The sequence below is a fragment of the Rhynchophorus ferrugineus genome, unplaced genomic scaffold (assembly GCF_030347505.1).
Source record: "Rhynchophorus ferrugineus isolate W39M unplaced genomic scaffold, kcgeb_rfMv2 rfM8, whole genome shotgun sequence".
In the NCBI taxonomy this organism is placed as follows: domain Eukaryota; kingdom Metazoa; phylum Arthropoda; class Insecta; order Coleoptera; family Curculionidae; genus Rhynchophorus; species Rhynchophorus ferrugineus.
Genome location: NW_027472587.1, coordinates 8,293,806 through 8,437,984, shown reverse-complemented (window position 1 = coordinate 8,437,984; position 144,179 = coordinate 8,293,806). Strand labels below are relative to the sequence as shown.

Genomic DNA, 144,179 nt, shown 5'->3' with positions numbered 1-144,179 from the left:
AACTGGTATAAACGATACTTGGAAAGTAATTAATTTGCTACAATAAAATCAAACGTTCAAATCTACGAATATTTCAAATAATTGTAGGTAAACATCGGTAAACAATGAGTGGTGAATCATTGTAAAGAAAACTGCTGTGTAATTAAACCTTCAATACACCACCTTATTAATAGCTAATGACTATATAATATGAAAAGAGAGAGAACTACTAAAATAATTTTATTAAAAATATCTCAGTTAATGCTCATCTATCGTCGATATCTTTGATGTCGAACTTTTAAAGTATCTGATATCAGCATAATGTCAATTTTATGTTACCCTTTAATTTGGAATCAGTCCAAATGGTATGAAACACCGAGTAATGTTATTGATAATCTTATATTTAATGGTCACGTATTAAACAGCTTTTATTTGATCAATAAAACATATTTTTTTGCTTTCAAAAGCCAAAAATAAATTTTGAATATTTAATAACATAAAAATGTTAGTGATACTTTCAACTTATAAGAATATTAAGTATCAAAGTTCAAGTTTCAAGTTTGATCTGATAATTAACGGCATTCGAGGAACGACAACGACAAAATTATAAGTTTAGCTTTTTGTTGAAACAATTATGGTGAATGATGTCAACAGTATTATTCCAATATCAGTATTATTTTCAAAGAAACAATTTTCGATGTCGAAATTATAGTTGAAACAAAATCATCCTCAGTCTATAATTTGTTATGATCGAAAAATGTTTCACTACATTTGTTTCACAAATGGTGTACTAGAAAGGATTCAGTTCCACAACGTCTACCATCTAATTAATTATTGGCGACCTGGATGTTGAGGAATGTCTATGGAACATGCGGATTTTATTTTAATCGAAATATGAAATATGTTTACGTTTCGTCGGCGTGTGAATGTCTTTACGAGATTCCAGCACGAACAATGGTGATGGGACAGATTCTTAGTCCGTGTATACTTGGCAAAGGCTTTGCAGTTTAGTATGTAAGGTTATCAAAACTAGATTGTAGTAGCTTATTTGCTCAGCCGTAGACTGTTGGAATTTGGGGACATCAGAACCTTCCATACACCCATGGAAATTTGGATAAAAACAGCTTAATATAGAAGACCATCAAAAGATAACTTACTGGCGAAGTTGAAGGCGATCCTGAGAGATCATAAAATATATTTAAAGGATGTTAGTAATACTTCCAACTTGTAAGAATATTAAGTGACAAAGTTTAAGTTTCAAGTTTGCACTGATTTTGAACGACATTCGAGGAAATAACCAACGACAAAATTGTAAATTTAGCTTTTTGCTGAAACAATTATGACGAATGATGTCAACAGTACTGTTCCAATATCAATATTATTTTCAAAGAAACAATTTTCGATGTCGAAATTATAGTTGAAACAAAATCACCCTCAGTCTATAATTCGTTATGATCGAAAAATGTTTCACGACATTTTTTTCACAAAAGGTGTATTAGAAAGGATTCAGTTCCACAACGTCTACCATTTAATTAATTATTGGCGACCTGGATATTGAGGAATGTCTATGGAACTCAGCTGTGTGAAGCTATCAAAACAGGATTGCAGTAGCTTATTTGATGCCGAGCCCTCATGCAATATAAAAATAATAATATACTTATAGGTGTTGAACACAAAATTAAAAGGGGACAAAACAAATCTAATTTAATATAACTATTTGGGAACGATACCGACTTCAAACTGATTTTTATTTAGTTACAGCTATTATTACGAATATATTTCATTTTAAACATTTTTTTTTCTTCTGTTGAAAGTTTAAGTTTGATTTTTTTTTACTTTTTAGTGAGTTTCTTTTTTATTTTTTGAGGTGGGTTCAATTGTTTTTTATAAAAATATTTTACATCCATTTATCATTTCCATAATTTTTAAATGAATTTTAAAGGAATAATAATAGCGTTTTATGATTGATTGTGACCATTGATTGCATCTTTCCTTCGTACAGTGTATACAGATTATCCTAACATGTCCTCTTACTGCTATCAATTATCGCTATTGTCTATCATTTTTATTGTCTATTATGTTAAATTGTTTTATATTCTATACTTAAGTAACTCCCGAGTTTAATGTCGCCCTTGTTCATTTTTTTATAAGTGGCAATCAATGGGAAAGTATGAACATATAACACGCTGTTACTTTTTGGATGGTCTCTCAGTTGAACATGCATAATATCTATGTACGAGATTAAATCGAATTTATTCAAAAATAAATCATGTACTCGCTTTATAATTTAATTTCCTAATATTTATCACGTTTGAAAGCAATTAATAATTGTTGAATGTGATGAGTCCTTCATTCTAAATACTTACGATACATGGGTTTCGAGCATAGAAAATGCAGCAATTTTAATTAAATTTAATTAATGTTTGTCTCACTCAAGCCATTCCATCGGCAACATATAAAAATAAGATTTTCTTAAGAGTACAAGACACATTAGAAGCCAATTTAAAATATCTTTCGGCTTTCGTTGAAACTTTGATATAAAATGTAGGGAATACTCCTTCACTGTTAAAGTACAACACTGCACAATATCGACCAGCCTACGGATTTTGCAACAAACATACATTATAAAGATCGTGCATCACCGTTTTTACATGCACTTGAACCAATCTTCGAAACACTCTTACTACCTTTATTAAGGTACTTCTAAAACATCACTTTTAAATGCATCAATGGCTTCTTCACATGATACATTATTTAACAAAAACGTCCGGATATTGCGCATGCGCACTATCCTGCATAGAAAACCATATAAAAGAATAAATTGCATTATCTTCCTTTTCTAATGGTGATATATTCTTCTCGAGTCGATAGAGTCGATCAAGTAAAAACAACAAAAAAAAAAGTAGAATATTTAGATTTTGTTTTACATTAATAATTCTATAGTAATAATAATTAAATTGTTTTGCTAGTCTTAATGGCTTAAGATACATTGGCTTTAAAATATGGAAAAACAATGGTAACTGCAGAATGTAAAATAAGGTTAAATTTTCAATAGTTATAAAATCCAAACAACATCAATTTTATTTATAGTGGAAATGTTGGCTGCCAAATTTATAACACATCATTTTCAATGACATCGAATAGGTATCAACATATGCCAAAATTTAATGATAACAAGAACAGAGAAGAAAAGGATTCTTGTTACGTTGGAAGTAATCAATTCATTAATGGGGTTTCTCCAACAAGAATAGTAACAAAAATTGTAGTAACTGGTTGTGATTACTTAAGATCGAAGAATGTGAAATTTAGAGAATCAGAGAAGAATAAATTAAAATTATTAAATAATTAAATTTGCTAACAAAAGTAGACCTGTATCAAATAAACAAAATATAAAATTATCAACGACAGCCTAATGATCTGATGTCAAACAAGGAAAAGAAAACGCATTTTTATATAAGGGTATAGGTAAATACATAATTGATCATATTTAGAGACTTTTAGGACCATTTTACTGTTTTCATATATGGTGGTGGCTTTTTCGTTTGGTTTTAACTATATTGGCTGGATTTGATATAAACGATTTTGGTCCTGTTTATGTTTATATATATGGTTCTTAGAGTTCATGTTAATTCTTCAAATATGTAAATTAAATTAAATATGGTATATTCATCAAAATAGAAAGGCTGGACATATAGTAATTATATTTTTATTACTTCATTTTATTAAATAATTAATTCAATAAAATGTGTTATTTCAATTCTTGAATGTTTATTTCCGTCCTTATATATAGTTTTAACATTAAATGAAATATTTATAAAATGTGTTTATATATATATATATCTATAAAAAATAATGTATATATAAAAAAGGTGTAAGTGAATGAATCTGTATAGACGCACTTCTGGTAAACAAATGGTTGTGTATTATACAGAATTCGCCGTTCTATGATATTCTAATAGTACGATTGGCAAATGTCCAGTTATTCTGAAGAAACAGGCAATGATTTGGTTCACCTCAGAATATCCCTACAGTGAATATTTGTTTTGTTTTGAGTTCATACGCATAGATCCAATATTCGTAACTTTCTTTTTAAACGTACACAGGCTTTTTATGCACCGCGATTGCATTTCCCGGCCATTTCTTTACATAAATGTTTGAGCCTTTGTAAAATTATACGGGATCCAATAAACCTTTTTCACAGCTAAAGGTTCATGCAATATCTTATTGATACTCGATAATGAATGCTCAAGGATAAGGCAATTTCACTACATAATTTCGCGCATGGGATCAATATTTTCTGGTGCAATAACCTATTTTGGACGACTTTTACGATTTTCATCCCTGAGCGAATTCAAGCCACGTTATACCAACGTTTCATAGTAGCCAAGGATGGAGCTTCATTGCCAAAAATCGAAATAAGTATTCTACAATGACTTGGCCTCACCAAACATTAGATACCACACGACATTGTATATTGTCTCAAGTCATGGTTATTCTCCCATGTCATAAATATTACGGAAAACACTTAAATGGTCTAATAAATTAGACCCTTAAACTATACAAAACCAAGAAACATTATAATATTCCTAAACGTAAAATTATGGAATTTTTTTAAATATAGTCAAATGCAATTATGTCGCAACATTGTGTTTAAATGATACAACGTTCTGAAGAAAATTAGAGATAAATAGGTCAAGCTTCCAATTGGAAACGTCATATGGAATTTAAAAACACTGGGTATTGCCAATATATATGTATGAAAAATGGCTTTCGTACTCTTTCTGCATATATAATTTTTTTATTAATTACATCTTACATTAGATATGCTTAGTACAATCTTAATTTACAAATTAATTTATTGCTACTGTCCTGTTGTAGCTGTAACAGGTCAATTGAAAAGTCCCCGGCCTGACACATAAATGGCGATACTAGAATTAAATCCATAGGTTTTTTAGTTAGCCCTAAACCTCAAAACATGCGTGTATAAATTTGACGGCTGTCGGATCATTAGTTTGCGAATTATAGCATTTTTAATGAAGAAACTTTTGTTATTGTGAAAAAATAATTGATAAAAAGGAATTTCGCGTGTTGATAAATCATTGCTTTTTGAAGGGAAAATATACAGTCCAAGCAAACACTTGGCTTGATGCTGAGTTTCCGGACACTGCCCCAGAAAAATCAACCATCAAGTATTGGTATGCTAAGTTTAGACATGGCGAAATGAGCACCGAAGACGGTGAACGTAGTGGACGCCAATAGAGGTTGTTACCGACGAAAACATTAAAATATCCACAAAATGATTTTGAACGACCGTAAATTGAAATTGAATGAAATAGCAGACACTCTAAAGATATTAACTGAACGTGTACATCATATCATTCACGAATGTTTGGGTATGAGAAAGCTCTGTGCAAAGTGGGTGTCGCGCCAGCTCACTTTTGACCAAAAACAACGACGAGTTGATGATTCGGAGCAGTGTTCGAAGATGATCAAGCGTAATTAATCCGAGTTTTTGTATAGATATGTGACCATGGATGAAACATGGCTCCATCATTTCACTCCGAAGTCCAATCGGCAGTCATCCGAGTGGAATGCACACGATGAACCCGTTCCAAAGCGTGAGAAAATGTAATAGTCGGCTGGTAAGGTTATAATACAGATGCACTTTGGGATGCGCATGGAACAATTTTCATTGACTACCTTGAAAAAGGAAGGACCATGAACAGCGACTATTGCATAGCGTTATTGAACCGTTTGAAGGACGAAATCGCCAATGGCCGCATTTGAATAAAAAGAATGTGTTGCTTCACCAAGATAATGCACGGTGTCACAAGTCAGTAAAAACAATGACAAAAATACATGAATTGGGTTTCGAATTGCTTCCTCATCCACCGTATTCTCCAGATCTGGCTCCCCAACGACTAATTTCTGTTCTCAGATCTCAAAAAAATGCTCGCTGGGAAGAAATTTTCTTCAAATGAAGAGGTGATCGCCGAAACTGAGGCTTATTTTGAAGCAAAGGGCAAATCGTACTACAAAAATGGTGTCGAAAAGTTGGAGGGTCGCTATAATCACTGTATTACCCTTGAAGAGAATTATGTTGAGTAAAAATAAAATTTGCCAAGAAAATGTGTTTTACTATGGTAGGCTGGGGACTTTTCAATTCACCTGTTATCAATATGAAATATATTACTATGTTTTTTAATCAAATACATTGCCGGTACAACGTTAATTTCAGTATTTACATTACAAATCTACATTATGCAATCGACTAAATTGAATAATAATAAATCCAGTCTGTTCTCGCTTAAAAAAAATCTCGTAAATTAGATCAGATTGAATTAATATTCCAATTTTGTCGGTTTTTCTGTGCGAACAGTCGTGAACAAACATCGAACGCAAACCCGCTCGATATCTGTTTAATACATAGTCCAACCAGGACCGTTGGAATATTCTAATTAAACATGGAACTGATTTTAATGGGAAAAAGCGCTCCTAGTACGATGGAAATTGACATATTATTTTATTTTGGCCGCCATGCGGAAAAAAACACTGATTAATGGATAATTCGGATGAGATTGATTGGACCATTATAACGGAAAGCATATGTTGGAGCTCTGTAATTATTCCTTTATTGGGATTATCGACATATATAATTATTATTTCAGTTATTGTGTTCCATCATGTAAATACTTCATTACTTTACAATTTATAGAAGTTTAAACAAGGATTTCATTTATTATTCGGTATTAACTGGGTATAAGCACTATACCAAAAGAATTATGAGTAAGAGGTTAATTGAAAAGTCCCCGGCCTACCATAGTAAAACACATTTTTTTTTTGTAAAATTAGTTTTTTTATTCAACATAATTCCCTCCAAGGTTGATACACTGATTATAGCGACCCTCCAACTTTTCGATAACATTTTTATAGTACGATTTTAAACATGATATATTCTAGTAATGATTTAATTTTTATATTATAGGTGAGACGTAGCTAGAATTTGTCGAAAGTGAAGGTCGAAGAATGTGAAGTTTAGAGAGTCAGAGAAGAAGAAATTAAAATTAATTAAATTGCTCACAAAAGTAGACCTGAATCAAATAAACAAAATATAAAACTAGCAACCACAGCCTAATGATCTGATGACAAACAAGGAAAAGAAAACACACTCTTATATAAGAGTATAGGCAAATAAATTATTATTTGGTAAAAATAATGATGTATTGACTGAATATTTCTTTCAGTCTTATAATACGATTTGTCCTTTGATTCGATATCGGCCTCAGTTTCGGCGATCACCTCTAGATTCGACGAAAATTTCTTGCTAGTGGGCATTCTTCTGAGATCTGAGAACAGGAAATAGCCACTGGGGGCTTGATCTGGAGAGTACGATGGATGAGGAAGCAATTCGAAGCCCAGTTTATGGATTTTTGACACGGTGCATTCTCTTGGTGAAGCAGCACTTTCTTTTTCTTCAAATGCGGCCGTTTTCAGCGATTTCGTGCTTCAAACGGTCCAATAACGCTATGTAATTGTCGCTGTTGATGGTCCTTCCTTTTTCAAGGTAGTCAATGAATGCGCATCCCAAAATATAGACGCCATAAACATGCCCGCCGTCTGTTGCCGTTTCTCATGCTTTGGAGCGGGTTCATCGTGTACAGTCCACTCGGATGACTGACGGTTGGACTTCGGAGTGAAATGATGGAGCCATGTCTCATCCTTTGTCATATATTGACGCAAAAACCCGGGTTTATTACGCTTGACAATCTTCAAATACTGCTCCGAATCATCAACTCGTCGTTGTTTTGGTCAAAAGTGAGCTCGTGCGGCACCAATTTTGCACAGAACTTTCTCATACACAAATATTCGTAAATAATATGATGTACATGTTCAGTTGATATCTTTAGAGTGATTTATATTTCATTCAATTTCACTTTACGGTCATTCAAAATCATTTTGTGGATTTTTAAATTTTTTCGTCGGTAACAAACTCTTTAGGGCATCCAATGCGTTCATCGACTTCGGTGGTCGTTTCACCAAGTCTAAACCTAGCATTAAGACAAGTTTTTGCTTTAACGGTATTTTTTCCCTTCAAAAAGCAATATTTTATCAACTCGGGAATTTCCTTTTTATCCATTTTTTTCACAATAACAAAAGTTGCTTCACTCAAAATGATATAATTCACAAAATAATGATCTGACAGCTGTCAAATTTATACACACATCTTTTGATGGTTAGAACTAACCAAAAAAATATGGATTTAATTCTAGTAGCGCCATCTATGTGTCAGGCCGGGGACTTTTCAGTTGACCTGTTACATAATTTATAAAATTTGAATGGTTTCAAATTACAGAAATTATTAATTTACTTTGGAAGGAGATGAGGATTTGTTGAAAGGCGATACAAAAAGACTCTCTCTAACATAATCAGTTACAATACAGTCAAAACCCTTATCTGTACGACAATTTTTAGACATCTTGCACCACAGCAAATGAACTAGTTTCCTCAAATACGCATCAATTTTGTTATCTTAACACTATTGTTATTATAATCTTACCATGAGTGACCCAATGCCCCATTCTGAAACATCCATGTCTCATCTAAATACACAAATTGAAATAATAAGTCTTCCTTCATTTTATTATGTGCTTTAAAAATTGTATTCTTTTAAAGGCAATATTTAGAAGTTGCATTAGACCTCGTCATGGGTTCTCCATCCCTTAAAGTGCTGCATACCCTAAGGTATGTATGGGTATTTTCTAGATAGTGTTCTCTAAAATAATTGTAATAAATTATGTTAATATTGAAAAAACTATTCACTGTATGAGGCTTCGTATTCGTATGAGGACGGTTTTCTGTCTGATTGTGCCCATCTAATTTTCAGTGCAGCTGCAACGCACTACTACAAAAAGGTACTCAATAGTCAAATAAAATGAGAAGAAAAATATTGCCTGTTTCTAAAACGAATTTACAAATTGGCAAGGAATACATTAAACATCTTGATGACGTGAATTCACTATTATTTTGAACCATATGTATTCCTTAGACATAACGCATTCTGATTGCATCTTGTTAAAAAAATTATGCAATATGACTTGAATGGATGGTATACAGTTTCCAACTCCTGAAGAAGTGCGAAAATGAATCGATGATTGGTTCTCTGACAAACTAACATCATCTTGTCGGCATGGTATTGCCATGTTGCCAAAAAAATAGCAAGAAGTTGAATGAAATGATGAAAATAATTTGTGTATTATATATTGTTTCTATTCTTTTTAATAAATACACTGAACGTTCAATTAAACGGCCATGTCATTTTATTGTACATTCATATTTTCTGCCTTTAACCTGGATAACTGTCTTGACGAGAAAAATTTTACTTCAACCATTTTATTACTAAAATGAACACTTATTTTAGAGATCACAATTGTAATTTGAACTTAACGAATTAATAAAGGATACAACATTTAAATATAATATTTCACATAAAATTTCTTTGTTGTAAATAAAATCCTGATATTCCAGAACAGCAAATGATTATAAAAATATTCACGTTGCTTGTAAATGCGACTAGTAATGTAGTGTTACCAAGAAATGTTCAACATTCATCATATTCAGTTAACAGGAAAGGAAATACTTGAACTAGGAAGGATATTAAAAACGCATACTTTATTAGAATAATAATTACTCATTAATATTAAATAATAGATCATTAATTTATAAGTTATAAGCTTCTAGGATGAAGTAGTCTCGAATACCAGGGTTTCCAATAAGTTGGACGGAAACAAAAAACCAAATAATATTTTTTATATAAATATATCCACAACAATGAAGCAATGAAACCGCGATGTGGAAACGGTTCGAAATGGTACTTTGAGTAAATTCCTTTCGTAACCATTTGCTGTTGTAGTTTAAAGACAATTGATTTACGAATTGTTATGTTGTCTGAAGGCTTTTTGAGAGTATGAAGACTTACAATTCCTTATTTTCTAAGTTCTTGAGTCCTTGTGACTGCATTGGTCAATAACATCAAAATGGCCATCTTTAAAACGTTGAAACTCCTATAGACTATTGGTATATGATGGAGCAACATCACCATAAGTTTCTAAAAGTTTTTGATGGGCTTCGGTAGTAGATTCCTTCAAATAAAACACCAAATGTAATAAAAGTTGATAGGAATCGTGACATAATTGAAAAAGTGTACCTGAGAAATTAATTCTCAGTAACTAGGATAAGAGACACTTCAAATATCAGGTAATAATGAAACATATCGATTCTGACATTACTGGCGGTTAATAGTATGGGTGATTAATTATGGCAACGGATCTTAGTATTGATAAATAATAGTACCGATAAATAAATGTATCGCCAAGTAATAGTACTGATAATGTATAGAATTGAAACTATCCACAAGAGAAAATGACAATGGTAGTTAATAGCAATAACGGAATAACCGGGATGGTTAACGATAATCATAGTCCATTGTAGTCAATGCGATTGAGCGGCAGTTATAATAGACAGAAAATAACATACAACAAATAATAGCGATAACTGTTAGCAACGATAAACCATGCTAGGATGGAGTATGACATGTACACACGTTACGAAAAGAAGGTAACGCACGATGAACCAACTTGTACCCTAACACTAACAATAATGGACGTGCAACGAGATCAAAGGAAGAAGACGTGCGAGATATTGCCACTAGGTTTAGTAGGCCCTCGCTTGGGTAAAGCCAAAATCTCAAATAAATAAACAGATAAGCAATTGTTGCTATTGTTCCCTCTCTTTTCCAGCTCCAGCTATGATGAACGTGAAAGGCACACAAGAGAAAAGCCAAAGGCCACACGCTAGATACACTGCCACTGAAAATAATAACTGGATATTTCAAAGGTGATAACTGGAATACTCTGTGAAAAAGTCAACATTTAATGAAATTAGGGTTAGACAGCACAAAACACACTAAGATCAACATAATAAAAAGTAGTAACTTTTAACATCACCTCTTTACAAATGGACACTAATATGAAGTTCTAACATCTGTAACACATGCCAAGCCATTACATCTGGCCGAGGAAAAAAGACCAAACATGTTGCCATTTATGGCATTATTTCTCGATGCCTGCAAGGATGGTAGATCCCGCAAAAAGTGGAGGCGACAAGATCACATTTTAATTTCGCATAGTTATTTCAATATTCTCAGAATACATAAATGCTCCAAATAGAAAGCTGCATTAAAAAATATCAAATTACCCTTAGGACGTTTTCGATATTTCGCAGATATCATAAGCTTTCTAATAACCTATTTTGGAGGTTGCAAATTTCCTCGATCTACATGTGTTTTATGGTCCTCTTGTACAGAATACTTTTTAAAACAGTATCCTAAAATAAGTAACTTTTGCAGGATATATAAAATTAAATTTTGTTTATATTCTTATCAAAAATGATATATTAAAATGATATCACATTTTAAACAATCACAGTCGAATAATTCGTACTCCGTGAACTTATTGGACGTCCTGGTACACGGTTGTAGCGCCCGACCTAACAAGTCTTAAAATGACGAAAATTCTGATAATCCACTACGTAGTAGTTTCTTTTTCTTCCAGGCTTATCGCCCAGTTTAGAATATTTGCGACGTTGGCTGTGAGCCAAAAAACAATTGCGCACTAAACTAATTGTCCACGCATATGTCCTCAGGTTTTTTCCTTTTCTGTTTCTAAAAACATAAACAAAACGGGACAAAAGACCTGACAAGTTTCAACAAAGATAAGATACGCCGAGAAAAACCTTTCGATAATTCAACCACATTGTTATTTACGTATTAAATCCGTCTTTGTCAGGAGTAATAATTTTTGCGCATTAGCACAATTATTAACCAATAAAGTAATTACACACGCTGCGAACAAAGATATATTGTTAGTGGCGTTCGATGGAGTGGTGTAAGATGCTCATGTGAGTCACAAGCGTTTATTGCGTCTCACATTTATCCAAAATATTTTGATCGTGAAGGGCACGTTACTTTATTTTTGTTATGATAACAATCGGGGACGATCTACGACTCATTTTATTGGCTTCAAATGTGTCATACACATTATTAGTTAAAAATATATCATTATTTAAATTTACTAACCAATATTTATGGTTATTAAATTATTCAATATATAGTAGAATACCATGAGCAGTACATAGTAATTGTCAGTAAAGCTGAAAATTGCCTTTTAGTAGTTATTCTATATTAAAAAATATAATCAAACTTTTATGATTATATTAAATTTTAACTCAAATTAGTTATTGAACGAACAAAAGCAACTCATTCGGACTCTCGGACAGTTTGGGTGGTGGAAACGAACATTGGACAGTTGATTAGGTACGGCCTATTATAGATGTAATTGAGACAATTTTTGAAAGAAAGAGAATTTGTTCAACCATATGGACCTGGGCCAAGTCTTTGATAAAATATGACATCTAATATAGGTATAAGGGATTCTAATATAAGTTCGTAAACACCCACACATCTGCCTAGATAATAAGCAGATGGTCCAGATCCTCAAATCCTATATTTCCAATGGTACCTTAAAAAAGAGGGTATATAAGAAGATCTAAGGTCATTTAATTCCCTATTACTCCTCCTTTGGGTACCTCGTACTGAGAAAGTGGGCTGGCTTAACTTCCCAGTCTCAGCTTCTCGCCACCCGATTAGTAGATATTTATAGACAGAGAAATACTTATCCAATGATGATTTTTTCGTATCGATAAAAAATATACACCCAAAAATTCCCTGAGATTAATCTTTCTCAAGGGTTTCCGAGATCAATACGCTTCTCGAAGTGTATCGGTTTATTTACACCATTGGATATATTTCAAGAAAGTCAAATGTTAACGTATTCCGTCTGCCTCTTAACGATCTCAAATATGCCTGGTTTCACACATCATTTTTACGATGTTTGAATATGGATAACTTATTATTGCAATAATATCGCAATTATTATTGCAAATATATTACAATAATAAAAAAACTTGCCCAGGTTATTCAGTTGGCGATACATTTTACGGAGAAACATCACCAAGAAGAGTATCTGACTCAGAAAACGTTGTTCCTATTTAATAATACTAAATTATTTTTTGTTATTTAATTAATACATTGTTACTAGTCGTTTCCGTCTAACCTACAATTTGTCTTTATGTTAACTTAAATCTAGATATATAACTAGGAGGACCCATCGGCCCTAACTCAGTCTCTGGTGAAATAGTGTTTATACATGTCACTACTGAATTATAATAATACTAAATGAAAAGCTATTATTTGTTTACATTTATAATACATGGGCTGAAAAATTGCAAACCTCACACATAGATGAAGCTAGTTTTATTACATTCAATTCCTTTTTCAGTCAGTACTAACCTTCAAAAGAAAGCTGTTAAAATTTCATGATATTCTACCTATAAGTTTGTGAGTTATTGTGCTAACAGTGAATCAAAAACAGTTTCGTGTTTAAATGTTGCACTACTTCTTGATGGCAAAAAATACCGTTCAAGCGAAGCAATGACTTGAAAACTGTTACATGGACTAGATTTCATCAGAAACAAGAGTTAACAGGTGGTCATAGAGACACCAAATGACCAGAAACATCAGAAAACATACAAACAATCGTCAAAATCGTTTTGAATGATCGAAAAGTGTAGTTGCGTGAGTTAGCTAACATCGTAAAGATATCAAAAGAACGTGTTGGTGTTATATTGCATGAGCATTCAACTATGAGAAAGCTCTGTTCAAATTGGGTTCCGCGTTTGCCCACTATTGACCAAATACAACGACGTGTTAATGATTCTGACTAGTGTTTGGTCGTGTTTAAACATAACAAACCATGTGATAGTGGATGAAACATGGATCCATCATTTCACTCCGGAAACAAAATGATCGTCATCTGAGTGGACAGCAGCTGGTAACAGGCCTATTTTGAGCCAAAAAAGTAAATCGTTCTATAAAAATGGTATTGAAATGGTAGAGGTATTCACATTGATGAATAAAATCAATTTTGAATAAAAAAACCCAATTTTCTTTGTTACGTCAGGGACATTTCAACCTACGTGTTAGTTCATGATATCCCGATCAAAATACCTGCCGCCTATATGCAGAGTTTTTTTTATTGACCTAAAACTAGGCTGTGGGATGCATGACGCATACCTGGTCGTGGATACTTGCCTCTGGGCTTACCAATACACTAAACCGAAACCGCCTTACAGTTACCTCTGTGGATCGCTACTGCTACTGCATTAAATTTGGGGAAATGGCACCCGCTCATCGGGCAACTCGGCGGTATTGGGCACGAGGACCCGGCGATTCTATTGATTCGCGAACTTGAGTTAACACACGACGTGGATACTGTCATATGGGGGCAAAAGTTATGACTTCAGCGACAGATGAGATTGTTTCAGCCTGGAAAATGGGGGGAGGGGGCGCGGTGCTAAGCTCCCATCATGTCGACCAGCTCACGAACAAGCGCGTTTTCAGAAGAATTTGAGCTGAGTTGTTGTTTGTCGAATGATTGAAATGTGAAGTGCTTAATTTCTGGAGTGCCAGTTTCCTTATGAATTTGATTAGCTTATTTGAGGAGCTTATTTTGGAAAACTTGAAGCCGTTTCATCTGGTTGAGTGTAACAAACTTAACAAAGTAGATATTGGATCCGTAGAGGAGTACGGACCGAATTAACATCTTGTAAAATAAGCATTTGATGGAGATGGGAAGTCTACTAGAAGGGCAGATCAGAGAAGATAGCAGATTTGCTATCCCCTAACCTTTCTGGATTGTTTTCTGGATTTGGGAATGCCAACCGAATCATCGGTCAAAGTGGAGACCTAGGTACGTAACGTTATCCAGCCACGGAATTATTGCGGTGTCGATCTTAAATTGCGAGACGCGCAGTGCGTAACGGAAAATGATGGCCTGGGTTTTCAGGCGTTGATTTGCAACATTCAGAATTTGAACCACTTGACCGCATGATCGAGCTGCTTCTGCAAACGTTCATGAATTGTAACTTCGAACTTAGCGGCCGTGAAGAAAGCAGTGTCATCAGCGTAAAACGCGACGTTAATGTGACTGAAATACAGAGGTTAAATAAGGTTGGGGCCAGCGAAGAACTTTGAGGTACGCCAGCAACGATTTGTTTTCGAATGGAAAGTATTTTCCTGATCTTTACCTGGAAAGATCTGTCCGATAGATAAGATTTGATGAGAGCGATTAGGTATTCTGGAAAGCATACCCGCACGTCGTGCCAAATCTTGTCGAAGGCCAGAAGGACTGCTCTAAGCTTTTTTCGTTGGTCAAGGGCGTTATGGATGTGTGCGGCCAGACGGGTAGCCTGATGGACGGATGAGTGGTGGGCGCGAAATCCGAATTGTTCGGAATGATGTTGTTTTCCTTTGTGAAAGAATTGAGAGCGTAGAGTAATGCCCTCTCGGTAAGCTTTGAAATGACACTGAGACGGCTGATTGATGGGCCTGTAGTCAGATGGAGATGATTTTGCTCCTTTAATGGGAATAACCACTATATGTGTATGTTTCCAAGACGCCGGGAAATCTTGCGGCCTGGTGATGGAGTTAATGATGTTTGGCAGTTCGACGAGCTGCTTATGCGGGATAAACCTCTCAAAATTATTTCACGTTTTATAAAAATATATTCACTGCCCCGGACTAGCCAGTACTGGTCACCAAGTGACCCATAAATATGTCTTCGAATTCAATAAGCCTCCCGGCTCCTAAAAAACGACCAATTTACTTTTTTATTTTCCTATTACCTTAACTTATCCTTCAGGTTTACCGGGCCAAAAGAATGAACAGGACGAGGCGGATGGAGAACAGAATAAAAGCCGAACGAGAAAAGAAAAAGACCTAGCGACGAAGGGGCGACGGCGGAGGCGGGAGGGTTGGATCGGCGACCCCACGTCCTGCAAAAGGAATGGAAACGGATATTGCGTGGGATTTTTAAATCTAAGAAACCTCGGGAATTAAGTCCCCGCCGTATGGATAAAAATAATCGCTTTTATGGGCGAATAAATCTAGCAGGGCCTATTAGGGAGTCATGCAGATGCGCGACGATGCCGAACCTTATTTCTGGTGGCCGATAATTCTTTCATACGTTGCCTGTTCGAGGAATATCAATTGGAAGTTGCCTGTAAATTTGGAGAAATGGCGTTTAGAGCCGAAGGAAAAAAATACGGGACGGCCTGGGGTTGGCCAAGTTCGGAGAATTTAGGACGGCCTCGAATAATAAAACTTTCTCTTCGTATTTTCTTAACACCATACCTTTATATCGATATAGCGAGTTCCTTAAAACTAACCATCTAAAGATCTAAAATAAGAAATTTAATTAATGTGAGGACATTTTTTAAATATTCCTACGAAGAAAAGTTCAAATTTAGAAGAAAAGGTAGACTATTATCAGATATTATTATTAAGAAATCTGGTGCAAGTATAGGGAAAAGTTACACCCGTAAATTAAATGGAGACAATTATTTAAAAATGAATTGATTTTCACTTTTCTTTTTGGAATACTTTGGAGAGTATTGCGGTAAATTTCCTGAGGATAAACTGAGTTCCGTATGTTCCTTTTATCCCACACTTGATAAAGAACGATTAAGAACTGAACTGTCAGTTATTTAGTCAAAAAGTGATGACCTCTAATATTTTTAACAGCAAATAATCTTTGAGAGACTTTGAAGGAGACTAGACAATCATTAATCGTTGTAAGAACTCCCATGACAACATCAGAGGCCGGTGTTTCTCAATACTAATGTGCACCAAAACCTTTCTCAGAAAATCAATAGCCGAAGATCATTTAACAGCTCTTATTCATGTTATTTATTAAAAAACGCTTTATCTCCGAAACAGACAATGAGAAAGTGATTACCAAATTTGTGAATAGAAAGAAACGTAGAATAGACGAAGTTTTTTTGCGGGAATTGCAGAACAACTTAAAATTTTGTCGGAGCCGTCACTGTACCCGCGTTAATACGTCATTTCATTTCCTTTTATAATCTATATAGTTACAATATGTCATGTTCAAGAAACCAGTACCCGGTAAGAAGTACTTGTCAAGAACCAAAAACATTAAAAAATAATTTGTCGAAATTCACGGAAAATACTTCGCATTGGGGCATGAAATCTACGGAGGGGACGCCATGTTGGCCAGAAGGAGATTACCGCTTTAGAACTGACTAAAGGTAACTACTACGCATGATTAGTTCCTTAACAACAATGTGCATTAATCTACCGACCACCATTGAAGTGTACACCCCATTTTATTCCGATCGTGGCTTTATGGTCAATAAAAGGCCGGTTTCTAGTGTAATTGTTTTTTTTTCAGACTTTTTTCCTGATAAACAATAAAATATTCCTAATAACGTTTTTTAACATGCGTCCAGTATAGAGTCTAATATTTCTTGAAAAATATTTCTTAATCGTTTTTATTTTTTTTTGTATCACGCGCCAGTAGGTTATCGGCACTGAGATGAAATGTTGTTACCGATGGCCACAAAACGCGCGAGCGCGTGGCGGATGAAATGGACAGAATAGGAAATCATATACATTGATAAGAAGATATCATTTAAAATACCGTAACAAAATTATACATATAATGGGAATGAATCAACTAATAAAATGAGATAAAAAAATATTCAGCAGAAAAACGAGAAAAAAATAACTAAGTAAATGTTGCTACAAACAAACAAAACATCTATTCTGAGAAGACAATAGAAATAAATGAACGACGATAAGCTAATACAAATTTTCACCAAAACTTAAAACTCAAAATAAATAAAAACCCTATTCAGACAAATCATAAGACTAATTTTTTGCGCAATCTAAACAGTGACCAGGATATCCAGGACATGCACTGCAGACATAAATAGTGCCTTTCTCTCATTAACTTTCCCGCTCTCTTCTACTATCGTATTTTCAAAACATGTTCGCTGATAATCGCTCTGGAAGTAGGTTTGAATGGAGCCTTTAGTAACCGTTTTATAACCGACAAACGAAAGTCGTATATTTGAAAACGATTTGCCTGAATATTTATTGTAAATATTAGGGCACGTTTCATATGTATTTTTCCACTTTTAGGACGAGAGGGCCGTGATATTTCGATATTTTTTCCTGCCATATGCAATTTTGTAATACATATTTATCAAAAAGGAAAAATCGAAACCAAGCACTTAAATGACTCGCCAATTGTCTTCAGATAATGGCCATACAACTGTACAGGCACACTGCTAATGCCGCATTAAATATAAGACTTAGAAAGACCACCGCACATATCACGCACTGGACTATATTTGATAATGGCTAGTGAACCATGTAGGAATTGTGAAGCCAATAAAATCATTAACGTGTGATAAGACCGCTTGAGTCGACCAAATTACGACAGAAATAATCAAGACCAGAGGGAAAATGTTCTTTCAACAGCTTCAAGTGCTGCTCACAGATATTTGTTATTAATCACAGAAAAAAGGCAACAGTAAACAGTGTAACAACTATAAAGGTATAAGTCTCCTATTAATTATTGGGAAGGTCTTTAAAAAGATCATCTAAACCAGACTTCAAAGAGCACGCGCGGAGACAAGCCGAGAAGAATAGGCGGGATTTAGACCCAATCGAGGGTAAAGGGGCTTTCACTTTGGGCTGCTTTGGAAGCTGAATATGTTCCCCTATATGTGTAAAAATCAAACATTTTCAAGCATCTTACAATGGTTCTATTAACTGTATGCGAGGCTTCTATAGTAAATCTCAACGGTATCCAGTAATATCTTAATATCTGAAATAATAAGCCGAATTGACCAAGCTGCAGCAGCCTTTGATTCTCTAGGACGGTTGGAAGATGAATGAGATGTGGAAGAGAAGAAGTATTACAATCAAGATTAAAATCCAACTCTTTCTAACGTTTATTTTGCCAATTCTTCTGTATGGTTCCTACACATAAGATCCGTTATGCTTAAGACAAATTCTGCATGTTCCTCTCCGAGATTATACTAGATCTGATCGTTTAAATTGCGTCAATCAGAGTACAGTTGAGGAACAACTTCAGAAACGCAAATCACAATGGTTTGGATATGACTGTCAAATGAAGGGTGGACAAATCCCTCAAAGACTTCTGTGGCCCTTTGGGCGGAAGACATATTAAAAACGATCTGAAAATTATTAGACTGACATTACTCGAGGTTAGAACAGCTGCAACCGATAGCCAGCTCTGGCAGAATTAATGAAGAATATTGGAAGTCCCGCGGCACTAATAGCAGCGTATTGTTTGAGAACTAGACACTCTCCCCGAGCGCCCGCAATGAATTCAGGATGATGATGTTGTTGCGTCATGTTGTTAAACTGTACAAAATACCCAGAAATATAATCCCAGATATTGAACACAGGCGGGATGCCAGTAGCGCCAACTAGTGCATAATCACCAATATCTGGCACCCCCAAGAATCTCGGAGATTATTGAAGGGTACTTTCGATCATTGAGTCACTGACCATAATATAGTTGAGACGTGCCACCATCGACTGCCCAAGCCTCGTCTTCAGGTAATAAGAATATACCTGAAGGTATAAGAATAAATAACTGTTGCACCATTGTTTCATTTCGTTTTACCTGGATTCACCGAGCTATATACATTACTCAATAACAAATTTCATTAATAAAAACATAAAAGTACTGACGACAGAAGACCAGTAAAGATTTAGTTGGAGGCGTTATTGAACAAGTTAGATAAATTGACTACCATGAGACAAATTCTGATGAGATATGTTAAAACTGACCCATATTTCCTTAAATCCTCATTAAATAAAAGATAATAGCCAAGACATAATAATTATTTTAAGTAATCAGTAAGTAATTATGTACTATTGTCATAGATGATTAATGCAACACAGTGAGTAATGTTTCCACAAAGATTACCGAGAAAAATTGCGAACAGGATTACTGTAAACACGATAATCCTCTTGCTTATTAAAATTATTCGACAATGCACCAGGTGCTTTATGTTAATGTTCTTGGAAACACAAAAAATATTAGTGTTAGTTTCAACAAGGTTATCTAAATCGTTTTACAAGAACTGATAACTCTTTCTCAATATTGTAAACGTGGTCAAACACACATCGCGTCTAATTTGAAACAATTTTCTTAGAACATTATAACACCCGATATGCATTGCACACATTTTTTAATAATACATTGTTAATTGGATGGAGTTATTTATTTAAACGTAAAGAATCAAGGACATTTTATCGTTAATTAAAGCTTTTTTTATGTAATATAAACTTTTGAAGAAATTAAAGTAAATATCTTAGATAAACATGAATTTCTATAAATGTTGCATTACAATGATGCTGGCCATATTCAAAGATACTATATAAATAAATAATTAAATCATACTAAACAAAATTAATATGGGAATATATATACGTAAGTGTAGCGACCGCTACAACCCTTCAGACTATTACGTCTACATTATATTCAAAGGTTGGAAACGTTGATGGATTGGTACCATGTGGTTTCCGGCTATAAAAGACCACCACAACGACGCCTCTCTCTTTTTTTCTCTATTCCTTGTAACAGTACCACTTTCATAGCGCTTCCGTACTTCTTTAATCTAATCTGATATCCTGTTCATTGTCCACCACATATGCTTAACTCATGAAATAAACAAGTTTTTCTTCAGCCGGTGTTTTCTGTTCCCATGCGAATTCCTTCCACAAAAATAGTAGTGAGTGTTCCGATAAACGACCGCATCGACAGCTCCACATTCCGACCGACAGGCGGAAAATTCCTACAGAAGAATATCTGGCAAATCTAAATTAAATTTAAGACCACTTGACCTACTTGAAAATAAAAAGAAATTGCAGCTCCTTTATCTTCCTCCATTATCCTTTCCAAGTGCAGATCCTACAGAGCTACGCACTCATATCTTCTAAGGGGAGACTCCTCACAATGTCACCGACGGCACTCCATACACAATGTTATAGCGACCGCTGCAATACTTTAGGCTGCCACAAATTGATTGGCAACGTTAGAAGATTAGTGTTATGTGGTTCCGGGTATAAAATACCAGGACGGCGGCGTCTCTCTTTTGGCACATTGTGCGATCAGAGATGTAAGGGACAAGGTAAACGCCTGGAATGAGACGAAATGGGAATCATTTATTCAAAGTCTAGGCAATCGCACTGCCCCTTGAGAGCTCTGGTGCATTGCCGAAAGTATTATGGGGAAACTTTGAACCTTATAGTCCATCTAGAAGCCTAATATTCCACGGATCTCGCCTTAATCAATCCATAAAATGCCGAGCTCCTTGAGGAAATATTGAAAATCAAATTAAAAAATATTACTTCACTGGATCCTCCACGACAGATGGTAGACGTCATCACTGACACAATTGCTTCCTTAAAAAGGAGAATCTTCACGTCAGAACATCTCCTAAAGGGTCTAGTCTCGCCGAGAGGCCTGCAGCTTTTAATTAGACATCGTTCTTCGGAAAACGCCCCAGGCCCAGATGGTATTACAGCCTTCCGAGCTTGCAAATATCATAGATTCCATATTGAAGCTAAATAATTTCCTTAAAGATGGAAAACATGCGCACGTCGCAATTACGGCAAGGAAAATACCTATTCGAATCTATTTCCACTACCCTGCAGAAGAAGCAAACGGCCAATCCCACAGAAAGCAACGCTGTATAAAATTTTGGTTCGGTCAGTCCGCCTCCATGGAGCACAGGTGTGTTGCAAGTACGTCTACGAGAGATACCTTGCACTAATCTAAGTGTTCCAATCGAAAAAAATCCGCGCGTTACTCAATCTCCCATAGTTTATGAGGAATTGGGCACCCATCTCGAGTCAGGCATACCATTCGTGAAAACCTTCACGAATATGTTCAGTGTTAGTTTCTCCCTTATAACATGCAAATCCTTTGATTAACAACCTTCGCTCTCATCATTTGTCTCATCAAAACCCCAAATTCCCTAAACTCAAAGCAACATCAGCAAAAGACCATTTGATACTAGTTGGTCATTCTGGTTTACACAAAAAAACGTCTTTCATCTTTGCATAACCTTGACAGAATCTAATATTCCATCTACTCTCCCATCGACCATCGATATTTGACATGGATACAAACAAATTTAAATCAATCAATGTTTTCTGTTCCCGTGTAAATTCCTTCCACAAAATAGAAGTGAGTGTTCGAATAAACAAACAAAGCCAATATGCACAACAAACGAACATTTCTACACTGGAATGTTCTCACAAAATGTCAATTTTTGGCTACTTTGAGATCTGAACTCGATTTCTCTGGTGTTTACCCCATGAAACCTGTTCAATCTCTTTTTTTTCCTTGACATCCTTGAACTAAGAAACTCGATTTCTCTGGTGTTTGCCCCAAGAAACCTGTCCAATCTCTTTTTTTTTTCCTTGACATCCTTGAACCAAGAAACTCGATTTATCTAGTGTTTACCCCAAGAAACCTATCCAAGCTCTTTTATCTCTGGTGTTTACCCCAAGAAACCTGTCCAATCTCTTTTTTTTCCTTGACATCCTTGAACTAAGAAATAATATATGGCTCCAATAATTACATCACTTATGACTAGTTCCATTTATATTCATTCCACGTATCCAAGTCCAGTATCCAACTATTTTATCTATACATATTTAGGTTCTGTTTTATTAACTTTTTATTATATATAAATAATCTCTGTATATTAACATAGTATTGTACATTGTAAGTAATTAATTTATCTATACACATTTAGGTTCTGTTATATCCATTTTTTATTATATGTAAACGGTATGTCTGTATTTTAACATATTCTTGTAAACAGTATGTAATAGGTATTTTTTTCTTATCTGCATTGACATTACTTATTATTTTCACTTGATAAATCGGCTGGATAACTTAGATATTGTTATGCTCGATTTTGGCTTCAATATCCAAGCTCCTGTGTGCTGTGTCTGATCTGATCGGCAACCATATCCTGTTTTTATCATCATTAACAAACTATTTAGTGATAAAACGTTAATCGAAAGATATAACGTTTATAATATTTTAGAGAAAAACCACATATCTGTTCAACTGTATCTAAATATATTTCGAGATGGTCCCACTAGTTAACGATATGATATGTTAATCAGCTATAAGCTAATATAAATAAAGTGGTCAATTGATAAGCGTAACTAACTAAAAATTGTGGTTAGATTTTCGGTGAATATTAAATATATTGCTTATAATAGATCATTTATCTTATGGTGAACGTAACGTTAGAGAAGTATTTATATCACACTGGTCTTGCTTAAGTACTGATGTAGTTTTTTTATTATTTATTATTTTATTACTACTAGTCGTTGCTAAATAACTGAAAATGTGTCTCTACACGTACTTAAAATTTGGTACTTATCTATAATATTAATTAGGTCTTACTTAGTACACTTCAGTGTATTTAACATTTAGTGTACTTCAACCCAAAACACTGTCTTGCGGCACACTGAGTTTAATATTTCAACTTCTTACCACGGTCACATTTTATAGAGTTTATAAATGACTCCTTTATGCCAGGCTTTGTATAAGGCTTGCGCTACATCCAAGAATATATCTGTATTTTTTCTAAAATTGTTCGAGAATATTTGTGACTCTATGTATCTAGTCTTGATAGGTATTGATTGATTTTAACCTTTTTTTTAACAACAGTTTCTCAACTACTTTGTATATTATTGGTAGCAATGAAATTAGTTGATAAGATTTTACTTAATTTTCCGAAAGGGCAGTGTTCTTGGTTCACTGTTATATCTATTGCATACAACTGAACTACCGACCTCAATAAACACTACTGTTACAACATATGCTGACGATACAGTGATTTTATCATCACACAAGGATCCAATATCAGCCACAAGAAACGTCGAATTGTAGTTAAAAATGGGACAAAATCTACCCATATGATATTCACCCTTTGTACAGTCTTAAACTAAATCAAATGTATCGCCTGATAGGGCGTAAATCCAAATTATCACTAGATTACAAGGTTATGCTGTACAAGTCAATACTTAGGCCTATGGTCAGTACACTTAGTCAATACATTTGGACCTATTGTATTGAACTGTGGGTTACTACTAGCAAATCTAACACAGATATCCTCCAGAATAAAGTGTTGCGAGTCATTGTCCATGCCCCATATTACATCTCGAGCGAACTAATTCAGCACGATATCCCCTTATAACCCATAATGAGTGTTATTCGAAGTGTTAGTGCAAAGTATTCTAAAAGACTATTAGTGCATACCAATGCACTCGCCAAACAGTCAATTGTGCGCGATAACAGTGAAGTGTGTAGGCTTAAACGTAAACTACCCTACGAACTTATTAACAGAATGAGATATAATAATCTCTAGAATAAGTTTGAATAGTTTTTAGAATAAGTTTGTACAGCAGACGTCTTACTGAAACCATCTTATATATATCAGTAGAGTTATATTGTTTAACGGAAATCATATTATAATATTTATTGCCCACGGGCAGATTGTTCAAGTTTTAAGAGATTAATAATAAAAATTGCGAAAGCAACCGGGTCGTATCATGTTTTAATTGGAATTATTTTATAAATGCCCTTGTAAATAGATTTTCGGCACTTGTCCGGTTAATAAGTTATAGCCCGGGACTTTTATTCGCATATTTTTTTTATTAGTTACATCTTACATTCGACATGATTAGTACTATCTTAATTTACAATTAATTTATTACTACTGTTCTGTTGTACTTGCATTAATACATAAGCAAGGCGAGAACGGGATTAATACTTCAGTATGTATTTCCCAACGTAATCTACTAAAACTACATAAGCTAGCTTAGCTCCAATCTTCTAATTTCCTGCGTGTTGTCCAACAACTGTGTTGCTTCCACGATGCTATGATTTAGCAACCTCATTTCATAGTTTAAGGTGAAATCTTGGATTACTTCGTGGATCCATTTGATTTGGAGGTCACCGTGCAGTTCTTCGTTGGTTACGTTGCCAAAAGCGTTGGTAATTAATCCTAGAACTTTGTTTTGGATGCGCTGGATTACTAAGTGGTTTGATAACTTAGTGCAACCCCATATTTGCATCCCATAGGTCCAAATTGGCTTTATGATTGACAAATAAGCCAATCTCTTTGACTTTAGATCAAGTTGACGGTATCTTTCAAGTAACCAATACACTTTCTTGACTTTGAGTCTAATCTGTTGTACTCTTTATCTATCGTGATGTTCTTGGCTTAATGTCTGTTTATAAACTGTTTATAACTTCAGAGATTTCTTTTGGTGTAATAAATTCAATCGATAGATTTTAACGCTCAATGACCGAGAGATTATGTTCAGACTCAGTTATGGAAGAACTGAATATAAATTTTTGAAAAAAAACCTGGTTTACAGAAGAAAAAAAATCGTTTTACTTAAAGCATCCTTATATAAGGAATGGATTACCTAAATTATAAAATTAGTGGAATAAATGTATTGAAAATCAAAGCAATAATATTAATAGGTTTGTAATATAATTTAGGCTGTATTTCTAAACATGAAATTATAATATGCGTATCGAACAATTAAGTAGCAGACAAAATGGTGAATGCGAGGTTAATTAATTCTGGTTCCAGGCAGTACCGTAATGGAATTCGATTTGCTGTTGATTTTATTGTTAAATAAATATAGTGTATAGAAATAGGAAATAAGAAAAAACACATTTTTAAAACAAAGGGCATGTTTTTTATATTATGTTAAATTAGAAGCATTGTCTGTGCTTTAGGTATTATTTAATACATTTTTGTGAAATATTACTTTAATATGTAATTATGTTATTATAGTAATATATAAATAAAATTAATAATAAATAACAATTATTACTTTAGTTGTAGTTTGACACCTGTGTATTCTTTTTCAAGTTTGATCATCCATGTAATTTTTTGTTCATATTAAAGGTTACCAAAATAACAAAAATCAACGTTGAAATTCATATCCCTTTAAAAGCTAATCTTATACTGAGAAATAGTTATTTACATTTTTGATTGTATTTGTTGGGTTTATTTTATTAATTGTCATACTTTATAATAAATCTTTTATACAAATACTAGCACACAGTGGGTATTATAATTTTTATAAATTTAATTATTTGATTTGAATTGATTATACGCGTCAATGATTGCATACAAAACAAAAATATGTTAATTTATAATTGTTTCAATTTATTTGTTTGCTTTCTTGCTGACAGAATCTCTACTAGACCTATAGTAGAAATATATTTATCATGTGAATTGTATTAAAATGTAATAAATTCAAGGTACTCTCCTATAACCCTTGTAGCGAACTTGAGGCATGTCGAATTTTACATCGTGGAATAACGGTCTACAAAGTACCCAAAAATATAATCCCAGATGTTGAACACGGGTGGGGTGCCATCAGCGACAACTAGAACACGATAACGAATAGCTGGCAACCCCGAGATGTTTATCTGGGATGTTATTGAAGGGTATTTCGATTTTTCAGTAACCGACCATCGTACAGTTTAGACATGCCACCATCGACTCCCAAGCCTCGTCATCAGGTAACACCGCTCACATTCGTTTTATCTATTTTGTATTTTTCACATTTTTATATGACTTCAATAAATAACGGTCACATAATGTAAACACCACTGTTTCATTTCGTTTTATCTCCATTCATCTAATTTACCCTAAACCCTCATAGGATATAGACCTGCTTTCCTGTCATCTGCTGGCAAAAATTAGGTCAAAATTCAAATCACATGTTTATTTCCTCGCTCTATATCCCGTTTTGTTTAAACGCCTGATCAAAGTTTTGCAATAACCCCATGGTATTTTTCTCAATACAAGCTACAAATTTTACACAAGATGAATTTGCTCCATAAAATAAAAATTATCGAAAAAAGTAAATCGCGTGAACTCTCAATAGTGCCTGAAATATAACAAAAAGTATGGATTAATGGCGAACAATACCAAAGATTTCGGAGTGCAGAGGTACCTTTCAGAAAGCTCTGTTGTAAAAAAAACATCTGAGTTACTATTACTACTATTACTACTATTTACTACAGTATTCTTGGCCCATTATTATATCTTTTGTATACAGCTGACCTACCAGTCTCAACAAACACTACAGTGGCAACATATGCTGATGATACAGCGGTTTCATCATCACATGAGGATCCAATATCAGCCAGAAACAACCTCCAACGTCATCTTAACAAAGTGGAATTGCGGTTAAAAACGTGGCGTATCAAAGCAAATGAAACAAAATCTACCCATGTGACATTCACCCTCTGTAGAAGAATATGTCAGTCAGTTAAATTGAATAATCATGAACTTCCTCAAACAGAGAACGTTAAATATCTGCATTTTGATCGACATTTGACATGGAAAACACATATAGCGACAAAACGCAAACAGCTTGAGCTTAAACTAAACCAAATGTATTGGGTGATAGGGCGTAAATCTAAATTATTATTAGATAACAAGGTTTTTATTTATAAATCAATACTTAGGCGCATTTGGACCTATGGTATTGAACTGTGGGATATTATTAGCAAATCTAGTAATAAATATCGCCCAGATGTTCCAGAATAAAGTGTGGTGAGTCACCGTCGATGCCCAACAAGCTTATTCAGCGCAATATCCCCTTAGAACCCATAGCGAGTGTGATTCGAAGTGTTAGTGAGTAGTACTCTGAAAGACTATTTGTGCATCCCAATGCACTAGCCAAACAGTTAAATGTGTGCAAACTAAATACGAACTAATTAATATAAACAAAGTGATATTTAATAATCTCTAGAATAAGTTTAAAAAAGGTAAGATATACTTTAAAATATGTTAGAATAACATCTATAATAAGATTTAGATTATAAGTTGTACAGTAGATCACTTACTGAAGTGATCTTATATATGTCAGGATGGTTATATTATATAACGAAAATCATATAATAATACTTTTTGCCCACGGGCAAATTGTTGATATTCTAAAAGATTATTAAAAAAATACAATATAAACAAGTTCAAGTTGAACTAGAATACTAATTTAAATAATAAATTTCTTAACACACATTTTATGTTGCTTGGTTCAGAACATACCGAACCGTTTTCCGCAAGATAGCCGTGGAGATATCAAATGTGGGCAACCACCAATTATTCACAATTAAACATTATTTTATAATTTATGACTATGGCGCATAACAACACATTAACATTATGCAAATAGCCGTAATACTGCTGTGATTGATTTTTAATTGCCTGTTTATTATTTCGATATTATTTACGACCTGCTGACTTGTACTTCGCCGTTTTATCTCATCAAAAATGTAAATCGAAAATCGGCAAAGAGGTTGCCGACGATTTTATGGCTTTTCGGAGGGAAACGAGTGATGTTTGAGTTAATGAATTTTGATGTGTCGGCGCCATCATTTTACGGTTTGATTATTTGGGGCACCGACTTTGTTTTGCTGCTTTATTTTTTATTTTTTTTTCTTTTGTGGGAAACATCTACGTTATTATTACGGATCTATTAATTTGATCAATATCGTCAGGTTGATTTAAATATATTTATTTTTAATTTTTTATATGCATATTTTGAAGTCTCCTTTTACCAGGTATGGGTTTATCTGGACTGGACCTAAAGTTTAACGTGGGCGCCGAATCACGGTGCTCAATTAGGCCTACCAAATGGCCAGTGACCAACTTTAGAAATCATCCCAGAAGACATCCGGATCTTACCCAGTCTAGTGACTGTCGTGACTGGGATCATTTTCCTTGTCGGATTTTACACTCTTGCCTAGAACATTCTCAAATTTTAAACAATCACATGCATAAATTTACGACCATGCCCCGGCAGGATTCGAACCAGCGGCTATCGCAACAGGAGGACCGTCCCATCGCCTTTAGCACTGCGCCATCAAGCCGGCGATATATTTATTTGGCTTGGGTATACATTTTTGGCAAATGTAAGAAATACTTTTATTTCTTGATAGATAAAATACAAATGTTCAACAACACATTATATTGGTCACTACTTTGATAATATACAAGATATTACAAGGGTATTTATAATAACATTCGGCTATCAATTATGTCAATTACATACTCTTTGAGAGACTATTAGAAACTATATTAGTTTTATTGTTGGGAACTATCGACCGAAAACATTCAAAACAGTCGATAGTAGCAAAACAGCTGATAGACAAAAATTCTAAAGACTGAAAATAGTAATTACTACTAGAAGGTAAATGTGATTATACTACATGAAAAGATTTTGTATCCATTTAAAAAGTTGTTTGTAAAGTGCCAGCAATTAAAAACCTAATTATTTTGAAGGGGCCTATTTATTTGAAACAAATGTATATTGGTCAAGAAGACTTATAATTAATATGTTGGCTCAAGACTGCTTAACCGAGATACCTTTTCAACAAGGATGTTAATAAAATACATTTATACAAAATAATATAATACAATTTGAAGGCCAACAGAATGAGCCTGATGTTATAGACCAGTGATTATCATGCCTGTTTTATGATATTGTTAATAATAGATGCTTAAGCTGTCTTTTTAACTCCTCGATTTTACTGTAATAAGAGCCCAACAATAATTTGATATACATCATACATTTTAATTTTTTGTTACTAAGTATTACTTTCTGGTATATTTTCTTCATTCCGACGTATATCATACGATTGAACTGTTTTAATTATCCGTTTCATAAATTTCACAATAACATTGCAAAAATATAATTATTTTCTCAATACATTTTTGTGTTGAACAAGTAAGTAAAGCAATTTAAGTAAGCTGTGCTGCTCTGCTTTCAGTATGAGGGAACAAAAAGATAGAAGCTTATACATCTTATTCGAATTGATGGCGCTAAAGAAATATGAAAAAGGGAAAAGAGCTATAGACAATTTTGATTATATTTTCCACGAGTTATGCTATGTTTTCAATTAGATTGCAGCCAATTTTATATGCACATATAATTATTTTTTCATTGCATATTTATATTTCATTATTTTTATTTATATTCATTATATATTCATTATATACTTATATTTTAGCTTTTTGATATTGTATATTTGTATTTATTTAGAATTTTATATTAATAAATGGTTTTGAAAAATTACATTTTGGTTTTATTTGAAATTTAATTGGTCAGTAGGATGTGACGTCAGAGGTTGGTCACATGATGCGTATGAAATCGTCGACCAATGAACTGCTCTCTTAATAAAATATTTTCATTACAGGTGCCAGTAATAGTATTTTAAATTAACCAATGAAATTCAGCGAAATGACGTTCTCAGCGCCTTCCTGCTGAGACCACGCAAAAAATTATTTCAATTAAGTTAACACTCTAGATATTACTCTGTGAAAATCATATAGTTTCTTAAAGTCTTTTGAAGAGTAATTTGTTGATGTTGTTTGTAAACGAAAGTTATTGTAATCACCATTGTAGTACCTTGTATAATGTCAAGATATTGAGTACTATAATGTTTTGATGAATATTTGTATTTTATTTATCAAGAAATACAAGTATTTCTTACATATATGGTGTAAAAAGCTTTCAGCAAAATTAGTAAATTATAAATTATATAACATGATCTTTCAATTCTGGAAATGACAATTCAAAATCATTAATCAGTTCGACCCCTATCACCATTGTCGTTCGAACAAATAATCTTTACACAATATTTGTTTTATGCAATTTACGACCGCTTCAGAACGGCCTCACTTTCCGATATAATACAACTAATGGTTCTATTACGTGTATTTGGTCTGTCACAATCGCAACAGATTAAGTGTTTTAAGTGAAACGTGCTATATCGTAATGATTTTTATCTGAAAGCGAAAAAGTCGATAATAGGACAATGCTGCTTTGTCGGATGTTGTATGTATGTGCGCGAACTGTTCATATAGACCTCAATATAAATAGATAGATACGGCTATTAAAAATAATTATGTATGTAATACGAAACGTGATATTTATTTTATGATGGATGGATATGTTCAATGGCCATAATGAGATCATGTCTATTCTGAAACTATATTTGAACACAATATCAGTTTTTTTTGTATCTATTGATTGGTCGTGTTGTATTATATAGCATATTGCAAGAACCGTCGACTACTTCTGGGGCTTTTGTTAGATATGCATCGAAATGTTTCAATTGCTACTGCTGTATTAAATAAGTGTTAGCCATGTTATATATCTGACTGAGTATATTACGTAAAGGCAAAAAAAACTAAAAATTAAATCACTACCTTTATTAAGCAAACGATAATATTATGTTAGGTTGGTTACGCGTTCGAATGTTGGTAATATCGGCCCTATCTCAATCTCTGGCGAAATAATGTTTATACGTGTCACTGCTGCACTTTTTTATTAACTGCACCTCACTACACAATACTGCACAAGATGACACACATACATAATACTGCACAGATGGTTTGATTCTTTTAAGTCTGTGTCCTGCTCTGGTGGTATCCAAAAGGTGCAATACCTCAATATTCTCATGAGAATGGAGTATTTCCTCATGCCCCCTTGCAATTATCTTGATTTTTTGACTGACTGTGGGTATCTGAAAATCTCGATATAGGTAGTCCGTCCTGTAGCATTTGGGTGCGCCCGCAACAATTCTCAGGATTTTGTTCTGAAAAATGTGTATTTTGTTTATGTTACTCTTTGCAGAACATCCCCATAACTGAACTCCATATGTCTATACAGGTTAATTATGTTATTTGGTTTATTTAGGTTTATTATGTAACTGTGTAATAACTGTGATTTTCTTCCAATTAGCCAATACATTTTCCTATATTTCAATTCCAGTCCTTTCCATTTTTCTTTATATGTTCCTTCTAGCGAAGTTTTACATCAAGATTCATTCCGAGATATTTAGCGTTGTTGCTATAAGGAATGATAGTATTATTTAATGCTATTGGTGCTTGTACGGTACGATTGTAGGTGAACTGCACATGCACAGATTTACTTTCGTTAATTTTTATTTTCCAATGCAAGTGTGTCCAATTATTTATATTGTCACTTACCTGTTGTAATTTTCGTGTGGCTTCTTCAGTATTGTCTCAGACCGGTATAATCGCAGTATCATCAGCAAATGTAGCTATCGTAACATTCTCTATTTGTGGTATATCACAAGTGTAGAGTAGATAGAGCATTAGCCCCAGTACACTTCCCTGTGGTACAGCTGTTTTAGCTTCTTCTATTGTGGAGTAAGTTTCTTCTTGTTTAACTCTAAGCATTCTGGCAAGCATTCTCTAGTTCTCTAGTTTTGGTAACATTTTCAGTAGTTTATGAGCAAGACCTTCATGCAAAACCTTACAGAAGGCTTGTGCTGCATCTAAGAATATAGCTGAACATACTTTCGTAGGCCTTTTCGATAACATCTGCTATTCTATTGACCTGGTCAATTGTTGAATGCTTATTAATAGACCCAAACTGGAGAAAAGTTATTTTAAAAATATCTTGTGAAAATGGAGATTCCAGAAGATAATTTTCCTAACATTTTGTTTCTGAACTTCGGAAATAGGAAAAATCAATGGAAGCTCATCGAATATTGCGTGGCGTTTATGGCGATGAGTGCTTTAATGTATTCAAGTGTCAAAATTAATTTGCTAATATTAGTAGTGGCTATTTCTGGAGAATCCCAACAGTATTCGGTAAACTAAAAAATGGACCTACAATTGGATATACAATTGTTAATTAGGTGGATTAGGCCTCCAGTGCATACAACTACAAACGCGCCTAGAACTCTTAACTCGTAGGTGGTACGGAAAAGAGTTTAATGTAAATATAATCAAACACAACCCTAAGATACTATTATAAGTCTGTATTTAGTTGTAGTTTTAAGTCCTTCGTTAATATATGCGTTAGATTTAATATAATGTTAAAATTAATTATATTTGATTTAATAACAGTATTCTTGTTTAATTATTTTAATTATATTGGAATTTTGTTGTATCACAAAGCCAAACTAAACTACAAGTTTAATTGACTAACGTTTTGACGTTACAAATTTAGATGACCTATGTACAAAATAACTTAACTTAATTAACTAAGTAAGTAAATGTTTATTAGAAAATTCTAGCACTATTATTTTTATTTTCTGATTTTAGACGTCCATTTTGTTCTAATATAATTACTATATCATGCACAATAAGGTTATTACTCATTCTAATTTAAAAGTATAAACTATAAGGCTTATTTCACAAATAGGGTGATAGACTTAGAACCTCTTCTACTGTGTAAGTAGTGATACTATTATTTGAAAAAATATTTTTGCTGGGCAATTATATCTTCCAATGCCTTGTTCCAATGTCCAATGCCTTGCGTTGAATCTAACAATCTCTAAATATAACATCTGTCATACATTTAATATGATCCATAAATCAAATCATATCCCACGACAGTTTTCCGCCGTTCAGTTTTTTTCTCTAGAAAAAATACAATATTAAAAAAAATGTGAAAAAACAAAAATAATTTTATGTAATAGCCAAATTCCAGCATCATAAATGCGCGTAAGAAACCTGAACCAAAACAATATTTTATTACAGTTTATATGAACGTACTGACGCAATATCAGATCCCAACTAAATAGAAAATGTAACCGATAATAAATTAAATGAAATATAAATGTTGGTAGGACGCTGATATAATATACAAACGGAATTGCGACGAGTTACCGGTAACGTACCGACACTGAGCTCGATCAAAGTGTAGCCAAGCAGGCTGGGAAATGTTGGCAATCAGCTGTTATTGAATTCTCGCGAATTATATTCGCGGTAAACCTTGAAGGTTAAGTATAATCGGCGATATACGACAGATTACTAATCATTTCTGATCATAGGCGGCGGATTCTTTTACTGTGAGGATGATTTATGTACGTAGCGTGATGGATGACCTTACAGTTATATAGAAAGAAAACAAAAATGTTTCTGCAATTGGAGAGTACTACGACGGGCAGTTTTACCTACTGGAATACAAATTAATTCCACAATATTTTAAAATATGTCTCTGACTTTTATGAATACGTAGTGAATGTAATGGTTGGTACACACCTGGGTATTCTGAGCGAATTTATAGCAAGAATTGAAAGTACGCATGTGCAGAACTGAATTTGGCGAACATTCATGCTGAACAGGTTTCAAAATTGGCTCAAAGTCGTAGCGCGCATGCACATTGCTTAGTTCCAGACTTTCAGCGCTTGGCAACGAACAGAATATTGTAAGGGGAGGCGCGGATCGGGCCAACAAAATTGAGTGATTACAGTTATATGCTCGTTACATGTATATATTTTTTTACAGAAAGTCAACCTACTTCTTATTAAGACATAAGTGATAGTGGTTAAAATTTTAATTTGGATTGTCTACCGAGCTGTTCGAAAGATGCGATAGTTAATGTGTAAAAGGTAATAGTTAAGTAAAAGAGCACAAAACTGGCAGGATTATGAATGTTTTACCCGCATGTGTATTTCGATAACATATTTGGTTTTTTTTATTATTTGATAATTCTGTTGTAACTCTTTAACTTATTGTTATTTTGTTCTATATGATATGAAAATTTAATGAAATATACAAATAAATAATAACACAATGGTGTTGCTAATTAAAAAATGCAAATAAAATTAAATTATTAACTATTCTGGATATAGAATGACACAATATCAGTACTATACTAGGTTATTTTTTCTATCAAAAGTTATATAGAGACAGCAAATTTAAAAACAAAATGTAAATTATATACAAATCTAAATGTATCAAATGCATATCATATATAGTCTAATAGTATTTTGGAGTTAGAAAAGGGAGAGGGACGTAGTCGGTCTCATCGTTTTACTATGACTACATGATACCAATCCTTGCGCATTGTGGGAATGAAGTTGCTAATGAACTGTTGCGGCAAAGGTATCGCAGCTGAAGGGACCACAAAACGTAGACTGAAAATAATCAAAGACTATCAACCATAAGCTACTCCAATATTAAAATTTGAAAAAAACCCTAGACCTTAGATTCCCGACACAAGCGTCACACTTCAGAGAGTAAGGCTACAAAATACGGACTGAAGTTGCTGTGAACTAACATAGTCAACTAAAATTTGGATAAAAGCCTGTAGTTCGCCGTAAACGGTCACCAAAGGGAGATTGTAGTAGCTCAGTTTCTCATCCATAGACTATTGGAATTAGTTTTGGTTATCAAAACATAGGAAACCATTCCGTACAGAGTGCAAACATGCAGTATAACCATGCAAATTTGGGTAGAAATAGTGCTATTCACAAGATCCATAAAAGCAAACTGGCGGATAAGGTACAGGCGATACTCACAACTAATCAACAAGACGCATCTTCTTTCAATAATATAAATAGTATGTTAAAGCGAATTAAAAGTTTTATTGGTTCAAGCCCATACATACTTCATAACTTATATACTTTCAAATAATTGTTAAAATAGTTAAGTTTATCGTTTGATAGTCAAGTGGTTCCAAGGGTATATGTATTTATAATTGTCATCAAGATTATTTATCATCTGAGCTTTATATTAAAGGGTTATGGTTATCATCTGAAATATCATTATACCATTAACGCCTAGATGGCCCTAAAGCACCGTCAGCATCAGGAATTCCTAAGTTTTCTAGAATTTATGAGAAGCTAATGAAAATACAACATATAATTGTTTCAACAGAAAAAATACAGAACTTATTTACTCATAGTGCAGCTTCAACAGCTCATTTTATTCAACCCTTCACTGGATTCCTTCATGATCTATCATATGTAGTTGCAGTCGATTAACTCTTTCTCTAACATCCCTAACTCTAACATCATAACTCACTCTAACTTTCTGGGACTTGCTTCAATTGTTTGAGAAGTACCTGATGAATCCAAGTAATTTAACGGCAAATGTAAATGCAATTCTTTTACATAACATGGAATTATTAAAAAATTAGAAAAGCAAAAATCATAGGAAACTGAATTAACATATAAGTTATACGTGGATAGTAGCGTTGCAAAATGCACACGACAATAATCATTAGGGTTAGGCCACATTATGACCTGGTTGGGCATTAACAGTTGTTTTATTTAACCTTGAATAATGTCGAGACTTGAAATTAGTCATTAAATCTAATGTTTATGCGGTGATAGTATTGGATACGTTTAAATTATTATTATATACATTGTTTTTTACTTGTTTGTTAATTGGTAGCTGGCGATTTATTAGCAGGACGCTGTGTAGTAGTTCGGTTCTGCTTCGGCTAGAATTGGCTGTATTTTTGTTTCTGATTGTTAACATACTGATTCATGTTGTTTGCAAGAAAACGCACGTAATATTAACAATTCTATTCGCTTTCATTTAGGAACTACAAACCACAATCACGACTTTTTTATATCGTTTGTTGTTCGACTTGAATTCCATTAATAACTTCCGGAATTAAAGGTAGAATCTGTTGTGTTAGATATGCTATCGTTGTATATAAATAACGTAATGACTATATTATCATATATATCAATCAATATAAACCATTGCTCAATTTATTATCCGATTGAAACAGGCATCTATTTTAACAAAATCATCTAGTTTTAAAACCGTATATTATAAAGGTGTTGGTCATGGTTCCATAAGACAAATCAAGAAACATTAACTTTTCTAGCAATCGGCTTAATTTAACTGATATCTAATATAAAGCTTTCTAGTTTATTTTTAATTTGTAATCGAATTTTATTTTTTCCACCTAGACGAAACCCCTCCAAACTATATAACTCCAGAAATATATTTATGTTCAACGCACTATAGATATTTTGCGAAATCCTTATATCCTATGAGCATTAAAAAAATTAACTTAATATCGTTGTTTTAAAGAAGTTATTTTGAAGTAATTGTAGATGACTAAATATAATTTGATAATTTCATTTAAAAATTAAATCTCAGTTTTATATCCAATATCTCTGCAGCAGTACAGCAGTTGATCAATATTATATTGTGTGCAGACCTGTAAATCATGCATGAAGTCATCTACTTGTCCCAATTACTTTTATTTCATCTGTCATAATAGAGCTCCACCAGAACTAGAATACAAAACAACGAATGAAGAAGGATGGGGAAGAGATGACTATAAAATAAGGAATAACCAACTAAAGTAGGAATTAAGATTTCGATACCTTTGTTGTATATTAAGATAAATAAATCAAAATTTTTAGAGACAAAACTGTGACAAACTTTATCTGATTTTATTCTGATTACATACATATATATATATATATATATATATATATATATATATATATATATATATATATATATATATACCACACTAATTAATAATTTTACATCCAAATAATATATTCTATTTTAATTGGAGAACATATTTGTATATCTTTTTATGTTCAGTTCTTGTTTCCTTCGATACTGTGTTTTTTTTGTCAAATCATTCGATATCACTGTCAAGATATCATTGTATTTTTATCTTAGATTCTTCTCTTACTACCTGGGTACATTATTCTTGTACAGCCAAATGATCATGTATATTCTGCTCATGCATATCTATGTATATAAATAAAGTTATCATATATTAATTATATACTCACCTTTAGTTGTTTCCACTCTCATCATTCTGTCTGGTAAATTGTCAGAATTGAATCATAGTCACAGATCCTGAAAGTTTCATTAACACACTGTCTTTCTTGGCCTGCATATCTAGTGTAGTAATTCTTTGCCACATCACATAACAATTCGATTTTATGGACAGCGAGGAAGAAATTAAACTATGTGGCCATAGCTGCTTTCTATCTTTTTTTAAGCCTGTTTCTCAAAAAGTAAGTTACATAAAACACAATCAAGCATTTAATTTATGTTAACCAAGTGACAATTCGAAATAGTTCATTATTTTATAACATATGACATCTCTAAAAGTTAATTTATATTTGCGAGGCATTATTTTATTACAGTCTTTGCCAAACACTTGTTGGGATCTTTTTTTTCTATCATGAAGGACAATCTATCTGCAATACATTATTAACTTTTTCCTTGTCCATCAACTTTTGTTTTCTTTACATTCTTTTTATTAGCATCCAGCCAAGTGTGGCATGAAGTTCTAGCCAATGATAGAGACGAAGAAATTTACTGTCATTCAAAATTATTTTTGGGTTTTTAAATGTTTTCGTCGGTAACAACCTCCTTTCACCACGTCTAAATTTAGCATACCAATCCTTGGTTGTTGATTTCCCTGTGGCAGTGTCCGGAAACTCGGCATCAAGTCAAGTTTTTGCTTCAACTGTATTATTTCCCTTCAAAAAGCAACATTTTATCAACACGCGAAATTCCTTATTATAAATTTTTTTCGCAATAAAAAGTTGCTTCACTCAATATGCTATAATTAACAAACTAATGGTCAGAGCTGTCAAATGTATACCCACATTTGAGGGTTAGGGCTAACTAAAAAACGTATAGATGTAATTATAATAGTGCCATAATAATTCTGTGTGAGGCCGGGGACTTTTCAATTGACCCGTTATATTCTATTTTAAATCCATCAAACATAATTCATATTTCAAGTAACAAAACTCAAAATGAATCTAAAATCAAATTCCATAAAGGTAGTAAAAAAAGATTTGAATTTAGATAATCAAAAATTGATATATTAAAATTTAAATTTTAGTAATTGTTAATTAATTACGATACCAAAAATTATACGATTTCACCTTTATTGTATCCTGATATCTAAATATAAGGAATTATTGGAAATTGGATTACACTTTGTCGACAAATCAGATTCTGATCCATGCTTGAGCAGCATTATTCCTCTAACGAACTCCACGAACTTCCACGGGCATATATATATTTATCGTGCGTTTTTTTTCGCCATCATAATTATGATTAATGATAAAGACGCATTATCGCAAACAACAACAGCACCAACTGGGTAAAAAAAACGCCCGAATGTGTTTGGGGCGTTTAACAGGAAGCTAAATCTTTATTAGGTCACAACACGCGTGACAGCCTTGTTCTGTGTGTCAAATGTTTGGCAAATTACGTTTCAAACCACCCCCCCTTCCCTTCTGCGGGTTGGTAACCCGCCGATAGACGTCTACGTTTTTATATTAAGATTAAATACGAACTACAACTTAATGATGAAATTTTATTTAATATTGTTGCTGTCGGACACGTATTTTGATTAATTTCGTATTAGATTACCACCCGGTGTGCTTACAAATTCGAAGCGAGTAGTTTTTTACGAGGGTTAGTCCAATTCTAGTGATTGCTTATCAAGATAGGCGCGATTAACAGACCAATGCTGTGTTTTATGATTTTATTTGTGATTAAGAAGATTATAGAGCATTCCATTAATTTTATGAACAAATATAGGATACTAGAAATATGGACTGAAATACTTACAATGTTTTGGCGGAAATACCGCTATATAGCAACGGATACTTTTGTGACTATATTTATATCAATGCCCTATTATTATATTTTAGTTTATTATTATCCTTGATGTTGACGTATAAATATAAACAAAATATTTTTATTAGTCTGAAAAGTGTAAAATGAAAAATGTAAAAATGGATGGGCAAAATTATTATACCTGCCATAATAGCTTAAAAACGTTATGTAATAGTCGCTGTTGATGGTCCTTCCTTTTTCAAGGTAGTGAATCAAAATTATTCCATGAGCATCCCAAAATACAGACACCATAACCTTGCCAGCCGACTGTTGCGTTTTCCCACGATTTGGAGCGGGTTCATCATGTGCAGTCCACTCGGATGACTGTCGCTTGGACTTGAGAGTGAAATGATGGAGCCATGTTTCATCCATTATCACATATCGACGCAAAAACTCGGGTTTATTACGCTTGATCATCTTCAAACACTGCTGCGAATCATCAACTCGTCGTTGTTTTTAGTCAAAAGTGAGCTAGCGCGGCACCCACTTTGCACAGAGGTTTCTCATACCCAAATATTCGTGAATTATACGATGTACACGTTCAGTTGATATCTTTAGAGTGTCTGCTATTTCATTCAATTTCAATTTACGGTCATTCAAATTTATTTTGTTGATTTTTTTAATGTTTCCTTCGGTAACAAGCTCTTTTGGGTGTCCACTGTGTTCACCGACTTCGGTGCTGGTTTCAGCACGTCTAAACTTAGCATTCCTATCCTTGATAGTTGATTTTCCTGGGGCAGTGTCCGGAAACTCAGATTTAAGCGAAGTTTTTCCTTCAACTGTATTTTTTCCTTTCAAAAAGCAATATTTTATCAATACGCGAAATTCTTTTTTATTCGTTGTTTTCACAATAACAAAAGTTGCTTGATTCAAAATGCTATAATTCACAAACTGATGATCCGACATCTGTCAAATTTATACACGCATCTTTTGAGAGTTAGAGCTAAATAAAAAACATATGGATTTTATTCTAGTAGCGCCATTTATGTGTCAGGCTGGGGACTTTTCAATTGACCTGTTATATTCTATTTTAAATCCATCAAACATAATTCACATTAAAACTAATAAAACTCAAAGTAAACCTGAAATCAAATTCCATAAAGGTAATCAAAGAAGATTTAAATAATTTCTAAAAGCGCGAGAAACGATCTCGTTGCTGAAATGAACTTATGCGTTTTTATGTAAACTAGATATTAAAATAAAAAGGGCCATAGTAAACTCTTAACTTATGATATAAGAGGGCGAAATGTTTTTACACCTCTAAAAATTGCCGGTAAATATAAAAATTTCTCTGTACAAACTGCTTCTTGATATTACACCATGACATTCAAGGAAAACAAAAAAAAACATACGTTGGTATTCTCAGAACATATTCAGACATCGAATTTAACCCCCGACTGATTCGCAAGCAAATCAACCGACCACGACGGGCTGCCTGTCTTTTCGGAAAAGAGAAACGTAATAATAATATCAGAATTTTAATAATAAAGCTATGGAACGCCATGTACGAAATGTCCGGTGCGTCATCCCTAAAACTTATAATTGGAAGCCAAAATAAAATATTGACACAGAGGGCAATTATTTCTCCCTAAGTTATTTGCAGCCAGTTCCCATGACTTGAGAAATCGCACTGTTACAGACGAAATGTTAACAGGAACGTACTAAAACTTATTTAGGAAGTCTTTATCAAATCACTTTATTATTCTCTGTTAAAAAATTAAGACAGAAAACACTGTATAAACCGTGTTGATCGCGGAAATATTTGTGAATTATAAGATTAAGAACCATTAATTATTAATTTTTTATTATTATTGTCTTAGCAATCTACAATCGGCGCAACGGGTAATAAGTATTTGATGGGCCGGCTTGGTGGTGCAGTGGTAAAGGTGATGGGACAGTCCTCCTAACGTTGCGATAGCCGCGGGTTCGAATCCTGCTGGGGTAGTGTCGTAAATTTATGTTTGTGATTGTTTAAAATTTGTGAATGTTCTAGGCAAGAGTGTAAAATCCGACAAGGAAAATGATCCCAGTCACGCCAGTAACCAGGCTGGGTAAGACCGGATGTCTTTTGGGATGATTTCTAAAGTTGGTCACTCGTCAGTCGGTAGGCTTTAATGCTATGGACCGTGGTTCGGAACCCACGTTAAACTGTAGAGTTTTAACGTTAAACTGTCCAGTCCAGATAAACCCTCGTTGGTAAAATGAGAGCTTAAAATATAAAAAAATATATTTGATGGGATTTACGTTATATAATGACGTCAGAAGATAGAGCTTGGAGAGAACTTATAAAGTAGTATTATATTTAATTTAATTACTATTTCTATTTTTTTCTAAAAACTGTCTATTAATGAGTCTACTAATCAGGTCGGATGATAGTAAAGGTTTTATTCTACGCACTTCACTTACATTGCCCACATTTTTTTGCCAATGCATTCGGGTGCTCTGTGACTTTTTATACTTTGTACTGGCATTTCGGATTACACTCGCTATGCTTTCCAGGAGGATATTGCACTGAATTAGGCTTTCTTTTGGAATCTCTGAAGGACGACTAGGTTGAATTTGTTAGTAGTACCCCACAGTCCGATACCATACGTCCATATGAGCCTCCTATATGAGCCATACGTCCTAAGAATTCACTTATACAGTAATACCTTATTATCCAACGATTATTCTGATGTATGTCCTAAAAGTCAATACATCTGGTTCAGTTTAAGTCCAAGTTGTATACGGCTTATATGTTTCTTCCAATTTAAGCGTTGAACCAGATGCATTTTCAGATATTTAACATTATCTGCTTGCGGGAGTTTTTGATTATTAAGATATGCCGGAGGACTACGCAGGGTGAACGTCATGTGAGTAGATTTAGTTTCGTTAGCGCTAATACGCCATGTTTTCAACTACAAATGGATTTTTTGAGACGAAAGTTGGTGGTTCCTTGTAGCTGATATTGGATCTTCGTGAGACGATAAAATCGCTGTATTGTCAGCATATGTTTCCATAGTGGTGGTGCTTAAGGTAGGTACATCAGCTTTATATAGCACCTGCTCTGCAAAACACCTCAATATATCGGTGTAGTTCAGTATATTCGTTACCCCGTTTCACAATAAAATGTCCATCTGTGAAGTCTAGTGTGCCTTGCCTTATCAAAAGCTTGACGTATATCGAGGAATATAGTCGAGTAATTTTTTATCGTTTAAGTTTATAGTTATTTGATTGACCAATCTATGAAATTGATCTGTTGTTCCGTGTTTGTTACGGAAACCAAATTGATGCTTGGGAATAATATTTCTTTCTAACGGACTTACAAAATGATGAGTAAAGGTTTTCTGATTTTTTTCGTTGGTTAGAGAAACCTAATTATTTGGGTCACTTTCGAAGTATTAAGGAAATAGTTTAGACATAACATAGCACAATATATAAATGTTATTAGTATCGTTGGGAACTTTCAATTGAAATTGACTAACGACTGCTTAGTAATTAACTACTTTTTTCATCGACTGTTTCAGTGGCTATTTTCGGTTCGACTGATTTACTACTTTTTACTATGCCAAACTTAGCCTTATATAGATATGAAATACATATAGTTTTATGATTTTAAGGTAGTTTTCTTGTGAAAAATAATATATTGTATATTAATCTGGCAGCAATCTGGATCGCCATTTTTCACGATTGTTAATATAATACAGTAAAAAGATTACAATTGTAATTGATAAATATTAAAATACTTTTGAATGTTTCTATGGTGATAATAGGTAATATTTTTCATGACTGACTTTTTTGCTTCGATCTGACTTTCGATTTTTATTCAAGTCTTTTGATTGTTAAAACTTCTTTCCTAAAACGTTAAAAATAAAATTTACATTCGAAAGGTTCCAAAATTTTAATCGATTTGAAAATATTAGAAGTTTTTAGAGCAGCAGTTAAATTTCATAAAAAAAATATTAACCGTAAAGTGGTGATAAACTATATTTACAAAACACTGAAATGACTGAATGATTATATTTTGTAAATATATTCAATATATATAGGAAATATTCTCAGATAGAAAGATAGAAAAGCTGAACATGTATATTATATTTTTGAATAGTGATCTCACAATTTATACAGAGTTAATACAGGAAAGGATTCATACATCTTCGTCTGACATCACGAATGAAACAAAAACAGTCGAACCATGCATTTGACTGAAAATAGTGATCACTGTTTTCAGTCGCTAGTTTTTACTCGACTATCGCCTGTTTCGACTGTTTTCAGTCGATAGTCCCCAACGCTAGTTAATAATTTGAAGCACTTTTCTTAGAGTTCTTGTAAGATTCATATTAGATATTTTTTAGCATTAATTTCATCCGTTATTGTTCTGTTTACTTCCTTAACAGTTACTTTGTTTTTTCGTGTTTCAGATCCATTTGAAATGGACCGATAAGAGTGATAGTTAATTTTTTCTATTCGTCTACGGATATTTCGAATGGGATTGAATGAATTAGGTACGTCTTTTAGATGTTTAGAAAAAAATCCTGAGTTTATTTGTCATTTCTGTCCCAGGTATTATCACTGTGATTAATGGATGAATTATGTTGTTGATGCCTTTTAATTTTTTTTTCGTTATTTCCCAGAGAGAATATTCCGTTACATCAGTTGTCGTTAGGTATTCAAAATATTCTTGTATTCCTTCAATCCTTTCCGCAATTATTTTGTTATTATTACTTATTACTAGGTTTTTTGCACTTTGTTTTTTTCTGAGATTTTCTGCTTAATTATGAATGATATGAAGTTAACTTTTTGATATGTTCACTAGTAGGTGTTGTATACCATGCTGCATCGTATATGTCTTTTGTTATAGTTATTGCTGCTGTTTCTCTATCTATCTCAGTTTTGGGGGGGAGGGGGAATTTAGTGAAATTAAAATTATCTGTAAAGACTACTAGGGAATGATTAAATGATAAATAGAAGCATGATTCGGCTTTACATATTGTGAAATCACATAAATGAATTTAGTCATTGAATGCTACATTATTTAGTTTACTGCGCTTAGGAAAAACTTCCAGCATTCTCTCAGTGAAACTTTTTTTCAGAATATATAGTAATTAGGTAAAAGGTTCATTTAGGAATATACCCAATAAATGAATTAGCTTTGTTTCAGTGACTGTAAAACTTGTTTCACGGTCAACCCATATTATACTGAGTATAGAACTAACGTAAACATATTTCGTCGAAATTCTTGAATGGAAAGTCGTCCGTATACTCCAGACATTGGTCTTTACGTCTACTAGTCGATGACTTATTACTTAATCGAACAGTAATTCTCTTCTTGCGAGGAATTAAAAAGAGAAGATATTTTTTCAACACTGTATTAAATCCTTATGAAAGATGACAAAAAGTCGCAGCTAACAATAGATTATGTTTTGAGCCAATATCTCTGAATACAGCTTCAGGCAAGCCCTTAATATAATCTAAAGAAAGAAATCGATTGCGTGTTTATTGTGCATAGTGGAATTCGACTCTGTACTCGGCGTTTTCTTGAAACTACGTAAAATATTCCGACAAAAATCCCTAAATGGTATTTTGCCTTGTAAAAATCGCCGTAAGATCGCTACCTAACACTTTTTATCGCGCTAACCTTGTTTCTAAAATGCATTCGTATAAATTGGCCGGTTAGTTTGCATTTTTCCTCGATGTTGACTTTTCTAAGTCGTTGCTTTTTACAGAAGGGAGAAAAAATGCAGGGGAGCTATTTGAAAACGAAAACACAATGTTTTTATGGGTTATATATGTTATAGTGGGTCAGGGAATAAGGTAGTTTGGATTCTTTTTTATATTATTTTATTTTTTTTGAATGATCAATGATGGTCTTTCATGTTCAATTACAGCCGAAACAACGTTTTTTCCATTTGTCGTACAAAACCAATTTTTTAACTGTGTTTTAATAAATATATAATAAATAATTCAGAGAATCGAAGTGACCTAAAAAGTTTAAACGTTGGATGTGACGTTAACGTTTTGTAGTTGTGATTGGTGTCTGACTTAACATGGTGAATTCTAAAATTTTGTGTTTTTATTTTTGATAAAATCTTGATAATCCCACTTTTGATTTTAAAATTAATGTATTCTTAATAACTTCTCCATGGTATATGATTATTACTAAACAATATTTATGTAATCCTTTTTACTCTTATCTAGCTCAGGCTGGGGGCCGCGAGGATGCGCATGGGGTTCCGTCGTCTTATCTATGAACATTTAAATTAATAAAAAATGCCAGCTCTTGCTCATATATATACCAACAACAAATACAGAAACACATTATACTTGGAATCCGATTTGAGATTAAAACTAAGTAAAAACATCAACCCGAATATTGCTAATTTAGTTGCAAAACGCAGCACCAAACTTCACATTAATGCAGTATTTTCAACTTTATTAAAAAAATTTCAGTACTAAAATAAATTGTCGTAAATTTGTTCTTGTTTTTTTTTTATTAAGGAGGTCCTTGAAATTGTGTTTGATTCTCTAGGTCTCCGAGTACAAAACTCGGACTGTTATGAAAACAAATCAAATACAGTTTTATGATACCAAATACGGTCTTAGAATCCAGAAATATATAAGATTGGCTTAAATAAGTTTTCAAATACTTTTAATTTCGTTTCAATCATTAGATTGATGTATAAAGGCCAGCTCTTGCTCTTATATACATTAAAAACAAATACAGAAACATATTATACTTGGATTCCTATTTGAGATTACAACTAAGTAAAAACATCAAACCGAATATTGTTAATTTAGTTGCAAAAAACACACCAACATTCACATTAATACAGTATTTTTAATTTTATATATTTTTTTCGGTACTAAAATGAAATGTGTTTGATTTTCTAGCGTTCCACGTACTGAAAAAGGAAAGGCTGAAGTTGTGAAAACAAATCAACTACGGTTTTATTAATATCCAATACGGTTTTAGTATCAAAAAATATTCAAGATTAGCTGAAATAACTTTACAAATACTTTTTTAAATTCTTTACAATCATTAGATCGATGTCCTATTGATGACGATAACTTGCGACAATTAAAAAGATGACTTTAGTGTTCCATTCTTTCCGGTTTCTTTGTCACTCGTTTTCCGGGGATTAAAATTGTGTCGGAAAATTTCGTTTTTATACGCGCAAAAGACGCGGCAAGCGAAAAAAAAGTAATTCGACGCGGAATAATGTCTGATTCACTTTTTCCAACTTTAGATTAAAATTTAGTAGTTCGTTTGCCGAGCTAACTTAATAATCCGGCTATGGCCCAAGGTCTGTTAGCACATATTTGCAAATTTAGCAACTTTTCACCCCCCTTCCCGTGCCGTCGAAAAGTTCTAAATCGACCAAGTTGGCTCGCAGGAATAGAACTCCGGCAGAAGTTAATAAATTTATAAAATGGCGGACGGAGCGTTTCTTTTTTGTTTGCGGACGACGATAAAACCGGAAAATAGAGAGAGAGTGAGAGAGTGGGGAGGGGAAGGAGGGTGGGTATTAAGTGGCGCAAAGTCGTATCTTTCGGTCGGTTGCCGTTTGCATTTTTAAATAATTGTTTATTAGGACCGAGGCGGAAGCGGTGGTGACGATGGGGACGTTGTAAATGAGCCAGGGACTGAACTAATGTTTGTTTGGACGATGTTCGCTTTGCGTTGGCGTGATTTCTGCGGTTTGGCAACTTTCTGAGAAGTTAATGTATGAACTCGCTTGACTTCGCTTCGTGGAAGCCCAAATACATATCGATGAGTCCTCTTTCAGTTAATTGTTGTATTAATTATTGAAATCATTAGGCCCCATATAGTTGTGTACCGTATAAGTTGGGAGACATTTCGATATAACCCTTTTTTATTTACTTGACACTTATTTTATTTTAATTTGTTATTATATTAAAAGGGCCAAAGGTCTAGACAGCTATAGTTATAGTAAAACTATTCATACTTATATTTATTTTATAGCAATCTAGCAAATTATCACTAATAAGCCATTTGATTTTATTTGAATTTGCTACGGTTTAAAATTACGATGTATTTATTCTACGATAGACCCTTTGGGTTTAACACCCATGTCATTATTTTAATGTGTGTAGGGCTAATTTTAAACCCATGGCGTAAAATAAAACTTATATTTAATAGAAAAATATTTAAAAATCTAACAACTTATACAAATAATAACTAGCTACAACTACTTACTCAATAAATCGCAAAATAAATAGTGCAAATAAGCAGGTGCGATCTTGATGTCCAGGTATTCGGGTATTCGGGTGATGGTTCTGAAAACACAATGAAAAACGTACCTTAGCGACCAATTCTCCATAATAAGAGTGGAATTAAATATATACATATAAAGTAATAGGGATCGGTGAGTATCACGACTTCTATCGACACTTCTATTATCAGCTAAAATTATGGGTAATTAAATTTGTTGGCGGATCATAGTAATGATAAATAATAGTATCGATGAATAAAACGACAAGTAGTGATAATGAAAGGTATTGATAATATCAGTAAAAACAATCAGAATGGTAATCAACAGCAATGATCAATTATATTAAATAATATAGTCAATAAAGTCAATAATATTGACGAACAATTATGACACAATAGACAATAATGGTAACTGATAGCAACGTTAAGCTATACTAGGATGAAGTATAACAGATGCATAGGGTATGAATGGAAGGTAATGCTCGACGTACACTAACAATAATGGACGTGCAATGAAATCAAGGGAAGTAGACCCACGAGATTCTGACTTTATGGTTACTAATACTCTCTAAATCTTCAATATATAAATATGTAAATAAATAAACAACTCTGTTGGAATTGCGCACTCACTTCTCTTACCTCCGACTATGATGAACGTGCAATGCGTACAAGAAAAAGAGCTATAATCAAATATGTTAGGTACGCTGAGGATTGATTAAAAATCATCGTGGTCCGGTATATATATACATAGTAAAAATGACCTAAAAAACAATAAGAACATGACATTAATTTATTTAATTTTTAGAGATGAAACTCATGATGAAACATTTAGATATGAAAAGAAAAATACAGAGAATATAAAACAATGAACCTGAATTATGCCATAAACTGTTTATTACTAAATTACCTTATATTTGAATATACAAGAGTACAAATGTATTATATATAAATAGAATTCATAATATACAAATAAAATTAACAACTTTCTTGTAGACACAGAAAATTTTCAAACAAAGACAAGGTTAATACATTTCACGGAAAAAGAGCTTACCGTCTAAAAACCGTCTGCTTTTCTCTTCTTTGATATTTTGGCAGATTACTTTTCCTTATCAACAAGTCATACAGCTGTAGCGAGTACAATCTATTTCTAAATAGCTACCTTTTCAGGATTAATGGTTGCTATATTTTCCTGCACTTCTGCAAAGGCTGCAAACTGGACGATTAATTATAACATTCTTAACAAAAAAAAAACTTATATCAACAGACTCAAATTATTTTTTTGCCTGTAACCCTTCTTGACTTATTATACACTACCTAAAATTAATTTTAAGTTAATAATCATATCGATAGTTTTATAGGAAATACTACCTTGATGTTAACTCCTTATAGAGTGGTATATAAGCTTCTTGACTTTTTGTTTTCTAAAAAATTTTTTAAACAATATTTTTTTATCGTCCTGTGGCTTCCAACTGTCAAAGCCTTACAAATTCTTAAAATATAGATTACGGATTGTTTAACAACTGTGTACTAAAAGGCCTTCTTTTTAAGTAAAAAGGAACATCACAATGTAACTTTACAAATGCCGTATCAAACGCGTTAATAGTTAGACAAATCAATGCCCAACGTTTAATCAAAGCAATACGGTACATCGCCATTTCTTTTGAGAAACGCTTGGCTTGCAATACCATACAGTGTTGCCAAATCTAAGGGCAAGACTTTATATTGTACTAAATATTAAACAAAATGTACCTACTCTATTTTTTTTTCGAACAAAATATAAATGTTAATGCCAGAATAGCCTAGCTGTAAATTTGGCAACATCGACTTTTAGCATTTCGGCTAGCGGTGAGTAGATTGCGCCGACGAATATACAAATAGTTCCGAAAGTAGCCGAATCTGCGCACCACGATGATTTTTTATTTATACTGATACGCGGCCACCAAAAGCCGGCAGGCACCATATTTGGTAGCGTTTATGTATGCATTAGATTATCAATAAATATAATTAACATATAACCAGCAAAGAACATATAATTGGTAATAGTGGTAATTCAGTAGTAAATAGAAGTAAATCAGCGAGATCCTGCCGCTAAGGTTAGTAAGCCTCGCTAGCATTAAGCTAAAACTCAAATAATTAAATAAGTAATTCTTTTATTATTGTACATTCACTTCTCCAGCTCCAGCTATGATGATCGTGAAATGCGCACAAGGGAAAAAGTCAAGGGTTATACGCTAGATACGCAGCCAGATTAAAAAGCCAGCACAAAGCTCTCCAAATTATCCATAGATCATAACTACATATACGTTACCTTGACCACTTTGGCGTTAGTTTCTGGTTTATAAAATATTTATAATTTATATATATATATATATATATATATATATATATATATATATATATATATATACAGTTGAAACTAAAAATATTATTTCAAATTTACCGCAATTTAAGAATTTTGAGGAGTATACAAAGATAACGATAAATGGATAAATCAATAAACAAGTAGAGTTTAATGTATAGCGAATAATAAAAAAACAAATATTAAATAGATAACAATAAATGGATATTTAATAAATAATAAATGAAAATTAATAAGAGAAAATGGAAATACTCAATATGTGAACAAACTCAATATTTGATGAAACTCAGGTGTGGCGGCACAAAACACATTAAATAAACTGAACAAGAAAAATATAGTAACTCTTAGTGTCTCGTCTTTAGAAATGAACTGTTATGAAATATTCTTCGCAAAGGCGATAAGTTTTACATTTAAAAAGCAGCGACAATTTCGCCTAATTCATTTACATTATAGTTCAAACCTTTTTTAAAAAACATAGACGATCCAAAATTAGGTACCATACATATTCGAAACTATTTATGATTTCCTTGAATGATATATGTCTTGTTCAGTGTCAGTCAGTATTTAGGAAAAAAAATTCGAAAAAATATAAACAAATACAACACGCGTTTACATCTAAAACTAACAATTGGAAATCACCGCAAATTTTCGATCGAATAACTTAATAACGCTAAATAAAACTGTAATTTTAGATAAAAGAACAAGCCAGAGAGAAATACATTCCTTCACTTCGTTTCTGTCACTGGATCCCACAAGTTTTCACATCTTATTATTGAGAAAATACCATAAAAATGTGTTTTTGGTCCCATGAAAAATCAACACTCATATCTACAGCATTTATAATTCAAATTATTTCAAGTAGCAATAAAGAATGTTATTTAATAATTTTCACCAAAGAGACGTCCGAATAATATAGCCCAAGGCGCTTTTAATGCCGCTATTAAACACCATCACTCAGTTATATTTAAACGCGAAATGAGTTAATTAAAATATTCTTAATTTCTTTTCGGAAAAAGCCCGCGTTGGTCCCCGAAATATTTATGTAAAATATTTTCGGCCGTAAGCTGGCGTTACTAACAACGCGTCCCGATATTTTAACGTGCCGCCACCGCCGTCGTCTTTAACTCGAACGTCGATGAAAGAAATCGTAAATAATTACAAAGGAAAATTAAATTAGGTATGCAAAACGGAATCCACTATACGGCCGCCGACTACCAAGCCGTTAAGGAAAAACAAGAACGTACGGAATAATGGAACGAAACATCTTGTGATTTATTTCGCGTGAAGGAAATATTTTCGGGTACCCATTTGAGACGGACGGACCGACGGGTCGTAATAATTTTTCCAGGCTACACGCGGACGGTTTGAGGAATTCCGTGACGTTACGATCGGTGAGGGCAATTTCGGACTGTACCAGAATAGCACGGGTTCTTTTATTTTTCCAGTTTGCTTGCGATACTCCTTCGATTATTATCGGCATGTTGATACTACTGAATCGCTGAACCAATGATTTATAATAATAATATTCCAAAGAAAGTGATTTAAAAAATCTACCAAAAAAGGCAATTATAAGACTGGGAACCAAACATAACCCGAATGTTTGGGAAATGGCTAAAGTTACTAGAGTTGTGCGTCTTTTTTCTCCCGAATGTAAAGAGAAAAATTGGGAAAGTTACTTTATTCAAATAAGCTTATGTTAAAAACATAGATGGGTATAATAAACAATTAGTGACCACAATTCACACTATCAAGTGGCACAAACTGTTAAAATTATAAATAATAAAAGGAAAAATTCTAATACCTGCATATTAGTTTGATTTTATGAACAAATATTCAATAATTGTTCAGGTAAATAGAATCGCAGAACCTCTCAGACTCTTCCCTCAAAAAAGTCTACAGAGAGAAAAACATTCCTCAGCTATACTTTTGGACGTAGACCAAACCTAATACAACCATATAGCCAAGGCCGATAAAGTTTGGCATAAAGACCTCGGACAAAATCACCATAAAATGTTACTGAATCAATAAGTTGAACTTCAAAACTCCTCCATCTTAACCAGAATGGTTAAAGTTAACCAAGTGTACCGTAGGACAATGTTTTAAGTTCATTTCTATATCTACTTTATACATATGACATACCACAAATATAGAAATGTTACCATAGTTACATTAATACAGTCATATAATTTTTATAATAATTGTCAACTCCCGCAAGCACATGGTACTAAATATCTTGTTATGCACCCAGATCGACGCCTACCTTGGAAGAAGCACATACTCCCCAAACTTGGACTTAAACTCTTCCAAATGTATTGACTTATCGGGCGCAAATCCAAGTTTTCATTTAATAACAAGATATTATTATATAAATCTATATTCAAGCAATCTAATCCAATTATAGGGAACCACTAGCACGTCTAATATATCCATCATACAACGGTTTCAAAATGAAGTATTGCGTGCCATTGTCGATGCTCCATACTATGTTTCTAATAAAGTAATACAACGCTATATTCCTCAAAAACCAATAATGAATGTAATTCAACGTGTTTGTGTGAAGAACTTCGATAGTGCCTATGCATCCCAATGTACTCGCTAATCAGTTAAATATGCAAAATAACAGTGAACTAGGTAGATTAAGACGTCTTACACCATCCGATATGATTATTGGACATATATAGACTTTAGAAAAAGCTTTACAGTAAGATTAATTAATTAAAATAGTGATCACTTAATGATGTTTTTTAATTCGTCAATAATGGCTGTACTCTGTGACCGTAACTCAAATAATAATTAACTCATTAATAATAATAATACATGCAGGTAATAACTCTAAAGAGTAGGCATGATATCTGAAATGATATAATAGAGAATAGAGAGAACTTAGCAAAGAAAATAATTTTAATATTCCTTTTAAAAATCTCAAATAAAAAACAGTATTTGCTTTTCAATATAGCGAATAATATTTAAAAATACCAAACCTTCTTAGGGTGCTAAAAATGATTATTTACCCTGTAGAAAGTCACGAATAATGATATAATAGCAGATATCGCATCTTCCTATAACTTTTTTCGATCCATTCCACATGGCTTGACTAAGTTTATTTTTCATTTGCATGGAAATAACCAAAACTGAACCACGCATAGTTTTTCTGTATTAGAATAGAAATTTTATTAGGAAAATGGAAAATATAGCGACTAGCAGTGCACAGTGCCTTGACAAATAACATTTTTTATAGTGAAATCTTGTATCGGTTAAATAATGTTTCGAAATAACTTTTGAGCCCTCCATGATAAACACTACAAGAAAAGATAAGAGAGAGCTATACTCTATTCAAAATAACAGTGAACTCAGGCCATCAATATGTTTAAAGTGTTACCTGTCGCAATTTGTAAATTCGATTTAGAATCAGACAATATTTTCCTTCTCAGTTTATTCTTGTCAAAAAGAGATATAATGATGTCTGATACGTCCGAACATGTCACCGAATCCGCCTGAAAAAGTTGTCTGGTTGTTAAGAGTCTGCAGAATTCTTCAAAATATTAGTTATAACAACTACCGGTTATAAACCGGCAAACGTTATTTTAATGCTTTGCTTGTTTGGATAAATTTCAAATCGCTACTTATTATTATTCCGATTTAAAATGCCGAAACCAGACAGAAAAGATTGCGTTTCCAATGTATTACTTCGAACAGGATAAAGATAATGCAGGCATCTTGAAAGGTAAACATTTTAACTGTTAAGTATTATTATTATTATTATGGCCACGGTCACTGTAATATCTTAAAAATTATAAAATATAATTTGGATTCACCGAAAAGAAACCGTCCTCTTACGAAGCGGGTTACGAATCAAGATCTGCTTGATGAGCTCTATCAGAGATCCAATATATGAAATGCATAAAAACAGTCGTAGTTTTTTAATATAAAATTTTTTTTCAGTTTAAAAAAGTAAGGGTTTATCTAGACTGTCAGTAGTGGGCTCCGAACCACGATCCTCGACATTAAGCCTACCGACTGGCGAGTGACTGACTTATAATATAAAACATCCGGTCTTACCCAGCCTGGTTTCTTGCATGACTGGGATCATTTTTTTTTCTATATTTTAAACAATCACAAACATACATTTACGATGCCACCTTTAAACACTTCCGGACATAGAAAGCTTAGAGGTGCTTTTAAAACATCCCTCATACACTGAATATATTTAAATAGAGTAAAGATAACTTAGAAGCATATAATAAAATCAAGCAAGACTTATCATTTCAATTTGTGTATTTAAATGAGGCATGAATGAAATATCAGAATGGAATTAATATAACCAATGGCCACTCATGGCAAGATGATAATAAAAATAGTCTTAAGACAACAAAAGTTGATTGAAAAAGTTATATATTCAAATAATAATTAATTAGGTTTTTTATTCATAAGATTTATTAATAATTCATTGCAGATATATTATGTTTCATGCTGGAAATAGGAATGGCTAATAATACTTTCGATTTGGGTGACTTGATCAGACACATCGAAGAAGTAATTGACAAATGACGGAATTGTGAACAAATGTTAGATAGATTGGAAATTAACAGCTTAGTTATTCATGAGATGAAACTTCCTGAATATAGGATTTTGATTCTATGCTGTCAATTTCCAAGACCCTGTGATGAGAACGGAAACAACTAAAGATGAGTATATTATAATTAATATACGATAACTGTAGACAATCTTATTTTAGAGTATGAAAGATTTATATGCATAGAGATATGTGTGTAATTGTTCGGAATATATATGAGCATTTGCTTAAAATGTGTAAGGAGAGATACAATATTAACTGTTTTGAACGCAGAGTAACAGAACAAACTAAGGAAATATAAACTGATATCTAAATTACTTTACAAAGAAAGACTCTATCGGAGGAAACAAGAACTAAGCGTAAAGGGTAAATATGCTCTCTAATGATAGTAAAATTTATTACTTGAATATAAAATTGTTAATCGGATGGATTATTCTTCTAATCACTACATAAAAAACACTAACTTATAGGTGGTGTGGAAAAGAGTGCAATGGAAATATAGTAAAAAAACAAAAAACTCTAATCTACAACCTGTTATAACTGAATAATTTATTGTAGCGTTAAGTCTTTCGATAATATAGGCATTAGATGTTGATGTACTGATGATGTGAAAATAAATTATATTTGATAACAGTATTCTTCTTTAATTATTTTATTTAGGTTAAAGTTTTGTTGTATACCAAAGCCAAAATGAACTTAAAAATGAGAGTTGATGCGGCAACATTGCGACGTTTTGACGCCATCATTTCACATGACGTGAGTTCACTATTTTATTGAACGATATGTAGAAAGGCTGTGGGAGAAAAAGGTTAGAGCGTTGACCAATTCCCACGGCTACGATTTTGCCGTTTGATTCCCGTAACCCGGCGCAGGTGTTCTAATATACGCGACCGTTCGGACATGGAAAAACTGGTCGCGATCTCAACAGAGTCGTCGCATTACGTACGTCGTAAATGGTTAATGATTGCGCGTATCTGAAACGAAATGAAATCCGAAGCTCGATCCGTGGATTTTCGAAGGCATTTTCAATTAGACGACGCTCGTTCGACGTCATTTTTCAAATAGAAACGAATTAAAAAAACATAAAATTGTTCGGATTCGTTCTCGGTCGGGAGAGATTGGACGCTTTTTTATCTAGGATACGGCTAATGTCGTTTCAGTGGCGGAATGAGAATGTGGCCTGACAAATATTAATTACAATATTAAACATTTAGACTATTATCGATACGTAAGTTATGAAACGTGTGGTAAAATAATCATTCTGAACGGGCTTAATGTTTCTGTAGGTAGCAGATGTTTCAATTATGCCCAAGAAGTTGCCAATCGACGCATAATCCGACAAAATCGATGCAGCTCTCTGGACAGTGAAGAAGCTCGAGAAATTCGAAAAGAACAACAGCATGCCAAAAATAACAGATGATGAAGCTGATAAAGGACTTCACTATAGTGCCTGGATAGCTGATTAATTAGTAATTTGTTTAAATTAATTAATTACATTAATTTTTAAACGAGCTTTTCTCGAAAATATGTTTTTTAAATTTGTGTACATTCTAGCTCTTAGAGTTTTTTTTTTAACCAATTGTTATGAAATTTTACATATATCTTCCAACAAGGTATTGCTGTATGTGTCTGTACTCAAGCCCATTTGGGCATCATTCAACGGTTCCAAAATAAGGCGTTGCGTGCCATAGTTGATGCTCCGTACTATATTTCAAATAAAGTGATACAACGCGATATTCCTCTAGAACCTATAACGAGTGTAATTCAACGTGTTTGTGTGAAGTACTTCGAAAGAGTATCATTGCATCCCAATGTACTCGCTAATCAGCTAAATATGCGACGTGATTGTGAAGTGCGTAGATTAAAACGTTTAACACCACCTGATCTGATTACTGGACATATGTAGACTTTAGAATAAGCTTTAGAATAAGGCTAATTAATTAAGATAATATTTTATACAGAAGATTGCTTAATGAAGTGGTTTCCTACGTGCCATATATATAATATAGACATAAGAAATACTTATTGCCAATAGGGCAGATTGTGGTCTCACGAAGAGTAATAAAAAAAATATCTTCCTTATTTATATATCTGTGGAATCCAAACTAAGACATTTTTTATTTTTAGTATTTTTATTGCATCTTGTAAACATTGCAAATCTAAAAGTGCTAAAAAATAGTACTTGATTTTCATATTCAAAAATATCCCCCCTTAAATCGATTGTGCTCTATACGATTTTCTATACGAGTTTTACCCCCAAATATCAATGGTACTCCCAAATTTCGGTGTACTTAACTTCCAATAGTCTGCAGCTAAGTGACCGAACTAATGCAATCTGCTGTTAATGGTCATACACCCTGGAGTAAAAGTTGCTGCAGGTAGATTACATTAGTTCGCAGCAACTTCAGTCTGCTTTTAGTGACGCTACACGCTAAATTGCGATGCTTGTGTTAAGAATAAACGGACCAGGGAAGTTAAAAGTTAAAGATGTTTCCTAATTTCAATAACCCATGGCCAGGGGGCAGAGCGCTTTCAATCCATCTTTGGTGCCCTTACAGCTATACTGCTATATATTTGTCCAAGATTCATTAAACTATACCCAGGGGTGCTTTGAGTAACAGCGGAATAATTTCTTTTTCTTACAAATAAATAGACTCCGACTTTTTTTAAACAATAACTTTAAAACAATTTTCTTTTATAGAAAGAAGCGACATCTTATTGAAACGTCTGTATAGATAATATTGTCGCTTCAATTCTATTTAATATCATAATTTATTTGGATGCCAGTCAGCAAACATATTATAATATATATATATACTAATTTCTTCCAACTTTTACATGCACTATATTAAGGCATGCTTTTGTAAGGCATACAAGTTAATTATACATGTTATACTTTTAACTATGTCATTACTATATAATAATTTCACTCAGTTCCTGTTCAAAAGCGATTTGAATTTTATGATTTTCATGTCTTTCTACTAGAAGAAAAATAGATGTTATATTGGACCATTTCTGCCTGTTTTTGGATTTCATCTGGTTCATTAATCCTTCCTCTATCACCTTCCTTATTATTTTCATCGACACAACTTGCTTGAGTAGGCTATTAGCAACCCAATAGGAAATATGGCCACCACTTTTATCATCAGTGAACAAGCGGTTCCCATTCACCTACAACAAGTTCAAAGGTTGGCAACGTTGGTGGATTGGTACCATGCTGTTCCAGGCTATAAAAGAACATCACGACGACGTCCCGCTCTATTTTCTTTTCTCCACCCCCTTCTAACAATACCACTTCGACAGCGCCACCGTACTTCCTTCATCTTAACCTAATATCCTGTCCATTCTCCCGTCGACCACATGTATCAATTATAATCGAAAAGTATTTCTTTAATCAGTGTTTTTAGTTCTCGTGCAAATTCCTTCCAAAAATAGTAGTGAGTGTTAGGATAAACAATCCCATCGACAGCCACACCTACCGACCGACCGACCGTGTAGACCCAAGTCTACAAGTAGAAGAATAAGGGTCGTGGAACCATTCGAAAGTTCTAAATATAAAATACATATCTATTGATTATTAATTTCTTTAATTACCTTATTTCCTTAAAAACTAATAACTTTTTCCATTAGTTGTGTGCGAGTGCGAAATAATTTGTCAAATTCATCTAAAATCTGAGCCGGTGTTTTCCAAGAAGATATCGCTTCTCTTCTGTTGCGTCAATATAGTACTGGTTAAATTATGTGAAAATCTTTAAAAAGAGCTTTCATTATGATGCCACAAATTTCCTGATGTTGAGGCTTGTAGGATGCTGTTATTGTAAATCTCAACGGTATCTAGTTGGAGCAAGTGCAGGAGTTGCATCTCCCGCATCTACTACATATTATAATGATAATAATGTTATATTTTACTAAGGCAGGAAGGAAGACAAGATATTTTACTATCAATACTAAAGACAGGCTCTTTTGAATGCTTATATCTCTAAGCTTCAGGTGTTTGTAATGCGAAGACAAGTTTTACATCTAATCCAATGTATTAGGACTGAATTTGCTCGTTTAAGATGCGACTTAGTGTAGTAGAGTTGAAAAATAAATCCAAAGATGCAGATTAGTATGTTAAGGTGTCTGTTGCATGAATGGTTATAGAATTAACTGACGAAATCGACCTTTTGGATGGAATGGGCAGCTCCGAAAAAGACATGAATCAAGATCATAAAAGGCGATCTGACAACTACTGCCTGAGGTTTGCGATCGATAACCAGCTCTGGTGAGGTTTGGTGAATACTATTAGAATTCTTACAGAATTATTAGCTGCGTATTTATTATTGACTATGATGAGGAATCAACAAACGAGGTGTTTTTTAGTGTCTCAAGAGTTTATATCAAATACATTGCGATTAAAAATGTTTGATGTATTATTAATAATAGTTTATTCGACTGCAAAAGGCCATATTTATTTACTATTCATCCATCCGTCAATACTGTGTAACTTTGAATCAACAAGCATGTAAAGGTGTCACACAATTTTAAAGTCTTCGCACACGTGCCAACATTTTAATTTAAGTCACCTACACTAATAGAGAATTAAAAACCGCCATTGTGAAGCAAAACTGCTTTAACGCCTCTTCTCGATACAATTTATGAAAAGACGCCATTGTTAAGGAAAATCCTTCCATATTGGTGCCACAAACCGTTTCTTGACATATTCGTTTTCAGTGTATAAAAATACACAGAAATCAGTTGAAAATAGGCACATAGATTATTTATTGAAGAGCTATGTAATTGATTAGCAATATAGACCATAATAAATTTAATAAAACACCTAATATGAACACACAAAAAGACATTTTTTTAAAATTATTTTTTAATTATTACATTGTTAGTAGTCGTTTCCGACTAACCTACAATTTGTCTTTATGATAACTTAAATCTAGGTATATAACTAGGAGGACCCATCGGCCCTATCTCACTCTCTGATGAACTAATGTTTATATATGTAACTGCTATATTTTTTATTACATGCACCTCACTGCCCACACAGAAGACCAGATGGTTTGATTCTTTTGAGTCTGTGTCCTGCTCTAGTTGTATCTAAAAGTTGCAATACTTCAATATTCTCATGAGACTGGAGTCTTTCCTCATGCCTCCTTGCAATTCTCTTGATTTCTTGATTGACTGTGGGTATCTGAAGGCCTCGATGTAGATAATCAGTCCTATAGTATTTGGATGTACCCACAATACCTCTCAGGACTCTATTCTGAAAATTTTGTATTCTGTTTATGTTACTCTTTCCAGAACATCCCTATAAATGAACTCCGTATGTCCATATATGTTTCAGTATTTGCTTATATAATAGCAATTTATTATATACTGATAATTGTGATTTCCTTCCGATTAGCCAATACATTTTCCTATATTTTAGTTCCCGTTCTTTTTTTTTTTCTTCTTTATATGTTCCTTCCAGCGAATTTTTGCATCAAGATTCATTTCGAGATAAAAAGAAATAAATAATTAACCATTTTTCGTTCACTTTATTTACTTGAAGCTTATAAAACGCGTAACACTATAAAACTGACGATAATAAAAATACTTAATCTTCGAATTTATAGACTTTTCCATAGTGTTAAACAAGCGTCATGAAAATAGAGTTACCTCCGAGGTTAAACTACCGGAACGAAACGTACCAAAGGCAAAAAACTGCGGCAAATCGCTAAATATTTAACGTTTTAATCATTATGCCCCGCTCAGCGCGAGAAATTTTTACGCTTATCTTGCCACTAAAACAGAAAAAATAATAATCATAAAAAAGCACGAAAGCACCCCATTTATCATTCCGTCTGCATCATAGAACTATAAAATATTACGCTCCCCTTTCGAAATACCACCTTTTACCACAATTTCTCCGCGTAATTCTGTGTTCTTTTTTTTTATGGCCGCCACACAAGAAAATCTAACCATTTTCTTTAAGGTTAAGGTTATGTAATCGGAATAAAATGGTAATAATACATTCGCTCGGATCGCTTTCTGCTGCATTTCAAACGAGTTTAGTTTCGTTATGTTTTTTTTTCTTTGGCTTTTTTGTGATTATTTCTTCCGCTGCGTCGAGGCAAGGTCAGCGCGAGTTAATTGCAATCTCACAGCGACTACAGGAAGGTGGTGTTGAGTTGGTAATTTGTTTCTTTTTGTAATGGTAGTGTACGAGGATTTATCAATGTGTAAACACTCTAATTTTGTAGGATTTCCGAGCCAGTGTTATAATAGTTAACGATATTGGAATAAATATTTTTTATGAATTCTAAATTGATCCTAAACGTTCCTGATCATTCACACATATGTAGGACAACATTTAACCAATTTGTACAAATTCTCGTAAAAATTAATTGATAATTTTAATCAAATTGAGAAAGAAATTTTTACTAGCCAGGATGAAATTAGAAACACACATGGAATGTAACAAAGATTAATAATTATCATGATTAGATAGTTCTAATATCAACTAATTGTGATGTCGGGCATAGTAGGGATAAATAATAGTATCGATAAAAAATCTTCAGATAAATAACGGTACTAATAAATGATGTTATTGCTAATATCAATAACAGATAATAAAGATGGTAGTCACTAACTTCGACGGAATAATCATAACAGACAATAGCGATATCTGATGTAATAAGCAATCATAAACTTCTTAGGATAATGTAAGGCTTGTGCACACTGTACGAAATGAAGGAAATCCTGCTACTAGGGTTAGTAGGCCATGAAGGGATAAATTATTCCCAACATTTAAAACGATTTCGGCTGAAGTTCCACAGGGTAGTGTCTTGGGAACGCTCTGGTATCTGTTTTATACAGCTGAAGCCCCAAAAACAAAAGAACCAGTACTTTGAACATTTGCCGACGACACAGTTATCATGGCAATAGATGTATCTCTATCTAAGGCTGTAGAAAAAGTATAATTAGTGGTTAACAAGATCTACAGAAACTCTAGAGACTGTAAAATGCACCTTAATAGCTTCAAATCAAACCATGTTAATTTCACGTTGAGGCGAAATGACAAAAACTTAATTATATCACTTGACGGATGCCCGATTCTTCAAGCTGAATCGGCTAAATACGTCGGAATATACTTTGACGTTAGAAACTGGAAACATCATGTTAGACAAAAATTAGGGCAGATTAGACTCAAAGTCAAGCAACTGTACTGGTTAGTCGGATGATACTCTCAACTTGACATAAAATTAAAGTGATTGGTTTATCAGTCAATTATAAAGAGAACTTGGATTGGGGTGCAAATATGAGGTTGCACTAAAATATCAAATCAACTAGCAATCCAACGCACCCAAAACAAATTACCAATGCTTATCGTTACCTAACCAACGAAGAGCTGTACGATGACCTCGAAATCAAATAAATACACGAAGTGATACCAGAATTTTGTCTAAAAACCTGAAATAAGGCTACTAAATCGTAGTCAGGAAATCAGAAGATTGAAGGGAACCAATCCACACGAGCTTGTTTATTGTGTAAGTGTATTTTTAACATTAGATTATGTAGTTTAGTTTTATTTTAATTAGCCTTGCTTGTGTATGCTTGTGTATGCAAGTACAACAGAATAGTAGTAATAAATTAATTTGCAAATTAAGATTGAACTAAGCATATCTAATGTAAGATATAATTAATAAAAAAAATTCCTAACGCCGACTATGATGAACAGGCAATGGGGAGATGGGAAAAATTAAAGGCAAACACGCTAGAAAGGCTGCTATCAAGAAACTGCAAAAACCACTTTCGATAGCGTTTGTGAATGCTTATAATTAACTATACATCAGTTACTAATATCCACTTTGTTATTAGTTTTTGGCTTATGAAATAGTTATAGTTTATACTTTATACTTGCATACTATTACCTTTAGAGAGATTTAAGAATTATAGGAGAGATAAATAAATAATAAAATAGACGAAGATAAAATTGAAGATAATAAAAGGAATAAAGTAATAATAACAAATTCACCTTTGTGTTAAGTCTTATACGTAATGATAATATTACGCAAAATATGTATTTAATGTTTGAAATATATCATTCGAATGTATTGTTATTTCACTGTTAGCTCATTGTGACATTCATTATGCACACAGCTATTTTGAAATCCAAGACATAACTAAAGTTATTTCTCATTGCGTCTAATGAATAAATATATTTATGTTATTAATATATATGTTATATTATCTATTATATGTTTTCTTTTACTAAATATCTATAGATCAATCGATGATCTTCTAAAACCATACCATACCTCAAAGAACTTTCACACAGTTTCGCATATATTTATTCAACTATTTTCAGATGTTTATATGCAATGGAAAAATACAAAAGAAGAAAAAAAGAAAAAAGGTTACGACACTATGAATTGTTGATGCAATTTCGAACGTATTGTGGAGCAGAAAAATCCCGTTAATAGAAATATTTAGAAAGACGGAACACAAAAATAATTGATGAACCGAAAAAGTTGCAATGAACTAGGAAGAACATTTGTATGACTTAACTGGAATATATTTCAAATTTGGTGAATACTCCTCGTATAAGAGATTCTATTAAAGAGAACGTTATGAACATTTCATCCTGAACTTGTTTATATTAACGTGAGTAATGGATCTCACGAAGATGATATTAATGATTTATATTCACTTTTCATTTTTTTATTGGATCCTTGATCTTTCAGCAATATAATATTTATGCGTAAACGTTTTTTGATGTATAATAGAGTAAGTAACACAGAGAATAGACCGATTAGGTATTGTTAATAATACTAGATATTGAAGAATTTAGTGCTAAAACAGGAACAAAACATCGATGAATATTATAATTAATTAATATAAATGAGACGAATTATTTATAATATATGTATTATTAGGACACAGTTCACTACATTACGAAGGCTATTTATGTTTTCTACACTTGGATTTTTATCACAAGATCACATGACTAACAAAGAATATTATTTGTGTTATTAAGCATTTAACATATCATCTCAAGTCAAAATCTTGTGAGACGTTTCGTGAGAATTATTTTCTTCAATCGCCTTTTCAATAAGTAATGGTACTCAATAAGTATAAGTAATGGTATACAATTTTTGAAATTTGAAATTTGAATTGAAATCCAAATCAGCTATATGGTACTTAATAAGTTTTAATAGCAGTTTCTTAAGTAATTTGGACATCGCACTTATTGTGTTACCTTAAAAAATCGTGGAACATATTTCAGTCTCAAACAGACGTTAAATATGTATGTCAGCATGACGGTTTCTTTTCGTGGCCAATATCATCACTTCTAGGAGCCTTTTTATTATTGAAATTGTTATTAGTTTCCGTCGAGAAGTTCCGCTAAAAAAACAGTTTTATCGAGCTGATAAATCCATTGCACATTATATATCATTGCATATTTTGCGTTGTTCCTTCGAACTCATTCATGTTAATAATTTTTAATAAGCAGTCCTCGAATAATTGGTCATTTAAATCATCGAGTTGCTGTCTATAAAGAATAACCTTTGTCTGTTTCCGGGCTTCATTCCCTAATATATTTTTCGAAGCAACTCTGTTTTATTCCTTAAAATTTTGGTTCACCACATTACCATTAAACTATTATATCTATTAATTATGATATATTGTTAAACGTTCTTGTGACTGCAGCATTTCTGGTTATATGCTATACCCTTCTTGCCATCGCTTCTGAAGTATGAAAACCCAGGCATCCATAAATTCCCTTTAATGGAGTCGCTTAAAATATATTTTATGTTTTTTAATTTAGTTAACGAGGCGAAAGAAAGCATCGATATTTTACAGAGATAAACAACGAATTCGGTCGGCATGTGGAACAATTTTCCACTATTTGTCAAGATAAAGAAAGCTACAATAACGTACCGCGTGCAAAACTTCTATATATCTTCCATATTGGAGCTTATTATAGCGCAAGGCTACTCAGCCATAATCTAAAAACTCTTTGCCGGTGTGTGCGACACATCGTTTTCATGCCAGGCCACTAAATTAATTCGCAATAAAATTATACATTCGTGATCTGACGCTCATGAATATTGTAACTTAATGGTATTCAGTTCAGTTGTGTTAAACACGACTATGGCGGGAGGATTGTGGAGATCGAGGACGACCAAGGAAAATTCGATTTGCTCCTAGTAAATGCAACGAATGTGTCGACCCGGGGTTGCTTTATAGTCTATTTGGTTTATTTCCTCTCGATACTACAGCCCTTTGAATTTATATTTGGGTTAAAGGAAACTTTGCGTATTCCCATGGAGGATATTCGTTTCAAATTATATACTAAGAATCGTTATATAACATGAATGTTTAGTCGATGCAAAATAGCAGTGAACTCACGTCATCTGAAATGAGGACGATAAAACGTCGCAATATTGCGGCATCTACTCGAGTTTTCAAACAAAATTATAATATAAATAATATAATTAAACTGTTAAAAATATAAAATTATAATATTAATTATACATATTGTTATAAAATGTATAAAATGTAATTTATTTTAATATTACAGTACATCTAGTGCATATAAAGGAAACTACAATTAATTATACAGTTATAACAGTTTGTAGGTGAGGGTTGTGTTTTTTATATCTACATTAATTTTTTTTTTCATACCACCTATAAGCTGGAGTTCCAGGCGCGTTTTTTCATGTAATGGTATCCTCTGGAGGCCGATTCACCCAACGTACGTGAGACCGCGGTTAAAGCCAGATAAACTAATAAATGGTCACACAGTCCATATTGGCCCTACAAGTTCTTAGTGGAAAGGAAATGTTAGGAAGTAGTGAATCTGACCAAAGATTTAATTCAACTCTATGGTGTCAACAACTGATGCACCTTTGAACTAACGCAACTAATGATTTTAAAAAACTAGAACTAAACTACTAGAATTGCTGAAACTACTAGTGACCCCACAAAAATTGAGAGAGAGCGGCTATTACGTTTTAATGTATCCAGTGTATAGTCCGGATCGTGCACATCCGAAAAGAGACTTGCTTGGTTCAATCTTTCACCCACGATCATCGTTTATCAGAAAAGTTGGCAAAATTAAAACGGTGCACATTACTTGTCTGATTTGTGTGAAATTTATATAAATAATTTACTTTAGAAAACACGAGATACTTTCCCCCTCCTATTGAAAATACTGCATTCATGAAATGAAATATAGAAAATATAGATGAAAAACCAGTAAAAAAGGCGAGAAGGATGGTAATCATACCATAAGAAATTCCGTAACTTAAGACAAAAATATGTAATTGGAGTTTATATAGAATAAATGTAAAGAACAAGTCCATTTTAGGATGTATTTTCTGGCAGAATGTAATTATGTAGATAAACGAAAGCTGCAAAAAGAGAAATACGTGTGAGTACTGAAGTTCTTGTCGATATATACATTTTATTTGTGCAGCTGATTATTAATATTATTTTTTTATGTGCTCTAGATATTCGGTATGTATGATCGATAACACGAACAGGCCGTATTATTCTTAGAAAGTACCTTTGACATTTACGACAAAGGTTTAGCATTTTTGAACGGTGTTTATATAAACGCTACATTACAAATTAGTATGTGTATTATATTTATCTGCCTTGCAGTTAGTAATAGATACATATCCATATTTTAATTTACCATTTTTATACGCTATATATCACCAGTATTTGAATAATTCTGATACTTACTTGTTTATAAATGAAGGCCTACAAGTCTCACTATGAAAATCGCACCTACAATGAATAATAGCTGTTTCAATAAATAATTAGTTAACAGGTCAATTGAAAAGTCCCCGGACTGACACATAGATGGCACTACTATAATTAAATACATATGTTTTTAGTTACCCATAACCCTCAAAAGATGGGTGTGTAAATTTGATAGCTGTCGGATCATTAGTTTGTGAACTACAGCATTTTGAGGAAACAACTTTTGTTATCGGGAAAAAAATTGAAAAAAAGGAATTTCGCGTATTGATAAAATATTGGTTTTTGAAGGAAAAATTACAGTTGAAGCAAAAACTTGGCTTGATGTCGAGTTTTCAAACACTGCCCCAAGAAAATCGACCATCAAGTTGAGGTTGTTACCGACGAAAACATAAAAAAAAATGTTTTTGAATGACCGTAAACTGAAATTCAATGAAATAGCATCACAGCGTGTACATCATATCATTCACGAATATTTGTGTATGAGAAAGCTCTGTGCAAAGTGCGTGAGGCGCGAGCTCACTTTTGATCAAAAACAACGACGAGTTGATGATTCGGAGCAGCGTTTGGAGATGATCAAGTGTAATAAAGTCGTATTTTTGCGTCGATATGTGACTATGCATGAAACATGGCTCCATCATTTCACTCCGAAGTCCAATCGACAGTCACCCGAGTGGACTGCATACGATGAACCCGCTCCAAAACGTAGGAAAACGGAACAGTCGGCTGGCAAGGTTATGGCGTCTGTATTTTGGGATGCGCATGGAATAATTTTCATTAACTACCTTGAAAAAGGATGGACCAGCAACTATTACATAGCGTTATTGTATCATTTAAAGGACGAAAGTGCTGACTCACAAAGACAATGCACCGTGTCACAAGTCAGTAAAAACGGTGGCAAAAATTGGGCTTCGAATTGCTTCCTTATCCACCGTTTTCTCCAGATCTGGCACACAGCGACTATTTCATATATTTGAAGCAAAGGGCAAATGGTACTACAAAAATGGTATCGAAAAGTTGGAGGGTCGCTATAATCAGTGTATCACCCTTGAAGGGAATTATGTTGAATAAGAAAATCTAATTTTTCCAAAAAAATGTGTTTTGCTATTATAGGCCGGGGACTTTTCATATGACCTGTTATTATACCTGAAATATTCGTGATTGTAGTGAAAAAAAGGGAATGTTACGATTAAGATTAAAATCCTGTTCTCTCTCTCCATTCTTATATTTACCTTTCTTGCCTCCATGGTTTTCAGAGTTGGACAAAGTTACAGTTACGGTTTGACATCTGTTAGCTTGATGAATTTCAAATGCTATGCCAAATGCAAATTATGATCTCCAACATCGTATTAGAAATGAAAATACTCGTTTAAGATGCGACAATCTGGGTACAGATATGCAACAAATTAAAAGATGCAGATTACAATGCTTTGAATATGTCTGTCAAATTGAAATTGAAGGAAATCGGCACAGACTGCTGAGGCGAAATCGATTTCTTGGGTGGAAAACCAGAATATCGTAGAAAGTGATCTAAAAAAATAGGAGACAACTTCGACCAATGACTAACCAAGTGGCGAGATTTAGTGAAGTACACTCAAAGTTCTACGGCATCAACACCATTGTCTTGGTTGAAAAGTAGGCAGTCTTGATGTTGATGAAAATATTTTTTATTAGGTTAGGCTTTTGTTTGCTGGTCTCATTTTCTTGTAGCGTATATTACTTTTTATCTTTATTTTATTACATTGATTTTTATGTTAGTTTAATATCTATGTAATGAGACTAATATTATATTTTATTGTTTATATTTCATGTATACATTTGAGTAATACAAGAAGTCATATGGAAATCTTTGTAGCAAGATAGAATGGTTGCATCACGTGTTTGCTATATTTATTGAATAATGTTATATAAATGATTACTTCACAAAGTTTTCCTTTATTCGGAATCATACCGTACTATCGAGGAAATGAAAGAGAATATCTTAAAATGATTACAGAGCTTGTCTTTGAGCCTATGTATTTGCTCAGCAAGAATATTTAATAACACTTGATAATGGTTGAATAGGGACATTGCATATTTATTAAAAGCTTTTTTTTGCAATTCTGACTTATCATATAGGTATGGTTTAATAATAAATTTGATATTTCGCAAATACAGATGTTATGTAACGTTTATTGAAATAACTAAAATATGTAAACTGACTTTTATATAATAATTAATATTATTGGGCAATTGTGTCGGATAAATGCAAAAAAACTCTGGTCAAAGATTCAGACCATTTATTTAAAGACTCATGGTGGAACATATTACAACTAGTTATTAACTGCAACTATTTAGTAATTTTCTCTTCTGTTTATATCATTATAATCCAGATATAGGACCTAAACTTAATTAACATGTAATGGATGGATAACACCACACAATTGTCACACATAACTACATTACTTCAACCTTCGAGTACGATACTGTTGTCGAGCAGTTTTAATACGCACTGGTCGTGGTACCCTTAGATCTTGGTGAGTGTTCTCATTTCCAATGTACAGTGGGGTGTTAACAGTGTTTTGAAGAACTTTGTTTGCAACCCCATAATTGCACGTCGTAGGCCTTTGCAAATTTAGATCATGATAATTCAACTTTGATGGAATAAAGTAGTTTTTTCGATGAGACACTATTAATATTGTGGGAAAATATAGAAAATAATAACGTTGGCTGCAGTTTAGGATCCATTATACTATATATCTCTTGCGTTAGTTGAAGTAAATGTAAGAATTAATACAAACTGGCGTGACAAACACATATATTCAAGAAAACAGTTTCGGATAAATTTTCATTGGTTACAAAATAGGAAAAGGAAAAAATCAGTGTTTATGTTCGCATTGCTGCATTACGATCTGCATAACCTACCAAAATTAAAAATAATAATAATACATTTATAATACTCGTAATTATAATAAATACAAATTTATATAATCATGTCAATTTATTCTGTAGGATATATGTTCCAATATATGCGTATTTTAATATTAATAATTATGATGGAAGTTGTAAAATAGTTACGAGGAAATTAATAGTTATATAGAAATGGAATATTTGTCCTTCATGACGTCATTATTTCATATTAATCCTGCAAAGTACAGATATATAATATTTTGCTATTATATTATGTGGAATTAAACTATTTGTTTTGGTTCGTATAATAATATAACATGATAAGTAATAATTAGATATAATTACACAATTTATAGATCCATCAGATTTCAAGATAGTGTGCCATGTCAATCCAATATTTGTTATTTTCAAAACAACGAATAAAAAATAATTTCGTTTATGTATTAAATAGTGTGATTCTTGTAAACTTCAGTCCTATACAAATTATCATTTTACTAGTAATTGGTATCAGCTGAAATTAAATACAGTTGCATAACGATGAGGCTGAATAATTTGATTAAGTAAAATCTACATAAAATCGTCTATATCTGAGTAAAAAAGAAAGGTGTTGATTTGGAAGTAGAAATAAAAATTAATGTGTTTGGATAAACGGATATATATGTTAGAGAACCTGATTGATACGGTGCTAGATGGTTTAAGAAATCCATCTGGTGAAGCGATGTGACGAGTGAGGTGTTAAATTAGCAGCGTCGCTTATTCTTTCGATTGAATAAGTCGTCACTTTTTTCCGTCAAATAAAATAGTTTTAAAGTAGAATACAAGTTTTGTTTTAAACCCTGAACGATCCATAATTGGTGCAGTCGCTAGTATTCTGATGAGAACACGATGCTATAATCTTTTGAGTTCACCGGAATAGGCTAACTTATCAAGAAAATAAACAAATTATTAATAATAGAAGACAGATTGGCGTTGGATTGGCGATCGCAATTGCTCGAAGCATTCCTTGACATAGTTTGTGGTAGGAAAGTATGGTAAGTAAAAGTGGAGTTCGGAAAAAAGATTCGCAGTTGAAGCCAACAAAGAAAGATTGAAATAAATTCTTTTATTTTAAGGTATATATATTAAACCTATTTCACTAAAATCAAGTATATATGTTTTTTTTATCTGTATTATAATTAAATTTTTAAGCAAATAATATTTTCCTTAAACTCTAGTTCACTAGTTTTCCTTCTGAAAATTATTCATTCTCATTATTTTGTACTTGATTATTGATGGAGTTGTTAAAGTCTGTGGTCCACTTTTTAATTTTGTTCTTTGTATCGTTCAGTATTTTAATATTCGGTGTAACGTCTGATATTCATACTCAAATGCACTAACTTCCAAATCAGGCGTAACATTTGCTGCGTTGTCATGACAATTCAGACTTTTTGGTGATATTTTGATTTCCGAAAGTGACTCCAGTCATGTCTGATAGTTTTAGAAAGCATTGTTAATATAGTAGACAGTACATTTCTTAAACTTTCGGTCCAACATAGCTATTAACTAGCTTTATAAAGCCCTTCTAGGTTGATAATCTGGTATTTTGTTTTAAGTATACAGTTATTTCCATGAAATCATTTAAGATTTATTTCTTTGATGCTTAAAAACTATGCACCGTCTCCTAAGTCAGTGAAAGAGATGGTCAAATTAAACGAATTGAGTTGCGAATTGCTTTGCCGCACCTTCCATCAACCTACTCTAAAATAAACCAGTCACGTTATATGGTATAATACTTACTGCCTGAGGAAGCGTCCAAAAAAATGTACGTGGGTGTTATCCCATCTCCATAACTTACAGATTTAATTAAATTATCTCTTCTTCTGAATTCAAGTATTAGCAACTTCAGTCCATAATGTCGGCTATGCTTTTGATTGAACTCCTCTCGACTATGTAAAGTAATAACAAGTGGGGCAAAAGTCCCGCTACCATTTTAATTTCGCGCCATCTCGGTTATGTAACGTTTAGCTCAGTTTCATTTTAACTATTCTATCGTGTAGATGTCCATATTTTATTGTGGACAAATATACTCTACAAGAATGAGCATAAATAGTGACAATATTTAATGCAAATAATCGTTCCATTATTGTTACATTTGAAACAATTCGGAGACGTGCTTCACAGTTACACATTTTTGCATGCAGTTGAAGGCGAATTTTGAAACAGTCGGTTTTGGGGAAGACATAATCCTCAATTAATTCATGAAACATCATTGCATCCACTAAAAACAACTGTATCGTGTGGTATTCGTGTTGGAAAGATCATTGGTCCATATTTTTTTGGAAAATGACCAAGGTGTTGCAGTTACTGTTACTACTGAACGGTACCAAGACATAATTCGAAATTTTGTGGTGCCTGAAATGGAAGAGCAAGGACTAGAGGACATGTGGTTTCAGCAACATCGGAACACAGCACATACAGCTCGTTCAACAATTCAATTATTAAATAATTTTTTTCCACGAAGACTAATTTCGCCAAGTGGCGATTTAGTATGGCCAGACAGATCTCCGAATATAACAGCACCAGAATTTTTCTTATGGGGTTTTCTAAAATAAAAAGTTGATATGAATAAGCCCCAAACGATTCAACATCTTAAAGACAATATTCGTCACAAAATTCAAGAATTTCAGCCCCAAATGTTGCAGGGTGGCATGAAAAATTCCTGAAAAAGAGCCTAAAGTTACATAGTGAATCCTGGTCACCATTTGGCTGATCATAACGAGAAAAAAAAACGTATAAACCAAATAAACATTTTATGTAAGCCGAACTTACTTATTTTTCCTTTGAGCAAAGCTATAGGTAATCAAATGGTAGCGGGACTTTTGCCCTACGTTGTAAACACACAAATAACTACGAAACTACCACCGATCCAACTTCAATCTGTTTTGTTTTCTTGACAATATGTTTCTTTTCGTGATAAGTAAGATGAGCTCGGTTAGGTGAATGAATTAAAAAAAGAACATCATTATAATTCCCTAGTATCCCATCATCTGCATTAGTTATGGAGTTTGTGGTAGAAATATTTTATTTTATGGAAAAAGTATAACTTATTAAACCTACTCTGCTATTCCAATTTTATTGAAATAAAAACGAAACCGTTATCACACAATATCACTGTTGAAGTACTCTGGAAACTATCTTGCTGAAAATGAATTTTCGCTAAAAATAGTTGTATTATTAGTTCTTCACAGTATTATTGAGCGAATGAATTATGCTTGAATGGTGATAAATAAAGTGGAATGTCTTACTAAAAATAGATGAGACCTATATAATAATGCGCCGTATAACTATAAAAAAATATTCTGCTGACTTACATTCAAACATAAATATTTTTATACAACTCAATAATTCCTCTCTATTCCTGTCTCCCATTATTAATCTATTTTCTACTTTATAAATTACGACGTTTCAGCAGGAAATGATTCGGTAAATTTATCAAAAAAAAGTCTCTCTCTGGTAACTTTTTTTGTTGTACTTCAGACGGGTCGAGAAAAGTTTATTAATTTAATCGCTATCTATTCATCGACCTATTTCCGAACTTTTTGCTATTAGGAAAAAAAGTATGTCAATAGAAACTTGATTTTCTATCGGGCCGGAGGAGGTTCGAGAGAACGAAATATTCGGACGGTGATAAACGCGGCAGATAGGAGAGGAGGATGAAGAGTTTTCGTATTGTTTACAAACAGTACTGGAGAAGTTATATCTCCCAGTCTTTGATATGTTTATCGATGGCTATTAGCACTTTTATTTTAATACAATCATCGTTACAAAGATATATTTTACTGTTATGATATTTGGTTGTCCTATACACGTCGACCCTATTCAGTTTTACCATTTATATTTTGAACTATTTTAAAATTATATTTCTTATTTTAATATATCAAAATAAAAATGACATATTTAATCCAAGTAAATTGAAAATCTCATAAATTGTAATTCGAATATTTATGGCATCTGCAAGCCGTCGAAGATCCGTTTTCCGCAATTTGTTTTTTAGATGTTCTTATGACACTGATACTTTCTAAGAAACTCCAAATGATGGTATGAAATAAACGTGACAGAATTCTTCCTACCCGCAGGTTTTTGAATCTTCCATTAGTATGGCGATTATTTATTCACAGAGTATTTAATGACAATAATATTTAAAGTTTGCAATTACAAAACATAAATTTTAATTTGTAGATTAAAAATGTTTTTTCACTGTTTTTGTTAATTATTAATAAGCATTGTAAATTATAGTTAGTGCAAGCGGTCATTTTGCTTGTTCTTGTTAACTTCGTATTCTGTACTCATCCACATCAAAATCTAGTACACTTAAGTTAGTTTTATTTATTTATTTTGTTTGTAAGTAGCTCTTGTTAGCCGCTTACAATGCGAAGTTTCAATATAAACAAATATTAAACGATCTAAACGAACTCTTTCCATTCGAAATTCGACGAGTTTTAACATTCCATACATAAAATAACCCCTTTAATACTATTGGTTTTTAGTTATTTATTGTATGTTAGTGTTTGATTTAAAGAAATCTGCTGGCAAAGTTCAACAAACACTTTTACAAGATTGTTGTAATACTCATATCCTAGTTATCGGTATTGGGTTCAGTTATTTAAAAGTGTTGATTTTTATATATACTAAGAATGATCTGGAGTACCAAAAAACTTCAAAGGCAATTAATTGCGAGAATTATTAGTCAAAAACCCAGGTTCCAACCCTCGAAAATTTTTCAGATAGATTAACAGTTGATAAGTAAGCTGTTTCCAGACATTTACATTCGATAAGTAAGATCCAAAAGATGAAAAATGGTAACCGCACGAGTTGACTGATAATGCCATTTCTAAGTGGTTCAACATCTCGCCAGGCAAAAAGAGAATAGTTCTCTGTGGTGTATTGTGATTAGCAGTGAAAACTGGATCTGCTAGGACAATTCCAAGTGAAATACGCTATGGCGTAGCCCGTGTATTATAATATTCATGGTCATAAAGCCTTGCTGTGCATATGGTGCTATCAGTAAGGTGTGGTGTATTATGGGCTGCTAAGCCTAAATGAAACTGTTACTGCAGATCGTTACCGGTGTCATTCAAATAAATTGAATGACGTACTGTTGAAAAAAGGACCGGCCGCATCGGGCAACAGACGTAAAATCATCATCTAGCTCGGCTACACGTTGCAAGAGTTGTGAAGGATGCATTATTGCAGCTCGAATGGGAAGTTCTACAACATTCAGTGTACTGACTTGGTATATCACCTTCTGATATCATTTTTTCAATTCAATACAGTATGATTTGGTTGTGTGAAATTTATTTATGTTTGGATCACTTGTTTTCTTCTCATGTTTCCGGCATCCAAACGTTTTGAATTTTCCTTCAAATCTTAATAGTCCACAGAATGCTCTGGAGCGTGGTGCGTAACTGAAGTTAGCACCCATGAAGTGGTAGCGATTAATGGTACTGCCGGAAGGTTCCATGTGTAGTGAATTACTTATGAGTTACTAGTGACAATACGATTCAAAGCTACGGCATGGTGACGAAGGGAAGGAACGCGAAGAGTGTAGAAAAAATCAGCTTTAACCTCAAAGAGCTTGTTGTTGGTTGGCCTCCTGGGCCCAACGACGTTATATCTCGTTATTTGTGATACAAAAAACGACTGGGATAAAGTCAGTATGGACACAAACATCCGTGATGGGGAGGGAATATGAGGCTGCCGATTTAACCGCACTATCCGCGCTCTCCTTTCCCGGTATACCAACGTGAGACGGGATTCACAGTAAACTTGTCCTAATCCCATTCAGATAGAGGGCACGGATAATTGCCAGCGAGTCGGTGACCAGGAAATGGTTGAACTTCTGTTCCACAAAATACTCGAGAGCATTTCGTGAGTCGGTCAGCATTAGCCATTCTTTGAAGGATTGTGTTGCGATGTAGGATAAAGCTTCGAACATCGCGAAGAGTTCAGCGGTCAATACTGAACTCTGTTTAGGGAGCTTGAAACGGAAGCCCCGTTGTCCACCACAAATGCGCTGCCAAGTCCGCTGTGAGATCTAGAGCCATCGGTACATATGTGTTTGCGGCCAGGGTAAGAGTAGAGAAGTTCACAGAACTTGGACCGAATAAGGTAAGGACAATGTTCCCTTTTATAAATTGATTTAAAGATATGTTTATAAAGGGGGTAGTGAAGGTCTATGGGTGAAAATTGAGGTAGTGGACACGGTGAGGTGTAACAAGCCAATTCCGGGCCTGAAAAAATGATCAGCAATTATATGAGAGGTGATTGAACAACAATATGTTATCAAATCATGATATCGAATCAGCGCATAACAAGGCAATACTTTTTTGTACACCAGATATGCCATACTTGATAATTATATATTATATATTGTTATTACGACGCATATTGATGCCAGTCTTTTTTCATGTATTATAAGCGTCCTAGAATATTGGCTAGTATATATCAAAACTCTTTTTTTTTCTGAAACTTGATATGTGAACAAAATAGGCGATGATAAGTCAACTGGTTTCAGTACATATATCGCGTGCTTAACAGTCGTCCGAACGGATCGGCTGGTAGTCATCGCATTACGTGATTTTCCGTAAATTTACGACGCTTTCATCGCTTAAATCATCACGTGAGATTCCGAGTCATTGCGCGCTGTGGTGGTTCATATAGCTCAGACCTGCCGTTCGGTTGGTGTGTTCGTGAGCGCCGACTTCAACCGTATAAATTAAAATTATATCGAAATTAATTAACATACTAGAAAACCCACTCCAATACTGTTGCTTTGTAGTTTTCGCCTTTATTATGTAGGTGACTAACGCAAAGGTTGCTAAGAGACTTATTAGGTTGTTAAATAAGTTCGTTAAGCACCATATAACAGATCAATTAAAAAGTCCCCGTCCAGACACATAGATGGCGCTACTAGAATTAAATCTGTGGCGACCGCCACGACCATTTAGGCCACCACGAATTCACCAACAAAAAGTACAAAGGTTGGCAACGCCGGTGGATTGGTACCATGCAGTTCCAGGGTATAAAAGACCACCACGACGACATCTCGTTCTCTTTTTTTTCTCCATCCCCTTGTAATAGTACCACTTCCACAGCGCTACCGTACTTCCTCTACCTAATCTAATATCCTGTCAATTCCCACGTCGACCACATGTGTAATTTAATACTAAAATAAACAATATTTCTTCAACCAGTGTTTTCAGTTCTCGTGCAAATTCCTTCCAAAAATAGTAGTGAGTATTGTGACAAATAATCGCAGCGGCAGCCACACATTTCGACCGACTGACCGACTCGACGAACATTCCTACAAATCCATATGTTTTTAGTTAGCTCTATCCATCAAAAGATGGAAAAACCGAATGAAAAAATCCATGAAGAACCATGGATCGTATTCTCTAAATCTGGCCCCCAGCGACTATTTTCTGCTCTTAGATCTCAAAACAATGCTCGCTGGAGAGAGATTTTCGTCAAATAAAGAGGTGATCGCCGAAACTGAGGCTGATTTCGAAGCAAAAAACAAATCGTACTACAAATATGGTATCAAATAGTTGGAGGGTCGCTATAATCAGTGTATCACCCTTGAAGCCAATTACGTTGAATTAAGAATTTTTTGCCAAAAAATGTGTTCTACTATGGTAGGCCGAAGACTTTTCAATTGACCTGTTTCCCGTGCAGGTTGAAGAAAACGCTATAATATAACACACAGTATTTCTATTTTATTTTTAAGCCTTCATTATAAAAAACAACTCAGCAGATTATCTATAGGCGCGATGGTACCAGAAAACTACTGATCAATGCTCTGTCTGCAATATAACAATGCAATATATATGTAATATAACATTGTGTGGTATTTACATTTGTTTCTCCAATATATTACATTATTCTATTTATATTATATTATTCAGCAATATCCCATAATACAGACTCTAAAAGCTCTAACGTTTACAAGTATTTAATCAATAAATAATTTAAACGAAAATGAAAATAATAATCATTATTGAGTTTCAGTGTTAATATGAGTAACTGTTTTTATTTAAGCATTGACAAAATCATAATAATTACAATAGGGTGAAGAAAAAGTATAATATTTTTAATAACATTTTCTTACAAGAATACTCATTAAAAACATTGTTTTATATTCACTTTTGTTTCTCTAATATATTACATTATTCCTTTTATATTATATTATCCAGCAATATGCCATTATACAAACTTTAAAAGCTCTAACGTTTACAAGTATTTAACCAATAATTAATTTATACGGAAATTAAAATAACAATCAATATTGAGTTGTTGAGTATTAATATGAGTAACTGTTTTTATTAAGGCATTGACATAATATGTATACTAAATCATAATGATTACAATAGGATGAAGAAAAGGTAGTTTCATTTTTTAAAATATTTTTAAGGCGAATTCTTACATCTTTTAGAACTTTTCTGGTAATTTCATAATTCTCTCACTGTAGAATCTCCAAGATTTCTAGTCGAAAAACTGAACCAAGCAGTTTTCACAAGTCTCTTTCGAAGCCCGCCTTATACTATTAACCAAGTTTTTCAGAGACCAGATCAAATGGCAGTGTCCGGAGCCATGGATGCGTACATCAAAGCTTCCCAATACATTCTTCTTAATTCTTACCAAGTTGCTAATCGAGTGTTGTCGCCATGGAAGACATCCACTTTGCTATTGATAACTTCTGGCTGTTTCTTTTAATATCTACTTAAATCACATTTCTTGTTGATGGTAAAAAATAGCTACCATGAAATACTTAAAATTCCTTCATTACCTTCATTGTGCGCTTTGCAACTTTTTGTGAAGTTGCCACTTAATTCTCCACTTACCTTTTTCCCGCATCACTCTCATACATGATACACTTTTCCTCACTCGTAATGCTTCGTTTATATTTTGGCTCTATTTTGTGTCACTTTACCTAAGACTCATAAAAGAAAACTTCTCCCATTAAATTTTTCACTGTTAACTTATGTGAAGTCCAAGTGTCGAGCTTCTTTTGGTATCCAGCCTTACACAAATTACTCAAAATTATTTAAAGTCCCTGCTTTAGATTTCTATTAATCGATTTTTTAACGAATGATCGGCCAAGCTACAGTTCATCTTTAACATAAAGATTTCAGGAGCGAAAACGAGGAAACCAATTCCGACACTGGCGCTCACTTGGAGACAAACAATTTTCAATGAATAATACGAGAAATGACGAGAAAATTACCTTCCGCACTATTCATTTTCAAAGTGCAATAACTTTGACTAAAGAAACAAATTACAATGTATCTTTTCATTTGGAACGTTTTATATATTTTTCCTTCCAGCCGCGCTATTTTATAGCTTAAGTTTCACTGAGTATATGCTACTTTAAAACCATCCAGTAGAAAAAAAAATGAAATTCCTTATTTTCCTATCATGTTTTAAAAATGTTAAAACCGATATATAAAACGACATATTGAATGTGATATATTTCTTTTTAACTCGCTATAAAATATAAGAACTTAAACTATAAAAAATTACTTAAAAAATTATATTCGGTATATAATTAAAAGAACATAATAGTAATATTTTATTTTCCAGCACTAAAAAGTAATTAACAATTGTTGACGATTTGGTGGAGGCAAATAATAGACATTAGACCGACTGCTGCATCTGACAGGTTTGTTTATATCAGTGCTCCATCTTATACGGAGCGTTACCCCTCCACGCCCGTTGACACACCTAATAATTTCATAACGTACGAAAACTAATTATCCTATTGGATCCATTTACCTGGTAATATCTTCATAGAACAGTGGCTGATGCTCGTTCCTACTTTCTAACTAATTTCCACCACTTAAACGGTTTGAAAGACGTAGAGGCACATAATCAGCTTTCCCGAGGATCAATAATTCGTTTAGCGTGTAAGTAGTTTAGATTGGAATTACGTCAAAGTTATGTACGAGGTGTATTTAAAATGTTTGGTAGAAGGATTTAGTGTAATTACAGGGGATGAACAAGGATAATATGAACACTTAACATATGCACAGTGTTTATTTATTAACAAGGTTTTGGGTCGCCATTTTATTTTAAAACAACTGCAATTTCTCGTAAAATAGATTTGTAAAGATGCGTCAGTAGTTTCAATGGGGTTGGAGATGGAAATCTTCTATTTCTTCTCTGTCCTAAAATGCTCAATTCAATTATGTTGATATGTGCTGGTTGTGGCTGTCCAGGAAAGGTGTTTAATCATATTTGGATGATCATTAAAATAAGACTGAAAATTTTGAGCAGTGTACAATACATATACTATATATATACTGTAGCTACCATATATATGACTTGTTTGTTCCTCCCATGACGTTGGCGCAGAAAGTGAAATGTATTCATTTTCATCAAGTGACCACTTGTACAGCTTTGCTCTGGGCGCCTTACAAATCAATTTCGATACTCATGCCTTGTCGGTTTTTACTACAGCAAAACTAAAGTAGTGCGAATACGCATCTTTATGTACATTTGTTATGATTTGTCTACGTTTACCGAACATATAACATCCACAAATGCAACAAAAACACTTTGGATTGTTTTTGAAATTTTGTCTCAGCACAAAAAGTTCCAAATAATCTTGACAAACGGATTGAACATTTTCAGGGCATCAAGAATCGTTGTCATCTGATCTGCTCGAATTTAAAAGTTGTCCCGAATTTGTAATCTTCTCTCGTTATCACTCCACAATTTCTATTCAGTCTATATTATTCACGTCCCGTGCTTTCATTATTTCTTGTCATTTCTGTCATTTTAAGCTTCCCTGATGATGTATTATGATGAACAGTGTTTGTTATTATATCCCTAAGTAACTTCAAACAATATTCATCTATAGATAACTGAAAATTATTTCACATATTGATAATACTTATCAAATAATTAATTATCAAAATATAGCCCGATTTGTTGGGAATTCTACATATTCCATGTCCATTAGAATCCGTCAAGAAAACAGTGCAAATTTGCGAACATTGATAATAAGTGTCAGTGCAAAACTCTCAACAGTAATCAACATACATCCACGCTCACCCACACGCACGGAAAGCGTCAGCCCGTACACAAACCGAATTAATAACGTCAGATAATACCTCATTAAAGGGGGCCCAGTAATTATTAACGACCGTTAGTACGCATTTCGCCCGCCAGAGTGCTTCCCCGCTGCCACGGCGATGGTCTCACCGAATTACCACCCGGTCTAACATCTAGAATTAATCTAAGGATTAGGACGGATGGGGGAGGACGAGCGAGTGAGAGCGAGAGAGAGGGAGAGAGAGTGAGAGAGCGATCGGTTACGCTATAGCGCTGGATACAGACGGAAACTGTGTGCGACAATAATGTAATAGGAATCAATAATGGTTGATTGATTTACTAGCATTGTGGACCGTGAAATGATCTGTCTGTAAGGTACGTTTGCAGATATCGATAAAAAAATGATGGTGGCTAATTGGAACTGTTCGGTGGGTAATTTTCATGCCGACTGAACGTGATGGTTCTCTCCGGTTCATGTGTGGGAGTCGTAACAGGGGTACGATTCGTAGTGAAGTGGAGAATGACGTGCCAAGTTCAACTGCGAGGGATTGCTGGTCGACGACAGAATTTTCAGATGATTAATATATCTTCATCGGTGATAATATAATAACAATTTGTTAAAAGATGTTCCTTGAACTTGTTGAAATAGGTTGGAGGAATTTCAGTAATATATTCTCTCGCATAAATATTGCCCGAATATACTTAATAAGTTTATTAAGATATTTTACACACTATTTTATTGCCTAAGTTATATATATTTTTTATAACATCTTTATTAGATACGCTTAGTACAATCTTAATTTACAATTAATTTATTACTACTTTTCCTATGTACTTGGATTAATCAACAAGCAAAACGAGTGCGAGAAAATACATCAGTATGTATTCCCCAATTATAAAGTTATAATTATTTATTAATTATTAACTTCTTTCGTGTTTCAAGGCGAAATCTTGGATAACTTCGCAAATCCATTTGATTTCCAGGTCATCGTGCAGTTCTTCATTGATTACATAGCGATAGGCACTAGTAATCAATCGAAGAACCTTGTTTTGACATCGTTGTATGACTATTTGATTTGAATTTTTAGTGCAACCCCATATTTGCACCCAATAGGTTCAAATTGGCTTTATAATTGTATTATAGATCAACCTCTTAGATTTTAGATCAAGTTGAGAGTATCCTCCGACTAACCAGTATAGTTGTTTTATTTTGGTTTTTTGGTTTTGCAGCGGCCTCGAGGCATGTCGAATTTTACATCGTGGAATAACTGTTTACAATATCCAGAAATATAATCCCAGATGTTGAACACGGGCGGGGTGCTAGCAGTGCCCACTACGAACTTATAACGATTTTCTGGCAACTCTGAGACGTTTATCTGGGAAGTTATTGAATGGTAGTTTCGACCATTCAGTATCTGACAATACCTTTTGTATATAACCTCAATAAATAACGGTCACATAATGTAAACATTTCGCTTTACCTTCATTCCCGACCGAAATAATTTACCCCAAACTCTCTGAGTACACTGATTTATGTATGTCATGTAATACTGCCCTGACTATCCAGTCTATTGCTTTAAAACACTACCTGAATGATGAACGAGTGAAATTGGTTGATCTGTTTTCTAATAAATAACAACCCGCAGTGTCGCTTTATATCGCCGTTCAACAAGTAGGCTTTTGTTTCCATAAAACAAAACAGGTTTTTCAAGTAAATTGATAGTGTTTACTATTTAACCTTATTCACATTTTACAACTGGCGCTGTAGGTAGGATTCCCGGAGATCATAAGACTGTTCTCTATTGAATTCATTCAATTAACCGAAATCAAATAGTCAAGGAAATAAGACAGGGTGATGTTGGATTGGCAATCATTCCGCAGTTACTCGAAGCGTTTCTTGGTGTAGTTAACTGGAGTTCGGGAAACAGTATCGCAGCTGAAGCTGTGTAAAGCCACAAAGGGTGCTTGCATCAGAGTTCAAGTGGAACATAGTTCAATGTAAACAAAAGACATCTAACCTACAAACTATTATACCTTTGTTCTTAATTGTAGTTAAAAGTCATTCTATAATATATGTATTAGATGTACTATAATGTTAAAATAAATTCTATTTGATAGCATATTTGTTAAATTTTTTTATTTATGTCAAGGACAAACTGAACTAAAACTCTACTAAAAAAAGTTTGAATAGACTATATAAACATTTTGCATCATATGTCAAGAAGGTTACTATATCCCGATAAGTGTTGTTATTTATATAAGACATGTGGAGTACTAAAAAGGCAGAAACATTAAAGTTGAATCATAATTAATACAAAGAATATTTGTTAGGTGCTCGAATGAAAATATATTCCGGCTCGTAGAACCCTCCTTTTTTATATTTCCATAATGGAGAAAGAAATGCTAATGGGCAACGACTGCGTCGCTTTTTAAAAGCCGCATAAGCTGAAATTACAAGCTTAATTAAAACAGCAATCAATCGACATCCCTTCGCGGAGCGCAGAAAAGGGTCGTGTAACCCTGGGGGCGCCGTGTCGTGAGGTTTTTGATTATAAATTGCGAGTTGCACATACAGCGGCGATTGCATATTAATGGCCGCTGCCGATGGCGTCGAAGCCTTGTCACTAATCGGGATAGAGTAGATTTTCTGATAGTGCGGATAATATAGTACATAGTAGGGATGCCGAAAAAATATCTATTTTTTTTAGATATAACAATATTTTTGTAATTATCTTTAATTATTTGTATGTTTTGGTACTTGTCCCTTTGTCCCTTTGTCAAACGTCTGCAATTTTTCTGATTTTTCAAAATATTATAATTAGGTGTTATAAACCGACAAACGTTGTTTTAATACATTCGAAATCGCCCCGATTTTTATTGAAAATATTTCTTTGTACGTTGCAGCTGCACTGAACAGTAGTACGGACACGATCACTAAAATATCTCAAAAAATAAAAAGCAATATAACCAATATAATATTTATGCGAAACAGGTGACGAATCAACAGCAGCTTGATGTTTCAGAGATCAAATACACGAAATGTATAAAAACAGTAAGTAGTTTTTTCAATCGAAACATCGGATCAAATCTAAAAATTTAATCGAATTTAATACAATTATTTCAGAGAAAATTGTTAGTCTGGAAAGTATCCATAAAATAGCAAAAGATATACAGCTATTTGGGGGATGAAGAACATCCGTTCATACGCTGTTGGGTAATATAGGATTTAAGCGGTGTAAAGATAACCCACGCAGGGATTTAATGGAACTTCCGAGGACTGTTTTTAAAAGAATACAATATTTAAAAACATATAACAAAATCAAGGAAGAATTATTAGTTTCCACTATTTCACTAATTATTAATGATTGTTATGTTAATGTCTTACTTCCTCTTGACATTTTTCGTTGAAGATAGTTTTTTTTCAAGATGTTGCAGTTTCAGCGATTATGTCGCCAGAGTGGACATGTTCTGAAGCCAGATCAATAAGACTGGATGATATTTTTGGAGTACTGGTGTTAAACATGCCTTATGATGAATTTAATTAAGCTTGCCCTTTGTCATTATTTGCACCAGGATAAATACTGGAAAATATCTGATTATTTATTACAAGCATTAAGGTACAATTGATACTCAAAAAAAATTTCTGTAAATATACGCTATTCCAGTCCATCAACAATCATATTTGATTGCCGATCATGACGTTTTGGTAGTTTATTCAAGGAAAATGTATTATGGCACGAGTAATACGGTCATAATTGTTGAAAGATATGTAGTTTTTTTCGTTAAATAATATAGGTTTCAAGTAATATAAAAATGTTTGTTTTAAATCCTAACCATTTTTTTATTTACATCCGTATCAGGTCAATTCAAAAAAATATTGATTCATATCGAGCACTCAGATGACAAATGTCAGCCGATATCATCTTTTATTTATTGCCCTAATTTTTCTAGCCATTTGCGTTATGTTAACAAGTCACTTCCTAAAGACTGTGGAATACTTGGAAAAAGACCTTTTCCATGCTCTTCTTTCCATTTAGCAAAAACTTTTCGTATATTTAATAATATATAAGTGCTCTACTTAAGCCATTTAGTGATACAAATGGTATTGGATTCCATTTTATGAAATGTGGAAGGTTTAAAAAATGAGTTACATTTAATTTTTTTAAAACTTTTAATTTAGTTTAAAATAGTTTGATTTAAAATATTTTATTTTATGGGAAAACGAGGCGACGTGTTTAACGGCAATACAAAAAGATACTGAGCGTCCAAATTTATCACAAAACACACCAAACACCTTTCTCAATATCTACTTTTAGACATGAAATGAAAAATCTACAGGCGCGCCCAAAAAGATGGCCAGTATGTTTTCTTTATTACCATCGCAGAAAAAAGAACATAAATTTTCAAGTTGTTTTCAATTAAACAAGCTCCCTAACGTCAGTCCGCTTTCTTTTTATTCTCCGTCCAATTTCGCCAATGCTCCTCGGAAGCCCCCTCCCCCCGCGAAACGCTCGCACCCACCGTCAGCAGCTCTCCCACAAGCGGGAGCCGGAGAAAAAAAGCCCTCGACGATATTACATTTAATTTAGCAAACGATACGAGACATCCCCCTAATTCAAAACTAACAAGAAAGGAGGCGGCGCGCTTCTATTGAGACGGTCTCCAACAATTTATAAGAAGTAAATAAAATCTTGGCAGAAGGAACGCACATCAAAGGAGAGCGATGCCCCCCCTCCACGCCGGTTTTTCGCCCGACGTCTACCGAACCGAGCTCTATATATAGACACCACCCGAGCTGTATTGACGAAATACTTTATATATTAAAGTTATCTACCTGGCAATAATGGTCGTGAGCCGCCCACGTCTGTAATGACGGGTCCGCGATAGCTCTATTGATTTAGTTTCGAGTTTTTATCACTCGCTAATAATTTTTAATAAGATCGGTGCTTTAAGTTCTTCGTAAAAAGGCAAATTTCTTTGCTGACTCAGGATAGACTTCAATATAGCCTACTTTGGTTAGAATAAACGGCCTTCAATAACCAATTAATTACCACAATAGTTCTCCAGTTTTACTGAGAAAACAATTATTGTAAAAATACATACCATCTTCCTTTTTATGGTAGTATCAGGTCTTATCAGTATCTTATTTCTATTTTCTCTTCTGTTGTTGCATTTTAAGGCTTAAAAAGACCAATAGTAGAGACAAGAATAACTTTATTAGTTATACTAACGGAACATAATTAAGTACTTTGCTCAATAATCATCACACAGCACAAAATAACAATATAATTTTGAATATGACTTGAACATAGAGAATTCCTTGTTTCTTTAATTCTTCGAATACTTTTCTGTTTTTATTTTTTCCTTTATTAGTCCTGAAACTTTTTTGTTAATTTATGGATTTTCCACCCTCTCTCCCTTAAACCTTGTTCGACTTCTTTTAATTAGAAAATTGCAGTACAGCAACGCAATTGTTATTGTAAATACTTGTTGATTTAAGATGTTCCTTAAGGAAGGAGTTTGATGCTGCTTTTTACTTACACTTTTTTACTTATATTTCAAAAGGTAATTTTGACCTGAGCATATTTTTTTGTGATATTAGAATATTTTCTTGAAGTTAAACTTATTTTCTTCTAGTTTATAAACCAGTTTAAGTAATTTAATTCTTAGTGGGTCTCATGTTATCCTGGTGTTTGGATATCTTCCGTCACACACCATCGAATATAGAATTACTCTATCTACTACTATTTTATTACTGTCTACTTCTACTATTATAAGAACAGTGAAACTTTTTACCACTGTGCTGCTACAGTCACTGATAACAGCGAACATATTGGCTACACATTGCACTGTTGGCCATTTACATTACTAAACTGTGCAAGCGGCTTTACAAATTCTAGGTGGTGATAAAACTGTTTTTGCATAAAAAAATAATGTTTATAATTAAACTCGGATGATGAAAAATACAATTTTATTTTAGATTGTTACAAGGACACTAATCACTAGAGGTTTCAAACGTTAAATAGTTATACTGATGATTAAACAGATTATTGGAAATTATGCTAGTCTATATGGTAATAATATTTAACCTTTAATTGTGCTGTGTGATAAATTTTTACTGGCTGACTCTGCGATAGGGGATGTTTAACGATATACTACATTGTAAATATCTGGCCTCAATATGCTAGAAAACTTCAAATTACTTAATTGTTCGCGTCAGGTCAATATAAGGAAATTTACAACCTTCAATGTCTTGCAACTTAGTCCTTCGAGTTAGACAGAGAACTCTTAAACAAAGTACAAATGTTATTTTTGTTCAATGATATTTAAGTTTCAAAGTATTGATTTTGCAGATATTTCATAAGATTACCAAAAAGTAGATGTTTAAATTGTGTATGATGTGTAATTATAGAATGTAGTTAGCAGAAAGTGTGAAATAATATATGTACTGTGCCGAGCAGATATATATTGCAAGAAAATTGAAATTATATAGCGTACAACAACATTTATTGCAATATAAGTAACAAAATAAACAAAGAAAATAATCTAAGTAAAGCACAATTAAACACACACAAGGAAGTAATATAAATAAAATATTAAAACAACAATTATAATAAATACAAATTATTTAGACATAGTATTTATTTCTAACAAATTTCCTATAACAGGAGAAAAGTAAATCTATATACTAGTGGGCTAAAAATGAGAAAAATAATGAGGTAATATATTGAGCCTGTGGTAGAACATATTTATCTTTCTACATTTGGTTGTTGGAAAGTATTGCTGTGTTTCCATCTTACGGTTTTCTTTTTGGATTTTTCTTTTTGTTGAAATCTCCTAAGCCTTACCTTTAGTATTTTTTGAGAATCTTGATCCATTGATTTCAAAATGCCATATATTGTATATTCTATTACCAACTCCCTGTGTACGTTTTTCTTACAATATTCTATTAATTTATTTCTTATGTTGCTATCATAGAAGAGAATTAGTATCCATTCTCTCTTGGTAATATACATATATACTAAATGCACATGCTAAACAGAGTATACACTAAACAGCTACAGACATACCTATACACATATATCTGACATACTCTATAATATAGTGTTTTATAACGATTCTTACAAATTGGATTTACATTTACATTGTATGTTTTCTTTTGCTATTTTACTTAAAATTTGCCTGAATGTCCTGATATACACTTATTCTCGTATTGAATTCTACTAATTCTCTCCATATGATAATAATCAATAATCATAATACCTCAACAAATTTTTGCAAACATAAAATTAGCCTAAAGAGTACCACATCTCTCATCTATAAAAAACGCGTAGATTGTAATGATGTAACGTTATTTTATTCTTTGCACATTTGAATCTGCAAAGACCTACTTAGTTTTGAAATGATTAATTTATGAACAATTTACTTAAGTTATAGATATAAAATTAAAATAGTAACAAAATTATACAAAGTGGTACAAAATAATGAAGAATTATGGCACGCAGTTCTCAGATTGATTACTGGTAAAAAATTGAACATTTATTGCGAAATGTGACCTAATTAATTATTCTTATATCCTGGATATTCCTCATTACAACATTACACCATTACAATCTGTTAAGCTAGTTTCGAATGCGCATGAGCAGTTCGCAGGCTTTTTGGGTTTTACTATCGTCTGTGTAAAAAATCCGAAAACTGGACATAGTCAAACAAATTAACGTTGCCGGTTCTTCCAGCCCGCTCCGCAGGCAATATTCAATATCCTTAATCGTGGACGGGGATCTCGCGAGGGCGGAATTTACTGCCACCGTCTCGGAAAATCCCGGTCGCAGTCACAACACGCCGTAATTACCGCTCGGTATAAATTATGTCATTTCTACGTGATTGCTCGCAATGCCCCGATTATATGCACGGCCGGTTGCGGACCTTCCTTCCTGATTAGGCTCGGCCCGGGCAATAACGTGCACCGTGTCAATGGCGGCTGAAATCGGTCTCGCTAATGCGTATTGGTCATCATCAATTTCGATTTTACATGACGTCTGGCAACCGCGCCTCGTTATGTATATCATCTCGTCCGAAACCGTCCCTTTGTATCTCCGACCAATACGTTTCAATCTTTAATCCTTTAATTATTGTGCTGACAATCATGTGCAACCTAAGAAGATTCATGGAACAATTAGTCATCAATACTAGATGATATAATCAGAGTCAGAGGCAGCTCCGTATATTTCAACAGTTCGAAATTGTCCAAGTTACAATAATTGTGTAACTACTAACAAAGAGTTACAAAAATACTGGTTTGAAATAATAAAATAGAATAGAGAGGCTGTATTATAGTTTATTCAAAATAACATTTAACTCAAGTAATCAAGATATTTAATGTATCGCCTGCCGCAGTGTGTAAATTCGTTTTAGAAAGAGGCAATATTTTTCTTCCTATATTATTCTAGTTAAAAAGAGCTGTTTGGTAAGTTCGAAAATATAACCGAACCAGCCTGCAAAAGTCGTCCGGTTGTCAAACGTTTGCAAAAATTAAAATTCAAAATATTAAAAGTTACAAATTAATTAAACTATCCATAGAAAGCTTAGGTTAGGCAGCTCTTTGAGGGATGTAGAACATATTTTACACACATCGATACACCGTTGGGTAATATAGGACTTAAATAGTCGAAGAGGTCTAATAGAACTTCCAAATATTGTTATTAAAGGAATACAATTTTCAATAGCATATAATAAAATAATGGAAGACTTATTATTTCTATTTGTGTGTTTAAATGATATATAAAAATTTCAGAATGGGACAAATATACCTGGTGGTCACTCATCATCGCAGAAAACAACTATTTGTTAAAAGTTTATAATTAGTATACGATAACTGTAGGATATCTTTGGAAAATTGTTTAGAATATACATAAGCATTTGTTTAAAATGTGTGAGGAAAGAAAAAATACTAACTGTTTTGCAGATATAGCAAATACATTAGGGAGAATACAGTGATTAAATCTAGTTTTATCAAGAAAGATGTATACAAGTAGTAACAGAACAAACTAAGGATAACTAGAGTGACATCAAAATTACTCTAGAAGGAAATACGGTACCGAAGGATTCAAGAACTAAACGTAAAAGGTAAATATGCTTTAATGAAAGTAAAATATATTACTTGGATATACAATTGTTGGTAGATTAGGCCACCAGGAGAGACCAAAACATAAAAAAACGCGCCTAGAACTCTAACTCATAGGTGGTATGAAAAGTAGTTCTATGCAAATATAAAAAAACTCAACCCTAATATAGACAGTACTACAACTGGGTTATTAATTATAGTTAGAAGATTTTCGATAATATATTGGACTTACTATAGATGTTTCCATGTACTTTAAAAGGTAAATTTTTCATTTTTGAAAAGACATTTTAGGAAATTGGATCCGTATATAAGTTATAACATGTGAAACGGTTTCGAAAACAAAAGCTATTAATTTACTTGAAAATATTATTGGACGGCGATACATAGCGACACTGAGAGTAAAAACAGACCAACTCGACTCACTCTTCACCATTCAGGTATTTAAGAAATAGAGATGGCCTTATAGCCGCGCCTTATAGAAAATTTTCAATAACTTTTTAGGGCCTTTCGCAATTGTCTGGATATATGGCAATACAGTGTCTTCGAGAGAACGACCTCGATTTGGTAGAGCTCATATCATCGATCCATTTTCGCGATATATTATTTTTTTAATCATGATGCTGAACCATATGTGGTGGCCATTTCCCTCCTTTTGTTGGATTAATCAATATATTGATTAATCACCATGAACATCACTACTTTTAAGTCTTTAAATCCAGAACTAATCTGAAGTATATAACTAAGCAGTATCACTGTATGTTTCTAACACTGAATATGAACTGAATATGTATGAAGAGTATTATATTAAAATAACTCAAATTAATTTAATACTTCGGTTCTTTAACTCTTGTTCAGAATGTTCACATATTCCCATATTTACCAATAGATATAGCTGATTAAGTAGCATTGTTTTTAAATTCATGATCACGGTCAAGTATATTAATTAAAATAAATATAATATATAGAATATTTAAAACCTTTGATATTTATTTTACGTATAGGTTTAATTTTTCATATTAACCTTCAATAGTGGTAACAGCTGACATATTCGAAGAAATTGTAAACATTCTCCCCATAAACATTACTGTCTTGTTATAACACATGGACTGAAAAGTCTCGGCCGTAACAAAGAAAACGCGGTTTTTTATCGTTAAAAATTGTCTTTACTCATCAACGTAATCTGCTTTAAGAGCCACACAATTATTCCAGTGCCGCTCTAATATTTCAATATCACTTTTGTAGAACGATTTATTTTTTGCCTCAAATTAGATCGGTCACCAGTTACTGTCCACTTAAACGACGATCATTTTGACTTTGGAGTAAAGTGGTGGATCCACGTTTCATCCATAGTCACACATCGGTGCAAAACGTTCGGTTTGTTACGTTTAGAGAGTAACAAACACGTCATCTCTATGTCCACGTTTGAAGTCAGCAAACCAACGTCTTATTGTTGTTTTTGGTGGAGCGGTGTCACGATAGTACTTCACTTGAACGGTATTTTATCCATCAAGAAGCAGTTTAAAATTAAAACTCGAAATTCTTTTTGATCCATTATTTTGGAAATAACAAAAGTAGTGTCATTCTTTGCACTATAACTCACAAATTATGAGTAGAATATCATTAAATTTTAAAGGTTTTCTTTTGAAGGTTAGCACTAACTGTAAAGAGCGGTGAATGCAATAAAACTAGCGCCATCTATGTATTAGGCCCGGGACATTTCGGCCCTTGTGTTATACATTACATTCATTAGATCGTAAAGTAGAAATATTATCGTAATTGTCAATGATTAACTAACAATATCGGCGTGATGCTTCTTCTTATTTTACAATTAGGTATCCATATAATCGTTGAAATGGTGTTGGGCACAAGATCATCGTCAGCATATGTGAGTATAAAGCCTTATATAGAGACTTTTGATTTGTAAGGAATATTTTTATTTCTTGGTAAATAGCATAAGAGTAATCAATAAAATATTATAGTGGCTACCATAATAATATTATCCAAGATAGTACAATGGTGACTACCCTAAAATTAGTCCACAAACCGTGATAACAAGATGTTCTACATTCCCAGTCAAAGCGCCAGCCTGCATATCAAAAAATTTTGTATAACTCCATTTCCACCACCGGTCTTCGAATCTTCCGGCTTCTCGAATAACCAACGAGTCATCAACCCTTTACTTTACCAATTTGTAATTGCTTGTAAAACAAGTTAGCTAATGTTGGATGTTGTCTAGGATAATTAAAACCTCTTATTTAAATACTATAAAATATAAAGCCAAACAACAGATAATTCATGGCGGCGATAAGTAATTGCGAATTGAGAATGCTTTCAGATTAACTTGTGTGTGTATATATATATATATATATATATATATATATATATATATATATATATATATATATATATATATATATATATATATTATAAATATATATTATATATATATATACATATATATATATATATATATATATATATATATATATATTATAAATATATATTATATATATATATATTATATATATATATATTATATATATATATATATATATATATATATATATATATATATATATATTATATTTATTTTATATATATTTTTATTTATTATATATTTTATATTTATTATATATTTATATATTTATATTATATATTTATAAAAGCAATTCGAAGCCCAATTCATGGATTTTTGCCATAGTTTTCATCGACTTGTGACACGGTGCATTGTCTTGGTGAAGCAGCACTTTCGTTTTCTTCAAATGCGGCCGTTTTCAGCAATTTCGTCCTTCAAAGGTCCAATAACGCTATGTAATAGTCGCGGTTGATAATCCTTCCTTTTTCAAGGTAGTCAATGAAAATTATTCCATGCGCATCCCAAAATCCAGATGCCATAACCTTGCCAGCCGACTATCCCGTTTTCCCACGCTTTGGAGCGGGTTCATCGTGTGCAGCCCACTCGGATGACTATCGATTAGACTTCGGAGTGAAATGATGGAGCCATGTTTCATCTATTGTCACATATTGATCCAGAAACTCGGGTATATCACGGTTGATCATCTTCAAACACTGCTTCGAATCATCAACTCGTCGTTGTTTTTAGTCAAAAGTGAGCTCGAGCGGCACCTACTTTGCACAAAGCTTTCTCATACCCAAATATTCGTGAACGATATGATGTACACGTTTAGTTGATATCTTTAGAGTGTCTGCTATTTCATTCAATTTAAATTTACGGTCATTCAAAATCGTTTTGTGGATTTTTTAATGCTTTCGTAGGTAACAACCTCCTTTGGGTGTCTACTGCGTCTTTGGTGCTCATTTCACCACGTCTAAACTTGGCTTATGCTTATGCTTAGCCTTGATGGTTGATTTTCCTGTGGCAATGTCCGGAAACTCGTCATCAAGCCAAGTTTTTGCTTCAACTGTTATCTTTCCCTTTAAAAAGCAATATTTTATCAACACGCGAAATTTTTTTTATCCATTTTTTTCACAATAACAAAAGTTGTTTCACTCAAGATACTATAATTCACAAACTAATGATCTGGCAGTTGTCAAATTTATACACGTATCTTTTTAGGAAATGGGCTAACCAAAAAAAGATATGTATTTAATTCTAGTAGCGCCATCTATGTATCAGGCCTGGGACTTTTCAATTCACCTGTTATAAAGATAAATAAATACATTTTTTACTTTTGTATCCTTACTTGCCACTAGACACTAATTATATCCATAACGATTTTTTAAATGAGAGGCCCTAGGCTCTGTTAGGTATCAAACTTAAAACCATCGTTGTAAAAACTTTTTCAAAAAACACCTACAAATATTGTTCGACGGGTAAGAAGCGTGGTCGTCGCGATTAAAGCTAATTTTAACCAGTACATTGAAATCTAGTTAATATTGAGACAATATATAATTTAAGGTACTTCTGTATTCCACTGAAATTGTTGTTACGTGCCATACCGGAGCTATCTATTTAGGAGTAACATAGCAAGCAGTCTTTTCTACTTCATAACGATTTCTTAAAAATTTATAATCGAAATCGATTCCACTTTCATGTAAACACCTATTTAGTATGTCAGTTTTCAAGCAAACTTAGATGTAGAATCTATTATTAATGGATATACGGCTACCAAATAGCCAGACTGGATAGAAATTCAATTGTGTATACGGTATTAAATAAGCCGAGCATTTTGATTGAAGGAAGTGGTAATGATAATATTATTTATTAAGTTCTCTTTAAATTAACTGATTTCTAAGATCTATTTTTTTTATAGATAGATATTTGTGGAGATATTGAAATTAACAAAAAACTAAAATACGAAATTATGTCTTAATATAAATAATATAACATCTTAATAATAACGAAGTAATATCTTAATAATATTTTAGAAAAAATTGGTTGCGATTGTTTTATGGTTTTACCAATTTGGAAAGTGTCATATATAATTTACGATACCGTTATAGATTCGTCTATACATCCATTAATAATCCTGAACTTGAGGATGCTATTCATACATAATTCATATTTATAATTTATACATTTTACTTCATTTGGACTTTATTCAGTTGTAACCGTAATTAATTGTTTTTCGTTCACTTTCAGTTCGCGTTTGGAGCCTTCCACACTGAACTGCGATGCTTGTGTAAGGAATTCATGCACTAGGGATATTTTAAAGCATGTATATATCCAAAATCTAATAGGTTATCGTTAGGGGACTTTGAGTACCTTCAAGCCACCTTCTGTTACCTTACAGCGCGAATTGCGTTTCTATTACCCAAACTCTAGTTAACTATAGCAAGGAAGGTTTCGAATAATTGCGGAACGATTGCCAATCCAACGTCAACCTGTCCTTTTACTTGATGAATAAGTTGATTAATAGGGTACAGCCCTCAGCCAACAGACTACGATAGTAATAAAACATGTAGGGTTTACTGTAAATGCATCATAAAATACGATACATCCATAGTGGTCCACAAAATTTGATAAGAAGACTTACCAAGGACAGAACAGTTAAGTGTTAAGAGTGGAAAGAAAGAATAAAGAATATTCAGAACAGTCAAGTGTCATGAGTATAAGTCAAGCATTAAGAACAGTCAAGTTGCAAATGTACATTACAACAGTAGAATTCTTGTATGTCGTGTGTATATTCATCAGTTGGGTCTGATGGCGGTATCAGTATCATCCTAAACCAGACATACGACTTTATAAGTCCTTTCCATCGATTCATTCAATATCTTTAATTGCATATATTTTTATATTATTCATTCAAATAAACAAACTCCTCTTTTTTGTATTAATTTAGACAAAGGAGAGAGAAAATATATTGTATTTTATTTACAAAATTGTTTTATCTCCTCAGCAACCATTATGTTCCTGAATACGGTAAAAACATGTTCTTCCCAAGCCAAAAAAAGAAGCAAAAACAAACACATTTATTCTTAGAAATTTAGTAACCTTAATAAAAACTTATTTCGTAACGTAATTTTAATTTGAGTAGATTTATAAATACATTCTTCGAACTAAATATGTCTTTGCAGATTAATTTTTACCCAATGGCGAGAGAAAATGTACTTATATTCATGTGCTATATTTCAAAAAAACTTTTTTAGAATCAGTTTTCTAATACAAAACCCTCAATAATCCTACGGAGTATCGATAAGATAGAAAAATGTGTTTTTTACTATTTACATAATAAGCTCGTAACCAACTACATAAAAGTGCCATAGCATTCTCAATAACCCCCAACAACCCTTTCTAAGTATTACCCAAACCGGTCCTGATCAAACGAAAATAAAAATAACAGTTTCTCGATGAACATCCGCCAAACTTTTATTCGGCCTATAGCAAAGTTAACCAACAATTTTATGTCTTATTGGTCCATTGATTCCTATTCAATTGGGTCGTCTGAATCGATATTATAATATACCTTTTTTCGGATGTTCCACCGAATATTTTTATGACCGTTCGGGAGATTTAATAGCCGGGATCGGAATAGATGAATGGGAATTGTGGAACTTTCGCATGACGGTTCATAAACTATAAGTTTGCATATTAGTGTGAAACTTTTTCAATTTTTCCTCTACTCGTTACGACATAACTCTGGATCTGTTCTCGTCTATTGATAATAAGGATTTCGCTGTAACGAAAATAAGAAAAAGTGAATGGACAGTAAAAGTGTGTATTTGTGTTACTGGATCATTCAATTTTTTTTTATTCATTACATTTTTTATTAGTATTGTTCTTATATAAATGTTTTAGAAATATGAACTAGTTTTCGTTTATTATTTATATAAAACCATGCCCTTATAGTGAAATATACATTAGAAGTATTCAAATGAGACTTGAATAAGTTATTGAAGAAATAATTTAAGAAGAAAATAATTAATCAAGTACATTTTAAAATATTTGGCCCCTTGGCTGATACATAATGCAGCAAATATTCAAAGAAACCTTTTCAATAAGAACTCCAGAAGCTACTAGTGCTGTTCGTACATCTGCGGTTAATCAATGTAATGCGAATTACTTCAGACGTTAGTGATCATCTACAGGGCGATACCAATTGGATGATCTCAGAAAAAATAAAGATATCCACTGGAAATTTAGTCTTCAAGTATCTGAACAAAAGGATAAACAGCCATGTCCGTCTAATATAACTCCTTAGTTCTGTTGCAAGCGGTGACAAAGACGTGTATTAGAAAGACAACACTGTTAATAGATACGCCAGAAAAAATGTGTTGGGAAAAAGTTCAAAAAAACAAAAGAAATATAATGATTATTAGTATTGCTTAATTTCATGAGGCAAAATGGGTACAGTGTATAATGAGCAAAAATTAGGTACATTTAGAACGTTTAGGTAAATATAATATAACCATTTAGCTTTGTGCAAATTGTGAGTCTTAAGAGGACTTAATTGAACCAAAAGCAATTTTTAAAAAAGTCAACTTGAGTGAAGAAAATATTTATTAGCTCATTGATTTCTTAATAATTTATTTCTGATAATTACATTTTTAGGTACATTCATTTTCATCTAGATATTAGAGATTTTATAAAATTAGGAATGGCCAACCCTTCCTACCCTACTGCTATACTAATTTTCATTAGAGTATGGTCCTAATTACGAGATAGATATTTAATAAGATATAGTGTAAATATCACAATAAGGTCTCAAAAACGGCTCTTCATGATCTCTTATTTTTAACCGACTTCAATAAATGAGAAGGTTGTATGTTTCTCCATAAATTTTGGACCGATTTTCAAAATTCTTTTTTTCTTTGAGAGAGTGCATTTCCGAGATGGTCCCATTGGGAACAAGTGAGGATCTTATGGTGAAATCTGGGAAAATCGCGGGAAAACCTCAAATTTCAAAGGCAGGTCAATGTTTTCACATATTTTATTATTTAAAACATCATTATATTAATATTATTAATTAAAAGATCAGATATTTGTGTATAATGTTATTGCTGAGCTGATGCAATGGAAGACGCAACTCCTCAACGGTTAGGAGTTAGAGGACATTTCCTTAAATATTATGGGGACGTACAGACTTTGAAGTAGTACGTTTACTTTGAAGTTATTTAGGCAAGCTGATGATGAAAGCAGGGACCTGACCGTTATACCCTTCAGGGGATTCTGAGGAGTTTTAAGTTAAGGGTTCGATTACCAAAATTGTTCAGTCCAAAATCTATTCAAGTTGCTTTTTAAGTACTAACCATATCATATGAGAAACCGTAGAAATATTGCAGGCAACTGCCGCTATAGTATAGTGCTTAGAGCGTTCAGCTCACACGCGGAAGTCGCGGGTTCGATTTGTGGAAGTTTGACGTCGGTGCCAAGCCCAAATAATACAAACATAATAATATAATTTTGTGTCATATACACAAAATTAAATTACGAAGAAAACAAATCTAATTGGTTGCTCGTACCGACTTCAAACTGATCAGTTGGTAGTACTTAAAACAATATTGTGGAAAAATCGATCGTTTGAATGGAAGAGCATTGATTACAATGTAGACAATTCTTATTCCCCAATCGCCATTATCCTAAGTATTGTACCGGGTTTTAGGCTTGCCAATAGCATAACTAAAAGCTTAATAACATTTGATAGTTTTATCAGTTCATTTGTTATAGAAGCACAACCAAAACGTCTATTCTTTTTTTTGTTGCAAGTAGTTTAAAATGACATCATCAGTGCTCTTTTATTAATAGAAAAAATTGACCATCGTGGTTAATTTCAAAACTGATCTATGATCGATTTTATGATCGCCTAAACAGAGGTATCCGAGTTGGACCATTAGTTTATTTTACATTAATATTGCTTTTACAACTATAAGTAAAACGGAGCACTGAATTAAATAGTTAACACTTTCGCTATAACGCGCCAGCCCGTAATAGGTAGCTTTCATTGGACGCCAATTACGCTCCAGCGTGTTATATGTGCAGTGGTTTTTCTAAACCCTGTAGTTAGTTCGATATTAGCAGTGTACCCGTACAGTTGTATTGGCATTATCTGAAGACTATAAGCGATTTAAGCGACTATAGGTAATTTAAGTGCTTGGTTTCGATTTTCGACATGCCGGCAAAAAATATCGATATATTAGGGCCTTCTCGTCATAAAATTGGAAAAATAGATATGAACCCTATCCTAACTTTACAATAAATATACAGGCAATCGTATTCCAGTTTACGACTTTCGTTTGTTTGTCATAAAAAGGTTACTAAAGGCTCCGTTCAAACGTACTTCCAGAGCCGTTATCAGCGAACATATTTTGAAAATATCAGAACAGAAGATAGCAGGAAAGGTAATGAGAAAGCAAGGTAAAAATTGATATTTACAAAAAAAAGAATAGGCTTGTAATCATCAATGTATATTCCTATTTTGTCCATTTTCATTCGCCACCCGCGTTATGCGGCCGTCGGCAATAAAATGATTAATTTACCACAGTGCCGATAACGCTCTGGCGCGCGACGAAAAAATTTTTGTCAGAAAGTATTAAAATCTAGACTGGACACAAGTCAAAAAACGTTATTCAGAATATTTTATTGTTGTAATCAAAAAAAAAAAAACGTAGTCGGCTTCTAGGGAAACGAAAAATAGAATAGAAACATTTATATATAGGTAAAATGGTAAAAGAGATAAACAAAAAAGTTGCATAAGTAAATAATAAAAGGAAATATTAAAAATAAGATAAATTTATAAAATAAGGAAATAAATATTAACGATATGGATATATTACGATAGTTGATTCTAACAGTCCGAAAGGAGCCTTTTTTATTTTTATTCCAGACTAAGTGAGGGTCAGTGGGCTTTTCTAGATACGTTTTAGATCACTGCAGAGGCAATTGGTATGTTAGTCGGCAGCTACTAGTAATAACATATTAACAAATACCAAAATATAATGTAGAAAAATGAAACTGAATGAGAATTAAACAGCTCTCGTAAAATGAATTGTTGGTCATCCAGATATCTTGGAACCTTTCAGTTAAACCATTAAATAACGTGTTATTTGTTTTCTATTATTGTGCCCGTGCAGTCGAAAACGCAACTCCCATATCCAGGAATTGTCTATCGACGAGTGATTTAGGACTATAAATTCAAGCGGACGTCCAGTCGAATACGCCGTCAATTCTAGATATCTATATTTCACCGAATCACAATAGAAAAATCTAGCAAAGACAGCCGAACGATATCCGACGACGTTTTATTTCAATAAATAGATTGAGCTCATTTTTTAAACCGGTCCGAGCCCATTGTTGATCCTTACACACATAATTTACTAATGTCCTCATATTTTATCGAATCAGTTGGGAGCGTAAAAAAAAGTTTCGTCATCCGACCGCCGAAAGCCATCCAGGGGATCGGTTGGTGTCATTCGTCAAATAGCTTTCACTACCCAATTGGACACATAATGTAGTTTTTGGGGTTCCAGAAAGAGGTCAGGCAAATGGACACTTTACTATGTATATATATATATATATATATATATATATATATATATATATATATATATATATATATAATAACATATATAAATAACAGATCAATTGAAAGGTCCCCGGCCTCATACATAGGTGGCGCTACTAGAAACAAATTCATATATTTTTTAGTTAACCCTAATCCTCAAAAGATGCGTGTCTAAATTTGACAGCTGCCGTATCATTAGTTTGTGAATTATAGCATTTTGAGTGAAGCAACTTTTTTTATTGTGAGAAAAAATACAGTTGAAGTAAGAACTTGGGTTGATGCCTAGTTTCCAGTCGCTGTCCCAGGAAAATCAATCATCAAGAGTTGGTATGCTAAGTTTAAACGTGGTGAAATTAGCACCGAAGACGGTGAACGCAGTGGACGCCCAAAAGAGGTTGTTACAGACCAAAACATTTAAAAAAATATACAAAATCATTTTGAATGACCGTAAATTGAGATTGAGTAAAGTAGGAGACACTCACAAGATATGAACTGAACATGTACATCATATCATTCACGAATATTTGGGTATGAGAAAGCTCTATGCAAAGTAGGTGCCGCGCGAGCTCACTTTTGACCAAGAACATCGACGACTTGATGATTCCGAGCAGTGTTTGAAGATGATCAAGCGTAAAAAACCCGAGTTTTTGCATCTATATGTGACAATGGATGAAACATGGCTCCATTATTTCGCTACGAAGTCCAATCGACAGCCATCCGAGTGGACTGCACGCGATGAACCCGCTCCAAAGCGTGGAAAAACGCAACAGTCGGCTGGCAAGTTTATGGTGTCTATATTTCGGGATGCGCATGGAATAATTGGCATTGAATACTTTGAAAAAGGAAGGACGTTATTGGACCATTTCAAGGACGAAATCGCCGAAAAACTGCCGCATTTGAAGAAAAAGAAAGTGCTTCTTCACCAAGACAATGGACCGTGTCTGAAGTTAGTGAAAACGATCCATGAATTGGGCTTCGAATTGCTTTTTTATCCACAATATTTTCCAGATCTGGTCCCCAGCGATGCCCAAAAAAAGTATTTTATTGTAACATATTAAGCAATCTATTAATGCCATATCAAGTCTGCATTTGTTTTAGTAGCTGAAAATCTATATGAATCATCATTATCATCAAAATTTTTCCTCCCAAATTTATTCTCGATTGAACACAAAATAATTTCCCGAAAGCAATTTTTCCGAGATATTTCATAACAGAATCTAACGTGGCGGTTTTCCTCGAGCATGAACGCTGAACGCTGAACTCGAACAGTGTTAAAAAAAGAACCACCAACGAACTAGCGAACAAATTTATCGGATCGAAGAGTGAAACTATTGAATTTCTAATTAAGAGATATGACTCAGCTTTCAGCGTTTTGTTTCGAAACTCGTTAGAAGTTCCTTTTTACATTGGGAATTGTTTCGTAACTGATACAATGTAGAAAACCGTTCTGCGGGAAATTATTGTTTTAATATTTATGGGTGGAAATTGCATTCTATAGTGTCGTTGCAGTGAGTAATTTGTATCGCGTAAGGAATATAGATAGCGGGCAAAAAAGGGCGTTGAATATTTGATGTTCAGATTATACGTTCCGGTCTCTAATTAACTAAATATATCAACCTATCATTGTAAACAAGTAGAATTTTAATTGTGTTTTGAATTAGTTAATGTATCGACGTTAATAGAAATTCTTATCTTACCACTTATTATTGCAAAGTATTAAGATGTAATTCAATAAAATTACAAATATATGAATTCCTATATCCTTTTCTATAAACATTTTATTGATTATTATTAATATAGTAAATGTATAACAGGCTTTGTTTTTTTATGTTCACACATTAGGTGTTCTTATGGATTCTGATCATATTTTCACTTGAAAAGAGCCTTTATTAAGAAGAATTGGTCCAATATATAGTAACCAAAGTATTTTTCATAATTTTCTACAACTTCTTTCTATCTTTTTGGCATGATGGTTATACCGTGTCGAAAGAACGATGTTGGTTTGGCAACAGTTCAATCATCAGCCCCTTTTTGTATATCTTCAGCATTTCGAAACCGTGTACCAACTGTAGCATCCTTAATCTGAACAAGTGGTAGTCAGAAGAGCCTATGCCTGGTAGGTAGAACAGAACTTCATATTTGAGCTGCAACAGTATTACGTTATCGTGTATCTACAACTTGTGGGCGTAGAGGATGACTTTGCATCTGTCATTATTGCTTGTCCAATTGGCGTCGGTATACATCTACAGCAACAGTTTAATTCCATTTTAGCAGTTGCTATATCACACTTACCACACTTACCACACATTATAGATAATGAATATTCCAATTCGGTATCGATCTGTTACCACGATGTTGAAACGATTCGAAATAATATTTTCCATTGTAGGTAAACGGCTAGTGATAGTTCATTTTTCAACTGCTAAGCTATCTGAAGGTTCCTGCATAGCTCGGACTGGGTTTTCGTCCAATCAGTTTTACAAATCACTGCTTTCAAATAATAAAGAGAAACTTACAATTGTGATATGACGGAGTATAATCACTATAAGTTTCTAAAAGTTTTTAATGGGATATGGCGGCAGATTCGTAAAATCAAATATCAAAAGTAATGAATGTCGAAAGCGCAATTTTGAGCGTTCCGTTTTTAGCGTGTGTATACACCGAATAACCCAATTACAGCAAAAGGAAAACTGTTATTTAATACAAGGAAATGTGAAAACACCACAGTTAAGTGGTTTAACGGTCGTTTACTTTACTGGATTTTCACCAATAAATGTCGTTGATCAAAATACATGCAAGTGTCTAATATTATGGGTTGGATAAAAATTAATTCCGGCGTCTTCGGGTTTTCGAAGAGAATTCAATCATATATATTTCGGACAATGCCTAATCATTAACCTAATAAATGGATTAATCAAGTCGACACATATATTTTCTTTTTTAATCGATGATCTCGTGGCACATGTTTGAAAAACAATAATTAAATCATTGAACAACTCTGGAGATTTCGGGCTGAAAAACTGAGCCAATGTTTTAGCCTTTAAGAGAGCTTTTTAGAGACCAGATTAAATAACAAGTGACACTGGCGTTCATTCACACATCACCATAAACGCCGCACACATTTCAATGAGTCTATGCTGTATTTTTTCCTCTTTCGGAATGAAAAACTAATATATGAATACGATGACCTTTTGGAATCTTTATTTTCAAAGCACAATAAGCTGGATTGGTAGGCGCAGAGTCTCCTTCAGTTACGATAGTCGCGGACTCGAATCCTGCTGGGGCATGGTCGTAAAGTTATTCATTGGTCGTTGGTCAGTGGCCAGTCGGGTGCTCATCACTTAATGTCAAGGATCGTGGTTCGATCCTTGACATTAGTTCGAATCCGCATCAAGCAGTCTAGTCCAGACAAATCCTAGTTGGTAAAAAGGAGACTCTAAAATATAGCAAAAAAGAGCAATAAATTTTAACCGTGTAGAGGAATATCGCTACATGTAGATCTGAAACCTTCTATTCATTGTTAGTTTTCGAACGTGCCATAGTATGATTTCATCAAATAAGTATTACACATATCTCCAGCGACTTTAAAGGCTGACATAAAACGAAGTTAGTAAACTATAAACCAAATTAGGAGAAAACTTGTTCCAAGCCATGTTTATAGAATAGGCAACATTTTGGTTAATATTCTATAATTGTGATATCTATGAGTAAGATTAAAAATGATTTAACATATTATGTAACCATATTTTGTTATAATGGATGAGAAGAGCATAAAAATATAGAAAGATATAGTTAGATAATCCACTATCTGACACAATTCAAGAAGTATGTTAAAAATAAAATGCCAGCGGCTGAAACATCCATCACAACCATTAAATTTAGTTGTGTTCCGTGAATAAACCAGGGTGTAGCGGACTTATTTATTTTTGTTATATTCTATATTGAAGAATTCAAACATCATTTGATTGTTTACAATATGCTTTCGATGCAACGTACCGACGGTAAAAATGTTTTACTGTTGTACAAATCAATATTACTTATATTCTTGAGGTACAATACCTTCGTTGCCTTCACTAAGAAAGTGTACTGCTCCACATGCCCACAGAAAACCAATGCAATTGGCATGTGAATAAAAAGCCATAAATTATTACAGGAGTGAACATAACATTCCACTCCCAAGATTCGTCCAGATTTCAAGATATTACCACTTACGTTTATAGCCACCGCCGTGGAGTAAGGCAATGGTTATTGCTGGCAAGAACGGCTATTGTTAACAATTAAATATTAGCTGCCAGCATATAATTTAATCAGAGACCCCTGTTATTGAATATCAATGCTAACAACTGTTAAACTGGATGGCTCTAACTTTTCTTCACCTAAAATACCAGTTTCGCATTTAGTATTATTGAAAGGATCTTTTAGTGGGCTCAGTAGCTGTTGAATGAACTGCTCCCAGACATATACATGCCATGGTTACTGACATTTTATGTAATTTTAATCATTTTGTAAGATCATTTAAGATCTTCGCTTAGGTTACCATAAAAAAATATCTAATAAAAAATTATAATTTATTAATGTCTACTGACAAGACTTTAACCTGTCTGCTTGGTAGCGCAGTGGTAAAGGCGATGGGACAGTCCTCCTACTGTTGCGATAGCCGCGGGTGTTCGAATCTTGCTGGGGCATGGTGGTAAATTTATGTTTGTGATTGTTTAAAATTGAATGTTCCAGGCAAGAGTGTAAAATCCGACAAGGAAAATCATCCCAGTCACGCCAGTAATCAGGCTGGGTAAGACCGGATGTCTTCTGGGATGATTTCTGAAGTTGGTCACTCGCCAGTCGGTAGGCTTAATGCTGAGGACCGTAGTTCGGAGGCCACGTTAAACTTTAGGCCCAGTCCAGATAAACCCATAGTTGGTAAAAGGAGACTTTTATATATATATACATATATATATATATATATATATATATATATATATATATATATATATATAACATAAATGAAGCTGCAGAAATACCAAATGTGATATAGCCATAAAGTTACATCTATAGTAAAATAACATAAAACTTCACAGTCCCATTGTTTATTTTATACAATATTATTGTCATACACATTACAAATATAGTTACAGCTATTATACGTTCTACAATAAACGTATACCTAATAAAATATTTCATAACTTTTTTATGAATCAAACTTGAACCGAAATAAAATTGAACAATTAAAAAAAAAACCCTTGGAACCTAGCGTTGTTTTCTGGATATAAGAAAAAAAAGAACGAAATGACCAAGTTTATGCTCATTTCGCCGAAACAGTTTGAAACTTTTGATTTTATTGTCTCGCAAATTTCATTTGGCGACCTATAATTTTTTAAGACGTCAAAGCGCCAACGAAAAATAACACCAATTACGAAGAATCAACAGAAATGAAACGCAGCGAAACATTCCTGCCGTTACTCGAACCCCTCCTTTCTCGGCCGTTCCTCATCCTCCGGCCCCAAGCCAAACAGCCATCGAGAAAAGTCTAAAAATAAAATTTTCCCCAACTTGTAATTAATAGATACGAATCAAGTGGAAGTATTTTATTTTGGAACTTATTAAAAGTTTCTTGTTATAGTTGGAAGTAAGTTTGGACAGAAGGATCCTTCTGACGGTGGTTCGTCTAGTTCAACAACGATAATATTTAGAGTAGTTATCTCAAGGAATATCGTGAATTGAGAAATAAATATCTTAATAATTCAATGTAATGAAATAGAACGAGGAAAGTTAGTAAAGGTGATCAACATTATTTCAATTTACTTTTCTGTGCAATAGGGAAATACAAGTAAATTTGAAAGTTTAAATAGGTAGCCTAATTATTAAGAAGGTATTTATTGAAAAAAATTGGTTAAATATACAACGTGGGGCAAAAGTGGCGCTACTATTTTGATTACCTATGACTTTGCTCAAAGAAAAGATAAGTAAGTTTCGTTTCCATAAAAAGTTTATACAGTCTTTACATTTTGTTCTTGTTATGATTGAAACATTATTTCTGCTAAAATGTGGCCGCGCTTCGGTATGCAATTTTCGGCTCTATTAAATACAATTTTAATTTTAATTTTTCCTGACATCCTGCAACATCTGAGCCTGAATATCCTCAATTTCGTGACGAATATTGTCTTTTAGATGTTGTATAGTTCACGGCTTATTCACATAAACTTTTGATTAAAAAAAACCCATAGGAGAAAGTCTGGTGCTGTTAAATCCCAAGATCTGGCTGGCTATGCTAAATCGCCACTGTGCGAAATTAGTCTTCGTGGAAAAGCGTCATTCAATAATTGAATTGTTGAACGAGATGTGTGTGCGGTGGCCCGGTATTGCTTAAACCACACGTCCTTCAGTCCTTGCTCTTCTATTTCAGGGGCAAGAAAATTTCGAATCATGTTTTGGTACCGTTCAGCGGTAACAGTAACGCATTGTTTTTAGTGGATGCAATGATGTTCCATGAATTAATTGATGATTCTGTATTCCTCAAAACCGACTGTCCTGTTTATTGACATGGCCACTGAGAAGAAAATGCTTCATCGCTCTGTACTCAACTAGCTAATCAGGATATCTCGGTAGCAATTTTTGGACTAATTGAATTTTGCACAGGAACATTTTCAAATCAGTTTTCAAAATTCGCCTTAAACTGCGTGCGTAAATGATACATTGTAGTTTTGTGAGGCACTGGAGGACTAGACTATCCCACGGAGTAGGCATCCATCTCCGTACATAGGACTTATATTATCTTGTTTATAAGTAAAGAAATAAAAGGAAAATATTAAATTATCTTGATTATTTTCTTCCTTAATATGTATGCAGACCAACACTAAAGAATATACGCAGCAGAATCAGTATTATCTTAAATCAAACAGGCGATTTAGTAAGTCATTTTCATCCAATTCATAGTTCTTTCGCCATTACGTATCGATTTAACATTCAATTGTATATATAATAAACTCGTCTTAGTACATTGAAGCCCTGCACCCTTGAAAATATTAGGATATTCAATAAAACTTTACGATCGTACAAAAATATGTAAAAATTAAGTCATGCATTGATTACATACCTAAAATAAACGACAGAAATCCGAGTCGGGTTCATGTCCGTTCTGTGTAATTAACTATCCGGAACGGTTTCTGAAAAACCGTCAAATCGCGTAACGAAAAAAACATCGCCCCATAGCATTTCCGTCCATCGTAGCATTTTTCCCATTCCCGGTGGTCCGATAAGATTGTCTGGCTGCGCTAACGACCCGTTTTGTTTAACGTCATCTTCCGCCGTCCGCATCCCGGAGCCGCTTTCTCAAATTCGACGTTTGCCAATGGCGTCCCGAACGCCATAAAAACGGCCGATCGCAGCCAGATGAGGGTATTTTTGAGCGTCTTTATTCGTTATCTTTCGCTATTTATATCTCTATAACGCGCAGATAGTTACTAGGTTTACTTATATGTTTGTTGTGCTGAAGCCGAACGCGACGCTTCCTATACGACGGAATATATTTTCGGTGGGATATTATGCCTTTTGTGTCGCAGGCTCGGCAACATAAATGCTAACGAGCTATATCTGAGAGATGTTTGCCTTTAAAATGGATTTCCGGATACGAATGCACGAACAGTAGCTTGTCTGCAAATGGGATAGCGAGGAAAAAACCTCTCTGTGTGTTATTACATGGCTTAACATCAATCTATTTTAATGGCGTTTAAAATTTTTCTAAAAATTTATCATATGTATATATATATATATATATATATATATATATATATATTTATATATATATATATATATTTATATATATATATATATATATACATATAGTGAATTATAAATAAATAAAGGACAGGTAAGACTAAACAATGTGTTAATGTTAATCAATAACCAAGGAAGACTGTTCTGGAATCATTCCGTGGTATTGACATCGCTTATTTATGCTGACTCAGTTTGTGATTGTGGACAGGGCCGGAAATCCGGGATATTGTACTTAAATGTTAACCCGGCCATCCTGCAAAATGGGACGTCCTCGTACTATATCTAAAAAAAACTCAAAAATCAATTATTATTAACATTGGCGCTGGAATATCGGAAACTAAATATGTTTACAAATCAAATGTTATAAATAATAGTACTGGAAGTGCTGGATAAACTGAAAATAGACTTCCCTAAAAATCAATTGTTTTTAATAAAAATACAAAAGCCGAAAAAATTTTTGTTATCAAAAATTATGTTAAAAATCAACTGTTATTAATAATAGCACAGGAACTGACTAATCTGATAGAAAATGATTTTATATTCAAATGTATTATGAGTAAGAATGTATTATTGTATTGTATTATTGTATTATGTATTATGTATATTATGTATTATTGTTTTGTAATATGAATTAGAATTTATATTTAGTTGTCTACCAACAAGATTGTAGAAATTCTATGAAAATACAAAATTCAGATCGAGTGTTTCGTGGACGCCAGCTGATTAATCTAGAAACACTTAACCACAAAATATTGAGAATTTAGAAGGGCATTCTGATTGGGCGCATTCGAAATAGTGTTTTAGTTTGTTCGTTGGCAGCTAGGTGGCTCGAGGTATGAATTTCGTACATTTGACACTTTCTGCTTTCAGAAGGCTATTCTAGAAAATAATACAGCGTGGTGTACCTGTGTTTATATTTGGTGGAAATAATCAAGAAGTCACTGGATATTTTGTACTTCTGGTAATTATATACTCCCTATAGAAACAATTAGATTTATATACAAAGAATTTCGGTTTAATTTTTTCGACAAAGCTTTTGTTGAAGGCGTCTCTTTAAAATTGGAACATTTTTCAACATGGCTGACAAAGCAAACTTAAAAATTCTTATAAACTTACGTGTTGAATATTTCTATTTTGTTAACTATGTTTTAATGGTTCTCTTTTTAGTTAAAATGATTTGTTTAAATCTAAAGAAATCTCATGTGTTAAGTTCCAGGATGTAGTACCGTTTCAAATAGAATGCACAGCTTTCGTAGGGATACTGCTCTATGTCAGAAATAGCTTTTAGCAATAAGTAATGAAAAACTGATGTGAATCTCTTGTGAGGTCGTAAATAAGAACAAAAGAGTTTGTAATGTATATTGTACACAGGCTGACTACAAACAGAAATGTGGAAGAGTATGGCTTAAAACGAATAGAGTTTATAGTTACTATTTAAATTGTAAGTCTTTAATAATGTTAAGTATATGTAACTGACTTGAAAAATATAATATGCTTCTATTTTATGTACAGATTCAGATTATGCACAAAACGTAATTTAACAAACAGTCTGTCCAATATTTGATATCACTAAATGCCTGTACGATCAACTGTATTGATTATTCTCAACGAGACGTGATTAGAAGAATAATAGTTCGGTGTTTTTTGTTTTGTTGGATGAGGAAAGTGAACAGAATGGCAAAAGGCAAAAATGAAACAGTTTTTTATTGCAATATCTAAATATAGCACAGCTTATATGGATGACGTACAATTATATACTCAAAAGAAATATTTGGCAAAAAAAGATTTGAAAGGATATTTCAAAATAAATAGTCTTCAACATATATATAGTACTGTACTCTGTATTTGGCCGAGTTATATTTAAAATAATATAAGATGTTCATTATTCAATGTTTATTAAAATTTGTATATTCAAAAGTACAAGTTTTGTGTTAAATCTGTTATATTATGTTTTAATATATTGTTAGTGTAATATATTATCATTAAACATAGTCTAAGTTCTAAGAATTCTACTTTGTATTAATATTTGCAATGTAAATTTTACATATATTTAAATAAAATGTATTTTAAAACTTTTTTTGCAATTTTATTTTTACTATTTTTATTACTGCTATTATTATTAACAAAATGCTTTAAATTTCCCGCTACTTATATTGTCAGTTGCGCCCTCTGGTGGCAAATGAACGCTGAACTTGTTGACAGGTAATACATGAGAGATACAGTTCTAATTCCCAATCCCCTAGAAAGCGACTCTGTATAAAATGCTAATCCGTCCAGTCCGCCTCTACGAAGCACATGTGTGGTACAGGTATGTCTCTGAGAGACAACTCGAACTATTTCAAGTGTTCCAATCCAAAAACGTCCGCGCGTTACTCAATGCCCCATGGTTTATGAGGGACATCAACACTCACCTCGAATCAGGCAACCCATTAGTGAACAGTCTCACTAACATGCCTGTGTAAGGTTCTCCATATGCGCCATACAACACGACAACACCTTGATAAAATCTCTACCTATCCACAAATCCCGGTAGATAACCAACTAAGACAATCCCAGTCGTAACCTAGGGCCTCAGTCGGCCGCAAAACACGCCACTATCCCGAACCCGAAGCTACATCAGCAAAAGACCATTTGGTTCTAGCTGGTCATCTTGGAATAAGAAAAAAAACACTTCTAGTTCCTCTGTATTTTGTGCACTTAACTTACCAGTTCCATTTCATTGAAATAAAAGTCCGTTTCCTTATAGGAACGGCGAAACGGTCAGAGTCGACTGATATTAATGGTTATGCGTTATGGTTTTTAATAAAAGCATGCAACCGATCGGGAAATTGAAAAACACAATTAAACCGAGTACATCTTTGTCCATTTAATATCACAATAAACAAGAAATCCAATCAGCGGCGAGAGAGGACAGCGCCCCGACATCACGCAATAATATTTATGGACGAAAGCTGATCCGTACGTTCGCCATGTTCGCTGATTTATTAAATATAAAAATATTCGTCGCCGCTTATCCGGTTCACGTAGTTTGGAAAACGTCGGGGTTTAGTCGATTTTTTCCTAGGGCAGATTAATTTTACCCGACGCCAACGGATTCTGATGAAACCTTTTAATGACAACGTGTTTTTCTCCCTCTGTGTCTCTTTTTTGAATAAAGTGTGAAAAGCGAGCTTTATTTGTTTATATTCTCTCAATATTTTCTTTTCTTAAAACACAGACAAAGGCATGTACAATTCAAGGAAATCATAAATGGTTCCGAATATTTATGGTAAGGGTGTTGGCCACCGAAAAAAATATTGTTATTTCGATATATCGATATTTTAAAAAAATATATCGATATTTTTAGATAAAATAAAAATAGTGAAATATAAGCCTAAAGTTTTCTTTTTCTAAATCTCTTAAAGAATAGTTATATTTTTGATAAACTTTTAAAATTAATTACTAACTTTAAAGGTTTATTAAAAATTGTATTTAATTTATTCTGAAAAAATATCGAAAATTTTTTGCATCCCTACCTCATTCAACAAAAGTGTCCTCGAAGCAGTTTAGTTTTTGTCGTAATTATAATATTTTTTCAGCTATGATGGTTTGTATATTAAACCAGGACTACTGAACGTTAGCTAATGTTTCCGCCACTTTTTCTAGTACATATTCTATAATTCTAAGTACTTGCTCTATCCATATGTTGAGATTTAAAACAGCCAATATATAATTTCAATATTTTTTTAAAACATTTTCTTAGGATATGTACCTTTCTAATACCATCTATACATTAAATAGTCGAAAGTTCCATCTGATTTCAAATTCCATCTGGTAATTCGATATTTTGAACCTTTTTATTTTGGGTCGTTTATATTTTTTAAAAAGGTTAGAGCCGGCTTGGCAGTGGTAAAGGCGATGGGACGGTCTTCCTACTGTTGCGATAGCTGCGGGTTCGAATCCTGCTGGGGCATGGTCGTAAATTTATGTTTGTAATTGTTTAATATTTGTGTGTTTTGTTTGTATTAGTGTTCTAGGCAAGTGTTTAAAATCCGATAAGGAAAATGATCCCAGACACGCCAGTAACCAGGCTGGGTAAGACCGGATGCCTTCTGGGATGATTTCTAAAGTTGGTCACCCGCCAGTCGGTAGGCTTAATGCTAAGGACAGTGGTTCGTAGCCCACGTTAAAATTTAGGCCCAGTTCAGATATATTTATGGTTGATAAAAGGATATTTTAAAATATATATAAAAAGAAGGTTAGAACGAAAAAATTGTAGAATTTTTGCGAATTTTTAACAACAGGAATAAATGCCATAAATGGCACCATAATGTTTCTTCGTGGACTGTATTTGCCAGATGCAATATCTTAACATGTTCAAGGAACATTAGAGCGAGTTCATTTATGAAGACGCCACACTCAGAGTCACTACCATACCTTTTCCTTAAACAGTTTATTTTTGTGTGTGTTTTTGACGTCCAACCTGAATTTCATCAAGTGGGTTTGTTCGCAGAGTATTCCACTTGTCTCTTATTAATTTCTATACATTATTTATTAAATTTCCACTTATTATATTCTATTTATTGTTCTTTATTTATTATTATATTCATTATCTTCTACTTATTTATGTTACATATTTATCTATTTATCGTCATCTATTTTATTCTCTTCTATTTTATTATTTCTTCGTATCACGTAATCTTAAACGCCTTAAATTACTGTAAATTGAAGATTATACTTTTATGGTTGCAAATGTAAATATAAATTTTAACTATTTTATAATCTAGAAACTAACGCCAAATTGGCCAGAATTACTGATGTGTAGTTATGATCTGTGGATAACTTGGAAGCATACATAAATGTCACCGAAAGTGGTTTCTGTTAGCTTTTGGTTGCAGCGTATCTAGCGTGTGGCCTTTGGCTTTTTCCCTTGTGCGCATTGCAAATTCATCATAGCTGTAGCTGGAGGAGTGAGTGCACAATAGCAGGAGTATTGCTTATTTGTTTATTTGGGTTTTTAACTCAAATAAATATTTCATGCCTCTGCTTCCCTTGATCTCATTGCACATCCATTATTGTTAGTGTTAGAGTATAAGTTGGTAGGTCGTGAGGTACCTTCCTTTCGTACAGTGTGCAAATGCCATACTTCATCCTAACATGGTTTATCATTGCTATCAGTTGTTGTTATTGTCTTTGTAGTGTAATTGTTCTGTAATATTATTGACTACAACGGACTAAGATTGTTGTTAACTATCTTGTTTATTCCATAATTGCTATTAGTTACCATTGTCATTGCATTTTATTGATAGTATGAATACATGTCGGTACATTTACTTATCGATACTATTATTCGCCAATACTATGATCCGCCAGCACAATTAATTACCCGTACTTTTAGCTGCCAGTATATTAACTGTCGGTACCTATCGTAATAATCACCGATCTCTGTTATTTTTATGCATGAAACTTAATATTTATAATTACATCGTTGTCATTGAAAATTGATTGTTCAGATACGTTTTCATAATATAATCTGAACGCTCACTCAGCCACCTCGACATCAAGATCTCGCACGCTTATAATTTTCTCTATTTATTTTACAATTTATTGTGTAAGCAGTTGTTATGTAATTTATTTTATTATATATAGAGTTAGTAAAAGTAAATTAGTTTTCAAGCACTTTTTTGATTTGCAGTTTTCTTGTGAAAAAACGATAAAATGTATCTTATTCAAAATATTGTTCATCGACAGCCGCTACTTTTCCGATCTTAGGTAATTTATGGATTCCATCACCAGAATGTTTGATCTTTGGTACCATCATAAGAAGTGAAGCGCATTTCAGACAGGTCACCACTCATATGTGGTAAGTGCGGAAAATGAGGAATCAGAAAGAGCAAGATCTGGAGGATTCGGTATGGTTTCACCTGTTTTGCAACATGTGGTCGAGCGATGTCATGCTGAAGAAGAACGTTGGTGAGTTTGCTGGTATTCCGGCCGTTTATTCCTGCAATGGCACATCAATTGTGGTCGATAGTTCATCGATTAATGCCTTAAAATCACCGTCTTCAATTTATTTCTGTCCAGATCGCTTTTTGTCTACGGTGTCAAAATAACCACTCTTAAAACGTCGAAACCATCATGTGGAAATCGATGAAGTATAGTTGTCATAAGTTTTACACAGCATTCGATAACTTTCAGTCGTCTTTTTTGTTTTGAGTCTTCCTACGTTCCCCCCAGATTGTAGTAGTGTATTTAATTTAATTATATATATAATGTACATGTTTAAGTACTTTTAACTAAAATTATTACACTTAGTCCTGAATCTTGAATGTTCATTCAAAATTACCTCTCGTTTTTTGTGTTGCTCCAAATGATGTCACTTGAAAGCCATAACTTAATTTACGAATTTTATGCATACATAAATTCGATTGAGAGGCGGCTCCAGCTAATAGTATTTCCAATTGTTCGGGTTGCATAATTAATAAAGGAAGTGAAACTTTTTCTGATGCGCAGCACAAACCGACCGCTTTACCTTATATACATAATAATATTTGTTATATACCACGCCAACGACAACTTCTACTACTATTGTTTGTTCTTATCAAATTCCCTATCTTTCGGCTTAAAAGTGTCGAAATTTCGCCATCTATTAAAATCTCATTCAAAGAACACCATTTTATAAAAAATATTAAAATGTAAGCAGCTCTGAATCAATTTGCAACTAAGAAAAGTAATGTTAATCTAACGTTTATAAAATATAAATTTTCTTGTAATTCAACTAAATCATTAAGTAATCAAAGACAATAAAACATTTCTCCAATACTAATTAACTTTACCCTTCCCACTTCTCCCTGTTTCCGTCTACCGTGTTTCTTACGAAAAATTAGATTAGTTTTCCTTGAACTGCTTGTTATTTTCGGGATAATTAGTTTAGTTAAGAGGAAAGACACTTTTAATGAATTTGCAATCAATAAATAAGGATAAAAACGTAACTGCGCTTTGATCAATTTCGCTGTCTCCATGAAATTTAATCGATTAAATTTTGTAGAATTCTTATGTCGAATGCGAAAATAAATTTTAAAGGTTTACAGTTACGAAGTTGCTATAAAAACGTCCTAAGATGTAATTAAAATGTTTTAATTGAGCTGCTATTATTTTAGTTATACGAGAGTTGTTTTATATATCTGAAGATTTAATGTTAAAAGCGGTTTAACAACACACTGGTTGGAATTAATAAATAAAAATAAAATGACGAAGCATTGCTGGATATTTGGTAAATATCAAATACCATATATATTATGCTATTTTCCAGTTAGTGAGGAGAACTTGTCTAGATACACTCCTGGATTACGAAGTATTTATAGATATTCAAAGCTTATTTACATTAAAACAGATATTTGATTATATATCCCAGAAAGGATTTTGCGTTGATGTTAGAGGTGAATAGTTAGATAGTGAGGTGCTCAAAAAGCCTATCTTAACTTTGATTTTATCTCACCGTATTGTTGTTAGCCATATGATAGCTTAAACTTAATAAAGAAATTGATTTTCAACCTCAGGTATTCGTACTTGTCATGCATAATACCGAACGCATTAAAAGTTCACTTTTAGAATACATCTGTAATAAGGATTTTTTCTTATTTAAACTAGATTGGCTTAGTGACTTATTTTTTATTACAGTATTGGGAATTCCATAAAATAAGGATTATTTGGTGAGTGTTCCCTCACCATCCATCTATTTACAATATATAAGGTATTTTCCCACTTTAGAAAATACCTAAAAGGTTTATTGAAGCAATTGCTCTTATGGGGTCACGAAAATTCTCTAAAATATTTTCTTGACCTGTTAACGAATCAGGCAACAGAAAGGGTTGTTCGATTTAATCTTCTGGGAACCAGCAGAAACTCGAAGTAGTAGCAGAAGTAGACATGGATAAAATATGCAGTATCTGCTTACAACAACTACTTCAAATTCTATTTTAACGGCTCTGGTCTTCGTTCAAACAAATCAATTCAATACACATCACAATGTCTTATCTGTAATTCTTTAAAATATGGTAACTTAAACTCGAACTGTTTACCATTTGTATCTATTTAGATCTATGCTTCTCTATTTTAAATTAAGGTTTCTCATTCTGTAATGTAAATTTATCTTGTTTCATAATAAATGTTTTTAAACTAAATAAGACTTTACTGTTAATTTGCATTTAGAAGAGAGAAAATATAATTGTTATCCAACGTGTATCATCTCTTACACACATCTTTCTATACTTGCAAATTAATGTGAAAATTTTTAAAATGTTGCAGACAAATAAACAAACAAGCAATAAAGTATATGACTGTTGCCTGTTAACAAAACTGTTGGAGAACTCTCAAAATATATATTTAAACTATAGTACCAAAACGGTAGGCCAATTCAACTGTTAAAATATTAATTCAGTCTTATAGTAACAACAAATTTAACAAATAAATGTTACCAGATGACATTTATTGTTTTGTTAGTTTATTCAAATGTACAAGTTGAGATAAACAAATATAATTGCAAATAAAAGTAAAAATATAAATACACTGCTGCATGTATTAAAGTTGTATTAACATTTTTGGAACAAAAAACATATTAAGTTTTAAATATAGGTCGAGTCCTCTGATATGCTTGAGAGATTTGTCCAGTGGATCGAACTAAATTTCGATAGGGGTTATCTATAAACCTGTAAAAGATCTAGTCCTAGCCAGTCGGATTAGTGATATGACTCAAATAGTTGTTCTTTAACGAATTTTGCATAATTTTTTATGGAAAATTACAAAAAAAAACTAAAGACCACGGGACAATTTTGACCACGACTTTCTTCACATATTCGTACACGATGTTCACTGCTTGTAATAATTCATTTTGAAAATATGATTCGATGACGTTTTCTTTCAGCATTAATTGACAAGTGGAAATCCTACCTATATTTTAAAATGTTAATTAATATGTATCTCGCCTGAATTAATATACAATATTATCTAAAAAAACTTTTTCTTAAACTATATTTATTTATGTAGTGATGAAATATATCGATACCCGACATTTTAAAGATATATCGACTATTTCAAAGATTGGTTCATTAAGAGAATGTTCATATTTTACACCTAAAAAAAGTACTAGGCAATGATCCCAAAACCAGAAAATCTACCAAATCGAATAAAATTCTACAGGTCTATTTCACTATACAGATAACAGTGAAAACAATAGCTAAGGCATTTGAAAAATATATAATTCTGTTTCATAAAAAATCGTTTTTATTTTAGAGTTTTGAAGCTCCACTGAATACTAGTATAGACATTTTCAAAATATGAAGAATACTGTAATGATAGATTCACCAGAGAGAAATCGTGCACATGCCTAACGGATGACGAATCAGCATCACCTTGGTGTTGGCTTTATTCGCAATCAAACATGAAATGTATAAAAAATGTGTGTAATTTTTTCAATATTGTGTTCTCGCTATAATAAAAATGTAATGAAATTATTTTAGAGGAAAAAATGTCAGCGATATGTAGTTCCTTCAGAGAGAACTATTTGAATTTTTACTGGGGATATCCAAATTAAATGTTTGTTTTTTTATATAATTTACGCTTATTTTAAAGAATACACACTGTAGATCAAATGGTGGCAAAATACGGTCACAGAATTCCCCTCTCTCATTGCATATTTGGAGGTGGCAAACAATTATTATAATAGACAGTGAGGGATATACAATGAAGAAGTGTTTGGACTTATGGAAAGAAAGATTGTCTACAATAATACCTTCGATTGAAATGAACTCCATTAGACGTACAGAAGAAGAAATTGAAAAATGGTGGAATAGTGAATAAGTTGGGTGTCGATATATTAGAAATTTAGTAAATGACTTGTTGAACAGTGAAAGTGACACTGACTGTAATATATGTGTGTTTAAATACTTGTGTAATTATTCAGAATATACGTGGATATTTGGTTGGAATTTATGACAAAACTTCATTATCTCTTTTATAGAAATTAATCAGGTGTAACGTAGTGATTAAATCAGATTATATAGTGGAAATCTATACAACTTTGCAAGAAAAGTGTCACAGGTAGCAACACTTAGGTAGACAATAACGGGAAATATATTTGTGGGAAAACAGCTTGATAATAAAACGTAAGATGGGCACAGCAACGAAGAAAACAAGAACTAAACATAAATATGCCCCTCTCCAGTGAAAATAAGATATATTAATTGGATATAAAATTGTTAATTTAGTGGACTAGGCCTCAAGGGGATACTGCTACATAAAAAACGCGCATTGAACTGCATTTCATAGGGGATCTGGAAAAGAGTTCAACGCAAATATAATGAAACATCCCTACACCACAAACTATTGTGGCTGTATAGTTAATTGTGGTCTAAGTCCTTCGATAATATACGTATTTCATGTATTATAATGTTAAAATAAATTATATTTGATAACATTACTTTAATTAATTGTATTATTTATATTAGAATGTTGTTGCATATCAAAGGCAACATAAACTTAAAGTCAAAATTGATGCGGCATTGCCATGTTACATTGTCATACACTTTGATGGCATGAGTTGATTATTATTTTGGACTGATTATAGAGCGCTCTGCGAATTGTTACTTTTCAAACGCACTATAAAATATTCTTTATGGATTATGTATTACTAGACAACTAGAACAAACGATATAGCAATCACGGAAAATCTTCAACAAGGAAATAATAATAACGATAATATTCGGAGCAAACCATCCCACAGACCGTTCACGAGCCGCAGTTATTGCTCACCTCGACTGCTGCACAACCATTACCGCCGTAACGATTAGACTGAATGCACTTAAAACCGAACTTAATTAAATTTTAAGTTCATTGCCAGTTCGCGGACCTCTATTTACCCCATACCGTTCCGACGTAAGCCTTATAAATACAATTAGAATATCGAGACCGCATTATTAGAATTTGCGTAATTTTCCGAGCAAACACGGGCCAGTTTAACGAGAGACAAATTCGTGGGACTTCGTGTTTCTCCGTGGAGTTGTTTACGTACTCCACTTTCTCGATTTAATTAGTGCGGGTTAAAGTACGACAGCATTTTATACGTTTTCCGTATTCATTATTTTAATTTCTATTTAATGCTATATTCCTTCATTATTCTGAAGGCAATAATTATGCACAAGAATAATTCAGTACTTCTCCATTGATTCTTAAACCATTTTTAATAATATTTTAAGTGGAAACGTATTAGGTGTTTTCTTTAATTGGTTATTTTATGTTAACAGTTAGCAGATAGGGCGGAAAAATTGAAGAAATCCGGATTGGGGAAAATTACCCAAAACAAGCTAAAGAAAAACAAAAATGAGTAATTCGTTTTTAAGAATTATAACTTGAAACGCAAGCGGACTGAATCAAAGAGTCCGGGAACTAGAATTATTCTTAAAAACAACATATATACAATAACATAGACATAGCTCTCACATCGGAAATACATTTTTTTAAAAAAACTACATTAAAATACGGGGTTATGATGCTTACTTACCCAGCGAACGGGCTCGAGGCGGAACAGCTTTAATAATTAAACAAAATATACCACATTTCGAACAAGAAGAGAATGATATGAAGAAATACAAGCTACGATAATTAGTATCGAAAAAGATGGGGCTGAAATAAATAATGGCGCTATATATTGTCCACCAAGACATAAAATGACACAACAACAATATAAAGATATCTTTTCAAAATTAGGCCCAAGGTTTATTATTGGTGGAGACTTTAATGTTAAACATACAGCTTGGGGTTCACGAATAATAACACCTGGAAAAGGAAACGAATTAACCAAAGCCATTAACCTTACAAATTGTAATTATTATTCAGGGCGCGAACCCACTTACTAGCCCACAGACAGTAATAAAGTCCCAGACCTGCTGGATTTCTACATTACAAAAGGCATCTCATTAAATCAAATTAGTACAGAAAGCCTGTGCGATCTACATCTGATCACACTCCAGTATTGTTAACACTGGACGCGACAATCCTAAGAAAAGCAAAAAAGCCTAATCTTACCTACAAGTATACTGACTGGGCAAATACAGATTAATACTACAGGAACAAATTAGTTTAAAAGTAAGACTTAAAACTATAGATGATCTTGAACAACAAAACAAACATATAACTGAAGAAATTCGGTCAGCTGCAAAAGATGCTACCCCAATAGCAAGAGAGAAATCATAGTATGAAGTACTTTATGCCCTCGAAATTAGAGAAATGATCAAAAAAAGGCAAAAAGCTAGAAGAGTATGATTATTCGTTATGGAAAGCAACTCGAAGATTTAAAAGACCAATTATACGAGTATCGCCAATTAAAAATGATCGAAATGAATGGGTTCGGCGCGACAATGAAAAAGCTGAAATGCTCGCACAATACTTAGCTAACATATTTCGACCTAATTATATAGAATCTACCGTGGATGCATCTCCTGTTTATCAACCCGATGTAGATCTACATTTAATTTCGCCACTGGAAGTTGCCACTGAAATTGATAACCTCAATCCTAAAAGGGCACATCTGGTATAGATGACATTTCACCTGAATTATTGAAAGAACTGCCACGAAAAATAATAATCATGTTGACATATATATTTAATGCCTGTTTAAGGCTCAAGCATGTCCCGGAATTCTTTAAAGTGGCACAAATAATTATGCTCAAAAAACCTGACAAACCTGTAGAACAAGTCGAATCCTACAGACCTATTTCGCTACTACCTGCAATATCAAAGCTTTTTGAGAAACTGATATTTAAACGTGCTAAACATTTGGTAACAATACCATATTTCCAGTTTGGTTTTCGAAATCACCATTCAACAATCGATCAAGTGCACAGAGTAATTGCAGCTCTTGAAAGAGCGTTTGAAGAAAAGAAATACTGCCCTGCAATATTCCTGGATGTCTCACAAGCTTTTGATCGGGTTTGGCATTTGGGATTAATCTGTAAGATGAGCAAATTGTTACCCCGTAACTACTGTCAATTGCTGGAGTCATATTTATTCGGAAGAAAATTTAGAGTATTGCACGAAATGGCGTTCTCGACATTTAAAAATATCTCGGCTGGAGTTCCACAAGGTAGCGTCTTAGGACTTCTCCTGTATCTGCTCTACACTCCTGACATTCCAACAACAAAAGAAACACTTCTTGGAACCTTTGCTGATGACATAATTATTATGGTAAAAGATATATCTCTGCCTAGTGCAATAGAAAAAGTACAAGTGGCGGTCAACAAAATCTACAAATGGACGAAAGATTGGAAAATTCAACTTAATAGCTCCAAATCTGTCCACGTTAATTTTGTGTTGAGACGAAAGAATAAAAACTGAATTATATTACTTAATGGATGCCCGATTCCTCCAGCAGAATCAGCTAAATACCTTGGAATTCATCTTGACGGTAGATTAAATTGGAAGCGTCATGTTAGATAAAAAGCAAAACACATTAGAACCAAAATAAAACAACTATACTGATTAGTCGGAAGATACTGTCAACTTGATCTAAAATCAAAGAGGTTGATCTATAATACAATTATAAAGCCAATTTGGACCTATGGGGTGCAAATATGGGGTTGCATTTAAAATTCAAATCAACTAGTCATACAACGCTGTCAAAACAAGGTTCTTCGATTGATTACCAATGCCTATCGCTATGTAACTAATGAAGAACTGCACGATGACCTGGAGACCAAATGGATTTGCGAAGTTATCCAAGATTTCGCCTTGAAACACCAAAGAAGATTACTAAATCTTACTAATGTGGAAGCAATACAACTGCTGGACAGCGCGCAGGATGTCAAGAGAAGAAACGGACAAAACCATACGAACTTATATAAAGTGTATACATTTAGTGTAAACTATAGCTATAAGTTAATAATTAATAAATAATTATAATTTTATAATTGAGGAATACATACTGATGTATTTTCTAGCACTCATCTTGCTTGTTAATTAATACAAGTACATAGGAAAAGTAGTAATAAATTAGTTGTAAATTAAGATTGTACAAAGCGTATTTAATAAAGATGTTATAAAAAAAATTATGTTTAGCAAAATATTTTCAATCAATTTCTACAATTCGACATTTCCGTTGATTTGGTAACGGTCCAATTATGGATCAATTTTCGAACTTGTTCACCATTTCGAAACCTTATGCCAGCCAAAACATATTGACTCGATCTGAACAAGTGGCAGACAGATAGTGCTATATCTAATGTGTACGCTGGTTAAGGCAGCACTTCGAATACTCATGACTTATTCGAGCTACAATAGTGTATTCTTCACAAGTTATGCCCAAGAGACAAAAACAGGCCTAACAGTCTTACAGTAAAACACCAATGTTGAAACGATACGGAAGGGTATATTCAGTAAATCAGTAAATTCGTGTGGTAGCCAATTATCCTCCATTTAGATATTACCCAATAAAAGCCAACGTTTGGAAACAGTTTATATATATAGTGTTTAGACTGACCCTTCACATTTTCACTAATACCGTTGATCAAAATATATATAAGCGCCTAATATGTGTTTTAAGCGTAATTGTAATGATAAAACGTCGCACGCTCATTAACACCACACAGCCAATAGTGAATATTTTGTGTAATAACCTGATCAAATTCTACTATTGGTCAGTCATAGTTCAATTTTTGCTCTTAGTTACTTGTTGAATACTACAATTATTATATTTTGAGTACTTACAGTTGTCTCCTTAATCCCTTTGTTTTGACTGTCGCACTAATTATCAGAGTTTACCTACAATTCAATAAGATTAGTATAATAATTATATCTATACGTATAAATCTATATTACAATTAAATATTTCATACGGTTATCAATACACACGTTTAAGGTTAAACAGTCTAAATCGGAAATGCTGCACTTTGAAACGGCTCGAGACGAGTGGTACTTTTTTATTCACCGACCGTTCTTTCTTTAATGCCTCCCTGTTTTTTTTTATCGATAGCGACTAAAATATTTTATCTGCACATTGCGAGCAGTTTATTTCATTTAATATATCTGTCACATATATCGTTGTTCTGGTTTACATCGAAATAAAATGTTTAATTTGATCATTCAGTGGAATACATATGTTGTGAATGTTTCATGTTGACGACTTACTATAAGAGAACAAGATTCTTAAAATACATAGTTAATTAGATAGATAGAACGACAAAATACATCAAAATTTGTTCAGTCATGGAGAAGTGGTTCGCATGGTGCCTCAAACCAAAAAAACGATGCCATTTCAGTTTATTTTCACGAGTAATTAACATCATCATTAATATTCATACCAAGTAGGAGATAAAAATGATAAAAATATGATTATTGAGAATAATAAAATAATAAAACCATAATTTTTCTAATCTAACAGATAATTCAATAAATTCAATCAATCAAAGCAAATACATTTATTCTATTTAACGTTTTAAATTCATATATCGCAGGCTTGGTGGCTCAGTGGTAAAGGCGCCAGGACGGTCCTTCTACCGATACTGTATATTATTAAGTTTATGATTGTCCTAGGCAAGAGTGTAAAATCCGAAAACGAACCCAGTCACTCCAGTAACCAAGTTGGTTAGGACCGGATATCTTCTGAGATGATTTCTAAAGTTGGTCACTCGCCAGTCGGTAGGCTTAATGCTGAGGACCGTGGATCGGAGCCCACGTTAAACTGTAGGTCCAGTTCAGATAAACCTCTAACTAGTAAAAAGAGACTTTAATATATCATTTAAATCCATATATCATTTTTGTTTTTTAACAACGAAAACTATGTAGCAAATTCGATGAATTTTCAGAAATTATTCCATAAGTTCTTCGTATTTATTCGGAACTTTTAGGGAAATTCGACTTCGAAATTCGATATATTCAATCCAGTAATCTTTTAATTTTTTATACCAATTTTGTAGGACGATCTCCTATATACGTCATATCAGCCAAGCCTCTTTCGCTGCAGTAGTCTTTGGAGGTCTGCAGCCAATGGCGGTGTGTTAATCAGTGGTTACTGGGGACCAGGTCTAAACATTATGGCGGGTAGCAAAACAATTCGAAGCCCAAAACTTTCAATTGAACCACGCTGTGTTTTATAGAAAAGAGCCTTTATGCTATGCATTTGAAGCAACAACGTCATGTAATATTCACTACCGATAGTCTTGCCTTTCTCAAGACAGTCAATTCTTACAGTTCAGTTATTCTGCTTACTTTAATGTTTACTTTTACCGGCTGATGCCTACTCAGTTGATCACCTTTTAACACATCGAAGTAAAAAATCCTGCATATTTGGATTAAGCAGCTCCAGATAGCTCCGAATGGTTGATGCTTAGTTTTGATCAAGTATGTATATCAAGTATAAGATGATCTAGATAGGCTTTGTTATCCCAAACAACTTCAATTTCTAATTGTTTGAAGAGTTCTTGTAATGTAATATTTACTCAATATTGATAGGTGACTTTTTACCTATTGTTTTCAAAACAACACCCTATTTTTAGATGCTATGTCCGAAAGCTATTGAGTGGTGTGTTTCTGTAGTTTTACTTACGTAAAATATAAATTTTGCGTCTAATAAACAATCGAAAAATAATTTCGCGGGAACTAATATTTCAATGTTAGTGAATTAAAATAAATTTTAATAAGTTTATTTCACAGACAATAAGAAAAAATGTTTTACGTTGTAACTGCTAATTAATAATTAAAATACACGAAAGTAAAATATAAAGGAAGATTAGAGTTTTCAACAAAACATTTAAAACATATTTATTTCAGCTAATATTATTTTTAAATAAACTTTCTATGCCACTTGTGGGGTTACTATTCCATTCCTTTTTATAGAACCACAGAACACCCAAATACGATAGTAATCCTATTTCCTTTAAAATTAAATTATACCTTGCATGTTAATAGTTTTCAGTTATTATTTTATTTATTTCCTTTTTTAAAGTTAGTAGGTAAAGGAATATATACATCTCCGTCTCGCTTATACTACCGTTTTAAAATATAAGCGTATTTAAAATTAACTGGTCCAAGCAATTATCTCCGTCCTTTCCTCTCTCACAATTCATACAGGAAAGGATTCGTACATCTTCGTCTGACATCACAAATAAAAAAAAACAGTTAAACCGTGCATTTGACTGCAAATAGTAATTGGCTATAAGTTTTAGTACTATGGGCTGTTTCGACAGTTTTGAGACTATCGACTGTTTCGACTATTTTCAGTCGATAGTTCACAACGCTAGTTTTAAGTAAAAACGTATATTTACTTAATATACGCTTGAGGACATAAAATCTCATAAAGTCGGTATAATCGCGGCTAAGTATTGTGCAATTAACCGCCTATTGAAATGTCCATGCGATGCCATCAATTCCTTACCTTTCATTTTCATTCAATCGAGGACATAAACCTCCGGGAAAACCGCATCACTATCTCTCCACCGTCCTCGTAGAGTTGCATTAATTGTATACTAATTTTAAACCGGCTGGCCGATCCTATGCCGCTCAAGAAGACTGTTTAATGGTCAGTTAGATATGTTTGATGGTAAAGAAGGGGACGTGACCGAGCTGCGAGCGCGATAGACCTGGACCGATAAGGGACGGATCGACAGGATTTAAGAGGCACATTATGCAGGGTGCCTTCTTCGGTCGGTACTTCGACTTTGCGGGCGATGGTATCGGCGGCCTCATCTTCGGTTCTCGGTTAGGAAGGCCGGAAAATCGTGGTGTGGTTTAGATACGGCCGCGAACCACGCTGTAAAACGTCAGATAAACGCGGGAAGGTGTAGATTTAATGCCGAATTCTCGATTAAATGAAGCCCAGCTTTTTGCACAATAATTAATAGTTAGCTAGTATATTGGTTTTATGTTTGGGACGTAAAAACCTTTTTCTCTAGTAGTGAAGCCTAGTATAAGTTATCTATATATAGTCCGTTTAGTAAAAGAGTGAAATCACGTCATCTAAAGTGATGATGTGAAAAGGTCGCAATGTTGCCGCATCAGTTCTGAGTTTTAGTTTATTTGGCTTTGATATACAACAAAATTCTAACTTAAATAAACTAATTAAACAAAAACAATGTTATTGACTATAATTTTTTTTAACATTATAGTACATATGATGGATATATTAGCGAGAAACTTAAAATTACAATTAATTATACAGCTGTTATAGTTTGTAGGTCAGGGCTGTGTTTTATTATATTTACATTGAACTATTTTTCATTCCACCTATGGGTCTAATCCACATAATTAACAGTTGTATATCCAAGTAACATTGGATTTCCTACCTTAGTTAAAGAGTATATTTACCTTTGACGCTTAGTTCTTGTTTCCTTCGGTACAGCGTTTCCTTGTTACTTCCAAATCAATTTTATATCACTGTATTTCTACTTAATTCGCTCTGTTACTACGTATTCATACTTCTTGATACAACTAGATTTAATCACAGTATTCTCCCTAATGAATTACAGTTATTGCAAAAGAGTTAGTATTCTTTCTCTCTTTACACATTTTAACCAAATGCCCATGTATCAGCCCAACGTTTATCTTTTTCAATGAACTTTTGTTGTCTTAACACTATTTTTATGCTCATCTTGATATTAGTTATCATGGGGTATATTGGCCTCATTCGGAAATTTCCAATATCTCATCTAAATACACATTCGATACATCGGTTTACCTGGATTGGACCAACTGCTTAACATGGGTTCCGAACCACAGTCCTCGGCATTAGTCCACCGACTGGCAAGTGACCAACTTGGAGATCATCCCAGAAAACGACATGCTGGGATCATTTTCCTTGTCGGATATTCCACCCTCGCCTCAGTACAATCATATATGTTAAACAATCACAGACAAAAAATTACGACCATGCCCCGAACAGAATTCGAACCCGGGACTATCGCAGCAGTAGGAGAATCGTCCTGTCGCCTTGACCACTGCGCCAGCCATGTTCGCTGAACTAATTCCTTGATTGGGATCTTTGAGTACCGTATTTCTCCATGGCAGAAATAAATATCCCTTACTATTTTAGTATCTCATAGTTCATTAGAACAAACCCATTCTTTTTGTCATAAAAAATAATTTGAGGCATGTAACGTAGACAATGGGAAATATCGAGGAATTATTTTAAAAATTCTAAAAAATAGTATTAAAATTGATACCAAATTGGTGAATGGGTTCCATATAATTCCATATATTCAGCCCATCCAATTGCATAATTGTGTTTGACTGTTTTGTTTGATAGAAGTCAGTTTTATAACTACAGATTTTTTTAATATCATTTTCTCTAATTTATTGAATATTTTGTCGATCGATAAAGGTCGCTCAATAGTTATTATAAATGTCTATAGGCAACATTATAGAATCCGTCAAAGAATAAGCAGCCGGTAACCAGGCTGTGTAAGACCGGGTGTCTTCTGAGATGTCTCTGAGTTACTCAGTGGCCAATCCGTAGGCAATACCGTGATTCAAAGCCCCCGTTAAGCAGCAGGTTCAGTCCATATAAACTCAGGTTGGTAAAAAGGCGATAAATATAATTTTAAAAAACCTATAATACAATAACTCATACAGCTTTACGGGAACACTCACTTCTTATGGAAATAATTTAGGAATACCCGCATTATAAAAATATAACAGGAATAATATTGCATCAAAAGTTCGCAACATACAAATACCAAACTTTTATGGTGATCTGTGTAATTAAATTAAAAAACGTAAACAAAAATTACTTGAAGCAATACCATATGCGATAAACCATGTTCATAAATAAAAAATATAATGTAGCAACGTTAATATACAACCAAAAACAAAGTAATTACATATATGGCAACTCCTCGTATTTCTGTTTCGGTATAAACCTTTTTTATATCGAGCATATTCGTTCGAATCGTTGGCCAGCATTAAATTTTACGACCATCAAAACTTGTAATTTGGCTACGTTCATTTCGGTAATGCCTTTATTAAGTATATTTATACTATTTCATTATTGCTGTTTACGTTACTTTCCTTCGTGTTACCCGGGATAATAAAGGAGAGATGGTATTATTTAGGTCAGTCGAAAATGGTACTTAACATTAAGCATTAATAGCTCCATTTTATTTATATCCTAATTTAAGTAATGCGATGGCGAATTGGGGGAAAAGGAGACACTTTTTTCATTCAGATGAGGTAACATTATAATGATTGCTTTCAATGATAAGGTGTTTTTTTTTCTTTATTCTTGGTGCTTTAGCAATAATGTCCAAATCAATATTATTAAGTAATATTCCAGATAATACAAACAAACAATATTGGTTTTTTGAATAAAACAATAACAATAACATATATATTAATAAAACAATAACATATATTTTTAAACGAAATTAAACATATTTTATATGGTATGTTAACTTTTTTTTTTTTGAAAAGTTTGTCTTATGTCACACATCATACTTCGTATAACAGGTCAATTGAAAAGTCCCCGGCCTCACATATAGATGGCGCTACTACAATTAAATTCATATGTTTGTAACACTCAAAAGAAACAACTTTTGTTATTGTGAAAAAAATTGATTAAATTCCGCGTGTTCATAAAATATTGCTTTTTGAAGGGGAAAAAATAGTTGAAATAGAAACTTCGCTTGATTTCGGACACTGCCCCAGGAAAATCAACCATCAAGGATTGGTATGTTAAGTTTAGACGTGGTGACATGAGCACTGAAGATGGTGAACGCAGTGAACGCCCAAAGGCCGGTGAAATTGAATGAAATAGCAGACACTCTAAAGATATCAACTGAACGTGTACATCATATCATTCACGAATATTTGGGTATGAAAAAGCTCTGTGTAAAGTGGATGCTGCGCGAGCTCACTTTTGACCAAAAAAACGACAAGTTGATGATTCGGAGCAATGTTTGAAGATTATCAAGTGTAATAAACCCGAGTTTTTGCATCGATATGTGACAATGGATGAAACATGGCTCCATCATTTCACTTCGAAGTCCAATCGACAGTCATCCGGGTGGACTGCATGCTATGAACCCGCTCCAAAGCGTAAGACGCAAAGTCGGCTGGCAAGGTTATAGCGTCTGTATGTTGGGTTGCGCATGGAATAATTTTAATAAAAAATAAATATAAATCTTGATTTAAAAAAAATCGTTATATTCGTAATTTTTCAAGTCGATTTTTTAATCGATAACCTATGTCCGTATATTAGGGATTAATTAAAATTTTATAGATTTCTGGTGTTTACAACAAAATAGAGCTATTGTTGGTACCCTATTGATTCAACAAGTCGACACTTTTCTTTCATTGAAAACAAAGCAGTGTTTTCTTTTTAGAGATATTTTATTTTTTAAATCCCTTGATAAGTTTCAAATGTTGTAGTCGGTAAAAGCTGATATTCGCAGACTGATTCGAATAGGATGAATGAAAATAAACGGATTTGGCAAATTTTAGAGTCATCTAGCTACGGAGGCTTAAAAATAAACAACAGACCAGCGCGGATTTTAAATTCAAATTCGGAGTCGGAATAAATAAGCAAACCTGAAGCAAAAGGATTGCTGTTTAATTATCCCCTAATCTTTCCCGAAATGGCTTATCCAGATTACGATTCGACGGAGGTGGAGGTGGAGATGGAGGCGACGCAATCAAAACATTTTCTTAAACAATATTAAAGTATCGTTTGGCTGCTATCGATTATCTCGGGACAAATTCAATGAATTTTAAATAGATTATTAAGCCACTTCTTTCGTTTGGCAGAAAGTTTTTCGTCGTTTGCCTAATCGCGGCTCTAACGAAATGCCCCAACTTTTGCTTAGATTGGTTATAAAAATCCGTTATCGATACGGAAATGGGTGCGCGATGGAATTGGGATGTGAACCATTAAGGCTCTCTCAGATAAAATTAAGTTTTATGCGACAATGTGGTCATTTAAAATTTATTGTCTATATTGCAGATATTAATAAAAAATTGGCTTAGTAAATTATTGATAATAGCTGGCCTGGTTTTCAGATTTTCCACTGTTGTCTATAAACATATTTACAATTACAATCACAAATATAAATTACATCCATTTACCAGCTGGATTTGAACCCGCGACTTTCGTAAAAGTAGGAGAAACATCCTGCCGCCTTGACCACTGCGCCAATCAATTGCGGCTAATTGCTCTTTGATTCGTCAAAAATATATATAACAAATATTTACATCATAAAAGCCGTGTATGAAAGGTCGAACAGGTCTTATTAATAAAACTTTTCTTAGCGCAACAGTCTTTAGAGAACATTAACAATTGTGCTATTTGTTATTAATTGCTGTGGTGTTGTTTATTATTATTATTTATTATGTTAAATTGCTCTATGTTACATATGAATATTGATGCGCATAATCTACAGTTGCACCAAAAAGTTTTGCAACTATAACATAGCTCTTTTTGGTTATCAATTTCCCCAAAATCACATTCGTAAATATATCTTCTAAGGTGCCGCATGGAGTTCGTTTAATATGAAATTAAATAATAATTGTTCAATAACTCCCAGACTATTCGCGCACTTAATGTGACCTTTTCCTCTACCTTGGAGTTTGCAGCTATTCCCTTTCTTATCTTCTTTAATGAGGGTGTTCTCCTGCCTGTAGTGATAGCGGTCGCAAATGCACGTTCAGATATTTTCAAAAAATTGTGAATTTATAAAGGTGTTATTTTGGCTCATAGATTGTTCCGATGACGAGCGCCGGTATACGCCCCTCAAGGAAGCGTAGTCCCATAGAAGAAACCTTCTTTGCAGTCATTAAATTCTCAGCCTTTTACCTTTAAGCCTTTTCTTTTCTTTCTTGTAAGTGCACTAAAACACTATTTGTAGACAGTGCTCTTTGGTAGAATACTTCAGACGCGAACATTTCAGGCTGGGATATTTCAGTTTAGGATATTTTCCGTAAGGGATATTTTTATGAGAAAATATTTACGTTAGGATAATTATATGCCAGGATATTATACTGTCAGTTTGCGGCCTGTCTATATGGGTTTTAGCGTTGACTCTTAGATAGTCGTATTGGTTAATTTTGGTTAAAACTATGAATATTTTTTATTAAATAGGATTTTCATAATAGAGATTAGATTGATTATTTTTAGTTATTAATTTAGAATTGTCAATATTTTGTCTTATAAGTTAATATAGGTATAGCTTTTTATCTGATTTTTCCTTATAGATTTTCATTGGTCCCCTTCGTAGCCTGGGATATCGGAGAAACTCAAGACCTACGTGGTACCCATTGAGCAAAGCCCCTGAAGGAAACGTTGAATTGGTTCGAACCAGAGATTGCTACTACGAAGATTGCCGTTCGTGTGAGCTACATAGGTTGTGTCTTGTAAAGTAACAAAACTATACGATTAAATAATTTTATGAGCAATTTTCAAATCTTTTTCCAAAACCAACAGGTAAACCTATTCTCAGTAATGTTGCTTGGAGTTGCCGAATCAAACCAATTGTATTTTGGCGCAGTCTCAGTTAGCTATCAGCAACGAAAAGCATCTTTACGACCCGATGTTAAACAACAACCTTTCCGATAGCGATCCGCCCCCGAAACGGTAATAAAAATAAATCACCGGTTAAACTAGCGAATTCGCTTTCGCTGCCTATTTCCGGTTCGTGACGGAATCAGTTGTTCGTCAAATTTTTACTCACTTTTACCGGCTTTTTAAAGTGTATTTTCGAAAGGGCACGAGCACGCACGGCCTCTCACGCGACCGCCGGCTCGGTTTCCGAAACGTTAAAAGCATCCGCGCCACACTTTTGATAATATTGTGTTCACATATACAAATTCGTTTCGATTTTGTCACGCAGCGTCGCGGGCAGAACGTATTAGCCGCACGTGAACGTCTCGGACATAGGAAAAACCGTTTCGGCTTCGTTATTTATGAGCTACGTCCGATTTAGCGACTCGGAGACATGCTATTTCTGTTTATGAGGATGAAAGGCTGTTTTTTCTCAACCATACAGTGGTACTGGGGAATTTTTCTCCTTTTATTTCCCTCGAAACCTTTACTTTAGACAGTCCAATACATATCATCCACGTATATACTGGATTATTCAGTAGAACCGCTCAGATATACGACACAAAGTATATAATTATAAACGATTTTACATCAGAATCATACTTAGCATCCGAGTAAGAATCATTTAAACGGACGGAAAGAGTCTAGTTCTGGAGAATCCCCGCATGCGCAAAACGATTTGAATTTACAACGTTGTTTGTTGAAAATTATACGTATATTTCAAAAATATAATAAAAATAGAATAAATTATCTTGTATTCACAAATTAACCTAATAACATGGAACCTAATATTTGTGTTGAGGCCCAAGTGTAAATGTTTCGGTATAATTTTTGTCCCTATAATCTAAAAAAATGCAATATGAAGAACCTTTAATTATAATATTTCATTTCAAAATAATTTTGAAAAGAAAAAAGAGAAAATTAAACAATATGTAATTGTGTATATTGATAAAGATTGTAGTAATTGTAATAATTGTTTATATTAATAATGGACGAAACTTTGGTTTGATAATGTGGCGATTATATCAATATATAATCACCACAGTAACAAATTTTGCAGGCTTATTCTGTTACATGTTTAAACTTGTCAAACAGCATTCTATCTCTTTTTAAATAGAATAAAATGAGAAAGAAAATAATATCCGACTGTAAACTGAATTTAAAACTTTTAAAAATTAATGACGTGCATCACTACTGTTTTGAATAGACTATGCACTCAGCGAGATTCATTCCTAGTACGTTACTGCTGGTGAGCTAAAGGGCCTTTTCACATCTGCCGACATGTCACCGACATGGCCCCGACACGGCTTCGACACGGCACCGGCACGGCACCCACACTGCACCGTATTTTTTTGTGATTTTCATTACTATTGTCCCATATAGAAGACTTTGGTTCTACTAATTCAGTTAGTGTTACAACGTCATATTTAAAACTACACATTTTCCTCTTTTAACCTTAAAAATATCTCTGTACACAATAAAAATAGGCGCCGACACGAGTGGAGCGATTGCTTCCCGCGGACATGCCGTTGCCGGCAACGACACGACACCGACATATCGGTTAGTGTGAAAGGGTTCCATTTGTTTGCTGGCGGGTGCCAGCAGATGTGAAAACGCCCAAACTTGGAACGGCTATCCGATGGATTTATCTATATATTTTTCACACGGATCTGACGGCAATACCTGGTTGCTTGATATAGGAAATTCTCGTTTTTTTGGAATATATGTATTTGTTTGCGTATGACACAAAAATATTACTCCCAAAAGTTATTTTTCCTAAACCTATTAATATATAGATTCTATAAGATGTATTCTATTATACCTATATCTTGAGCTGTAGTTAAACGAGTAGCATTTAATATTATTGTCAGGTAAAGTCAATGTCGTCACGTGCTTACCGAATTGAGGACCTCCACGGCTGGAAATAAATTCCGATTTTCGGATAATGCCGTAGCCTTGCCGGCTCAACTGAAATTTCGCAACTAATTAGAACGTCTAATAAATAAGGCCCAAATATCAAATTTTAACGAATCAAAGGTTATATTTCCCTTTCGGCGCCGCAAATTAGCTTCACCCCTCGCCCGCCGCCACCGCCGCCTCCTCGATCCCGTCCATCCGTCGCCCCCACACCGCCAACCGTTCCGCGTCGTCGACGATGGGTGGCGGTGGATCGGGCCCGGCATGGTTGGCGAAGGGGAGGGGGTAGCAAAATTACCTTACGGCGGGATATCATAAATTCACAAAATTCCAAAATCCGTCTTCATTACGCCGCTTGATATATTGATTTCGGCGGGGTTGCCGCTCGGCCTGGGTTGTTGGTAGCGTCGGCGGCAGCGGCATAGGGGTTGAGAGGCGTCGAACGGATAGACTGCTCGTGTTTCATTAGTGTATACAGAATTAATATTGCCCGATGCCTATTGTTAATTAAATAAGGCTTTGCGAGCCGCGCTATTGATGAGAGTCATTTTTGTTGTGGATTTTAACACCTTTTAGTTGCATCAGTATATATTTTCTTTAAATTTACTACATCTTTATTAGATACGCTTAGTACAATCTTAATTTACAATTAATTTATTACTACTGTTCAGCTGTACTTGCATTAATATCCAAGCAAGACGAGTACGGGATTAATACGTCAAAATAACACTAACTACTCTACTTAAGCTAAAATTAAGAATACACTTATACACTAAAGAAGTTCGTGTGGTTTGGTTCGCTTAAATCTTCTAAGTTTTGTGTGATGTCCTGCTTCCACGTTGCTGTGATTTAGGAACCCTATTTCATATTTTGAGGAGAACTTTGGATCAGTTCGTATATCCATTTAATTTCGAAGTCAAGATGCAGCTCTTCGTTGGTTATGTAGCGATAAGCATTGGTAAATAATCGTAGAACTTTGTTTTGGGTGCGTTGGATTACTAGCTGGTTTGATGTTTTGGTGCAAACCCACTTTTGAACACCACAGATCCAAATTGACTTTACGATTGTCTGATAAAACAATCTCTTTGGTTTTAGGTCATGTTCAGAATATCTTCCGACTAACCAGTACAGTTGCTTGATTTTACGTCTAATCTGCTCTGCTTTTTGTTTAACATGATGCTTCCAGTTTAACCTACCATCGAGATGTTTTTCGTGTTATTTCGATGTTTCTTGAGGAATAATTAAATTTTTATTATCTCGCTGCATCGCAAAATTAACATGGCGAGATTTGGAGCTATTAAGCTGAATTTCCCAGTCTCTAGCCCATTTGTAGGTCTTGTTGATCGCTACTTGTACTTTCTCTACAGCTTTAGAGAGATATACATCTTTTGTCATGATAACTGTGTCGTCGGAAAATGTTCCAAATACTGTTTCCTTTATTGTTCGAATATCAGTAATATAGAGTAGACATAGCTCCCAATACAGTACCCTGTGGAACTTCAGCTGAATTAGGTTTAAGTTGCCCTTCATGCGAGACATGAGAGAATGTTTTTTCTAAAAGATATGATTTGAGAGCTGTTGACAGTAATTCCGCGGTAGCAACTTGCTCATTTTGTAGATTATCCAATCCTAAACGTCATACTATAGCTTGTGAGACGCCCATCAGTATCATTCGATTTTATTTTTATACATGTTCGTATTTAATTATATTTCATCGGTTATACGTTACAAGTTCGGAAAGTTTAGTGTGAAGTATTAAACAATTTTAAACGTTACTGGTCCATGTATTATTATATAAAACATAACAGAAAGATATATACAACAAAATATACAGCAGCAAATATATAGTCCGTTCAATAAAACGGAGATTTAGTTCATTTTGGCTTTGGCATTCAACAAAATCCTAATCTAAATAAAATAATTAAACAAAAATCCTTTTATCGAATTTAATTTATTTTAACATTATACTACATAATACAGCAATTACTACATCATATATTCTCCAATTTTAGCCATATATTTCTTTTCTTTCTAACACCTTTCATGACTAGACCCTTAATAACACAACTGTCTATTAAAGGATTACGTCCCACAGTTGTTACAATTCTAGAGCTTCGGAGCAGATTTAAAATTTTATTTCATAAAACGTCAACATTTTCTTCAAAATATTTATTTTCACATTCATGAAATTTATTATGGGTGGAGCAATTGTATTAATATATTTAAGATACTTCAGCAATGTAGTAATAACTTTACTTTGACTGAATCATTAGAATGTTAGAATGTTATTACTCTGTTCAAAAAGTCTAAAAAGACATATTTTTCAGGTCTTTTAAAATGATAGAAATGATTCTGCACATCATTTCATTACAATAAATTAAATCTTCGTCCTGGATGGTCCCAGCTCTTGGACAAGAATCTATAAAAAAATTGTCATGATATTATATAAACATATTTTGAACATATATGATATTATATAAACATATTTTGTGGATCTATGCTGCACAACTATAAGGTTGCACAAAGAATTCCAATATATGCTAAATCTGATTCAATTTTATGAAGATAAAGTTATTTGCAGAATTAATTTTCTATGGTACAGAAGAAATCAGGAAGTCCACAAAGACCTATGGTTAACGAACTAATGGTCATTGAAGAAATTAAACGGTTTGCTAAAAATATCAAGAGAGATTGCGTGAATAAAATATATTGAAATAGTACAACAATGGGCCGAGAAGTCTCGGACCTAACACTGCTTCAATAGAAATTTGTTAAAATTTCGTGATATTCTACTCAAAAATTTGTGACTTATTGTGCTAAGAGTGACACTACTTTTGTTATTCTTCAAAACAGTGGATCAAAAAAAAATTCGTGTTTTATTTTAACACTGCTTCTTACACACTACACTGCGAAAAAAATATTGTTCAAGCGAAGCAATGGCCCGAAAAGTGCTATGAGGACTTCGCTCCATCAAAAACAACAATAAAACGTTGGTTTGCTGACTTCAAACGTGGCCGTAGAGATACCGATAATGCAGAACGCAGTGGATGTCTAAATGTGATGGTAACACCAGAAAACATAAACAAAATCCACAAAATCGTCTTGAATGATTGAAAAGTGAAGTTACGTGAGTTAATTAATATTGTAAAGATACCGAAAGAACCTACTGGTTTAATATTGTATAAGCATTGGACTATGAAATAGCTCTGTTTAAATGAGTGCTGATGAGCGTTGACGATTCAATGGATGACACATGCATCCATTGCTCCACTCTGGAATCAAAACAATTGTAACCTGAATGAACAGAAATGGTGACTATTTTGAAGCAAAAGATAAATAGTTCTACAAAAGTGGTATTGAAATCTTAGAGCGTCGCTGGAATGATTGTGTGGGTTTTGATGGAGATTACGTTGATGAATAAAGTCAATTTTTGATAAAAACCGCGCTTTTTTTGTTACGCTTGGGACATTTCAGCCCATATGTTATATAAGAAAACTGTTTAGTATAAATTTTCGTGGAGTGGGAGCACATCTATCAAATGTTAACTAAGTTTAGGTTTTGATTTAGAATTTAAAAGCAACATTAAGAAAAAATACAGTGCAAATATGTGTGGCATGCGGCTTTCAAAATTAAAAGAAAATTCAACGTTGAAAACCCAGAAAATATCACTTTCTGGCGTGTTATCTTTGTTGTATATCACCTCCAAATTGGTATAAAATAAAAGAAAATTGTTATTGGAACCTCTTGAACCAGTTAAAGTACGAATTTTTTCAGCAATGGGCTTATTTTCTGAATTTAATATGGTATAACTTCTTGCTCTGTTAAGAATTCAAAAATTATTTTGTGAATAATAGGTTTCGCTAAATTTAGATGTAATAGCTTCCATTGAATAGGTATTTTGTTGATCCAAATTGCAGGAACGGCGGAATAAGTATATTAGAATGGTAGGAAATTATAATAGAAAATAAATTGTTTCTACATATATAAATAGCTTTTTATTTCTGCTAATAGTTTTATTTTTGAGAAGGAAGTATGTCTTCAAAGCTATGCATGTTCGTGTTGTTTTGTTTAAAATATCACTTGAAATAGACCGATATGTTAAACGTAAATTTGTATAAAATAATTTTACAATTTGAAAGTGCCTTTATAATATCTCCTTCATTTATTTTTGATATTTATTCGACGAAAACGTTGTCAACGTTGCTAGTATGATCACGTCTTGAATTAAACTCGATAAAAAAAGGGAGAACGGACGGGATAAGAGCGACTGGGGCTCGGTTTTCCTCCTATATTTTTTGACGCAGACAATAATATGGTTCGATAACTTTGGACTCTAAAATTTCTGGCTGATTTTCGAGCTGACGTGGGGCCTTCAGATAGAGGGAAGGACGTGTTCGATTTCTCGTGTTACGCTCTCCCGATTTTTATTCCCCGTCTATCTGCTGTCGTTTTATATGTTTAGCATAATGTCGGTGCTTCTAACCGACTGGAAATTGTACATTTTTGAATTACAAAAATTACACAAGTTTACAAATTCGGATCGAATTTTGGAACCGAGAAATTGAGAACGATTCTCTTAACGTTACTTGATGCCCTGAACCTCTGTGCCAAAATTGGTTCCAATTTTCCAGCTCGTGTATGGTGGCAGCACTGCGTTCTTATAATACCTGTTAACTGACGATGTTGCCTTAAACATCATTTCAACATTTTTTGCTCAAAATAGGCTTTATTCATCACCGTAATCTCCATCAAGAACCACACAAACATTCCAGCTTCGCTCTAACATTTCATTACCACTTCTACAACGATTTATCTTTTGCCTCAAAATAGGACCAGGGTTTTGATTCCGGAACATATGGGCGCAAAAATTCCGGTTTGTTACTTTTGAACATGGCCAAACACTGCTCAGAATCATCAACACGTTCTTGTTTTTGGTCAACAGTGAGCAAACGCGGCACCTAAAACAGATTTTTCTCATACTGAAATGTTCATGCAATATAAAACTGATAAGTTCTTTTGATACATTTACAATCTTAGCTAACTCACGTAACTTGACTTTCTGTGGAATTTTTTTAATTTGTTCTAGTGTTAACACTTTATTGTGACGTCCACTGCGTTCTGCATCATTGCTGTTTCTACGACCACGTTTGAAGTCAACAAACCAACTTTTTACTATTGTTTTTGATGGCCCTTATAATACTTTTCAAGCCATTGCTTCGCTTGCACCGTATTTTTTCCCATCAAGAAGCAGTATAAAATTAAAACACGAAATTGCTTTTGATTCATTGTTTTGAAAATAACAAAAGTAGTATCATTCTTAGTGCACAAACTTATGAATAGAATATCATGAAATTTTAACGGTTTTCTTTTCTAAATTAGTACTCACTGAAAAAGTGGTGAATGCAATAAAAATTGCACCATCTATGTGTTATGTCCGGAATTTTTCAGCCTCCTGTTGCAATACAAAGCTGAGCAGATTACATATATAACTAATTATAATAAATAATATCAGGTTAGGTTAGAGAACATCGTGAACATGATTCTTTGCTTTTGAAAAATAAACAATTTCTTAAAAAATTCCTTCACGTCACATTACAGTCCCTGATGTTAAATATCTGAAAATAGTCTGACTTTGTGATACTTTATAATACTTTATGAAACTGACTTAATGATATTTTGTTATAATGTTCGGTTGTGTAGTAATTTACACATATTAATAATTTGTTAATTATAGAAGTTTAATGGAAATTTGGTTTACTTAAATGCCATTTAAAAATGGTTAATAGCCGTCTTGGTGGCGCAGTGGTAAAGGCGATGGGGCGGTCCTCCTAGGCCGACAAGGAAAATGATCCCAGTCACGCCAGTAACCATGCTGGGTAAGACAGGTTGTCTTCTGAGATGATTTCTAATGTTGGTCACTCACCAGTCGGTAGGCTTAATGATAAGGACCGTGATTCAGAGCCCACGTTAAACTTTAGACGCAGTCCAGATAAAGCCATAGTTGGTAAAAGGAGATTTATGTATATGAAATATGTAATATATGTATATGAAAAAAAGGTTAGTGAGTGTTATTGTGTAATGTTCTAATATAATAAGCTCTTGAGAGAGTTTGCCTATATTTTTTACATATATCAGTTCTCATTATTTCTAAAAATAATGGATATAACATTATTTTTACATATATTATTTATTATTTACATTAATGTCATATTAATAAAATATTTTACTTACCTTTACCCTATTATGAGAAAAACATGATTAATCTAATAAATTTTGGTCGAATTTCGACCACAAGGAGATCTCTAGTACTTATTAAAGTATTATTTATTAAAAATAGATCGTATCGGCAACGTAGCGTTTTGAAATAATACACCCGATATCGGCTTGTTTCTTTAATTATTTCGTTCGGTGTTCGCAATTGGCAACGCCAACTAGGATCGAACGCTTGATAATTCTATTCCGGCGATACGTCAATGGGAAAAGCGAAAAGTTGAAGCGGCATTATTTGTCTTTTAATTTTTTATCGGTCCCAGCCCCAAGCTGAGTGACAGACGAAAGAAGGCGTTGCTTCTATTAGGTCCTGACGGTCTTCATCAATGCGGCTCGACCCGAACGAAAACTTTATGAATTTATGAACACGAGACTTTTATTCGTTTTATTTATATTTATTTTGAATAACATTGTCCTTTTTCTTACGCCAAAAATAACATTTTTCCAGAAATCACTTGTAGAGATTCGCTTCCGTGTTTCAAAGATGTTATTTTTGACGCAAAAGGCAAAAGGCAAAAGGTTGGATTAACCGCATAAATGCGAAAATAAATATTTAAAGGAGTTTTTTTTTTAGTTATTTATTACATTGTTACTAGTCGTTGTTGACTTAACTACAATTTGTCTTCACATTAGCTTAAATCTAGGTAAATATGTAGGAGGACCCGTCGCCCCTATCTTAGTCTCTCTATCTTTTATTCTCTACTCTCTAAATGCACCTCACTACAATACACTACACTACACAAGATCAAATAGTTTGATTTATATGAGTCTGTGTCCTGTTGTGGTGTTAGCCAAGGTTTGGATTATCGATATTGACATCAGAATGGAGTCAGTCCTCATGTCGCCTTGCCTTTCAATTCTCTTGATTTCTAGGACGAAAGTCGGTATTTGAAGATCGCGATGTAAGTAATCAATCTTTAATATCTCGGTACACCTGTCATATTTCTCACGACTTTGTTCTGGAAAACTTGTATTGCATTTATATGCGGTATATATAGTTTTCGCGGAACATCCCCATAATTGTATTCCATATGTCTTTATAGGTTTCAATATTTGCTTGCAAAAAATTAGATTATTGACAGATAATTATGATTTTCTTCTAATTAGTCAATACATTTTCCTATATTTAGCTCCAGTTCTTTTCTATTCTTTTCTATTATTTTCTATTCTTTTGTACACGTTGCTTCCAGCGAAGTTTTACATCAAGGTTCATTCCGAGATCTTAGTGTTGTTGCTGTATGGAATTAATGTTTGTTTTCCAAGTCTGTGTCCAATTATTTATATTGCCTCTGCGAACACGTCTTCACTCTATGAAAGTCAAAGGACGACAAGAGGTCTTATTGAATTAAAATGCCGACAAAACAAAAAACAAAGCTGTCAAACAATTTCAGAAGAAAAAAAAGTGGATATGATTAAAAAGGGAGGAAATAGAGCATCTTACAGGCCATATTGTATGCGTAAACTATTGCTTCAGCGACATAAATATATGCGGTATCTTATAATTTCCTCTTGCCATATCATACAGACTTCGTCTTTGCTGGCTCTGTGTTTCCATAGATACATAATACCGCCATTTTCTGCCATCTGATATTTTGTCAATTTCGATACTTCTCATCATAGTTGTTAGTATTAGATGCCAACATGTATTTTAATTAGCGATACCTATGGGTGAAAATCCGGATTATAAACAAATATTAAATTGTATGATTTTGAAATTCAACAACATTTTCGATATTCATTACTTCTGTTGTTTTCTTTGAGGAAATCTGCTTCCGAAGCCCATTAAAGGTTTTTAGGAACTGATATGAATGGTGGTGGTAGTAAAGGTTTTTAGGAACTGATATGAATGGTGGTGGTAGTATCAAATTCATAAAAATGCCGATTTTAATGCTAATAACGAGAAACTGTCTACAAACTTTCAGATAGCTTAGTAAATGATGAATCACGTATTTCTCAAATGTTTATGTACATTCCGAAGGGCGTAGGTATGCACGATTTGTCGAATTGAGATATTTTGAACCTTTTTAATATCCCAGTTTCATTGTTTGCCAAGAAAAAAAATTTTTTTGGAGCTGATTTTCATTGAATTCTACTACGACAATTTCAAATGAAGTAAATCATGGGTTTGCCCAGGAGAAACATTTATATCGACTCCGAAATATTCATGACCATAAAGTGTTGCTGTAAAGCTGTTACTGCAGATCTTTTCAGAACATATATTGAACAAATAACGAAGTCTTACTACAAAAAATACTAGAAATAGCGGGCAAAATTCACCGTCTTGTATGACTGCGCTTGGCTACATGGTGCAAGAGTTGTGAGGGATACATTATTGCAGAGCCCCGCTGCTTTCATCTTCGCTGGAACATAACTTCGCAAAAAAGCTAAAGTTTTGTGACGTAATATTTATGGTTTAAAATGAGCTGGGTCTGAATATTTTTCGATTTTTCGACATATTTTTTGCTCTAATACATATTCACTGGCAAACACTAAAACCTTTTGTTTTCCCCTATGAGGCTCCTCTTTGTACATTTTCACTTGTGGCGATAATATCTGGTCTGTGTTAAGCGCCCAACAGTAGTCTGATATGATTGAGGTGCTCCATTTTCCTTCAAATCGTTTACCTGGTTCTTCACTCCAGTTTCCGGAAAGTAGTCGAGGTGGAAATGAAGAAAATGTATATTTGATTCACTAAACAATCTTAAGCTTGAAATATTTTTAGCTCTCTATTGACGATTTGTTTATGGCTAGGGTTTTATTAATTGTCCTAACATTTAACTATAATCTCCTTAAATTCAATTCATCCTTATTTTTGAGGATCTTCGTTTTGGTTGTGATTAATTGCGGATCAGTTATGAGCCGTCTAATGTCTGCAGTTCCTTCGCCGTTCCGTCTGAGAGACCAGGAAACTTTGAAACTACGTTTGTGAAACAATATCAATCTTTGGGAAGTGATTTTATAAATTGCTTCATCAAACCCAATTTTATGTGGTGTAAAAGCGGTGGTAAAAAACTTTATTTGGTGGTACCAATTGTTCTTGGCGGAAATTCTCTTCATCAATTTTAATTTGAATCAACGCTCACCACCTTTTGGTTCAGTGATCTGATCGGTAAATTAATAAACCAAACAAGCTATTTTTTGAGCAACATGCGCAAAATTTTAAAACCGCCATTGTGGAGCGAAATTGCTTTAAGGCTTCTTTTTGATGAATCTATGAAGAGACGCCATTGCGCTGTATCGTATTGGATCTTAAATGTATTTCAAGAAATCCTGACGCCCTAGAATTAGTTCCGCATTATTTTCATTTTCGGTATACCAAAATGAATAGAAATCAGTCGAATACCCTCAAGCGTCGTTTTTGTTTCAGATCCTTGTAAATAGATAACTACCTAATCAGTATCATCCTTTCGCCGCGGTATCGTTATATACCATAATGCCAGAAAGGTGATATGAGATATTTTCATTAATATATATTCAACAATTTCTTCCCAATATATACATAAATATATACATGCATCTAATATAATTGTATCACGAAAGGGACCAAGGAATCTTGCTCTTAAATAGCCACCCACCGGATATTTGACTTCCTCAGTAATTTTAATAAAACAGAACGTTGGAATGATATTTATTTAACGTCTTTTATACAAGTACAATTCAGTATGATAGAGAAGTGATTTAGTTTAACGATTTCTATTAACTCGCTTTGAATGCGTTTACCAAAGTAGTGAATATTAGTTTCCTTACTTACAACATAGCACTCTTGCATTATACTACACGCTAAATCCAGAAAGCAACCATTATTAGTACTCTATACATTTTACTCTAGATAAATTAGTATTATTTGCTATCAAAAATACTACGAACGTTATTCGTTATACATTCTTGGAAATAGCTGTGTGTACCTCTGAACTTCTTTAATTTAATGGACGCTTCCATGATTTGTGGCATGTCAGTGATCTGAAGACGTACTTCAGGCGCTAAATACTTCTTTTCTCAAATTAGATTGGACATGTGTGTTAAGGAAAACACCGTGAATTCAATATGGTACAGGTAGTCATTACAGACTTTAGTCACTGTACATTACGTACAGACCATTTAAAATCAGCATGAAATTTACAAATAAATTCATGAAATTTATTATTTTCCCACTACTGTGACCTACGTATGGCGAAACAGCGACGGAAATACCTTTATATATATCAGGAATGTGAGCGGATTTTACAGCTTTCAACTGAACATTCCTATACATAACATTAGCAGGCATCCAGATATCGCAATATTTGCGCCATGTCACGTAACACCTCAGGATATTGCCAGATTTATTGGTATCCCCGAACGGCAACCGGAGCTCTATCCCGTTCCATACAGCGGCAATTTACTGGAAAGACCTCATAAAAATGGGTGTTTAATATTATACGAAAAATGGGAGGGTATTTAGTGAGTCCGGGCCTTCGTGTTCCCTTCCCTCGGTACCCAGCTGAGATTGCAGGTCTTCGCGAAGAGGAATAGCCCGTATTAAATCTTGCCGGGTTTAATTTTTTTTTCGTCTTCTACGTTGTTCGTTGTCTTTTATAGGCGGTTTAATTTATAGGGGAATAGCTTAAGTTCGGATAATTATTTCAACTTTTATATGACAGCAGTAAATAAGGTTCAGTTTGCCAGGAAAAAGTTCGGCCTAATTTCGAACAGTTGTTTTTAAGTACGGCGTTTAAAATTTATCGTTTTGAAAAATGTCCCTGAACTTATGCTCATTCCATCTACATCGTTTTTTTAACATAATGCATACGTATAAGTTAGGCAATACCTCCCTCCTGAAAAAATGGTGTACGCGGGTATTTCCACTCTAGCCAGCTTACAATTGCAGAGAAATAATTTATTAAGTATCAGTTGTAGTTTCATCCTCCAGTTTACCTCTGATAATCGTCAGAATTGTATTTGTATAGTTTCTATGGGAATGTTTGTTAAGATTATGTGTCTTCATACAATTTACTATATCACTATCATTTACTATCTCTGTATGTCCAGCATTCTTCCGACTGCTAATTAGGAACTATTTACATATTTTACATTTAATTTACTTGAAAAGCATTCCTGTTTTATGAAAAAAAAATGGTAGATTATTATCAAAATTGAATAAGCAATATTATCAATAAATAGCTGACCCACCTAGCCTCGTTTCTTCTAGAAGCAATTTATGTTATTTTACGTTTTTAGCTGTATAATGTTTTATATTATTAAGCTTTTAGATATC

At 33.4% G+C, this 144,179-nt stretch overlaps 1 long non-coding RNA gene across 1 annotated transcript; it reads left to right on the top strand.

The window, feature by feature from the left end:
• The first annotated feature begins 27,697 nt into the window (after window positions 1-27,697).
• On the top strand, window positions 27,698-130,565 carry LOC143201784 (uncharacterized). Its single transcript, XR_013006998.1, has 3 exons — window positions 27,698-27,833; window positions 55,893-56,075; window positions 130,393-130,565. It is a non-coding gene; the product is annotated as an uncharacterized LOC143201784 (long non-coding RNA).
• Window positions 130,566-144,179: the final 13,614 nt, after the last annotated feature.